This window comes from Coenobita brevimanus, chromosome 86 (genome assembly GCF_032717465.1).
Source record: "Coenobita brevimanus isolate Jiangsu-jjx chromosome 86, ASM3271746v2, whole genome shotgun sequence".
Lineage (NCBI taxonomy): Eukaryota > Metazoa > Arthropoda > Malacostraca > Decapoda > Coenobitidae > Coenobita > Coenobita brevimanus.
Window position 1 is genome coordinate 30,905,778 of NC_137039.1, and position 144,179 is coordinate 31,049,956.

Here is a 144,179-nt window from a genome sequence, read left to right on the forward strand (position 1 = left end):
TAAATGAGTTGATTGATCAGACAGAAGTAGATACACTGTTAGAAAAGACAGACGGATAGATGGATAGAGAGACAGGTAGGTAGTTATACAGGCAAATTACGCAGAATGATGTATACAGATGTAAAGATATACAAAGGCAGATAGCAGATCTATAAATCAGACATAACTATGTGCATTGCCGCTCCACTTGGACCCTCTCTAACCAGAGAAGGGTCAAAGTCGAGCCCAAACTGCTGCTCCTCTACATCATCACAATCATCACCATCACCATCACCATCATCACCATCACCACAATCACCACAACCATCATTACCATCACCAAAGTCATCATCATCATCACCACAACCATCATTACCATCACCATAACCATCATCATCATTACCATCACCATAACCATCATCACCATCACCATCATCATCATCGTCCATACCTCTCTCCCTTCCCTTGCAACACAGTATAATCTTTCGAATGCTGAGCGCTTTGTTGTAAGCCGGCACGTGGTGAGAGTGGGAAGAGACGGAAAGAGAGACATGTGGGTGGTGGTGATGGCCTTGACCTTGTGTGTGTGTGTGTGTGTGTGTGTGTGTGTGTGTGTGTGTGTGTGTGTGTGTGAGAGAGAGAGGGAGGGAGAGACAGAGAGAGAGGGAGGGAAAGAGAGATTAAACACATTCCCACGTGGTTCCTTACTGATAGAAAAACCACGTGGTAGACATCTTTTTACTTTCACTTCCAACAGGGCATATTTTTACCAACTTATATCAAACAATTTATAGAGAAAATCACAGTACGGCCGAGATAGAAAAATACTTGTGTAAAAAGTGGATAGATAAGTACACAAAAAAATAGATAGATAGATACAGATATAGAAAAATTGATAATGAATAAAGGTTACGAGAACACAAAGATAGGGTTGTTGTTATTATTATTATTATTATTATTATTATTATTATTACCTTATAGGCTATGGTAAACAAGCACATCTTTTCCATCTGTATTTTTTCAAATAATTAGAAAATATTGACCACCATCCCTTTTACCTACCACCAAAACTACAATTCCATCCACCACAACCACAATTTCATCCACCACAACCACAATTCCATCCACCACAACCGCCACCACAACTACGACCACAACCACAATTCCATCCAACACAACTACCACCAAAACCACAATTCTACCCACCTCAACTACCACCACAATCACAATTCCATCCACCACAACTACCACCACAATCACAATTCCATCCACCACAACTACCACCACAACCACAATTCCATCCACCACAACTACCACCACAACCACAATTCCATCCACCACAACTACAATTCCATCCATCACAATTACCACAATTAACATTCCCTCCACCACAACTACCACCACAACCACAACTCTATGCACCACAGCCACAATTCCATCCACCACTACTACCACCACAATCAACATTCCCTCCACCACAACTACCACCACAACCACAACTCCATCCACCACAACTACCACCACAACCACAATTCCATCCATCACAGTTACCACAACCAACATTCCCTCCACCACAACTACCACCACAGCCACAATTCCATCCACCACAACTACCACCACAACCACAATTCCATCCATCACAATTACCACAATCAACATTCCCTCCACCACAACCACAACTCCATCCACCACAACTACCACCACAACCAACATTCCATCCACCACAACTACCACCACAACCACAATTCCATCTATCACAATTACCACAATCAACATTCCCTCCACCACAACTACCACCACAACCACAACTCCATCCACCACAACTACCACCACAACCAACATTCCATCCACCACAACTACAATTCCATCCATCACAGTTACCACAACCAACATTCCCTCCACTACAATTACCACGACAACCAACATTCCATCTACCACAACTACCACTACAACCAGTAAACCACCAATAATCTACACCACAACCAGCCTTTAGCTTCTGAACGATATTACTGGTTATTGCTCACCTCTTCGTTCAGTTTCTCAGCATTTTCGTACTTGTTCGTTTTCTTTCGGTATGTTTCGTGCGTCAAGTTATTCAAATCAAAAGACGTTCGAATTGGACGTTTTGTGGTATTTGAGAGAGAGAGAGAGAGAGAGAGAGAGAGAGAGAGAGAGATTGGAGGGAAAAAAAGGATGGACTAAGGACGAACGTAAAGAGAGAGAGAGAGAGAGAGAGAGAGAGAGAGAGAGAGAGAGAGAGAGAGATTGGAGGAAAAAATAAAGGAGGGACTAAGGACGAACGTAAAAGGAGAGAGAGAGAGAGAGAGAGAGAGAGAGACCTTGGGAGAGTAAGGGACATATGGTGAGCGACCGTCTACCACAACCACTACCACAGCTACCACCATCACTTCTAGGCACTACCACACCACCACAATTTCCATCATCACCACATCTACCACCGCTACTACCACAACCGTCAATATATCTAGAACTACCACCATCTGTACCACTGTCACTATCGCAATGGTCACAATTCCATCCACAAGTAATGCCACACCTACCACAGTTCCAACCACAATCGCTCCCATCCTTACCACAACTACCACCATCTCGGCACAAAAACCACAAATACCACCATCCCTGCCACAATTACAACTACCACAACCACCACACTCACCACATCCACCACAAATACCAAATCCACCAGAACTGCCACCACCACCTCAACCACCACCACTACCACTTTTAAAACCACCACCATTACTTCACCTCTCTCTCTCTCTCTCTCTCTCTCTCTCTCTCGCCAGCTTATCTATTTATCTCCCTAACATCCTACTTATCTATCATTCTCTCTCTCTCATTTCCCCTGTGCGACAAATATCGGAGGGTTTGGTGGGTGGAGGAGAGAGCCTTCTGCTGTATAGTATCCTTTTCTCCTATACCTATGCGACTCCGTTTAAGTTCTGGTATATGACCGGACCGCCTCGTAGGGATTGTAAGGTTTGTGTCGTCTGGGTAATTCTCTCTCTCTCTGCTTACGTGCTTGCTCGTCTACCTGTCTCTACCTGCCTACCTACTTCATGTCTCTTGCTCTCCCTCTTTCTTTTCATCCACTCCGAACCTCCCTCCCCCCCCCCTCTCTCTCTTCTCTCTCTCTCTCTCTCTCCTCTCAGTGCTTGCCTACCTGCCTCACCCCGCCTGCCTGTCTCCATGGTGATGTGTCCACCTCCCACCCTTCAACCTCACTCCTTCATACGCACCACCTCGCCCGGGAGTTGTGGTGGTGGTGGTAGTGGTGGGAGTGGGGTTCTGGTTGTTATGGTAGTTATGATGGCAGTGGCTGCGGTGATTGTGCTATGTGCAGTGGGGGTGGGTGAGGTAGATGTGCTAGATAGTTGTAGTAACTGCAGTGGTTATGGTAGTGGTCGTAGTATTTGGCAATGGTTGTAGTGGTTGTTGTACTGATGACAGTTGTGGTGGCCGTGGCTGGAATAGATGTGGTGAGAGAGGGAGTTGTGGTCCTTGTGGTAGCTCCATTACAGAGATTGTGGTGGTTCTGGAAGTGCTGAAGCGGGTAGGTGAGGCAGTGAGTCAGGCAGGTGATGGTGAGGCAGGTGGGAATATTGATAGTTCCCACAACCATTCTATCCTAACAAAGGTGGTAGTTGTGGTAGCTAACGAGGAATGCTGGTAAGTGCGTGTAGGGCCGATAGTGGTAGTTGTGGCTGTACTGGTGGTAGCAGTGGTAGTAATGGTAGCAGGGGTTAGCTGTGGTAGTAAAGGTGGCATTAGTGGTAGCTGTGGCAGTAATGCTGGTAGTGGTGGTAGTTGTGACAGTAATTGTGGTCGTGGTGGTATATAGCTGTAATAGTAATGATGGCAGTGGTGGTAGGTGCGGTAGCTGAGATGAAGGCAGCTGTGGTGAAAAAGGTAACAAATAATATACCAAACAACCAAAACTACCACAAGTGCACCACCATAAATACAACCACAACTACCACAATCCTCCGTTATTTGGCCTTATCAAATTTCCAGGAAGAACTGAAAACCTTATCAACCAATCAGATTAGATACCCATGATGGAGAGGCACCGCTAATTGTGGTAGGTGTGGTAGCGGTGGTGATGGTGGTGGCGGTAGTTGTGGTGGAGGCTGAGGGTGTTATGGTTGTAGTTATGGTGGGGGAAGTGGTGATGGTAGCTGTGGTGGTGGTAATGGTGGCGGTAGTTATGGTGATGGTGGTGGCGGTAGTTGTGGTGGAGGCTGAGGGTGTTATGGTGGTAGTTATGGTGGTGGAAATGGTGATGGTAGCTATGGTGGTGGTAGTTATGGCGATGGTGGCTGTGGCAGTCGTGATGGTTATTGTGATGGTGGTTGTGGTAGTCGTGGTGGTAGTTGTAGCTGTGGTGGTAACTGCTGTGCTAGATGAGAGAGTGCTGATTCAAGGTGGTGGTGCTTATGACAGTGATGGTGATAGTTGTGTTAATGGGTGTCAGTGAGGGCGACAGAAGGAGTTAGATAAACCTTTCATTAACCACCTACATTGCTCTCTTCATCTAAATAAAAAGGAAAATACGCCATTGGACTGAAGGGGTTAAGGGGACCAAAACTACACAGCATACTCACTGTGGTCGGATCATGCTCTTAAAACAATGAGAAGAGGAATACTTATATCAATAGGCAGAGATAGGTAGAGATACAGATATACAGACAGACAGACAGACACAGACACAGATAGATATATGGACGTACAGCTTCAATTCTGTTAATATTTCTAGAGTCGCTGCTAGGGAGATTTTTTTTTTTTTATCTACAAACATTGCCTAGAGGGAGATTTTGAGGGGGTGATATAAAATGTGTAGGGGGATTTTTTTTTCAGTATTATTTCTAAAATCACATGGGGCGATTCTCTGTGTACTATATCCAAAAGTACATAGGATTTTTTTTAGTATTACATCCAGAAACATATAGAAAGAGTTTTAGTAGTTTATCTAGAAACATTTTTTTATTATATCTAGAAACACATACTGGGAATTTTTTTTAGTATTATAACTATAAACATATAGGGAGTTATTTTTAGCTACATCTAGAATCATATAATGATATTTTTAAAATATTACGGTATATCTTAAAACACGTTGGGAATTTTTTTTTTTTTATATCTGCAAACACGTTTTTTTGGGGGGTAATATTTAGAAGCATATGGGGAATTTTTTTTTAGTACTACCATGTATCTGGAAATATTTTATTAAATGCAGAATACTTGATCACTGAACTCAGTGTAAGGCATGACCAATTCTAACCCTTTCTCAACGATTATATATATATATATATATATATATATATATATATATATATATATATATAAAATTCTTGCTCTCAAGATGATTTTATTTTACATTTTTTTTTTTTTTTTAAATCATCGTTAAAAAATCTCCTGGGGTGATGAAAATCATTTGCTGACATCGTATACGACTGATAGGTCCTGCATCATGTTCGTGCAGAGAGAGAGGAAGAAAGACGGTGACGGAATAAGAGAAACAGGGAGAAAAGAAGGAACGAAAAGTAAAATTGGACTAAAATATCAGACCATAAGAAAATACCTAACCATACAGGAAAACAAAGAGAAGGAAGAAAGAACAGGTACCAAGAGAAGGAAAAGAGGAGAAACACATGAGGGAAGGAAATGAAAGAAAGAGAATGAATGAAAGAGAGGTAAGAAGGAAGAAAAGAGGAGGAAGAGGAAGAAAAGAAAAAGAGGTACAAGAATGAAGGAAGGAAGAAGATGATAGAAGAAAGACGAGGAAAACAGGAAGAGAAAAGGAAGGACGGGAGAGAAAAGCAAGAAGAGGGGAAGGAAGACTGGAACAAGGGAAGAGGGAGGGAGGGGGAGAAGAAACGTTAGAAGGAGGGAGGGAAGGAGGGAGGGAAACAGGAGGACGGAGGGAGGGAGGGAGGAAGGGAGGGTAGGAGGAGGAGAGGGGAGGGAACTGAGGAAAATCCTGAACTCTGGCAGAGAATTTAAAAGCAGGCTGTGTGTGCGTTTATGTGTACGTGTCTAAGTGTACATGTAAGTACGGTATGTAAGAATATTATGTAGGCTGCCTGCATATAGGTGTACATATGTATATGTGGGCAGATATGGATATATGTATCTGTGTGTGTGTGTGTGTGTGTGTGTGTGTATTCGTCAGTAGCCTTTGAATATGCCCTTGTGTGCGTATGTTTGTGCAAGTATGTGCGCTTCTGCATTATGTATGAGAGAAAGTGAGTTCAACTGTGCGTGTCTAGGTAAGGACATGTGTGTGTGCGTACATATGTGCGTGACCTTGTCCTGCTCACCCGAATTCAAAGTTTTTACCTTCATACATACGTGCGCGCACATAGACACATTAGCACACTTACATAACCAAACACGCACACAAAATGCATTCTTACATAATCTCTCTCTCTCTCTCTCTCTCACACACACACACACACACACACACACACACACACGGAAGCAAGCATATAGGAAGTGTTATATTAATAGATCTGAATATTGTATTGGCGATGAAGAGATACGTAAGTAGGTAGGTAGGTAGGTAGGTAGGCAGTTCGGCAGCTAAGTAGGTAAACAGCTTGGCTGTGAAGAATGCTGGCAGATAGATAAGCTGATAGATCTGGTGGGTAGGTGGTAGATAAATACAGTAGGTAGGTAGATAAACAGATGACAGGCAGATAAGTGGGTGGGTAGGTAGGTAGGTAGGCAGGTAGGTTAAAAGATGATAGGTAGATAGGTAGGTAGGAAGTATCTACTCATCTACGTAATAGAACTATCAAGGTCTGAAACTACCTACCTATCCACTTTTCCCTCCACCTACCAACCCAAAGACCTACCTACCTATTTACCTTCCAAACCAGCATATCCATCCACCTACCTACCACCCAACTTACTAAAACTCCCACCTACCTGCCACCATTTTTACGAAGCAATCTACCTATCCTACTTACTTACCTACCTACCAATCTACATATCTACCTACTTACGTACCAACTTACCCAACTATCCACATAACCATCACCCGGTCCATCCACCAACCTAACCCAACCACCCACCTACCAAACCTACCTAACCTGCTCACCTACCCACTTAGCCCTCTCCCCACCTACCTATCCTGCCTACATATCCACATAATCTGCCCACCTCGTCATTTTCAAACCTACTACCCTATTATTTCTTAAAATACCCATGATGTATTTTCAAATGTACCCATCAATCTACCCACTTTACCTATTCACCTACTTACCAAAGCACCTACCCACCTATCTCTTCATCTACTTATCCACCAACCTATATCCAGCTTTTAGAACGAAGAACCAGACTAGAGTGGACAGCGGTGGATGAATGGATGGACGGATGGACGGAAGTGATAGACATAGCACCTACCTACCTATCTACCTGTCTATTTATCTACAAACCCACCACGTAATTTCCAACCCTACCGACCCTTTTACAAACCTACCCCCAAGCCATATTCAAGCCTACCTACCTAATCATTTTCACACAAACGCACCCCATCCACCCACTTCATTTCTCCATCTATCTACCCAACTATCCGTGCACCTATTCACCTGCTCCATCAAGTGAAGACTCAAATGACTATCGGTGGATGGATGGATGGATGGATGGATGGCAGTGGTGGACATAATACCCGAACTAACTGTCGTAACGGCTCGCAGTCCCACGTGGTTCTCCCCCCCCCTTCTCTCTCTCTCTCTCTCTCTTTCTCTCGTTTTTCTGGTCTTGCCTTCTCTTCCCCTATTTTCCTTTTCTTGTTTTCTCATCTCTATTTTCCTTTTCTTGTTTTCTCATCTCTATTTCCTTTCCTTTTCATTTTTTTTTTTTTTCGATCAGTTAATATCTTAGCCTTATTCTCTCTCTCTCTCTCTCTCTCTCTCTCTCGCCTTTTTCCTCCTTCCCTTTCCCACTTTTTTTCCTCAGTTCTTTTCCCGCCTTTTTCTTCCCTCCCTCCCTCTTTCCATCTCTTGCCTCCCTCTGTATCTCGCCCCATCCCTATCTCTATCTTCCTCCCTCCCTCCCTATTTCTATCTCCTCCCTCCCTGTATATATCTCCCTCCGTCCCCCTGAATGTCTCTATCTCCATCCCTCCCTGTATCTATCTGTCTCCCTCCCTCCGCCCCTCCCTGTCTCTACCTCCCTCCCTCCTCACTTCCCATCTGTCTCTGCCTCCCTCTCTCCCTATCTCTCTGTCTCCCTTCCTATTATTATCTCCCTATCTCTATCCCCTCCCTCCCTCCCTATCTCTATCTCCTCCCCCCTCCCTGTCTGTCTCCCTGTTTCTTTTTATCTTTTCCCTCCCTCCCTGTCTATTTCACTCCCATTCTCTATCTTCCTCCCTCTCTTATCTTTATCCCCTCCCCCCTCCCTCCCTGTTTCTCTCTCCTCCCTCCCTCCCTGTCTATTTCACTCCCATTCTCTATCTTCCTCCCTCCCTCCTTTCCTCTCTGTCTCTCCTCCCTCCCTCCTTGTCTCATCTTCCTGTCTTCCTCCCTCCTTCACCATAATACCCACTCCCTCCCTTCCCAGCCTCACGATTTTTTCTTCCTTTCTTTCTCTCCCTCTGTTTGCCTGTCAGTGTCTCTTTTCTTTCCATTTTTCTTTTTCTTCCTTCCTACCTGACATCTCCCACTTTCTCCTTCTTTTCTCCATCCTTCCTCCCCCCCCCTCTCTCTCCTGCTTATCCCTCTCCCTCCTTTTCCTCCCTGCCTCCTGCTTCTCTCCCTCCCTCCTTCCTTTTCTCCCTGTCCCCTGCTTCTCTCGTCTGTCCTCTCCTTCCATCCTCCCCTTTCCTACCCCTTCTCTTCCCATCAGACTCCCTCCCCCCACGTTCCTCTTTCTCTACCCTGTCTTACTCAAGTTCCCTTGTCTCTACTCTGTCCTAGCTCCCTCTTTCTCTTATTTCCTCCTTCCTCTGCAGTCTACACTATCCCTCCCTCCAACCAGTTCCTATTTCCCTCCATTCCCATCATCATCATATCCCTCCAACTAGCTCCTCCGTCCCTCCTTTCCCCATCATCATCATCATCATATCCCTCTAACTAGTACCTCCGTCCCTCATATCCCACCATCATAATCATCATCATCTCCTTAGTAATGATGGGGTTAATGAGGGTTGCATCTAAATCCTCGAGCTGGCACATTAATCTTAACTTTAATATAATCATCAGTTAACATGAACATAACCAATTTTACGTCATGGGGATGTAATAAGGTTTAACAGAATTTCAGGGAGAACTACAGACTATCCGCGTTTTTTTTGTTTTTTTTGTCGAATTCACCCCTCACAGGATGCAGCGTCATGTAACATATAGTATACTGTATATAAACAGCTGGATGAGCAGACAGACAAATATAACAAGCAGAAATGGATACAGGGATATGTAGATAAACAGACAGATGGAGAGATAAATCTAGAGATGGGCAGAAAGGTTGATACACTGATGGACAGATAGGTAAACAGGTAGACAAATAGATAAACCGAGATGAGAGGCTGAAGGGGAAGGAGGACCATATAAACTTCAATTTTCTGCAGCTATGATTTTAATATCCAAATAAAGGAGAGAGAGAGAGAGAGAGAGAGAGAGAGAGAGAGAGAGAGAGAGAGAGAGAGAGAGAGAGAGAGAGAGAGAGAGAGAGAGAGAGAGAAACAATGGCGGTGAGGAGTGCTGTCAATTATATATCCTAATCAGCCACTGTGCACACAAGACTGGGTTTAAAAAGGCACTCAAAAAAATTCTGTACGATGCTCTAAAACATCGGTATACTAATGCAATATAAAAAAAAAGGGGGAGAAAAAAAAAAGAAAACTAAGATTCTGTATGAAGCTCTAAACAAATAGAAACCATCTTTAGGATTATGGGAGTCAAAAATGACGAACAAATGGTGGAGGGAGGGAGGTTCCAAGAAATCCTGCCCCCTTATCTTTTTTTTCCCCCCTGCAACAAGCTATGCGATTCAGTCAATGAGAAAAAGCAATGCAGATTCTTATAATGCTGACCCTACTGATAAAACTTTGTAGGTATGGTTGTAAGATAGACTGCTAATATTTATCTACCATATATATCTTTATAATGACTAGATTTTTTATGTATGGTTGTCGTCAACAGAAAAAAAAAAAAAAAAAAAAAAAAAAAAAAAAAGAAAGAAAGAAAGAAAGGACACCGTGACAGCCACACCCACCAACCCGACACATCCCAAAAGCTGTCCTGTCACAACATACGCACCTCAGACACGATCCAGACACACACAAGACATACCGCCAACACCTCTACCCCTCAATACTCCCCCCTCCCATAAGTGTGACGCTGAAAAAAAAAAAAAAAAAAAAAAACTCAGATTTCACTCTTCAAAAGGGTACAGTGACTCACTAAGTGACACAGTTTGGGTCTCTCTCTCTCTCTCTCTCACACACACACACACACACACACACACACACACACACAGGATTTGGCCACCCCTGTAAGTACGGAGAAAACTAAGACCTCTTTAACTAGTACTGGATTCGCACCAGTTAAAAGTGAACTGGGAGAATAATGATTGTGAGATGATTCCGGGAAGTCCTTCACGTGCCATAAAAGGCGTCGCAGCCTCTTCTTGTCAGTGACTTAATTTGTATATTATATCTTGATTCCCTTGCATGCCATTTAATTTCGTTTTGATGCAGACTTTAAAGTTAGTACCAGTAACTTACACAAAGATACTGATGTGTAATATGCGGAATACATCTATACGAAAGGTATTACGAAAGGTGTTACGCAATACTGCTGAAGGACGAAAAGGAATGAGGATACGTGCATATAAAACTATTACAAATACAGAAGTAACGGGAGCAGTGGCGGTGGAGAGTATACAGGAGTTTTATGGACGACTTTACACAGATTGCAATTAATATTTTCGACGTCGATCCAAAACAGTGACACGACACGAAATAAAATAGCTATTCCTCTCACTTTCTATGAAGAATAACAGAAAATGCAGATCCTCAAAAGGTTAACTCTTGTGAGCCTGAGCACCCCAACTCGAAAATTTCCGAACTATGGCAATCTGGGTGCTTTTGTTTCCAGGATGATTTAGTTTAGGTTAAGTTACGTTGTTAGAGTTGCGTCTGGTTAGTCTGCTGAGGTTTGGCTGGTGAGAGTAGGGCCTAGCACTTCTTCCTTAGCGTTTAATTTTTGGATACGACTGGTTAATATCATTCTGCACTCTCCCTTTGCTGAGTATTGCAATATTAGTTATGGTGTACGAACCACAGTTGTAATAATAAATATATAATAATATATCACCGGACCCAACCTACACCTTAAAATTCCTAAAAAATAAATTCTACGCCGCCATGATATAGTCGCTTTTCATGTGACCTGGGAGGCTTCTTAGCACCTCTTTCTTGGCGATTTATTTTGGGTATTACACCTTATTCACCTGTACGTTTTTTATATCGTCTTAATATCCACATAGTTTGCATCGTTAATACAAAAAAAGTTACTGAGGTGTAATGTGCAGAATAAATCGCTAAGGAACAAACGTTACGAAACCTCTAAGTCTAAAGGCACTTAGAATACGACCCATAGTATAGGCTATAAAGTAAACTTACGATCTTACCTTTTTATATTTTATCGCCTCTGATTTCCGGGTCGTCCTCTCATCTCGTCCGCCATCAATCACTATCATGGATCGTCAGTTGAAATGTGCCGAGTTGCGATGAGTTACGTTGAGCTGAGCTGACCTGGAGTTGAGTTGATATTCTTTAGCTATTGGCTTTCCAACCGCACTCCCTTTGTATGTCCTCCTATGGCTTGTCTCGTGAACGTATTTTAAGTAATTTCTGGAGACTGCGCCGAGGAGGCGGCGCTACAATGCTTCCCATGCCATCACTTCTCAATTTCATACTAAATCTGTTTCAGCCATTCCTATATTACTCCTGTCTTTGAGTTTCATACTACTCGATCTCTTTGGTTTCATACTCTTCCTCTTCTCAGTTTCATATTACTCTTGATCTCTTCTTAGTTTCATATTACTCGATCTCTTCCCAGTTTCACACTACTCTTGATCGCTTGTTTCATACTACTCTTGATCTCTTTTCAGTTTCATATTATTCTTGATATCTTCTCAGTTTCATATTACTTTTGATCTCTTCTCAGTTTCATGCTATTCGATCTCTTCTCAGTTTCATACTGCTCTTGATGGCTTCTTTCGTACTACTCTTGATCTCTTCTGTTTCATATTACTCTTGATCTCTTCTCGGTTTCATACTGCTCGACCTCTTCTCATTTTCATACTATTCTTGATGTTTCATACGGTACTACTCTTGACCTCTTCTCAGTGTCAAATTACTCTTGCTCTCTTCCCAGTCTACTCTTGATCTCTTCACAGTTTCAGCCATTCCTATATTACTCTTGATCTCTTCCCAGTCTATTGTTGTTCTCTGGTTTGTCCTTCCTGTATTACTCTTGTTATTGTCTCAGTTCATCCTTCCTGTATTGCTCTTGTCCCCTTCTCAGTTTGTCCCTCCTGTATTACTATTGATCTCTTCTCGGTTTGTCCTTCCTGTATTACTCTTGTTCTCTTCTCAGTTTGTTTTTCCTGTATTACAATTGATCTCTTCTCGGTTTGTCCTTCCTGTATTACTGTTGTTCTCTTCTCAGTTTGTCCTTCCTGTATTACTGTTGTTCTCTTCTCTGTTTGTCCTTCCTGTATTACTGTTGTTCTCTTCTCAGTTTGTCCTTCCTGTATTACTGTTGTTCTCTGTTTGTCCTTCCTGTATTACTGTTGTTCTCTTCTCTGTTTGTCCTTCCTGTATTACTATTGTTCTCTTCTCTGTTTGTCCTTCCTGTATTACTGTTGTTCTCTTCTCAGTTTGTCCTTCCTGTATTACTGTTGTTCTCTTCTCTGTTTGTCCTTCCTGTATTACTCTTGTTCTCTCCTCAGTTTGTCCTTCCTGTATTACTATTGATTTCTCAGTTTGTCCTTCCTGTATTACTGTTGTTCTCTTTTCAGTTTGTCCTTCCTGTATTACTGTTGTTCTCTTCTCTGTTTGTCCTTCCTGTATTACTGTTGTTCTCTTCTCTGTTTGTCCTTCCTGTATTACTATTGTTCTCTTCTCTGTTTGTCCTTCCTGTATTACTGTTGTTCTCTTCTCAGTTTGTCCTTCCTGTATTACTGTTGTTCTCTTCTCAGTTTGTCCTTCCTGTATTACTGTTGTTCTCTTCTCTGTTTGTCCTTCCTGTATTACTCTTGTTCTCTCCTCAGTTTGTCCTTCCTGTATTACTATTGATTTCTCAGTTTGTCCTTCCTGCATTACTCTTGTTCTCTCCTCAGTTTGTCCTTCCTGTATTACTCTTGTTCTCTTCTAAGTTTGTCCTTCCTGTATTACTCTTGATCTCTTCCCAGTCTATTGTTGTCCTCAATTTGTCCTTACTGTATCAGCCTACTCTTGATTTCTTCAGTTTCTCCTTGCCGTATTACTCTTGATTTCTTCAGTTTCACCCCGTCCGTTTCACCGCCGCTGCTCTATCCTGCGGGGTAAACTCGGGCAAAAAGTGTTATTCGTGTTGGTGGTAATATTTTCACAAGACCTACCTAACCTAACCTGACGCCCTACCAACGAACCAGATGCCAACACTCACCACCGGCGAGCTTGAACGACGCGTTGGTTGGGTTGCTCCCGCGGAGGGAAGAGGATTTTATTTTACCTGGAAAATAGTAGTAGTAGTAGTAGTAATAGAAGTAGTAGCAGTAGTAATAGTAGTAGTAGTAGTAGTAGCAATAGTAGTAGTAACAGTAATCATTATCATCATTCCGCCTATATGCAGATGGGACTAGATAGGGTCATTATAATGCAAATAACTGGGGGAAGAGCTAATGAAGTGCATCCTCAATGAATTGGGCCACAAACTCATTCACTCATCATTCAAGCCCCTGGTGTCCTGGCTACACCTCACAGGAACCGTTCACGCTAGCTTCATAAAAAACTACGGTATTTAGCAAGAAAAAAGGAAAAAGAAAAAAAAAATTATACCAAACCCCTGTCACCCATTTCTCCGCACAAAGCCCATCCAAATAATCCATTGTCAGTTCCCTAGCCTCGTCAGCCTCCCTACCTCTTTTTCTCACACAATTACAGTACCTATCCACATTCTTCTTGGCCTACCATGCCTCCCACCTTCGAACTCGCATATATCATTTTTTTCACCACCATATATATGTCCATTCTCTCAGCAGGACCACACCATTTAAGTCCACTCTCTTCAACACTGTCGTCCACTGATCTCCTTGCTCCACATTTTACACGGATCACATGATTTATCCTATCTACTCTCCACACTTCAAACACGTTTCTCAGTAACCTCATCCCCACTGCTCTAACTCCTGACTTTTCGTTTTCATGCAAGGTTTCATACGCACATATTAATGTGGGTACTAAAATTGCATCGTCATATCTGTAATGGAAGAATAATTATATATTTTTTAATGGTAAAACTTCAGCTTCATCCAATAACTGTTTTGAACATTAGGCTGTTCTGTACATATTGACAGGTTGTTCCTAATTTGCGACGAGCTTATACAGGAAAGTCGTAGTGCAAAATTTCACTTCGAGTCCAGTACCGTTTTGGATATTAGGCTATGTTTTTACCTCTGTTATTACCCACTGGCGACCAAATGATTAAGTGGAAAGTGGTTCGGTAAAATTTCAGTTCAAGCCTATAACTGTTTTTGACCTTATCTTGGTTATCACTGATATGCGACGGAAAATTGAAAAAAAAAAAAAAATAATAATAATAATAATGAAACGAAGTCGCACCGTACATAATCAAAGCATGGGCTGACACTGAAATACTACCTCTAGTATAGTATCTTGGTGCTGCCTCAATATTGTAGTAGTAGTAGTTGCAAACCCAGGCTCACCTGAATGTGAACCCTGTGGACTGATGGTTGAAATTATTGTCTACCATTCTCCTTCAGGGGGACAGGAGGGAATTGAGGGACGTTTGTATGACCAGGCAGAGGAGACACCCAGTCAAATCGGTGCAACCATGTGAAGGCATCCCTACTCACCTTGTACGCAGCGACGAGGCGTGGGAGGTTGAACGATGAAGCCCAGTCAGCGGTATTAGCTGAAATTTTCCATTAGTCACAACACCTGCAACAAATTAAAAGATTATTAACAGAAGTTACTGTAAAATTTCTCAACGTCCAACATGTTTCGAAAGTTAATTATAAAAGGTTATGGCGATACTTTTCAAAACTTAAACCAAACCTCCATGAACTTCGGCTAAATCCCTCCAAATTAATCCAAAACTCAGAGCTTTCGTTAAATCGCCTAAAAATGAGCCCAACCCCACAAAAAATTCTACCAAAGCGCCCCCCAAATTATCCAGACTTCTAAGAACTTCTGTTAAATTGGCAAAAACCTCTAATAACTTCGGATAAATCGCCCAAAGTTAAACCAGATCTCAAAGAACTGCTAAATCGCCCCCCAATAATCTAAATATCAAAGAACAGCTAAACCTCCCAAAAATTAATCTAAACCTCAAAGAACAACTAAACCACACCAAAATTAATCAAAAACTCAAAGAACTGCCCAAACTCCCTGAAAATAATCCAACCCTCAGAGAACTGCTAAATCGTCCAAAAACTAGTCCAAACCTCATAAAGCTTTAGTTAAATCGCCCAAAATTAATCCAAACCTCTTATAACTACAATCACAATATATTTAAACTAGGCTAATAGAATACTGGTGTCATGTGCTGTTTTTATTCTATCCTGACGCAAATTATCAACCTCTTGCAGCGTATTGCACGTAGCTCGATGGCGGAAAGACATTGCTACTGCTCTACATCCTTTCCACAGCACTTCCTCATGACTTGTATAGTTAGCCAAACGTGTCGTGTCTTCGTTCCGAACCCCGTAAATATTCGAACTGATAAGTGGAATCAGCAGGGATACCTTCACAAGCCTGGCAACTGTGTCAAACTAGACGGTTGTTGGGGTAATTGGATTGGGGGTGGAGATAGGGAAGATGTGTGTGTGCTGTCATGTTTCATATACTGTACAGTACCATGCATTACCGAAGGTGGAAACTCTTGGAAATAACATACCGGTACTGGGTAATAGGGATATAGTTAATTATTATCGCTGTTATGTCGCTACATGTCTACATATGCATCATCATGAGTTTGCGTGTAATAAAAAAAAATACTGCAGTTTCATAAACATGGGTTGTCATGTCTAATTGATCTTTGATATCTGGAATACATCAGAGGACGGAATAACGGTGGAATACGTTTCATAACGAGTGTTTGGAATTTAATGAAACGTCATGATTGTGATAATGTAAAACAGCGTTTATTAGTGACAACATGAATCTCCCCTCTATCTTCTGTCGCCCAATATAGATAACTGAGTGACTGTGAGGCTATGACTATATGCTGGTGGGTGTATACCTTGATGTCAACACCGTGCGTAACACCTGTGGCCAGGTTTCCCCCACCCCTTTGCCAAAACATAAACCACTTGTGGAAACCTTTGCTTTTCTCGTTATTACTGTGAAGGCACCGCATGCCTCTGTGCCACACCACACATGGTATGTAATATATCCTGTCATGTTCAGATGGTAAACATACAGTAAAAACACAGCTCTGTCCTTTATCCCCAGGTCATGTGGCTAGTTGATGCCTGGCGGAGGGAGTGTGGCAAGAAAGTGGGGAGGGGGCGGGGTAGCACCTTATCATTTCTGTTAACGCTTGTTTGGCTACAAGTTATAGGCATTATTTCAGGTTAACGATAAATTTCACTATTTACAGGTATTAAATCAGTTGTAATATCAAATTTAGCACCATTACTGTGCGGTGTATTGCCACACTACACTGCCAACAGTAATTATTGCACATGCACGCTCCACTTCCCACCTCCACCCCCAATCCAATTACCCCCACCACCGTCTAGTTTGACACAGTTACCAGACTTGTGAAGTTATTCCTGCTGCTTCCACTTATCTGTTCGAATATTTACGGGGTTCGGAACGAAGACACGACTTTTTTGGCTGACTATACCATAGACTAACATTAATATCCTGTTGCAGCTCCGCGCAGAAGATGGAGAGATGGGAATTTTGGGCCAAGTTGGAATAAAATGAGTTTTGTTCAAACACGCTCTATGTATGTGCATACTCTGCATATGGACACAATGTGGCTTACTTTTTCATCTTAATCTGACCCAGATTTTCGTCCTCTTGTTGCTTATATCATGCAGCCCACTACATAGTCTCTCTCTCTCTCTCTCTCTCTCTCTCTCTATGCTACGGCTCCATATCCTTTACATAACACTTCTTTGCGACTAGCGCTAAGTTCTTGTGTCAGCACCTTGTCACAGCTCAGTATGATGGAAAAGACATCAAATTAGGCCAGGTTACTGTGAAAAGGAATATATATGCAGAGAGTTCTCCATGCAGGAAGTACATATTGAACAGATACGCACACGCTAACCTCCACTGTGGATCACCCAGTGCATGTCATTATCAACCCCTTCAGTCCGGTGACTTCAAATTATCCTGTCAACTGAGTGTTTAAAATCTGACTGGGGGAGATGCTTAATCAACGGTTTAGTTTAAGCAGCAAAGACATTACCAGTTCAGTTCGTATTCTTCCAGTTTGTTTTCTATATTTTCCTGAATATGTTTATGGTGGCAGATAGCGGTTCCATGTTGTTTTTGCTTCCATGTTGTTTTCATCATGTTTTGCTCTCCTGATGTGTGTTTCCCTGGCTTGATGGCGAACACTAACCAACCGATACTTTAAACTTCAGCGGGTTAGGTTGTCGGTATAACTTTAGAAGTAACCAACGTTACCAATTTTCATGATATTACGTCCCTGAACTATTCTAAGACTTACCCTTTAAGCCTAGTTTCAGTTGTGGGGGAGCAAATTTTGTAGGGATAGTCATATAGTGACTTAGGTTAGGCTTTCGCTCAGTAACGGATGAATGTTGCGCCATATTGGCTGGTGCAGGCGTGTGCATTTGGTCTATGTCAGGCTCTAGATCAGGCCTAGGTTAGGTTAGGTTAGGTTAGGTTAGTTTGGGTTAGTTTAATGCAAAATAGTGTATTTTTAATTAATCTTGATCTTGATTTTGGGGGATAAACCCACTTTTGGAAATCTTACTCAAAATTCCAAAAGGGGGATTTTCCCCAAAAAATGAGGGTCAAAACTAATTAAAGCACAGTATTTTGCATTGGAAACCATAAAAAAAATAAAAGAAAACGTTGGTTACTTCTAAAAATTTACCGTCAAATTAGATGTTTGGCTAGTTTGGGTTGGACTTAGGTCTGGTTAGGTTAAGTTGGATGAGTTACGTTTTTAGATTAGTTTTGGGTACTGTACATTACTTTGGTTAAGTTAATAATAGGTTACATTGCATTAGTGTACAGTAAGTAAATTCAGGTTAAGGTTACGGGTATTTATGGTTAAGCTACCCACAATAAACTTCCGTAGGTTTGAGTAGGTTTTCATATCTCCGCTTTTAAGGTTGAAAAACAACACGCAGAGGGACAGCAAAACAGGGATAATATAAACAGGAAAACAGTATTAACAGAAAATAATCCTTTGCCACAATAAAAGCCAGAAATATATGGAAAACTGCCTGGAAGAGGGTAGTGATAAGGTATATAATTCTACTGCATAAAGTAAACCATTATTTTACTGGGCAGACTTTCAAACTTGTGTTCATATATAGCCACGATAAACTCCTCACAACCAAATACCCCTGCTAAGTTGAGCAAAAATCGTCTGGCGGTAGTAAAAATAATATAGAAAATAAATACATGATCGGAGTGATGAGACTAAAACCAAGTTCCAGGATGCCCGTGGCAAGGTATCTCACTAGACCCAAGGCCAATAAATCTTATTGGCTTTACTTTGGCCCGCGGTACAGTACGCGCGTTAACACAACTGAAAATGTTAGAGAGTATTTGCACATTTGCTTCTACCTGCCTCGAACTGTCATTTCCTGACAGAAGAATAGATATCTTGCTATATTCCTGTTACAAATATACGATGAATAAATGTTTTGTAGGGCACAATCACTGAGCTCTATAACACGGAAAGGCTATCTCCGCCGCGGGAGTGTGATTTTGGCCGCCATATTGAAACACCAGCACTCAAATTCAAATACTTTATTTCCACTAAGCAGTGATCATTAATAAAGATACACTTTTTGCTTATAATACGGGAACATATATGGATTATGATTTTTCTTTTCTGCATAGTTCAGCGAATTATAAAAGGTACATTTAGCCAATGAGTATTAACAACGCCATAGGTTGCTAGAGTGCAGAACTAGGTTGCTGTAGTGCAGAACTTACCCTTTATAGCACTATCCATGTCATGAAACCGAACGTCCAGACTGATACAGGCCGGAAGAAACATGGAAATATCTACAAGAGAGTGTGAAGAGAAGAGGCTATGGAGAGAAAGACTGGAGATAAATGGGTTCGTTTTTGTGGCCTCATTCATTCAGGGATACTGGGGAAGAATCTTCCCGGCCTATCCCAGGGGACAATAATCTTATAGGATTAGCAACTAGATATATTTCTTACTTGTGAAATGTAATGCCATCTCTCTTTGATGAATTCCTGTATCCATTTTTGCATCCAGATGCTGTACAGCTGACCATGGCACTATATATTACGGAATCATCGGCTGCTTTCAAAAACCCAACGAACACAGTTCAAAAACCGTGGGCATCAGGCGAGGTGTAACATGGCTGCCGCTACACCAGCGCCGCCCTGGCGGCGGCTACATCAGTTACGCTGTGTTAGCCATGAGAAAGCCCCTTCATATTATAGAGCTCAGTGAGCACAACCCTGATAATTACATCCAGAGACTTTCAGCACGAGCCAGATTCAAACATTATCCCCACCACTCAGCATACGCACTGACTCAACTGAGATGGACGCACGCACTGCATGTGCAAACACGAAACTTCAGCACGAATCCTACTTTGCATATAACGGTTAGACAAAACTGTTTTGAAACTTATGCTCAGAAACATGTAACCTTTTCACTGGAAATAAAATTAAAATGCTTTGAATAATCTGATTAAAAAAAAAAAAAAAGATGCAAATATACCATACTGTACCAGTTTTCCTCTAAACTGGCCTAAAATTGCCATCCCCATCTTGAGTAGAGCTGTAACAAAAATGCTAGAATACGATGCAAGTCATGAAGGATGCTGTGGAAGGGATGTTGAGGCATTTTTTTTTTTTTTTAATTCTTTTTAGACTGAGTTACGTGAAATAAGCTACAAATAACGAAAATCTGGGTCAAGTTTAGATGAAACAACTGTTGATTCCAAAGCCCGCGCAAATTAAAATAAACTCACCAAAGTAACAGAAACACAAATTTAACTATACTCCGTTTTTTTTTTTTTTTTTTTTTTTTTTTTTTTTTTTGAGGCGAAGATGCACTTGACAGGTTGTTGATGATTGGCTGAATGCAACATGTCCAAAAAATATTTACTAACCCAAATTTCCCCCTCAGATATTTGCTGTCAGTTAATAATGCTAGATTATGAAGTAATGTTGCATTCAGCCAATAATCACCAATCTTTCAAGTGCATCTTCGCCTCGATTAAAAAAAAAAAAAAATGAGTATAGAAACGCAAGTGAACTCGACGCAAAGCCAGTAAAGCAAAGTAATAATTCACCTGGGAAAATCCGCCGAGCTGTGAGAACGTGTAACTATGGCGGCTTCAAAGCAACGGGAGTGAAATTTAACACAATCATAATGCAAATGCACTAACTTGAATTTAAAACATGCCTATGACAGTCGGCGAAGTTACGCTACCATGACACTGCGAGCAACACAAGGAAGGAAGGAAATCTAGTGCAAGGTGCAATAAAATTCAAACCATGCAAACGAACGATGAAGGCACAGCAGAAATGTCAACGTGTATTGCTAACTTACGACGGCTGCGGTGGTCATGGTGACTTCAGTGCAACACAAACGGAAGAAATTAAACTCAAGATCCAAAGAAACTAGAATCAGAGCAAGCAAATCCAAGTAAAAGACTCACCCGAGAAATACAAGCGGAAAGGCGAACGCGTGCGTACTTCCTGACGATGGCGGTTGACACTGATTTGCCTCGCGTCGGCTTTGTTTATGTTGTGTGCGAATTTTCTAAAACGACGAAAAACTAGAATTCGGAAGACCAGCATTTTAATCCATGTATGAATTAACGAAAGAAGGCAACATCATGACCAAGAGTTTATTAACGAGTTCTTATGTTGCCGCCAAAATTGAAAATTAGGCAATATTTGAAAACCTCCACAAACTAGAGATTCTAACGCAACGTTTCTCGGAGAAGATCCATAGGAGTGTACGAAACTTCTGTAATATTTAATTAGAGGAAAAATCCAGGAATCAGCAAATTAGTGTATAAGTTCATGAATAAATCAATGATAAAAGACTGCATTATGATAAAAACATTTGACACAAAGTTGCAGCCAAAACTGAATATTAGCAAACATTTAAAGCTCAACAGCCTCTCAGAACTTGAAATTTCGGACGCATCGTTCTTCGGAGGAGGTAGAGGGGATTGGAGGATGAGGGAATGGATTGGAGAGTTACAGACTTTTGATACATTCCGTCTTTAATATGATTACATTGCAGGAATAACAAGAGACGAAGGAAAATTCTGGACTCTCCTTTCGTTGTCTTTCCTGTGAAAACAAATCTAAGTTACAAGAGAATTTTAAGTCTGAGAATATTCAGGCCAGGGTTTAAATAGGTAGGGAGTGGAGATGGAGGGGTGGAGGTTAGTAGGAAATGGAGGGAGGAGGGGTGGGGGGGGTGTTGGGGTTAGGGAAAGACACAGAAGGCTGAAGACTGCACTTGCCAAAAAAAATGTTGGAACTTTCCGCTATTTTGAAGTTCAAATTTCGCTTCTTCCAATGCATTATGTAAGGAAATGGTTTCTTCCAGTTTCATGAAATCATAATAATTACTAATAATATTTTCGCATCTTTCACAAGCTTTAGTAATGAGTTTGGGAGTTGCTATGTCGAGATTTATAAACGGAACTTTCCATTGCTTAGTTTATACTGAATATCGACGTAAAAATAATTTATTCCGTTGACTCTGGTAATGATTTTATTTCTTCTGATTTTGTAAACCCTAAAATGAATACCGATATCAATATTCCTTCTTCGTTTGGCTTTTACTTGCTTTAGGGGATAATTAAGTGGGAGAGAAGATGGGGGGGGGGGATTGGGGTGATGAGTAGCAGGGCAGGAAAAACAAGAACAAAAACAAAGAATGTGTTCTGGGTGACACGGGAGGATCGTAGTACCTCTTCCTTAGCGATTTGTTTCACGTGTTACACCTTACTATTCTCGTGTATGTTATTTATACCGTTTTACAGTTTGCACTATAAGTCTGACAAATCTAAACGTAGGGTTTTGGTGGAGTCAGCCCCTCCCTGCACTGTTGCCATGTTTCCTAACCCTACGATGTATAACGCCTGTGGTTTGTGTAGTAGGAATGATACATAAACATAACTCATACAAATATAACTGTAATGAAAGTGCTGACATGTATCAAGGATACGATAATAGAGAAACGTGGCATAAAAATTTGGCAGTGTTGCTCTAAAAATATTCTAATTATTACTTACTTCCCCAACACTTCTAACATTGCTAATTAATTTAGCAAGTATAATTGCAAGAAAATTTGAAGGGATAAAAGTGGGAAGAGGCGATCCTTTCATAATTAAAATAAATATATCAAACAGCTCTGGGGTGGCAGCACTCACGCGACACGTGTGTGTGTGTGAGAGAGAGAGAGAGAGAGAGAGAGAGAGAGAGAGAGAGAGAGAGAGAGAGAGAGAGAGAGAGAGAGAAATAATAATAATAAAACTTTATTTCCACTAAACAGTGGGTATTCTTATACATTATACAGTAGTACAGCATACAGTATGAAAGTTCTATACACAATATAATACAAGTTGATACATATGGTGGAGAATTGGGACAGAGGTAAATGGTTTAGAAGGTGTGGGGACACTTAGGTTAAAAATAGATCAATTAAGGGATTTAGGAACGAAGGCAGTGGGAAGGATTAAGACAGATGGAATTGTAAGATTAGGGAGTTTGAGCAATAGGGTAGAATGTTTCCCAATGCACCTGGGAGGAGAGAGAGAGAGAGAGAGAGTCAAGCAGTTACGGTACAGTAGGTTACATTTCCGTATGCTCTCAATAAAATAGCATAGCAATTATCAACGGCTAATTATTATACAGGTGTTGATGGTGGGGGTCTATATTTATAGGAGGTGGTGGTGGTGGTGGAGGTATAGCGGGTGTTGTTGATGGGGGTGTTGTTGGGGGTAGGGGTATAGGGGGTGTTGGTGGCAGGGGTATAGGGGGTATTAGAAAAACGGAGATCACAAGAGGGAAACAGTGTCAAGGTCATCGCTGATGGAGAGGTCAGCTCGGAAACGTGGCAACAGTGCAGGGAGGGGCTGACTCCACCAAAACCCTACGTTTAGATTTGTCAGACTTTAGAAACAAAATGCCATTCTCGTGGGAGCGGAAACTGATTTTTTCTTACGTTTCCGTCGTCCTTACTGCTACTGTTCTCTCCATCGTAGTTATTATTTTAAAAATTCTCTTGGTTCTTGGTATTCAGGTAAGGGATTAATAGAAAAAATAAGTGGTAATAATAACAGTAGTAGCAGTAGTAGTAGGGGGAGGAGGAGGAGGATGTGGAGGAGGAGGATATGGTGGAAGAGGAGGAGGAGGAGGAGGAACTGGAGTCTAGAACATCAATAACAACAACAAGAAGCGAGAAGACCAAGGAAGAAAGAAAACAGGAAGAATAAGGGGTAACTCATTCAGTCATACACTCCTTCCCTGACCGCATTGATTCCCTCCACCCCAGCTATAGTCGGCCTTGCGCCCGCAAGCGCCTGTGGTGTGGCTCGCACCTGTTTACAATGGTGCCACGTTTCCTCAACTTGCGATGTGAAACGGAAGCTATTTATGTACAAGGCATCACAAATTCGATAAATTCAGATGAATAAAACTTACACTTGTGTATTTTGATGGATGAATCAACAGTAATCTAATTATGCATAAAATATTTATACAGTAACACAGAAACATGGCATACATATTGTACAGTGTTGCTAAAAGAAATAGCAGTCACTTTTAATGTTTTTTAGCGTAGTTTTAGGGTGGTTAATAATATTACAGTTATGGATATAATAGAATGAGCCTGAAAAAAGAAGAAATATGCCAATATCCAAAGTAAAAGAAATAATTCATATAATTCTTGTGAGTGGCAGCACTGACAGATAGCTTCCCTACAGAGAGAGAGAGAGAGAGAGAGAGAGAGGCAGGAGAGGGGCATGCATTGAATGCATTGTCGGCATCACTAAATATAACAAAACCAAATTAACAAATGAAAGCACAATTATAAATAACTTATAAAAGAATCAAAAGTACTCAGGGTGGCTCACATTTCCCGCCATGTGGTAGGTGAATCCAGCGCCCCCGTCCCCGGCCCGCCCTGCTTAATCCCTCCTGGGTGTCTCAGGTCAAATCCCCTTCACACTTCCCCTCCCCCCTGGACCACCACCCCAACAAACCCACATCCACACTCCCACCCACACCTACACCCACACCCCACTACGTCGGGGTGTATGAATCAGTAACGTAACAAACCTCTCAGCAGACAGTAACTTTGACACTCCATCTACTACTAAATATAACAAAACCAAATTAACAGATGAAAGCACAATTATAAATAACTTATAAAAGAATCAAAAGTACTCAGGGTGGCTCACATTTCCCGCCAGGAGAGAGAGAGAGAGAGAGAGAGAGAGAGAGATAACGGTATAGAAAACGTGGCAACACTGTACACAGGTGCGGACCACACCACAGCCGCAAACGTGCGCGAGTCCTACTATAATGGCAAGTCACGCGAGGAGGCACCGTCATGGGGGTGAAAGGGGTTACTGACACAATATTCCAATCTTGATGCATTTACGTCGTAGATCTTGTCCACCCCAGTCGAGGAAAATATACTCTAGAGGGAGGTAAAATAAGAAAGAAAAAGGAAGCAAGAAAAAAGAAAGGAAGAAAGAAAAAAGAGCAAAAGAAGAAAAAGGAAGAAAAGAAAGAAAAAGGAAGGAAGGAAGAAAGGTAAAGGAAGGAAAAAGAAGGCGAATAAAGAAAGAAAAAGAGAGGAAGGAAGAAAGAGGGATAAAGGAAGGAAAAAAGAAAAAGAAATAAGGGAAGAACAAGTAGAAAAAAAAGAAAAAAGGAAGAGAGGAAAGGAAAGAGAGAACGTATGAAACTAAGAAAAAAATGAAGAAAAAGAAAGTAACAAAAAGAGAAAGCAAGGAAGAAAGAAAGAAAAACAAAAATAATGCTCTTCTCACTTTCACTGTACTCAGTTCGTTTTCATCTGGGAAAAATGGGTCACTCAGCTTGAACCCTAAGTTTAATTTGATAAGACTAGGTTATGAGGTAGGAATGAATCTCCTTGGTTATTATATACTCAAATTCACTCCTCAATCTGACTACACTTAGCCATCGACCGAACTGAAATGGGTTGGGACCTTAACCAGATTAGAGCGAACGTGGTATGGGCGTGAATTTTTTGCTCTCTCCAACTTCGGTACTGATCTGTAACAATATTTTAACGCTAGAGTATGATGCTAGTCTCACACACACACACACACACACACACACACACACACAAAGGTGCTCTGGAATGGATGCAAGGCTGTAGTGTCTTTACCGCCATTGAGCTACGGGAAATCAGCTGCTAAATGACGAAAGTGAAGAAAGAACAACAGAAGGAAGACATCATAGTTGAGGTAGGGATAAATGAAGTATACTGGCAGACGTTCTTCCGGCCACGTTTTAGTCAGGGTGGAATCCGGGATGGCCATCCCCCCATGGTTGAGGGGAGACAGCCCCCAGGGGGTAAGAACACCATAGTAGGCACAGGAAATTTTGCACATTAGTAGACCTTCACCTGGACCAAAGTTTGTAGAGGGTGAGACATCTGGTGTTCGCTCCTCCTCAGTAAATAATTAATTTTTTCCTCTTACAATATTGCAAACGTGGTTCTTAAATGTCGGGACCATCTGCCTAGCCCCGGGCTCCTGCGATCCTCATGGGGCAATGTAGGACTGGATGATGGATGGATGATTCTGGCTACCTAAGGCTTCCCTAGTTTTGTTATTTCTCAACGTTTCTTTTTGACTAATTATGTGTATAAGCTACATATGTAGCAGCTTACACACACACACACACACACACACACACACACACACACACACACACACACACACACACACACTCTAAACTTAAAGCTGTTCTCCTACAGATGACGATTGTTATACTCACTAAGATGGTGTGTTTCTCAGTCTTTGGTGCCAGCGTGTGTGACTGCGCAGACCAATTCTGGATACGCAAATTTTCCCACAGTCGGCATGTCAAGTCCGGGTTTGCTGGGAGAACTCTGTTTTGGTTGTGCCTCCACTGTCAACGCACTTCTCTGGCCAAGTTCCAAGCATCTTCTAGATGAATGGTTCCTATGCTGCTGAGGGTTTGCCATTGTTTTCTGCAAGAGACATTGGTTTCAAGGTCTTTTGGTATAATGCTTGATTTCTTCGGAGTTGTCCTTATATGATCTTTATATCTCTTCATCTCTCCCCCTGGGTTGCAACTTGCTGCAGGGAGTTTGCCATACATAACCTGGAGGGGAAGACGTGCTCAGGCATGTGGAACACGTGTTCGACGCATCTAAAGACTGTTGTAGGGCTTCTGGAGTACGTGCAAGGACAGCACAGTCGTCATCGTACTGTAGCTCTGAGAAATGAGCAATTTCAGTTTATGATTGCGCTTGGAGACGTCTGAAATTAAATAAGTTACCATCTAGACAGACCTAGTTTTTTATTCCATCATCAGGGTTCATTTGCTGATGACTTAAAAAACTGACTTCAGTGAGATAGATGTTGAAAACGACAGGAGCCAGGACACATCCTTTCTTTACGCCCACATCCACACTAAAGGGTTTGGATTTGCTCCCAGCTATGGACACACGAGTATTTATGTTGTCATCCAAGCTCTTAAGGATGGTAAGAAATTTGTTTGGAACTCCAAATTTTTAAGGGGCATTCCATGAAAGTTCTCTGCTGACAGTGTCAAATACCTTTGCATGATTGACGAATGCAATATACAAGTCAAGGTTCTGTTTGTGACATTTCTCTAGTATCTGTTGGGCAACAAAGATCATATCACAGGTACTTCGTTCCTCTTGAAATCTACATTGTATTTCATGAAGTGTTGAGTCAGTTTTGTCAGTCTGGATAACATTATTTTGGCTAGTACTTTGCTAGCATTCACAAGGAGGGAGATACCTTTGCTGTTGTTGCAAATTGAGTAGTCCCCTTTCTTCTTGTAGATGGTTACAATATCAGAAGTAAGCCATTCAGGTGGAATTTATTCTTGGTTCCAGATAGACAGTATGATATTATGAAGGCAGTGGTGAAGTAACTGGCCATCCTCTTTGATCAGTTCAGATGGTAGGCCATCAGGGCCAGGGCTTTTAGTTATTGTTTAGAGACCGGACGACCTGAACAGTTTCTGCAATGTAGGTGGGACATCGAGATCTGCCACTTGAGGAGCATTTAGGATCTTACCAAGGATATTCTGCTCCACCAGGTTTCTTTGATTCAGTAAGGTACTGAAGTGTTGCACCCATCTTTCTGTGACTGCATGCTTGTCTTCCAGGAGCTCTCCTTTGGCTGACTGAATAGTGTTTATGTTGTGTTTGGTTGGTTCACAGATAGTTTTAAATGACTTACTGAACCCATGTTGGTCATTATTATCAGCCAGTTCATTTGCCTGCTCAGTCCACCATTTGTTTTCCATGTCACGCGGTTTTCTCTAAGTTTCATTCCTGAGATTTTGAAATTCAGTTTTCAGGGTTAAGGAGCTAGGATGAGCCAACCAGTTGTTATGTGATCTATTCTTCATTGCAAGAAGGTCATGTATGCCCTCAGCATTTTCATCAAACCAGCCATTATGGCGGCAAGTGCAGAAGTCTAGGGTTTGTTCTGTAGTGGTTTGAAGCAGTGTCTTAATGTTCACCCACTCTGCATCTAGGTTTGTTGCAATGTTGTTCGTATCAAGTGGTGGGCATTGAGACAGTATGTCTGTAACAGTGCTGTGGAAGGTGTTACAAGTTGCCACATCCTTTAAATTACCACAGTTTAGTTTCTTGGTGGATGATCTGCAGCGCATTTGTAGACATATAACTAGTGTCAGTTTGGTGACTATAAGGTTATGGTCTGTTGAACATTCATCACCTGTTATAGCTCGGGTTATAAGAACTCTTCGATCTCATCGTCTTACAATGACAGACAATTAGGTGCCAATGTCTAGGTCGTGGGTACGTCCATGTGGTCTTGTGTTTATTGTTAAGTTGAAAAATGGTGTTCGTGATGACCACACTCTGTTTTGAGAATAAGGAATGCAGGCTAAGGCCATTGTTGTTCATGTTACCGACACCATGGAAGACTATTATGCTTGGCCAGAGGTGATTATTTTTTCCTGCTCTGGCATTAAAAATTCCAAGCAGGGACAGGTACTGGGCAAAAAGTAGCAGTCAAAGAGTCATAAGAGGAATCTTTGACGGTGTCCTCAGAATAAAGTGTCGGGGCATAGGCACTGATGAGTGCTACACACTGACCTTAAGAGAGTAGTATGCGCCAAGACATCAGCTTTTTTGATTTACCTACAGGTGATTCTTGGATATTCTGTAGTAGGTTGCTTCGGACTGCAGAGTCATTACTATGGTTTCTTCTTACATTGTCAGGGTATCCCCTCCAGAGATACGTATACACTTCTTGAGAGGCGAGTCTCAGAGAGGGCAAACAATGTCAGTTTTATATCTTTTCAGTTCCTAGGTCATAAAGGCAGTTCTGCGGCGTGGTCGTGTGTCGTGGGCAGTATCTAGCAAGGTTCGTATATTAAAGAATCAGAAGGATTCTTTTATTTTTTCGACCGCATTGTGAGATGCCTTACGAGACGCGGTTATCTGTCCAGGTGGTGCGGAGCAGCAAAGGTCTAGGTTACCTTTTCCAAAGCTCTCCCCGCAGGGATAAGCAGTTGGGCGTCCGCTTCCAGGTGTTTAGTCACACAGGATGCTGCCGAAGGCATGACCTGCGCCTACGCCATCATGCCAGCGACCATTTGGCCAGTGCCGCTTATGTGCAGGACTCAAGCTAACGATTTCCAGCCACATCAATGACCTGTCATTGTCACCCTATCTTGTCGGCAGAGGTCTTTCGGTTTTGATGAAAGATGAAATGGGAGGTGAGTTTAGCAGTGGGCTTGCGCAGTGAATGGATTTGGTGTGATGGTGAGGATGCGCATTCCATACCACCACATGACTTGGCCCTTCTCAGCCTGTGATAGTGGCAAACGTGGCACTGAGATTCACCACATACCATCTACTAAGCAGGGATGCAGGAGTCTGCCGGGAGCTCTGCCTATAGAGCCCCGCCTTCCGTGGAACTCCACTCACAGATTTTTCGTTCGGAGTTTATTTCTGTAACCTTAACACATCCAAGGGCAAGCCACAAGGCAGTGGACCTGAGAACACTTAGTCTGACTCCTCACTGATGCCCCTCCAGCACGGGTAATCCTCTGCTGAGTCCGGGGGCGATCTTCCCCCGCTGGTACGGACCACCAGATTTATGGGGCACACGAGCCCCCCACCACGACAAGGTTGTTCCACGGGACACACACACACACACACACACACACACACACACACACACACATATATATATATATATATATATATATATATATATATATATATATATATATATATATATATATATATATATATATATATATATATATAAATCCCCCAAATAAATAGTACTGTGCAAGTCTCATAAATTGTATAAAATTCTCAAGTAATCAACTAGTAAAAAATTCTCGCGTAAGCAGAACAAAGTAATCACACAGTACAAATTACACAAAAACTGAACAAACTTTTCACACAAACATAGAGCAGAAAATCCTCACACATAAACGAGCAGTGCAAACTTCTCACGCAAATCTTGCATAAAAATTCGCAAGACTGTTATTACTTTTACATTTAAACACTCCCCAAGACATCTGCCTGCCTGTCGTTATTGCAACATATTATAATCGACACCAGTTGTGACTTTTAACCCAACTTCAAGCTCGAGATAGTGACGTCATAACAGGCTCGTGTGATCGCATGCCATGTATCATCATATCATGCTGTTTACCATCCATACAGCCTACATTAAAACGACGTCAATTGAACTCTTTACGTCATCACGGAAGGGTATACTTTATACGGGAAGCGGGAACGTTTATGGAGAAGTCAACACCACTCACGATAAAGTCACAAATCACAAAATCACTCAGAATACCTCGGGTGCATCCTTGGCTAATCCTGGCTAATCTTGATTAACGAATATTTTGAGTTGCGTTGCTCGCGATAACGGGTAACCAACCGATAGGGAGATAATTTTTTTTTTTTATAAAAATTAGTTTAGATAATTTTATTTTTTCCCTCGCGATAACACCTCTGATCTAAAGCCAGACGTCTTAATCCAGGAGGGGGGGGGGCCACAGACAGATCGCCTCCATAGCACCATGTTCTCCGACATCAGGCTACCTTTTCTCCAGCTCACACCACTCTTATTCATATACCTTTCCACCCCATTCCTCCACCTCATCCTCGGTCTCCCTGTCCTCCTCCATCTCACCCTCGTAATCAGTCTCATTCTCCCTTCTCTTCACATGACTAACGTTATATAATGCAAATATTGTCCCAACACAACAATGTGACTAGGTAGAAAAAAAAATACGCAAAAACACGCCCAGACTCTCGATGTGGGGCAGATAATGAGATTAACGTTTGACCCATTTCTTTTTTTTATCTTTAAGCCATCACCTTGACTCTCATCTCTCCCTTACCTCTCCCTCTGATCTCTCCGGCCTTCCTTACGTCATGTGACCGGTATGTTTCGGTGCCGTAAGGTCAACTGTCAGCTGAAAACCTACAGTCACGACCTTACCGACACAGTTCATTCTATGGCAGCTACTTGCAACTCACCGGCGTGATATCGATTTTATCTTCGAATTATGTTAGTACTGAAAGCCGAGACGTGAGAGTTACCTGTTAATGGATATTTTCGGAAACTTGACTGATGAAAGTACTAGAATTAAATATCTTGGCTTATTTTTGCAATACGCAATATTTGCATTTCTAAAAGTTGCCAAATACTGACAAGCTATTGCACGTCAGTCATGAAAACAGCATAAGTACAAGATACATACTCAAGAAAGCGGAAAATATGTTTAGGAGAGACTAATTATAATACTCTGCTGTACTAAATTTCTGAATTAAACAAATTATTATGAGCTTCTTGTAATGTTTTTGTATCATGTTGCCACATATCGCCATTAGCCATCCCCTCTGTCTTCCTCCCTCCCTCCTTCCATTATTGCCATGTTAAGAATTTCGTCTACTGCTGGAATGAAAAACTTGTAAGCATGTAATAAAGAACTGTGCAAATATGAAGTAAGCACCTGTGGACCTTGAGTTGCCAATTTAGAGGTGCCACTGTAACATTTGCCTCACTAGATGTAAGATTTTTCCATTTAGCGACACTGTGTAACGCCTAGCGACATAAAAGCAAGTGGCGTTATAGAGCTCTGGCAAAGTTTTAATGTTGCTGTAGAGGAATGATAATGTTTCCAGCGAGAGTCTGGATTTACTTTTGCGTTTACCGACTCTGTAGCGATATTCAAAGGCAGAGTTTAGCGGATGGATTTGGCAACAAAAAGAGACTGGCAACGCGAGACGGCGGTTGGTGAGAGTGCCAGACTGCCAGTGTGAGTGAGGGAGTGAACGTGGCGGCATGGAGTCAGCCAAAATGCAGGAACATGAGGGTGACCCGGGCCTGATCGGCAACACCATGCTATCTGCCTGGGATATAGTCACCGTGGTCATCTACTTCATCCTCGTAATGGCGACGGGAATCTACGTGAGTGGATCACTGTTTCTGGATTTCTGGTTTGTATTTAGGCGCACGCTGTTGGTTGTGTGGTTACCTCGAGTGTTTATAGATGCTGGGGTGAAGGAACGACATGCAAGCGTGCAGGGTAAGGAAGAATGGGAGGAAATGCAGGAGGGAGGAAAAGAGAGAAGTAGGATGTAAGAAGACGTGGAGTAAGTTAGAGGGAGATAAAGAGAAGAGGGGAGGGAGAGAAGAGGGAAAAAACAAGTGTAGGAAGGCAGACAGGGATGTAGACATGGAGGAATGAGGAAAACGGAAGGAAGAGAGGGAGAAAGGGAGGGAGACAATTAAGGAAAAGGGAAAATAAAGAGGAAGGGGAGAAAAAAACGAAGGCTGGAGGATAATGTAGGAATACAGGGAAACCAGTAATAAGGATAAAGAGGAAAGTGAGAGTGAAGGAAAGAGTGGTAGGTAGGGAGACACGGAGGAGTGGGTAATATAGGGGAGGAATTTGAAACGAAGAGATTAATAAGTCAAGGAAACGTTGGAGAAAAGAACAAAAATAAGGAAAAAGGGATGAGGGAGAAATGAAGGCTTGGAGACAGAGGAGTGGGGGGAAAAAGGGAGATGATGGAAACAGGAAGTAGAGGGGAAGAATGAAGAGTGGAAATATGGAGGAAAGGAGGGGTGGGAAATATTCAGTAAATGGAAATGGGAATGAGAGGGCAGGTGGAGAAAGAGAGGGAGAGGAAACGGTGGAAAGAGGGGGGAAAAGTGGAAGGTATATACATGAAGAGAGGGAGAGCGAGAGAAATGATGAAAATGCGAAGAAGAATTGAAGGTAGTGGGAGGGAGAGGAAATGATGGACAGAGGAAAGGGAGGAGAAATTAATATAAGGAGAGAGGAAGGTGAAGGAAGGAGGAGAAATTGAATGACAGAGAGAGAGAGGAAATTTATATAACGAGAGAGGAAGGTGAAGGAATTGAAGGACAGAAAGAGATGGAAAGAGGAAGAAGAGGGGAAGACACGAGAGAAAATGGTGGGAATAGAAAGGAGAGAGAGAGAGAGAGAGAGAGAGAGAGAGAGAGAGAGAGAGAGAGAGAGAGGAAATATGGAAAGAGGAAGGAGAGGGAAGACACGAGAAGAAATGGTTGGAATAAGAGAGAGGGGGGGGGGGAAACTCGAGGGAAAACGTTAGGAATGGCAAGGAGAATGGAGAAATGGAGAGAGGGGAAACGATGGAATAATGAGGAAAAGAAAAGAAAAATAGAAGAGATGAGGGAAGGGAAGTGATGGAAAGAAAGAAAAAGAGAGGAAGATTGGAGAAAGGAAAGAGAAGGAGGTAGGGGTATGAGGAGAGTAGTGGCAGGTAGAAGGAAGAGAGGAAATGATGAAGGGAGAGATGGAGGAAGAAGGGGGAGGGGAAGAATGGAGGAAAGATAAATGAAGAAGGAAGGGAGAGAAGGAAAATTCTGGAAACATGGAGATCAAGTAGAGGAAAAGAGAGAGGAAAAAGAATGGAAATAGATCGGGTAGAGGAAGGGAGAGAAGGGACATGACGGAGGAAGGAAGGAGAGATGGAGGGAGGTGGGAGAGGGGAACACTGAAGGATGGAGAGCTTGAGGAGGGGAAATGATGGAAATGGGAAGGAGAATAAAGATGAGGATGGGGAAGGAAAAAAAAAAACGATGGAAATAGGAAGAACAGGGGAAGATGGAGAGGGAGATGAAGGGTTAATGAAGGTCATGTGGAGGAAAAGGAAAAATCTGGGGAAAGAGGAAGGAAAGGGAAAGGTACGACGAAGAGGAGTGGAAGTGATGACAGTAGGAAGGAGAGGGGAAGGTTGGAGAAGGGGGGGAGGGGAAACGATGAAATGACCTGTATTAGAGAGGGAAAGGTAGAGGAAGGTAAGGAGGAGAAATAATGACAGTAGGAAGCGGAGAGGAAAGAGGGAAAATGGGAGGGAAGGGATGAAAATACCAGTGGAAAGTTAGAGGAAAAGAGGGAAGGAAAATGATGCTAGCACAGATAGGAAGGAGAGGATAAGGTCAAGGAAAGGAAAGAGGGAGGGGAAAATGACAGAAACAGGAAGGTCATGGAAAAGTTTTGGCGCTGTTAGTTGGTCAGTACAGGTGTGGTGAAGATCTAGCTAAGTCAAAACCTTCCTTCAACATAAACAAGTACAAGAATGGAGACACCTGCCACTTTCACATACCTGGTGGGTTTCTGCGCAGGTGCAAAATGTTCCATGGGTACCATAGTCACAATTTTGATCCCACCCATCTAGCTTTACCTTAGGAACGTTAGCTGCCAGTCGTTTTCTTTTTTCTTATACTCATCTCCCCCTCCTCCTCCTTTTTTCTTACTACTACTACTACTACCACCACCACCACCACCACCCATACCACAGAAATAAAATATCCGGCAACTTCTTCACAGTGAGGACTTATTTTTTTCCAGACAGAGTAGAACAAGGGTCGGGGAACTTCATAGGGTAGTTATTATCCCAAAATTTATTTGAGTAAATTTAAATTACCCCGAAACTTCAAAGAAAAAAAGAAAATAGCCACGTCTGTGCACACGTCAGTAGTGCGGCGGATAAGCAACAAATATAATGATACATGATTTTACATTTTGTTCACTAAAACTTACATCATGTGTGTGAAAAATCAGTAATAATCAGCGCGCATTACCACTCGTACTGCATGCATTACCCCAGAAATTTTAATTTACCCCATTTTAGGTAAATTACCCCTGTTCCCCGACCCATAGGGTAGAATAGTAGCATACGGTACCGTACCTTATTTATCTCCACACGTGCTGAGAAACGCAGCAGCTTTTAATCAGTAACCTACGGTACCGTTCCTGTATCCCTGTCTTCTACTTTTCCATCTCATTTTCCGTCTTTGCTTCTTATCTGTCATATTTTGTTTTGTCAGTTTTTCTCCTCAGTTTTCGTGTTTTCTTTGTTATCTTCTTTTACACTTTCACTTCATGAGTTTCCTTCTTTGCTTCTTATCTTTTTTTTTTTTTTTTTCCTGCGTTTTCTCTGTCCCTTATCCTCTTCTAATGTCTACCTCTAAACGTATTATATGTTTTCTCCACCTCATTATCCGTCTTTGCATCTTATCGTCCTTGTTTTTTCCCTCGTCTTATGTCACCCATTATCACTTCCTCCTTTTTCCCTATCTCCCTTTTTATGTCTCCCCGTCTTCGTTTCCTGTATCCCTCTCTTCCACTCCATTTTGCGCATTTTCTTTGTTATCTCGTATCTCCGTACCGTATCAGTTTTCCGTCATTTCCCAATTCCTTATCTGTCCATTTTATCACTTCCTCTCATTGTCTCCCATCCATTTATTTCTTCTATCCTTTTTCCCTTTTATCACTTCCTCTCATTGTATCCCATCCATTTATTTCTTCTATCCTTTTTCCCTTACCTCTTTTTACGAGTCTTCCTTCTTATTTTTCGTCGTTTCTGCATTCCTTATCTTCCTTCATATCTCCATCTCTGTATCTCCTCAGTTTCTTTTTCTTTTTCTTTTTTTCTTATGTCATATTTCGGGCCCTCCTCCCCCTCTACTTCCCTTTTATCTTCTCTCTTCAAATTATCTTGATTTTGTTTTTCTTTGTCCTATCTCTCTTCCTTCATTGACCCCTCCCCTAAAAGAAGTTTGCCCAGGAGAGAGAGAGAGAGAGAGAGAGAGAGAGAGAGAGAGAGAGAGAGAGAAAATCGTCTGGAGGTAGGAGGAACTAGCCACTTAAATGAATCACCTGATGGGTTTAGGGAGGAGAATCATGGTTAGAAGTACAGTATTTCTCTCTCTCTCCACCGTATAAATCGACACACAAACAAACGTTGGGAAGTTGGTAATCACGGCAAACGGGCTAATTTAATTAAACTGTTTTAGTCACGCAACTTTAGCTCAAGAAACTTTGTGAATACGGACCAGGAAGCTCTTAACACCTTTTCCCAAGTGATTTACTTTGCATATTACACCTCTTCGTCCTCTTCTGTGTTACTTAAACCATTCTAATATCACCCTGCTTTGCATCAGTAACGTACAAAACGATATTATCCAGCCATCCAAAAGTAAATCGCTAAGGAAGAGATGTTAGGAAGCTTCCTTAACCGATGAGAATACCCACAGTGAGAATGCCGGTACGAACCAGATGACGTCCGGAAATGTTGCAAGATTGATAGGGTTTTCAGCTGGATGTAAGTGATTTCAGTGTGTTTTTTTTTTTTTTTCGACATGGCACTTAGGAAAGGTGTTTTATAGTGCAGTCGTAGCTGTACTGTATAAGTGGTGAGTTCTTAAAAATGACCTCTTCACGACGATGACGAGCTGGCAGACATGGGGTACAGGGCTCTTGTTTGGCGAGCCACAGCTCGCAAATGCGAGTATTTTTTCCCTTCAGCGAGTCGCCTTTTGGCGAAGAGACAATACATCCACTTCAAAACCCAGTAAACTACAAAATAAGTAAATTTCACTTAAATGAACAAAAAAGCACGTTGTGATCGATTATTCTTTCCTTGTCGCCACTGTGAATGTTTAAAACCTCATTATATGATTCTAATAATCAAAATGTGTAAATAAATATATTTATTGCTCGTAAAATACCGGGTATTTCAGTTCGTAATCAGTTTGGTTACTAAAAATTGATTTGGCTCGTAAATCTGAAACCCTAGGAGCCAAATGGCTCGCAACCATCAGCAGTTAGCAAGAGCCCTGGGATAATAGTAATATGCAATAATAATAGTAATAGACTATTACAGGGTTTTCAAAGTAATAGTAATAGTAATAGATCACAATATCCTGGCTGTAATAGTAATTGTAATAGTAATAGAAGGCAAAGTAATAGATAATTGTACTGTATATTACTTTCCCATTACAGACACTTCTTTAATACCGTTTACCATCACCAATAAAAAAGGCCTTCTAACCTTGGTTACCTGTTGGCTGCTGTCCAAGCTGCAGGTACACCACAGGAGACCGTGCAGAATGGAGAGTGGTCAACAGGCCATCAGGTGATCTAGACACACTTGTGCATTCAGTGGAACAGCCTCCCAACGTTAATGAAAATTAAAAACCATTTTCAGTTTAATTAATACCGTTATCATAAATAATATATTAATAGTAATACTAATAGATGACCAAGTAATAGTAATAGTAATAGATGACCACTAAAGTAATTAAAATAATAATATAATAGAGAGCAATTGAAATTAACAGTAATAGTACTAGTAATAGAAACCCAGTAATAGACCCCATGTCTGCCAGCTGGTTTCTTCCAGTTATTATTTATGTTGGCTCCAGGCGATTTGATTCAGTTTTAGATTTGCTTTTCGAGCTGTAGGGTTTAGATATAGATACGACCTTCATTAACCCCTTCACAGCCAGAGGTCTCCCCTAAGCTGAATAAAACCGTCTGTAGGTAGGAAGACTTACGGTATCATGGTATTCTCGACTGTTAAGGAAGCTCCGTAACACCTTTTCCAAAGCGATACATTTTCCATACTACACGTTGCTTCTCTAGTAGGCTATGTTGTTTATGTCTTTAACATGAACATAGAAGTCTATCTATCTATTGCCAGACGCCTCAATCCTATAAGGGGTGGCCACAAACAATCGCCTCCTTGACGCCCTGTACAGTATCACCTCACTGCCTTGCTCCCAGCTCACACACCCCTCTCTCATGTACCTCCCCATTTGTCGGCCAAGAATAACAAATACGTGACTAATAATGATCTGTATGCAGAAATAATGCGGTAAGGAAAAGGTGTTAGGGAGCTTCCTTAACCGAGGAGAATACACCCCTTAGTAAAGTTCGTCACCTGTTTGAAGGGGTTACAGGATAGGCTAGGGGCAAGGGCTTGGGGTAGGGGTACATAGCAAGGCCGCACGTCCGGTTTTGCGTAAAGTTAATAGCCTCTTTTTTTTCTTTTCTTTTTTTTCTCCACCTGCTCCCGGCCTCAGCACAGTACGGTACAGTAGACAGGTTTGGTCAGGCACTCTCCTTGATTTAGATTTTTGGTAGTTTTATGTCGCTAACCATGCTTTTGTTAGTTTTCTTTGACTTCATTCCTGGTATGTGTTTCATTTTCTTTGTCTGATTATCCATATCTGTATCTGTCTTTATATCTGATTACATACAGGTACAAAAAACATACCGGTATATTGATAGACATGTGCAGGGGAAACTCAGCAAGTAGCGCTAATTCTCTCTCTCTCATGTATTTCGTTCTCTCAGTATAGATAAATTTAAGTAGCACTCTTACTGATAAGAGAGAGAAAGAGAGAGAATGACTAGAAGGTTCTGTTGAATTCGATAACCTCCCCTCTTGCCCCCCCCCCCGCCTCTTTTTATCGCTACCCATATTCCCCCTACGTTACCTCCCTCTTCCTCTCTCCCCTCCTCTTTCTCTGTCCTCCCTCCCTTCCCCACCTCCCTCCCCGCTCCCTTCTACCCTCTCTTCCCCTCCCCCTCCTCCTGCTCACTCCCTCATCTTCCTCCCCCCTCCCCTTCCCTCCCCACCTACCTTTCTCTCCCTCCTGTCCACTGCCTTCCCCGCCTTCTACTCCTCCTCCTCCTCTTCTGCCTCTTTCGCTCCGGCTTGCTGTCTTCCCTCCACTCCCTCCATCTCTCCCTCCCCTTCTCTTCTCCCTCCCTCTCATTCCACCACCTGCTCACTTACTCTCGATTCTCGATCTTTCCCTCCCGTCCTCCCCCACCCTATTCGTCCTTGACTGTCTCCCCTCCTGTTTTCTCTCCATCTTTCTCTTTACTCTCTTCTGTCCTTCCTCGCTACTCCTCCCTCATTCCCTCCCTGTGCACTATTCGTCCTTGATTCTCTTTCCCCCCCTCCCTTTCGCATGTTTTTTTTACTTCTCCGCCTCCTTCTCCCTCCCTACCTTCCTCCCTCTTCTCTCTCTTAACCTTTCTTGCTTTACTTTCCTAATCCTTCAACATGTAGAATAAGATCTCGTAGTCGTAGTCTGCTCTGTAACAATCAGTCTCGAAAGGACCATGAAGTCTGTTGCTGTTTGCTTTCCTCCGTAATCCATTGTACTTGGTATGCTCAGCTTCATGTCCTCTCTCTCCCCTCTTCCCTCCCTTCCTCTCCCCTCATTCCTCCCCCATCCCTCTCTCCCTCTCTCATTACTACTACTCCCACTCTCGTCCTTGTCTGTCTCCTCCCTCTCTCTGTCTCTGTCTGTCTGTCTCTCTCTATTTGAGACCTCCCAACACCCTGTGCTTGCTCTTTTTCATTCTCCCTCCCCTCCCCTCTCTCTCTCTCTCTCTCTCTCTCTCTCTCTCTCAGACCTTCCAACTTCCTGTGCTTGCTCTCTTCATGCTTCGTCCCCCCCCCTCTCTCTCTCTCTCTCAGACCTTCCAACTTCCTGTGCTTGCTCTCTTCATGCTTCGTTTCCCCCCCCCTCTCTCTCTCTCTCTCTCTCACAGACCTTCCAACTCCCAGTGCTTGTTCTTTTTTCATTCTTCGTCCCCCCCCCCCCTCTCTCTCTCTCATGTACCGTATATTCATTTATCACCGAATCATTTTAACCACCTGTGAGTGAGTCATAACCTGCGTCTTAACACTACGGTATATGGTACTCAAATCACTTTAACCGGTCCTAAAACTGCCATCCCTCCATCTTGAATGCTGAGTTGTGGCAATATATTAGCACTAGATTACAATGCTACTCACGAAGAAGCGCTACGGAAAGGATGTAGAGCCGTAGCACTGTCTCTTTCCCAGCTACGTGAAATAAGCTGCAAAAGGACGAAAATCTGGGCCAAGTTTGGGAAAATGAGATGTACTGTCCTGTCCCATGCAGCTGGTAATATATTCTGGCTAACTGCAGACGATTTTATGTATCTGAGTGGGTCATAGGAGCCTGAGAGTAATTTAAATCTTTGAGATGACGTTTTTAGATCTCGCAGTCATCGTCAGAGTTCATTCTCATTTTTTTTTACGATTTCATAAATCCTGTTCGTGTTACTTCCGGTATTATTAGCTAGCTGTTGGCGGGAAATAATAATAATAATTATAATTATAATTATTATTATCATCATTATTATTATTATTACCATTAGTGTTATTGTTATTATTATTATTTTGATAGTGGTGGTGGTAGTGGCTGTGGTGGCATTATCTGTTGTATTAATTAAGCTTCTCATGGTTTGGACAACTCAATTTATTTATTACGCAGGAGATTGAGCTGAGATTAATAGGAGCTGAGATGGGGTCATAGGAGCTGAGATGGAGTCATGGGAGCTGAGAATTGGTCATAGAAGCTGGAGTGTAGGGGAATGAGAGAGATTATATGTGTTTTAGGTGGAAATCTCAAGTGTATTCCAGTATTAGAGATGATGAGTGTTTTATCGCTGGGTTATAGGAGCCTGAGAATGCTAAGGGGTAGAGAGACAGCATTTGAGATTATCGAAAGGTCAAGTGTATTCCAGTATTAAAGGTGGTAAGTGGTTTTTGGTGGGTAGTAGGAGCCTGAGTGAGCAAAGTGGTGGAGAGATGCCTATTGACTATATAGAAAGGTCAAGTGTATTACAGTATTAATGTTTTAACCCGTTAACTGCTCATGGCTGATTTTTGGAGGTGCTGTGGTGCTCAGACATAAGGGTAAAACTGAAATTTCCCAAAGGCCAAATTTTGTCTTAGGAATTGAGAAAACACATGCCAAAGTATATAGTAACGAAATATTAGCTCAATATTTACCCTGGTAAAGCTTTGGAAGAACATCGAAGTGTCTGATACCATATTGGAATGTATAGTTTTCGTTTTCATTTTCGGTTTCGGTTTTGAAGGCTCCAACATGCTTGCATGCGTCGGCCTTGGTCACCATGGCGCTATATTCGAAATTCACGTGCGCGGCCAGGGCTGTACTGTGCAGTCACACTCGGAACGGCCCAGGCTGTATAGAGCAGTTAACGGGTTAAGTGTTTTTCGTGGGTCATAGGAGCTTGAGGGAAGGGAAGTGGAGATAATTTATTATGTGCTTGCGATGCGGATAGGTCAAGTTTATTCCAGTATTAAAGGTGCTGCTTTGTTGTGGGCCGTAGGAGTCTTGGGAGTGTTTAAGTACTGTACACATCAGCACTGAGCGTTAGCTTATCAACGTCTGCTTACTCACCGTCTGCTACACAAGCAGCTGTGATTAACCCCACTTATTTCTCCTCTTCTTCCTCTTCTCCTCCTCCTCCTCCTCCTCCATTCATTATAATTTCTCCTTCTCCTCCTCCATTCATTATATTTTCTCCTCCATTCATTATCAGATCTCGTCGTCTTCCATTATAATTTCTTTTCTTCTTAACCCAGCCCAGATTTTCGTCCCTTTGTAGCTTATTTTACGTAACTCATTGAGAATAAGGCAATACAACGACCATGCATCCTTCACACTTCCTCGTGACTAGCACAATATTCTAGCATCAGTCTTCTGCTACTGCTCAGCCTTTAAGATGGAGAGATGGCAGTTTTAGACAAAGTTAGGGTAAGAGTATATACAGTAGTCACGGACCCATATAGTCGTTGGTTAAGTAAGCTCCTAAGACCTTTCCCTAAGTGACTTATTTGGCTTATTATACCTTACTGTTCTCCATGTTACATAAATCATTCTAATATCGCTACGCCGTATATATAACGTGCAGAAGGATAATAACCAGCCATATTCAAAAAGATGAATCGCTAAGGAAGAGATGCTAGGGAGTGTCCATAACTGACGAGAATGGCCATGGGGCTAAGGCTGTATCGAAACCCGTCAGATCGGAATTATAAACTGCATAAAATCGTCTGGTGGAAACTTATTACAAAAAAAAAGAAAACGATTTGGATCTGATGGAGTTAAGGAGTATCTTTAGTATGAGAGGCCTTTCAAAAATAAATATCAGCTTGTGGCCGTGAGAATACCCCCCCTCAAAAAAAAAAAAAAAAAAAAACATTAAGGAGAAAAATGTCAATATGTATGCAGTCTGATTGTCACTGCATTAAGAAACCAATATCATAGCTTTGAGAGGCAGTTCTTTGAAAAAAATCGTCTGGTAGAAATAAACGATAAAGGATGTCACACATGCCAGTGGTTTAATACGGCGAGCATCGCGATTAAAACACAGTCACCAAATTAAAGAAACAAATCCTTTCGTCTTGAGAGGCCTTTCCAGAGTTGATCCTACAGTCGGGTTGTTGCCGTGAAAACAAACTTAAAAATGACTCCCCAGATTCAGGTGGTTAAATATATCACTCGCATGCCTCCATATTAATACTTTTAATAGTTGTTAAAGAAACTAATCCCTTCCCTCACAAGAGGCCTCTCCCAAGTTGATTAAAACTCATATTGCCGTGAAAAAACAAACTTAAAAGGACTTACCGAGATTCAAGTGGTTAGATATATCAGTATCACATGCATTCCGATGAAAGCAAGTCACAAAATTAAGCAACTGACCGAAAAGGAGATTCGAATATGCCGCAGGCCTGGCACCCGCCTGTAGGCTAGGATTCTCCCGCCTAAATTTGCAGCCAGTGTTGCCGTATAGGGGTAGCATATATAAAGAGGAACCACATTTTTTTTTTTTTTAACTATAAACATCATACTGTAGCTAATTTTTACCAATAAATTAGTTTCTTATTTTTTCACAATATATTTCGTTCTAATTGGTATTTATGAAGATGCTAACCATTTTTTTTATAAACATATTTCACAACGGTTTTCATATTTTTCACTTTGTTATTCTTAATATGATTTTGAAGTGCCTGATACTATAAATGAAGACCAAAGTATATACTAGCAATTGCTGTATAAACGACGTGAACTTTGAGTTTATAAATACCGTCCGCACTTAGGATTTAGTGCCATATTCCAAGCTCGTATTCCCGTTGGTTAAGGAATCACCCTAACATCTCCTCCTAAGCGGTTTATTTTTTGGATATGGCTGGATAATATGCTTTTGTCCGTTGTTTATTTAGAATATGGCGATAGACTATATAATGGAAGGATGTACGTTATGTAACAGAAAACGGTAAGGTGTAATAAAATAAATCACGTAGAAAAAGGGATTACGGAGCTTCCTCAAACGACGAGAATACGCAGTCGCAGGAGAATTCTATCCCTAGAGACTTGAGATATTTCGTAACACCTCCTGTTGAGCGATTTATGCTGCACATTACCTAACATTAGATTTTATGGTATTTATAGCGTACTGGGTTTAGTGATGCCGTAACACCTCTTATGTCATATTTACTCTTAAGTGACTGGAGAGGAGGCAACAACGAATGCCTTGTCCCCCCTCCTCTCTCTCTCTCTCTCTCTCTCTGCTTAAATATACCGCACATGCATTCCCTCCCCCACTCGTGTCGCATAAGTCTTTATTAACGAAAAAGGTATGCAGCGCAGCCTGACTGCTGAGAGAGAGAGAGAGGGAGAGAGAGAGAGAGAGGAAACCTGCTTGATAACCTCTCCCCTCTTCCTCCACCCTCCTCTCCCCCTCCCCTTCTCCCTATGTTTATTTTGCTGACTCTTCCTCCCTTACCCCCTCCCTTCCTTATCTCGCATGCCTCTCCCTTCCCTTTCCCCCTTCCTACCTCCTTCCCTCTCTCTCCCTTTCCCTCTTGCTTCTCGATCTTTCCGTCCTCACTTCCCTGTCCGGCTCTTCCTTTCCCCCTTTCTCTCCCCTCCCTCCCTTTCCTCCCTGCCTCATTTTTTTTCTTCCTTCTCCCTCCCCCTTCTCTTTCCCATCCTTCTACCTAGTTTACATTTTTCTCTTCCTTTCCCAGTTTCTCTCCTCTCTAATGTGGTTCCTTCTGCTTTCCCTCCCTTTCGTCTCTGGATTTTTTTCTGTCCCCTTCTTCCCCCTTCCCTCCCCTCCTCACCATTCTGAATTTTTCTCTCCCTAACTCCATCTCTCCACTTTCCTCCCTGTTGTAAAATTCTCTCTCGATTCCCCGTCTCCTCCCATTTCCATTCCCCTCTCCTCCCATTTCCTCTCCCCTCCCATTTCTCCTTTCCTTCTTTCTCTCATTCCTACCCCTTCCTTTCTTTTTCCTACCTCGTTCCCACCCGTCTTTCTCTCTCTCCTACTTCTTTCCTCCCTTTCTCCCTATTTGCCTCTTTCATCTTTCCTCCCAGTTCTGGCTCTTTCTCTCCCTTTCCTGCCACTCTCTGCCCCTTCCCCCCTGTTCAAGATCTGTCCAGAACACGAGAGAGAGAGAGAGAGAGAGAGAGAGAGAGAGAGAGAGAGAGAGAACCAACGTATGGGGGTAGAAAGAACGTCAACGTGATATTGGTGAAGGAAGAGGGAGACTAAAAGAAAAATAAGTATGTAAATAAGGTAGGAAAGCAAGAATGTGTTAAAGACATTATGACTAAGGGGTCACGAGAGACAGAAATGAGAAAAATATGTAGAGGAAAATATATAGGCGGAGAATATGTTTAAAGGAAAAAAAAATAGCCTGTAGGAAAGCAAAAATACACTGGAAGGACGTCAGTGGTAAGGAGTTAAGAGAGAGAGAGAGAGAATTACACCTCTTTTACTCGGCCCAAAATTGCTTTCTTTCCATTTTGTATGCTGACTTGTGACAACAAAGTCAGAATATGCCAGTCGCGAGGAAGGAAGGGATGTCGAGCCGTAGCATTGTTGTTTTCAGCCAGAGCTACGTGATATAGGTTACCAGAGGGCGAAAATCTGTGCCAGGTTAAGGTGAAAGGAGTAGAGGACTGTTTCTTAACCTTTTCCTGCAACAATTTCAGTGGCCCTTAACGTCACACGGATAAATTGCACCAGAAATAAATCGAGGTTAATACAGGTGATGACAGAATAATTGATCGGTAATATAACATGCTTACCTTAAATTTTCTTTAATAATATTTTGACAGCCCCCCCAAAAATATAACTAATCACCTAATACTACATCACAAATTTGTGGTTGTTGATCATTGTACGTTCATATATAGGCTAGTTAAAAATATGTACCGTACAGATATTTTGGTTTATGCCTCCAGTTTACACACACACACACACACACACACACACACCAGTGGTACCTTACGACTGTGCTTGACATCGAGGTGGTGCTTGGCTTGGAAGTCAGTGATAACAATTTTATACTGCTTCACTCTCAGTTAGGTACACTAAAAACAGAAGATTCCACTTAATGAGTGGTAAAGCAGGCAGCGACGCAATGAAGTGTTTTGGTAATCTCAACCGCCTTCTCCCCAATAAAGCCTAGTTTGAATCTTAGTACACTGAGCATCTCGTGTCCTTGGTGCAGTCACTGATGGGACTACAAAGGAAAGTTGAGAGTCACTACAGATCCATGCCGACCTACCGGTACTGTAGTTTGAGGTCGCGAGATTACTTGACTGGCGGGGGGTCAAGGGGTCAGGCGGGAGAGCGGCAGGACAAAAATAGAGAAAAAGAGCAATATTACGCCAAGTACCTCATATTATTACACCATTACTGCTGCTTTGTGGAATTACGTGATAGTTCTCCTTGATTTGACACAATAATCTTCCATTTAGCCAGTTCGTGGTGAAAATCAAGAGACGTGATTTCATCATTCTTCTGTTGGCGTCATCTTGTTTTTATCATTCTGTCTTATTATCTCTTCTCCCTCTTCTTATCTCCACTCCTCATCTCTCCTATCTCCCCATCTCACAAAGACATTGACTTTCACTCTCTCCTTGATCGTTTGCCCTCTTCTTCCCTCATTGTGTCTCCTTTCTTACTCTCTCCTCCTCTCGTCCCCTTCCTTCTTGTCTCTCCCTCCCTCCTCTTCCATCCCTTCCTTCCCCATCCCCCCCTTTTTTCCCGTTCCTTCCCTTCCTTCTTCCCTCCCTTCTTCTTCCCTCCTTTTCTTCGCGTCTCTTCTCTTCCCTTCTTTTCTTCCCTTGCCTTCCCTTCTTTTCTCCCCTCCCCTCCCCTCCCCTCTCCTCCCCTCATTTTCTTCTCTTCCCTCCTCGTCCCCATACCCTTCCCTTCCCTCCTTTTATCCCCCTGCAGTACGTCGTCGGTAAAGGAGTAAACCCTTCAATGATGGTAACAGCTTTAGTATTATTCAGATAAGGCCAGACGATTTTACTTAGTTGAAAGTGGTTCACAGGAGCCTGACCAGTGCCTCAACTGCCATATATATTGTTTTTAAATCTAAAGGTGGAAAATTTAATCGACCACTTGAAATAATTGGCCAATTTGTACCATTATCCATGGAAGGAGCAATCTAGGCCCCTGTGCGCCTGATGATGGTGATGATGATGATGATGATGATGATGATGGTGGTGGTGGTGATGGTGGTGGTGGTTGTCACGATAACGAGGTGATGGTGGTGGTGGTCATGATGATTCTCTCTCTCTCTCTCTCTCTCTCTCTCTAATCTAAAGGTGGGAAGTTTATTCGACCAGTTGAAATAAATGGCCAATTTATACCATCATCTTTGGAAGGAGTAATCTATCCCAGTGCTCCTGATGCTGCTGCTGCTGATGATGATGATTATGTTGGTGGTGGTGGTGATGATGATGATGATGTATGTCTGCTCGGAAAGGTGGATAGATGGAAAGACTCACCTTAATATAGCCTTTACCTTCAATCATCTTCTACGAACTAACTTTTTTTTTTCCTCTCTCCCTTTTTGCAGTCAATGTGTCGTCCAAACCGAGGAACAGTGGCTGGTTACTTTCTGGCAGGACGATTTATGTGGTGGTTACCGGTGAGTAATGGTAGCTGTGGCAGTGGTATTGAAAGGAGAGGGAGTGGTGGTGGTTTTGGTGGTAGTGGTAGTTGTGGCTGTGATGGTAGATATGGCAGTGGTAGTAGATGAAGTGGGATTGCTGGTAGCTCTGATCGTGGTGATAGTTGCATTGGCAGTCGGATTAGCAGTATTAAAGGCTGTTTAATACATGGCAGTGTATTGCAACATTATATGTATGTGTAGAAGATTAGTGTATAGTTTATCCAGTGTGGAATCAGCAACCAACTGATGACACACAGTCACGAAGGTCATCACAGCACGTCGTCACGGACATCACCCACACCCGGTCAGAATTATGACTCAAATATTTTTTGTGCCCAGCTTGCAAGTAGCCATCTACCCATTCAGCTGTTTGTGAGATCTGCATCTCCCAAGACAGGCTGTGAACTTGGCTAGATCCCCATGTAAGGCAGTGCTGTTTGGGAGTCTTGAGTGTTTTTTAAAACATCACATCATTCTCTATACGTGTTACTGTCACTTGAATAGGCCATTTCTCGTAAAAAAAAGAAAAAAAGAAAAAACGGTTATTAACATGGATTTCACATGGCAGCAGTCTGCTAGTGGAGCATCAGTTCACCACAAGGTACGGCTCTACAGGGGCAGTTGCTTACTTGTGGTTGATGGGTCTGCTCAGCTATACAGACTGGGGTTACTCAACAGCAATAACTTACCTAGCTTTTAGCCCTTACTTGGAGTGCCATGTAAGTGCCACTCCATGAAATAATAGTTGTAGTAGTAATAGTAGTAGTAGTAGCAGCTATAGTAGTAGTAATAGCAGCTGTAGTAGCAGTAGTAGTAGTAACAAAACTAATACTATCCCTTTTCTTGCAGATTGGAGCATCCCTCTTCGCCAGCAATATTGGGTCAGAGCATTTTATTGGTCTGGCGGGGTCTGGAGCAGCCGCTGGAATCGGTGTAGGGGCCTTTGAACTCAATGTGGGTTTACTACTCACATACTACTTACTTTGTTACTTAATTATTTATTTGATTTTTTACTTACTAGCTTTTTTACTTACCTACTTATGTTTGTTTTTACTTATATATACTTTATGAGATAGTATATATGTACTATGTAGTACCTCACAATATTGTGTGTGTGATGCTTTCTGAAAGAGAGTGTGCTTTACTATATCTATTTATCTATAGCTAGACGTCATAATCCTGCAAGAGGCGGCCATTTGTCTTTGTGTTTGTTGTTTTATGGGGAGGGGCACTAGCCCATCGCCAACCCACTTGTTGACATGTAGGGAACACATATGGATTGGTTATATGGTTACCACCCAGCTTTGTAAGTGGTTTCTTCCTTACAGGCAACCATTAGGCTTGTCACTCACTGTAAGGCCACCTGAAGGGGAAAGAAGTGTAAAAAAAAATGACAGGAAAGATGGAAGAAATTGGAAGAGAGGAGGGCAGATGCAGGAAAAAAAATTATGAAAGTGAAGGAAGAGGTAGGCAGCACCGCATCAAGTGAGTGGACGATGATCACCACCACCTACCACCAATATGCTTTACAGTTCCCAAAATATTTCATCCAGTGTTTCAGAAAGTGGAGTACACAGAGATTATATTCTTGTCTGTACATAGGAGATGGAAAGTGTTTTATTTATTTATTTATATATTTTGTTTGTTGCTGGATATCTTTTTCAGTGCAGTGTTTCCTCTGTCACCATTTTTTCACATCTGTCTACCACCTAGCTTTGTAACTGTTTAGCCGCCTCATCATCATCATCATTATCACTTTCAGAAGATGTGGTCAGGGAAATCATATCAGTGGGTGGGAGGGTGGGTTAGTATCGGTATGTCATTTTCAGTTCACTTTTGTTCCAACCAGAGCCAGATGATTTCCTTCACCTCTGTGGGACATGTCTGGTAGTGAAGGGGGGTTAAATATAGCTTTCATAAGCCCTTTCACTGCAAAAGGTCTCCCTGAAGATGAATAAATTCATCTGGATGAAGCAAGAATAAATTAGTAGAATACATCACAATTAAAGTGTTTATTAGAAAAAAAAAAAGTCCAGATAATGCATTGTATTATGAAGAAGAAGTACTTTGAGATGGTTTGGTCAGGTAAAGACAGTTGAGGAGAGACTAACTAAGAGAGTGTATGAGAGTGAGGTGGAGAGGTAAGTGAGAGACCGATGATGAGATGGAGGGATGGTGACATGGAGGTGATTTGTTTGTGATCATCCTTTCCTGGATGTAGGCATCTGTCCATAAATAGGTAATGAGGACTGATTATGCTAGTATCTTGATGAACTCCTTGAACTCTGTGCTGATGCAGGCCCGCAGTACTGTATATCCTGGTGATGGAGAGGAACACCTTCATGTGGTGACACAGATATGGCCAAGTGGTGGAGCTGCCAGGTTATACAAACTATCCTCAACTTCCTCCCAGTCCCTCCTAAAGAGGCCAGTGGAATGTAGAAGATTAGCAGTGTGGCTTACAGTCCATGAGGTTCATATATATTTTTTGAAAGGGAAAGGTGCTCAACTCTATTGGATACGTTTATGTGAAGCTACAGAATGTGGTGAAAGTTTTTCGCCTATCAGATAGAGCCAGGATTACGGGGCTTGAATGATGAGTGAATGGAAGCGTGGCCCATTAGAGTGGGCAAACTTGGGCTGTCTGGACGTTGCTACTCCTCGCCCTGCCCCAGGCTGGGAAAGGAGGTCTGGATGATGATGATTAGAGGTGCTGAAAAGACTTTTAAGCCCACAGAAAAACAATCCTTCCAGTGATGGTGGCTATTATGACAACGATGATGATGATGATGATCTTATTTCTGGATCCCCTCCACCCAATATATTACTGGGAAAGAAGGTTGAGTTGATGATGATGATCTTATTTCTGACTCTCCTCCATCCGATATGCTAGTGGGAAAGTAGGTTGAGATGATGATGATTGACGATGATCTTATTTCTCAATCTCTCCCACCCGATATGTTAGTGGGAAAGAAGGTTGAGTTGAAAATGATGATAGTGATCTTATTTCTGGATCCTTTCCATTTGATACGTTAGTGGGAAAGAAGGTTGATTTGATGATGATGATGATGGGGATCTTATTTCTGAATCCCTCCCACCTGATATGTTAGTGGGCAAAATCCCTCCAACCTGATATGTTAGCACTGCCTTTTTTGGTGAGGGGCTTAGACATTGCCATTATTTAGAAGACTTAAGGTGAAGTATGTAGCACTTTTCATCCCAAAGCCACTCCTGAAATCAACCATTTGCTCTTGAGTGGGACTGAAGGCCACTCACATGATCCATGCACTCAGACTCACTAGAACACACACACACACACACACACACACACAGAAAAAGAAAAAAGGGACCCCTTCCTTTGTTGAGGGCAGTCTGTACTGTGTGTGTTTTCATTAGTCAGTGGTGTATCAGGAGTGTTGACAGTATTCAACAGATTAGTAATTTTGTAGATAAAGTGTTGTAACACTTCAGAGATAAAGGGAGTGAGTTCAGCTGGGTAAAAGGAGGGTCGATAAACCACCTGATTACAGTGTAGTTCATGTAGGGGCCCCTCTATTTTGGACTCCCATTAATCCAACTTTCATTATTCCAGCCTTCCAACCCACCAGCTTAATAGTACTCCAGCCCCTAGCATTTCATCTTTTTACTGTCCTGACTTTTCAGTACTGTATTTATTCCTTCCTTTGTCACAGTTCTTCGTTATTTATCCTAACAGTAGTTCGGTTTTATCCTCCTCCTCGTCCTCCTCAGCAGCGGATGGCTGGTAGGAATGCAGTGAGGGTACTCAGCCCATGCTTATTTTCATACTCTTTATCAGTCTTTCTTCTTCCCTGTCTTCTGCTTCACTGATACGAGTCCACCCTCTTCTTACATTATACAGAGGAGGCATCCCTTTCCAGCATGAGCGTCATGCTCACATGTCAGATTTTTGGAAACACTTTCCAACACCTTCCATTACACCAATTTTGTTACTTTGACTTTTAAGTATTCCAGTCATCTGCAGATTTAAATTTTTCATAATTGAGCCATCCCTGGAGATTTAAAAATGATACATAGTATTTTGGATGCAGCTTCTTTATTGTTGTGCAATGTAGATAATTTTCATCATCATCATCATCATCATCTTTTCCTCCCCAGCCAAAAATGAGAGGGGTAGGATTAAAAAAGAAAATAAATAAATGAAAACAGAACTACAATACATGTATTAACAGTGCCAACAATATGAGCCGTACATCACATCGCCCATGATTCAAGTACAGTATTTGAAATTCTTGGCTTCACTTCTGTGGTAAAAGCCATCACACATTTTTTATTTAAAGTTCAGAGGGAGTTAAAAAATATATATTAAGTTTTAAGATAACCTATAATGGTTAGAGAGAGGTATTTGGATTAAATGTTACACTGGATGTAACTTTAAAGGTCAGGCAAAGATAGTTTGTATTATGTAATTCTGGAGCCCCTATTCTCATAAGCTTAGGAGGCTTTCTAGCCTTGTTTCCATAGTGACTGAGGATGAAATGGAAGGATGGGTGGAGAGTTATGAGCATATGAGAGAGGGAGTGAGAGTTGGAGGAAAGGTAGCCTGGTAGCAGAGGACAGTGTGACATGAAGGCAGTTGTTTGTGTCTACCCCTTCCAGGATTAAGGCATCTGACAGCAGATAGGTAGATAGATGAACTCTATCTACATCTGGATGTAGCAAGAATATGAGTAATATTGTACAGTATAAGTCACCTGATTCGAGTTGTTGTTGTCATCAAGGTCATCGAGACCTGAATTCAATGGACTGTTGACTGAAATTGCCTATTTCTTGCAGTTCTTCTTCCTCCATTTGTGGCTTAGGGAGGAGAGTTGAGGGGCATTTGTATAACTGTATACTGGTGCCACTACATGAAGGGAAACCTTCCAGCACCTTGATTGGTTAAGAGTGAAAATTATAGAAGCATGATAGGAGGAAGACAGAGACTGAAATGGAAGGATTAAGTTCAGGAATTGCCCACATGTAGGGGCAATAGAAGTGGTGAATAATGATCTGTGAGAGGAAGTGTCGTCATTTTGTTTGAGCTTTCATGGATTTTAATTCTGGGACTAGTGTATAGCAAGAAATTTTCATAACATGATTCTGATGTACCAGTTCCATTATTTCAGTGTTCCTCTTGCTTATTAGGGATGAATTACGGTGGTTTGAGAGTTTATTATTATTATTATTTTTTTTAGGATGGGCTATAGAGAGAGAGATTTTTTGTTTTAAACACTGACATCGTTTTTCATTTTGTCCTTGCTGTCTCCTGATGATTATATTCAGCTTAGGACTTTTCTTACTGGAGGGTTAGATATGTCCACCATTAGGCTCACCACTCCCAGAGGCTAAACAGATTAAAGGGGTGAGATGTAGGGTTCATCAGCAGGTCGACTATGAGCGACCTTGCCCAAGTTGAAAAAAATTATCAAAGTAGCAAGAATACGTTTTAAAAGACATTGCTAGATATCAAGAGGTTGAATTAAATTTGCTTTTCATTCTAGGCACTGGTTCTACTACAGCTACTGGGATGGGTTTTCCTGCCCGTGTTCATCGCCAGTGGGGTGAGTACCTGACATAGATGATTTATCTTTTTTAGTGTATTTTTTCATGGGGCAGTGCAGTGAAATGCCATTTATCCATGTTCACACTGCTTGAGATTATTTTTATGAAACCCCGACTACGGCTATAGGTGTTTCACTCTGTCATCGTCTGAGATTAGATCGCTCTTTTTTTTTTTCACCATATCTCAGCTCTATGATTGTAGTGTTTAGCCCCTCATGTCTGGTAGCATATTTTAAATTATAGTTTTACCTCTTCCAATCTTTAGTGTCATTCCAGGCCAAATCACCCAGTGTTCCCCAGGTCATCATCAAAGAAAACTTTTAAAAAATTAACATATAGTACCATCAAGTTATACATATTTCCCAAACAATAGGTCAGTACATGCAGTAATTTCCAAGACGAGACCTTTTAAAAATCGAAGCAATTTTGATAAATGCATTTTCGTCAGAGTTTGGAGAAATATGTCTTGCATTCTATTATTGCTACAGGGTTCATATCCTTTGTCTAAAGCTGATATTTACTGAATTTTTCATTTCTGTTGTCAAAAGAGTCCAATTTCTTTTCACTGATCTTGCATAAAGCTCCAAAAATAGGTAAAAGGCCAATTTTTTCAAAATGTGCAACCACTGCTAGGCCTCAGTGCAGGATGGTGGTTCATGCCTGAGAGTTATAATTTCTTGTATTGTCTTTCATGGTGCAGGTTCACTTGCCCATGCTGACAAAAGTATTTAATTCACAAAATTGTAGCCATAAGGTGCAGTCAGAATTATTTATATACATATATATATACAGTACATCCCCCTAGTACGCGCCTATATGGGCGGCAGAGGACGTCGCATACTAGAAATTCGCATTCTGTGAATGCATAAACTTATGGGAAATATTACATATGGGCGGCACTCCCCTTCATGGGCAACCCTTGAAATGCCTTTCAGACCTAAGTATTGTACTATACAGGGAAACTATCTAAGACATATTACCTCACATAAAGTAAACCAACAAGATTATGGCTTTGCTAGGTAAATCAACAAGGATATGGCTTAACTAAACCAACAAGAATATGGCTGCTCACCTTTACCCGTTATCGCTTCTTGGGGGGGTAATGTAGCGTACTCGGTGTAATCCCGGATTTGGGCCACTTTTCGCTGCCCGTCTCACTTATAAGGAGTCCAATTTGTGTACTGTACTGTACTTAAAAAAAAAAAAAAAAAAAAAAAAAAAAAGTCCGCATACAAGGGGGATCGTGTACTTGGAACTCGCATTCTGTGGGGATGCACTGTATATATATATATATATATATATATATATATATATATATATATATCTACTGTACTTTCAAAGTTATGACCACCCAGTCTTAATATCAGAGAGTCTACAAGTGCACACCACACACTGCCATACCACCCTAATGACAGTATAGTATATGGTACTTATACTGAATATGTTGACTGAGGCTTGAATAGTAATCTTGCATTGATATGGACTGTTAAAATTAGTTTATGCCATTTGCAGATATGAAAACAATGAAGTGGCACCAAAAAAAAAAAAAAAAAAAAAAAAAAAGAGAGAGAGAGAGAGTGTTTAGATTAGCATTAACAGTTCAGTAAAAATCAGACATTTCGCACATGTAAACATTTTAGGTACAGCATGTAGCTTAATCTGTTTTTGAGTGGATTTACGGTTACCATAATTTTCCTTGTGCATCATAAGCTGAGGCATGTTTACCTTGAGTCATATTGGCTATTTTTGACATTCATGAGCCCACTGTATGTGAATAACAGGAGTTTTGCTGCACTGTCTCTTAATGAAATTGAATAGTTTGAATCATGATTTTGCTGTGTGAATTGTTTCAGATGGAAGAATTATACCCACATATGGAGATTGTGTTTGTAGTAATAGTAGTAGTTGCAACCCCAAGCTTATTTGAATGTGGACCTAAAGGACTGCAGGTTGAAGTTGTCTCTCTCCTGCAGCCTAGTATCCTCCATCTGGGGGACAGGGAGGGAACTGAAGGATATTTGCTTAATGTAGTTGGGCAGCTTCATTGCCTAGTTATATTGGTGCCACCATATGAAGGTGTCCATCTCCAGGACTGGAAATTGTGTTTACTAGGAAGATGCAACAGCTTAGACCCAGCTTGGATCTTCTTCAGCCCAAAATTGTGGAATCTTGTAAATACATACAATTTTCTTATGTGAGTTTGTCATCCACTGGATAGTTTGTGTTTTCATAGTAGCGTTATTTTTTTGTTCTTACATTAACTCCTCACAAATGCAGATTTGTGGACCTAAAGATTGGCTTGAAGCAGTGATATTAGTAAGTAAAATTTTATGCTCACTGTGTTGAAATATTTATTCAGCAACAAAGTAGCACAGTGTGACATTTATCTCTGGTTACTACAGTAAGAAGCTGCTAGGGGCTGTGTTCTCTTCAGTTTAGGTGGCATCGTGGCATCTCTTTTGTAGCAGTTTATTTTGCATATTACAACTCATTATGTTGAAGGGGGTTATGTATTCACCTATGTTTGTCTGTTTGTTTGTTTGTTTGACCACACGATATCTCCAAAAGTTCTCGATGAATTTCAATGAAATTTTGTGGATGGGTAGGCCATGGGCCAGGAAAGAAGTGATTAAATTTGGGGACGGATCTGGATCTGGATTCAGATTCTGCATTGTATTGGCAGAGATATGTGCTCTCTGAGTACTTTCTAGTTTTCTTGTGTGTTATTTATATCCATTTTATATCCGCGTTGATTGAATAAATAACATGCAGGAATATATGAACATTCCAGAGACTGTACAGTAATAAGCTGGGAAATGAGTCACGCAAGGGTGTCCTTGACAAACAAGAGACTGTGACTCTTAAAATGCTAATTCATGGTGGTTTCTGGGAGATAAAGGGAATATTGGTGTCAAGGTAAAAAGGCAGTAAAGAGATAAGATAAAGTTTATGAGAAGTGTGAAATGAAGGAAGAGGTAAGTGGAGAGTTGGGAGGAAGAGAGAGGGGAAAAAGGGTGAGAGAAGGAGAAAAGAGGAATGAATAGAGAGTCAGGGGGAAGGGAAAGAGGGAAAAGAGGTGTGAAGAGGAGAGGAGGCAGTGAAGTGTCAATACAGTACAGTATAAAGTTTACAGTAGTTATAGATTGAAAGGGAAGGAGGAGGAGGAGGATGGAGAGTTGGAAGAAGAGGGGAAGGGAGAAAAAGGTGGGAGAAGATAAAAAGGAGAGGAGGCAGTGAAATGATAAGATAAAGTTTATGAGAGGTGTGGAGTGAAAGGGAAGGAGGAAAACAGAGAGCTGGCAGGAAAGGGAAAGGGGAATAAAAGGTGAGAGAAGGAGAGGTGAGAAATTGAGAAGAGGAGGAAACCAGAGGAGAAGGGGGTGGAGGAAGTGATAATAGAGAAGTTGAGAAAGGAGAAAAGGAAAACAGTGAGGAAAAAATGAAAGAAAGCGAAGAGGAAGAGGAAGAAAAGAGTTGAGAAATGTATTGTAAGTAAGGAAAAAAGATAGAAATAATAGAGGATCTTTTAGGAAAGGAAGGAAGGATTTTAGTATGAAAAATGTATAGATACATAAGAGATGTGTTTATAATTTATGTGGAATCCACTTATGTCTTTTGGTATTTATACTGGAAGAGACGAATTTATTAAGTAAGTAGACTCATCCTATGACTTTTCCTATCTTTCTTCTGTATGCAGGTGCATAGTGCATATTATGATTTTTTGTTTTGTTTTTCTGTCATTGTGCTCTCTCTCTCTCTCTCTCTCTCTCTCATTTTTGAGGGGGGAGAAAGGACTGAAGATTGTACCAAAAACCTCTGATGATACCTTTCTGTGTACTTTTATGTGCACTCCTTTATGCTTGTAAGCCAGTGCATGATGACATAAGTACTGTGCTGTACTGTACAATTCTGTTTTATTTACACTTTATGCTTGTCAGCCAGTGCATGATGACTTAAATATTGTACTGTGTTCTTTTATTTACACATTTATGCCTGTAATCTAGTGCATGATGACTTAAGTATCGTACTGTGTTCTTTTATTTACACATTTATACTTGTAATCCAGTGCATGATGACTTAAATATTGTACTGTGTTCTTTTATTTACACTTTCATGCATGTACTCCAGTGCATGATAGAATATAATCTGCCGTTATCATTACTGTGCAGCTAATCCCTTGATCCCCTTGAACTGAGGGCGCATATTCTAAGTGTGGTGTGGTGAGTTTGTTGCACATAATCTTTTGTGGTTTATTCAGTTCAGTACACCTCACTAAACTGTTCTTCCTTAGTGATTTATTCTCCACATTACATCTCAGTATCCTGTTGTATATTATTGCTACAGACTTCACTTGCAAGAGAATTTTAAGGTGTAAAATGCAAATTAAATTGCCAAGGAAGAAGTGATGCAAAGCTTTGCCTCGTAGAATAAAAAAAAAAATAATAATAATGTCATACAGATTCAAGGAGGTAGGGATTAGAACTACGTGACCTGTATTACTGAGGCTTATGCATGATTGACTGCAATGTTTAATTCCACTTTTTTTTTTTTTTTTTTAAATCTAATCACTCACCCACAGGCTTGTTTTGTTAACCCATGCATTGCCACAGACACAAGTGAGTATTTTATTCAGGCTAAATCATGGTCATTTTATTTAACTGAGGAAATTTCTAGCAGTAGAAAGGTTAATTTATACACTTTTCAACCCTCTAACAACTAGAATTCCCCTCAGCAGAACAGTGTTCTCTTGTTAGCTTGAATAACTTAATGTGTCTGTAAAAGGCACAGTAGGTCAGCCTTTCTTACCCTGTGAGATCATTGTGTTAACAGATGATGTGTGAAGGTTAATATTGTACTTCTAGTCTGATCATCCATAGGCCATAGAGGGTATTAACTTCTTCAGTACAAAGACATTATTAGTAATTAATTTTTTTCCCCATCTTATGAGTGACCATTTTTAGAAACTGTTAACCCCCTTCAGTACAATAACATTTTTTGGATAATTTTGTTCAGTTTAGGAGAAATCCTTTTGTGAAGGAGGCTGGTATAGGTAATCATACATTTCCTTTTAATCCATTTCTGTTGTATTCATTCTTATCCAACACTGCTTTACTGTCTAGTGATATGAGGGGATAAAAATAAAACAAAAGGACTGGTAGCACTAGTAAGGGGAGAATAAGAAAGCAAAAAGAACTGGTAGTACAAGTAAGGGAGGAAGAATAATAAAGCAACCAGAACTGGTGGTACTAGTAAGGGAAGAGTAATAAAAAGAACTACAGGTGGAGTAAGGTAAATGAGTATCTTCCAAGAATTGTTTCAGCATAACTGAAAACCAGCAAAACATAAGTCTTAACTGGACTAATGTATGTTTTGGATAGTTGGACTTTTTTTGCAATGTGTTCACCATGTATAGAAAGATGCTTAGTTCTCTAATGAGTAAAGCTGAAAATATGGAAGTGTAAACAAAGGTTAAAATATAAAGAATTTGGACCTAAATTTAGGAGATTCTAGATAATCAGGTTTAGCATGGTATGTTGGCACAGCCGGTCCGCTTTGACTTGGTATAAAGTTGCCTTCTCTTTATCTTTAACCCTGTCAGTATGATAACGTCTGTTGTATCTTATTCTCGCAAAAATAATATTTAGCTTAGAAGAGACTTTTCAAACTGGAAGTTAGATATACTTTTCATTAACCGCATTGTTACTAGAGATTCACCAAATCATCAGCTGGAGTATTAAAAAAAAAAAAAAAGTTATTGGACTGAAGGAGTTAATGCCCAGCTGGAACACGAGACTAACACTAGAACATGGTGCTGGTCAGCAAAGTGTCTTAGAAAGGATGTAGACTGATTGTTGTATTTTGCTCTTGATTTGTGAGATATAAGCTACTAACTTATGGAAATAAGTGCAAGATTAAGGTGGATGAGCTGCAGTATGCTTGATGTTTTTAAGGACTACATGACCTATTATGTGTGGCTTTTGGCATTGTGTTGAAGTGGCCTTAACACTCAGATATTGTAAGCATTTCATTAACCTTTGTAACTTTTTTTTTTTTTTTCTTAAATAACTACCTGACATATTTGCTCATTCTGGGATGGCATTTTTAACTTTAGAGGTTAGATTGTATCTTAATAAACCTCTTCACTATGAGAGAACTTACATAACTTGAAGGAAATTGTCTGGTAGCAGAAACAGTATACATGTCTGGTTTCTAGGGGCTGAGTGCAGTGCTGTAGTAGTTTTATTCCAAATGTACCAGAAATATTCTATAAGTGTTAATATATATAATACCTATCATATCTGTTAATATATATCATGCCTGTTATGACCCACTTGCGTTGTTTTGTTGGTGTTGTAAAGGAAGGATGTGTATTTGCTAATGTTGTATTTAATCCTAGCTTGCTGTGATGTGAGTATCAAGCTTTGTACTTTTCTTAATACGTGTAGATGAAATTATGGCTTGTTATTTTGTTCTCCATTTTGTACAGTAGTGTGTAGATCCCCTGTCACCTGGCATAACAGAGAGATCAAGGTTAAAATTAACCTTTTCAGTCCAGTGATGCATTTTCTGTTTGATTTTTGTTTCCTTAAGATGATTTATTCAACTTAGGGGAGATTTTTCAAACTGGAGGGGTTAGATGTAGCTTTCATTAACCCATTAACCTATTCTTGCATAAATTAACTAATAGAGATGCTTCCCAGGTTGAAGAAAACTGTTTGGTGATAGCAAAAATGGAATTGAAAATATGTCATTGGATTGAAGGGTTTAAGTGTATCAACCCAGAGACATGTGTTGTAATTAGTTTAACAAAAAAAAAAAAAAAACTTATTTTTTTAACAAGTTATAAATGTACTTATGTTTTGTTTATCCTTGAAAATTATATACAGTACAGTAACCATTTTTTTTTTTCTGTGCCCAATTGATAAAGGGGTCTATGTTTGGTTTATCTTAGAAAATTATGTGATGAAGTTCCTTTTTGTTAACACCTAATGTATAAGCATTACCAATACCCCTATCCCTAGTAACTGGTTATGTAGACCTGTTTATTAATGTAGAATATAAAAAGGCTGACATTCAGACAGCATTATCTGAATCTGCCTGACTGAGGTTTATGTGTAACTAGTTTGCACACTAAATTTCTCCTTTCAATATCCAGTGCTAGACTTGACTTGTGCATGGCATTTTGGACTGACAGTACAGGAGTATTGTGCAGTAAGTCTACTCAATGGTTCATCCCTTACTGGACTGGTAGGTTAATAAACCAACAACTATAGGAAGAAAGGTAGTATTACGAGGGCAGGATATGTGCAGGCAGAATACTAGTTTAAGTGAAACCATTTGTAAGTGAAGCAACACTCAAGGACTACAGTATATTAATTTATTCCGTATTATGTCAGAATTTTGTTGATCCCAGAGGACTAATGCTTAGTTTACATACTCTGAGATGTTATCATCTCTGTTACATTTGCCCACATTTATTTGAGTCAATTTTTAAAAAAGACATATGATGTATAATGTTTGATTTCTCCTCAACCCATCCTTAGGTGAAAAAAATAAATCAGGGTTATGATGATGATTTCAGGCTGTGGTTTTTCATTACACATAGCTAAGTCTATCCATATCATAACAGTAACAGTATACTGTACTCTTTTCTGAAAACACCTACAGTATAGTACGTTATAATAGAGGAACAAAACTGCAATAATGGATGGTTGGAATATTAATAGGCTAGAATGAGGGTAGCTGAATATACCTAAGGACTGGTTCCACAGTTGATTTATTTACTTCTCATTAATACCCAGTAACAGGCTGCATACCTGGTAAACATTGCCGGGGAGATATGTAGCTCACCGAAGTCTTCATGGTTTTGTTCAAGTAATGTTTGTGTTAATGGTTTTTACACTCTCTAACATCAATGCCAAAGGTGACTGCTGAAGCTAAAATTTAGGATTGTAGGTTTTGTTACCATGCCTTAACCCGCGCCGTCCCGAGGACGTACTTCCACGTCCTCACGTTTTGTCACAGCTAATCCCGAGGACGTACTTCCACGTCCTCACGTTTTGTCACAGCTAATCCCGAGGACGTACTTCAACGTCCTGCAATTGCAAGGTTCATAATTTCCACAATTTTCAATTTTCGCGAGTCATTTTTGGTACGTATACACGGGACACCTTCAACAAGATGCCAGGCAGAGACAATGCCTTACCCAGCATGACCTTCTCCCCCCCCCCTGCATGCCCTTTTCTCAGCAATTCACCTGTTATCAGTGACCTGGCCAGTATAGCCATGTCATGCCACGGTACGAAATTCAGGGCCAGAGTGATTCCCCAATCAATGACAATGTGGAGGACAAACTTTACATAGCATTTGAGGAAGAAACAGTTAGAAATGATGATCAGGTAATGTGGCAAAAAAAGGTCAGGTATTAGTGAGTGAAACAATGCTTATAATGCCTATATTACTGCTTGAAAACCAATATACTCTTGTACTACATATAAATTCGTAACAGTAAATAAATAAATACCGTTTATGAGTGGTGTGAAATAGTTATCCTCCCATAGAACTCGTTTTCTTTGGTGCCAGCCTGATAGAAAACCCAGTAAGGTAAGGAGGCTCTCCTACCTGTAATGAGTATTTTAAACCTCAGGTGAGCGATTTCTCTATGAATTTTCGATGTTTCTCACCAAAAGCGAAAGTTTTAGCAAAAAAAAAAAAAAGGGTCGAAAAATGGTCGGGATTGGGGGGTACCAGTGGTCAAAAAGTGGTCGGGACGGGGCGGGTTAAAAAAATAATAATAATAAAACAAAAAATAAAAATAAGAACCTGAAAACAAATCAGCAATTGTGGAAGCAGCCTTACATCAGGGCTTAGTATTCTGACCCAAAACACACACACACACACACACACACACACACACACACACACACACATAAAAAAATAGGTTGAAATTTTCAGGACAAGAGAGAAGGAGTAAGATGTTAATCCTAGTGCCTTCAGCCTTCTGCATGACACGTAAGTTTGCTACACTCTGATTTTGCTTGCTGTTGTTTAATATTACTTTAACACTGAGTAATGTAAAAAGCCTTAATTCATTTATGCTTGATGTAGTGATGTCTACAGTATAATGGCCTCCTAATCACATGCACTAAGCTATTTTCCCTAGAAGTGTGCTAAATCTATTCTTGATGATGCCATAAACAGCTTTTTGTTTTCTAAATGCAATGAACTTAACAATTCAGACACGTATCCTGTTCCTTTGGGCACTTTTCTAAAGATCATCTCCACTTTCTTTATCTCCAACACTTACACAGCTCTGTTGCTGTTTCCTCCTTTTGAGAAGGCTGAGTGCTTTGGTCAGAATTTTGCTTTTAACTATACTTTGTTCACTTTAACTAGGCATAGAATTGCTGTTTCTCTTTCCTGATTACTGAGGTCTGGCAGTATATTAGCATTAGCAGTGTCCTATTCTGCCACAGAGTTACAAGAAATAAGCTGCAAAAAGACAAAAATCTCTGCCTAGTTAATATGAATAACCTGTAAATGATTCTTGTGCTCTCCTCTACCTTCCATAGCATTAACTTTTCTTCAACAATTGTTCTTTCTGTCCTCACTTCCTATAATATTAGTAAAGGTTTAAGTGCTGATAGAGTCCCTCCCATTGTTCTAAAAAATATATGCTTCAGTCCTGACATTCTGCCTAGTCAGACTTTTGTTTTTGTTTATCAGTTTATGTGTTTACGTCTTGCTGGAAGTTCGCTCTCATTCATTCATTCATTCATCATCTAATCCTTTGTTGCCCTATGAGAAGCGTAGTAGCCCAGGGGTAGACAAGTTGCCCCTGACATTTACGATGAGAGTGACCAGCCTCACTCATCGCTGAGTGGCATTACGTGAGCAGTAAACCACAACCACCCCATGGATATAAATCTGTTGAGGCTCGATCCAATTGGAGCCCCATAATTGTCCATTAAACCACCAGGAGCCGTAATTTGCTTATGTGGTTGCCACCCAGCATAGTAAATGGTTTCCTGGTGTACAGGGAACAATTTGGCTTGTCACTCGGTGTTGAGTAACCCGTAGACAGAAAGAAGAGGAAAGAATGAAGGAAAGAAAGACAGAAGAGGAAGGAAGGAAAAAAGGACAGAAGAGAGGAAAGGGCAGTCACCCAAGAGAAGCACTACATCAAGCAAGTGGATGGTGAGTGCCCCCACCTACCACTGCTCTCATTCATCCTGTTGCTAATTAGGACTTGTTTTCAGTTCTTTGTTACCTTGCTGTGTTCTCAACACTTCTAAATCGCTTGTGTCAGTTCCTTGTAAGATTTTGAAGCACCTTTCCACTCTTAACCTTTCAGACTAACTATGAATTCTATCCTGAGTGCTTCACAGGCAAGTTCCTTACATTCCTTTCAAATTCTTGTGCATCCTGCTTTTGGGATATTGGTAAACTTTTATTGTTTTTATAGATATATCAAAAACTTTTGACAGATTGTAGCACAGATTGATTTTTTAATTGCCCATTTAATTTTTCTGTCCATCTGTGTGTACCTTCATTTCAAGTTTCCTTTCTAATAATGCTGTTGTTAATGGCTACTGTTCTTTGTCCGAAGCTGCTGATGGCAACGTTGGTGTTCTTCAAAGTTTTGCTCTTTCACCATCTCTCCACCCCAATAAGTCCTCCCTCATTACAGCAGGCATGCATGACCTGTCTGCGTACACAGGCTTCCAACTTTCGTGCCCTATAATGCAATGCCAGAGTTAATAAGTGCTCTTGTTTCATAATGTGCACAAATTTTCAGCTCTGGAATTTTATCCCTCATTCTGTGTTTTGCTCTGCTTATACTGTAACTTCAACTCTTTTAAGTATCAAGGCATCTCAGTACAGTAGATCCTGATGTTAATTTACTTTTATTTATCTGTGAAGGAACAGCTTTTGTATTTGTTTACAGGCAAGACCATTACACATCTTAGAGAATATTTGGTTTATACACCCCCTCCCGTTTCTAAAACCCCTGTATTCCACTCCAGCCATTCCTTGGTTTCTCACCTTAACTCTGGTGACAGTTTTCCTGCAAGTTACCAGTGCAGTATATTAAGAAGACTGATACTCCTGTGACTGCCACTCATTCTTCTTTTTTCCTTCCCTTATACTGTAAAAAGAAACTGTTATATTCAGCTTCTTGTCATCTGGCACTTGGTCATCCTCTTAGGTCAGTCTATGTACTTTCTAGATCCATTCCATAATACTGTAATCTCTCCCCATATTTGAACATTTTGCCATACGCTCCATCATTCCCTGGTACTTTCCCCAGTCTGATATTCAAAGTGTCATATATTTCTATCCTGTTACTGCTGCTGATGTTATAAAATTGTATTTATTTACAGGTCAACACGCTACCTGAGTACACACGGAAAAGGTTTGGTGGGCGAAGAATACAGACATACTTGGCTGTCCTCTCACTCATACTCTACATCTTCACCAAAATATCTGTGAGTGAACCCCTGAATACCTACCCATTATTATGTTTGGTGCTGATTTTACGTTATGGGATCTGTCTCTGATGAGTACAGTATTCCCTCTTTATCTGCAGGGGATACAGTCCAAGACCCCCAGTGGATACATGAACCCCATGAATAGTACCGAACCATATACATACACTTAAAGGAAGCACTTTATGGCTTCTCTTTGGCATATCCGAATTGCCAGCCTCACTACTCTTGTGTTTTGGGGCCATTATTAAGTAAAGGGTCACTTGAACACAAGCACTAAGATACTACAACAGTTGAGCTGATAACCGAGACGGCTGCTAATGGGGCTATTACAGGGGGACTCATGGATGTCCAAATTTGCTGCAGCATGAGGGTCATGGACAGCCAAGCCTGGAAAGTCGCTAGACCCATTCTTGGACATCTGCACTCACTGTGGCTGTCCAAAACTTCGTAGTCTCCTTCTTCTCTGTATACTTTATCCCTAGCTGAAATTTTTAAAAAATCCATTTACTTTATCAGTTTGGAACATTTCTCATATTTGAGCAGAGTATGTGGAGTCGCATGGAGAGACAGACTGATGAATGAGGAAATGAAGCAGCATGGTGGTGTGGATGTGGATGTGATAGGAAGCATTAGGAGAAACATTGAGGTGGTTTGGCCATGTGGAGAAGATGGAGAGTTAGAAACTGATGAGGAGAGTGTATGTGAGTGAGGTGGAGGTGGAGGAGAGAGAGGGGAAGGACAAGGATGGAGAGATGGAGTGGAGAGGTATATGAGAGAGGGGGGTGTGAGCTTGGAGCAGGGCAGTGAAATGGCAGGGGACAGAGTGACGTGGAGGCGATGTGTTTGTGGCCACCCCTTATGGGATTAAGGTGTCTGGCAAGAGATAGATAGATAGGTATCCCCCGGTTTCACAGTGTAATTGGTTAGGTAAAACCTCATCGTTAGGCGGGGTATCGTATATTGGAGTACTTTTAACATGTAAAGTAATGGGAAGCATTTATCAGCCTTGGGTATATATATACAGTGTATACATTTATTTATTTTAGAGGTGGCCTTATTAATTGAGTGAGTGAGGGATTTCCTAGCTCTGTGGCAAAGCAGAGATCCAGATTTGAAGAATAACTTGAGGTAGCAGTTTGGTATTAGTTTTGCTGTCATCATTGAGCAGTTTCCTGAGGACTGCAATACCCATTGCAAAAGTCATTAGCTGGTTCATGCCCATTGTTGTTGATAAACACATTGCCTGCTAGGGAGTCGAGTCAAGAAGAAGGTGGCTGTCGTCAAAACCCATCATCTGTTAGGAAATGGACATCCAAGATCAGTTTGAGCATCCATTTGGTTCTGCACACAACATCCCTGTGTGATAGCGGCTTAAGTGACTAACGGGCGGGTAGCATACTGTACACAGCGTGGATGTGTTAGACAGGAATGATTCATGTCCCGGATGGGATGGAGCGGGATAGCATGAGGTTTCATCCTGCTACTCAGAACGGCATGCAATTTAGGACTTATGAATTTTTATTTGTGGAATTTTCCATTTAATATTTTCAGACCATGGTTGACCACAGGTGACTGAAACTGTGGAAAATGGTTGCGGATAAGGGGGGACCACTTTACACTGTTTATCTCTGCCTTTGTGAGAACAGAATAAAATATATACAGTACATGGATCAAAGAATGTAATTAATCTGTTTATTTTAATCATACTCAGTACAGGTATTTAAAAAGTTCATCTCATTTAATTATTGATATTATTTACCTGCAATCCTTGTTATCAGTCAGTGATGTGTTCTAAAACATCATTACTTTTTTCCTGTTCAATAGCTGGTACTGTAAACTGTGCAGTTGTAGTAGTTGTTGTAGTCCCAGATTCACCTGTAGTGTGAACCCATTGGACTGCAGGCTGAAGTTCCCCTCCTCCTGCCCTCCTCTTTTGGGCAATAGGGAGGGGAACTGAGAATCATTTGTATAACTAGGAATTGGAGCCACCCAGTTATATTAGTGCCACCATGTGAAGGCATCCCTCTCCAGCACTATAATCTGGGTGAAACTGGCAAGGCTGCTTTAAAGTAGACCTTCCCCCCACTAATGGACTAACTGGGGGGAACCTGATCTGATTAAGTCAGAGATCCAGTATATCTGAAGGTCCCTTCTGAGGTGGGATTTAAAGCACATATTTGAAAATGAATGAGTACAGTAGCATATTCTAGTAGAAAAAAATGAACACTATACCCATTTTACACTAACTGTGGCCCATAACTTCACTCTTCTGCAGTTTATTTTACATCCTTGTTGATGTAAATAGGATAGGAAACACATGGAGGCAGTGGCTGAACTGGTAGAGAGGTGGCCTGCAGTCTTAATGGACCCAGGCTCAAATCCCAGCTGGGGAAGGGAACAGTTTGTGGATTTGAAAATTTCATAAAAGCAGGCTTTACTGATCTGCCAGGAGACCCGCCGCCATGTCCTAAAAATACCCCCGCTAATACCAGAACACCAGTCCTGTATGAGATGGCCCTAGCACGTATTCAGTATGGACAGTGGGTCTTAGTGCCGAAGTGGTGACATGTAGAGGCGTAAGGTATGTGGGAGGACTACTGGGCCTTGGGAACAGGCTGTGAAGCCTGTGCCCAGAGTAGGGGGTGGGGGGAAGTATTGCAACCTATTACACCCCATTAACAACATTATTTGTTATAGCCAACAAAAGTCCAGTGGCTTCATAGTGTTTTAAATTCAGTATCCAGTTTGTCGAGGAATGTTAAAAAGAGGGTTTATTTAAGCAGCAATAAAACTTTAATAGTCATGTATTGTGCAGTTTACTCAGATATATATAAGAAATCAGAATATCAAGAAAAAGAGAAATAGTGAAGGAATCCTGCATTTATTGTATTTACCTTATACATTATACAGTACTGTACTGTATCATCATTGTCATCTTCATTATCCTGTCCTTTTATTTTCCCCCCTTCCAGGTGAACATGTATTCGGGTGCTCTGTTCATCCAGCAATCCCTGCGTGTAAGCAGCCTGTACCTGTCTATCTCAGTGCTGCTGCTGCTGACGGCTGTGTGTACAGTAGTGGGCGGTCTAGCAGCTGTTATATACACAGACACACTACAGTTCTTTATTATGATTGGTGGATCCTTCTATGTAATGATCAAAGGTGAGCATTAATTGGTAGCTGCTAAGGTCATTATCAAAGTTGCTTGTTGATTGTTCAGGTTAGTTGTGTTATGACCAGAGTTGTTTGATACCTAGTACAGTAGTTTGATAACTAGTCACATGGGTGTTCTTGTGATATAACTACTGTGAAAGACAAGGGCTTATGGTACTGTAAATCAGTGCCACTGTCCATCTCAGCACTGTTCTGTCATATTTGGCTGATTTAATGATGATAAGTCTGTCCATTCCTAGCTGAAGAGTTCCTGAGAAAAGACTAATTTGTAGGGCATGGTATATGAAGATAAAAGCCTGACAGAATCCCTGGAGCCTTTAGATTTTTTTTTTTTTTTTTTTTTAACGCGAGGAAGAAGGAACCAAAGACCATGAGCCCGCAGTAACAGTTCCCTCCAAGAGAAAAACAAAAAACAGCAGAGAGCCAAATTCAAGATCCGATCATTTTGAGATGCCTGGACACACTGCGTTTGAAAGACTGGAGATCATAGGCTGGAGATCCTTATATACTGTGAGGGAGAATCATTGAATATTTGATATATGGATTGTGTTTGTGCTTTTGTTTTCCCAGATGTCTGTGTGACAGTTATAACTTTTATCCTCAAGGACTGCAGGCAGTGGGTGGATACTCTGAACTGCAGACAAAGTATCTGGCAGCCATCCCAAGCCAGCTGGTGGCCAACACAACCTGTGGGCTGCCTCGCACTGACTCCTGGAGGATGCTGAGGGCAGCTGACCCTACCACAAGTGACATGCCTTGGCCTGGCTTCTTGCTGGGTCAGATGCCCTCCTCCATTTGGTATTGGTGCAGTGATCAGGTCAGCTTGGGTCGTGTTTCCAAATACAGCACTTGTAGATTAAATATAGTTCGTCTTTGTTCAAAGTCATTTCATATAAAATTGCTTCATTAATAACTCCTCAGTTTCAGTGTACCTTTTCAAAGGCATTTTTGGAAGCTTGAATAGTGTCTGAGAATTTCTCCTGATTTAAAAAATTTCTTACATTTTCTCATGGTAAAATGCATGTGTGTATGACCGATAAGTGGCCAGATACAGGATGATGTAGCCTTTGTCTCTTGCAGTGCTTAGTGGTGGGCAGTAGCTATCCACTGACCACCACACATTATATGGCCATAACTGGCTGTGTACACTATAACATGCCCAGATGAATAAAAGCAAGGTGGCTTCAACTCACCAATGCATGAATGTAAGCACATAGAATCATCTAGTTTGTTTTATTAGCAAATAGAAAGGTTGATTTACATATTTGGCTCTTTATTCTGTTATGGTGAGCATTTCTTTGAAAAAGCTTCAAGTGAAAAAGATCAGTTTTACCCAGATTACTTGCACCATGGACGTCTCATCTGAAAGGCGTACTGTTGGCCAGGGGTTAAGTAACCCATGAATGAACATATTCTTCATTTGAAACTGTTTATGATTCTCCGTAAGCTGTTTTCAAGTCAGATAAGTCTTGCAGTGCATTTTGCTTTTCAGTTGTGAACCTGAAACATGTTTTGCTTAGAGTTGTTTCACCTAAAATTGTACTCGTAGTGTTGAACTGATCAAGTTTTTTTTTTTTAAATTAATAATGCAGGTACTGTATACTGCTGAGTCAGTGATTAATGTACACATGTAATCTATGTAGACTTTAATTCAGTACATTTGACTGGACAGAATACACTCGACAGGTAACACATTAATTTTAGCCAGAGCGTTTTACGGTACAGGGAGTCCCCGATAAACAAAAGGGTTAGGTACCTTTAAAATCTTTAATATATCGATTTTTAGTATATTGAAGCATTTTCCCCCATAAGAAACTCAAGAAAATGAGGAGATGCTTTCCAGGAGCCCCCCAAAAATCGTCAATTAACTACTGTACTCTGTATTGTACTAGGCTGGTTGTAAGTTCTCAAATGTACAGTAGAAATGTTAAGAAAAGTTATATGAGCTTTAAGCAGTTTCTGTTTATCAAATCACTGAGTAAAAAATAGAAAACAGTACAGTATAGTATATACAGGTGAGGCCCGATCTCACTCATGCCCTGGCCTTCCTCGTGCCTCTTGATATTTCAAGCTTGCTCTCCAGCATCAGGGTATGGTGTTGCTTCTTCTTGAGAGGCTCCACAGATGATGATGGTGAAGGTGATGGACGATGAGGTGGCATCATGCAAGATGTGAAAGATTCTCGGAGTACAGAAGGCATGCACTACACAGCCGGGGAGCGGGAACAGACTGGGACAAAGTGGAGGTAGTTGCTTGCCTCGCCATACACAATAGTGGCACTGCGGTTGGTCACACGCCAAATTTGGATAATTTTCTTGTAGCGCTTTTTGTACCATTGAACCATATGCTTTTCGCATAGGGGAATTTGTCCTATTTTTTTCACTTTCGTACCTTTGAATTTTCGTATATTGGGGCTTCGTATATCTGGGACTCCCTGTACTGTATTTGTATTCTTGCTGTCCCCTGATGGCTTTGTTTAATATAAGAGAGATATTTTGAAAGAGGTGTTATATACCAGATCCGAAACCCCCCCTCCAGTTCAGAAAGTCTCCCTAGAGCTAAATTTAATTGTTGGTAGGGAGAATGAATTAAAAAAAAAAAAAAAAAAAAAAAAAGGTTTATACACAGAAAAGGCAACAATCTTTAGTCAGCATGCTTCCTTATATCTTCATTTGATATACTGTAATAGTTTAGTGTTGTGTTCCAGTGATGGACTTGAGAATGATATGAGAATTGTATAGGCAGCCATTATTGTCAGTTAGGAGTGCTTTCCAAAATATCACAACTTTTCCAGTGCAACTGGTGCTGTATAACATAAGGGAAGCTGGTAAATGAATGTCATTGGTAGCAGTGGAAGTTTAGTAGAGAATTTTTCTGTAATATACCATGAACTTAGGGGGGGGGGGGGGAATGAAGAAGTGCATCAAAAGGTGACCTACTATGTAATGAGTACTCCATCCATTTGTCATCCATTCCTATGTTGCCCCATGAGGAACGTAGGAGCCCAGGGCTAGGCAAGTTGTTCCTGACATTTAAGATGAGAGTGACCAGCTTCACTCATCCCCAAGTGGCATTGTGTGAGCAGTAAACCCCAACCATCCCATGGATATGAACCTGCACCAGCTCAATCCAACTGGAGCACCTTAAATACCCACTAAATCACCAGGTGGCATAATTTGGTTATATGGCCACCACCCAGCGTAGTAAGTGGTTCCCTGGTGTACAGGAAGCCATTTGGCGTGTTGCCCAGTGTACTGTAGAGTCGCCTGTTGGCAGAAGGAAGAGAATAGATTGAAGGAAAGAAAGACAGAAGAGGAAGGTAGGAAAGGGCAGACACCCAAAGCAGCACTACGTCGACTGAGTGGATGGTGAGCGCCCCCACCTACCACCTTTAATGAGTACACTGTACTTATACATGTTACTTGTTGCAGATGATGGTACAGCGAGTAATGGCAGCCCGAAGTCTGTCACACGCAAAGGGAGGCACCATATTTGCTGGATATGCTAAGCTCCTCCCACTCTTCATAATGGTTATGCCAGGTGAGTGTGTGTATGCCTGTGCTAAGCTCTTCGTCATTCAGTGCCTGGTGAGAATGAGTACAGGACGTCCCGTGCGATTTTTGAGAAATCACGTAGTTATTCTGGGACTAAATTTGAGTAAAAACTGCTATATCACCCTGGGTCCACTTCTCAACCATTATAGAGCTACGGTTACTGATGATCGTTATAGTTACCTGGTAATTATGAGGGAGACCATTTTTGCCCATTTGGTGATACGTAATTTTAGCTTCATAATAAGTGAGAATTTAACCCAGATTGGTATGGGATTTCTTACTCAGAATTAGCCCTAGAATAACCTGGAATCTTTCAAAAAATTTTTTAGACACCCAAGATTTGACCCACAAAGTTTTTGAAATGTAAAAGAGCATTCAGTACAATATATGAGAAATTAATTGTTACAATATTGACAACCGGTTATTGTGATTTTAATGTTGCTCTCGCCTTGATGGTTTTTTCCCGTCTTTTCTTGCTTTCTTTGTCCGTTAACCCCTCCTACTCCTTTTGAAATTGTTTTTCTGACTGTGCTGGGTTGAACACTTGGAGCTGAGCAATGTGGGATGGAGCACACTCCACTCTTGCAAGACAAACTATAGTCTGTTTATCTGTCTATCGCCGGATTCCTTAATCCCATATGGGGTGGTCACAAACAAGTCTCCTCCATGACCACATGGTCCTCCATCATTTCAGTCTTGCTTCCAGCTCACACTTCCCTCACTCGTACACCTCTCCACTCCATCCCTCCATCTCATCCTTGGCCTCCCCCTTCCTCTTCCCCCCTCCACCTCACTCACATACACTCCTCAGTAGTCTCTCACTCTCCATCCTCTCCACATAGCCAAACCACCTCAGTGTATTTCTCCTAACACTTTCTGTCACATTCACGTCCACACCACAGCGCTCCTTCACTTCCTTATTTGCCAGTCTGTCTCTCCATGTAACTCCACATGCTTCTCTCAAATAACTCATTTCCACTGCCCTCACTCTTGGCTTGTGTCCTTCCAACAAGGTCCAAGCTTCACTCCTGTACATTAGAGTCAGTATCACAGTACTGTCATACAGTGACTTTTTTACTTCCATGCTCACATCCCTGTTTCTTATCACTGCTTTTAAAGAACCAGCAACCTGTTTTCCTTGTTGTACCCTTTCAAGCATTTCACCCTCCAAATGTCCATCCTTACTCATCACACTACCCAAGTACTTAAATGCACCCACAGTTTCCATTTTCTCCTCATCCAACCTCACTATACATCCAGTGACTTCATTTCTCTCAAAGACCATAACTTTATTCTTTCCTGCATTAACGTTTAGATTCTGTTTCTTCCAAACTCTTCCAAACTCATTCTCCAAGCCTTGCAGTTCCTCTTCTTCTTCACTTAACATTACAGTATCATCTGCATACTTCAGTACAGGGAGTTCCAAACGTTGCCCTCTCTCATTAAAGCTGCTCCAACATCCACTGCCCTACCTTGTATCTCTTTTATTAACCCATTCATATACAGATTGAACAACCATGGAGACATGACACGTCCTCGTTTCAGTCCAACATTCAAATGGAAAAATTCACCCAAGTCACTATCCACATGCACTGTAGCCTTAGCCCCCACACACATACTCTTCGCAGCATTCAGCAACTTCCCGTTTACTCCATATATTCTTAATATTTCCCACATTCCTTGTCTGTCCACCTGGTTATGTGCTTTCTCCAAATCCATGAAGGTTGTATACAACTTCATTCCCTTTTCTAGAAACTTTTCCACTAAAGGCCTAAGAATGAATATTTGATCTACCTGACCTCCTCCCTTCCTAAAATCTCCCTGTTCTTCACCGACTAATTCTTCTGTTACTTCCCTAACTGTGTCAATAAGTATCGTACCACACACTTTTCCTATTACACAAAGAAGACAAATGCCCGTATGATTGCCACATGCTTCTTTTTCCTTATCCTTTGTGCGGGGGAATAATTATACCTGACTTCCAGTCCTCTGGGACTTCACCTTCCTCCCAGGCCAGTCTGCACACCTTCCATATCCATTCTACTACTATCTCTCCCCCATGCTTCAGTATTTCACCACACACTCCATCAATTCCTGGGGCTTTCCTCATTTTGACTTTCTTCATTGTTTACATGACATCCATCCTACTGATTTTTTCCTCTTCTCACCTCCCTCCTTCTCCTAGCCACGTAGCCTCACTTCACTTTCATTCTCTGTTTAACAGTTCCTGAAGTGTTCTCCATCTGCTTACTTTATCTACCATCTCCTCTAGGAATCTAACCATTTTTATCTTCCACTCCCTGATTAACTTCTTTATCACCCTGTCTTACTCTCTTCTTTCCAGAACATTTTATTTACATTCCCTCCACTTTACACTCAGATTCCTTCCAAATTCCTCATCCACTTTCTTCTTACTCTCATTTACTAATCTTTTCACATTTCTGTTCCTCTTTACATATACCTCTCTCTTCTGTCTCTAAACTTCCTCCACACCTCTGCATCCTATCCACTCACTATATTCTTTCTTCTTTTGCACCACAGCTTGTCTCACCTCTTCATTCCACCATGCTGTTCCTTGCACCCCTTTTTGTCTTCTCTTCACCGCACACACCACCTCACATGCAGCACACATCCTTCCTGTGAATATCTTGCACATCCCATCTGCTCCAGATTATATTTACCCAATCACTCCTCCACTTCTCTCTTATATTCTGCCTTTTTTCCATCCTCTTGCAACCTTTCCACCCTCCTTGTATGGACTACTTCCTCCTGTACTTCCCTTCTTCTGTTCCTCCATTGCATTTGAACCTTGATTTTCACCACCCCCACATGGTGGTCAGAAACTCCACTCGCCCAACCTCTGTATGCTCTTGCAACCATTACACACCTTTTCATTCTGTCATTCACACACACATAATCAGTCATTGCCTTCCGGTCGTTCAGTTCACCACCCACCCTTCTCATCACTCGCCACATATACCTGTGGATCATTTTGTGTCTAAAGAGGGTATTGGCTATTACCAACCCCCTCCCCACACTCATTCCTTTCAAACTTTTCCATGGATGCTTTATCTATCATTCTGTGTTTGTCTGTCTATCTATACGTCGATCTGTCTGTCTATGGCCAGACATGATGATCCTGGAAGAGGTGGCCACAGAAGAACTGCCTCAAATGTCATTCTGTCTTCTGCCATCTAGTAACTCTCCAACTGACACCCTCTCTCACTCATATCCCTCTCAACCCTGTTCTTTTGTCTAATTCTCAGTCTCCCTCTTTCCTTCCCCCTTACACCACATATACTCTCATTCTCCACTCTTTCCACATGACCAAACTGTCACAAGGTACTTCTCCAGATGCTTTCAAACACATCCACATCAAGATCACAACATTCATTCATATCTTTATGTATTTGCCTAACTCTTCACATAACATCACATGCGTTACAGATTTTCCATGTAATATGTATATACAGTTTGCAAAACTCCTTACCAAATGTAGTAACATAACTTATTGGGGGGGGGGGAATGGTGGTGGGCTATTATGCTCCCACCGCTCCCCACTTTTTTTTTTCCTTCCCATACATGGCCATTGTTAGTTCAAAAGAATCGACAGGCATACAAAACACAATTCTGACTTGTAAGAAGAACAGAGGCAATTGCAAGTGATTCAGTCGTGAGGGAATTTCTGTTGATAAACAATCCTCTCCTAAGAGCTGAATTATGACGGATTGGTTTGTTTGTCATATTTGATAAGGTAGCCAAGGACAACTCCTCTAATCTTGAGAAGGTTAAAGGAAGGACAACAGTGTACAGTTATTCCTAAGATACAGTCATAATAACAGAGAGATGGTTAAAGAAAAGAATACAAATATGGAATGTATAAGTGCTAGTAGTAGTAGTTGTAGTTAGAGTAGTTGCAACCAAAGACTCATGTGAACATGAACCCAGTGAACTGCAGGGTGAATTTCCTCTTCTGCAGTCCTCCTGGGGATAGGGATAGAATAGAGGGACAGGTGTATAACCAAGCAGTGGAACCACCTGGTTGAACTGGTGCCACCACATGAAAATGTCCCTCCCCAGCACCGTGTAAGTGCTAAAGCCATGATAACGAAGAGGAGGATAATGGAGACAGTAAGAAGAAACAATACAGAAATAAGAGAAACAAATGGCCTCTTATTATCTCATCTCTTTGACTACCAGATTTTGTTTGTGTTGTCAGAAGACTTACACTTTCTTCCCCCCCCCCCTCCATTCCTAAAATTACCCCCTAGACATTCTGGTATAAGAGCCAGTTCTGTTGCCTCCACTTGGCTACTCTGGTGCCTTATACTTCCTGCTCCAAATCTTTCTTCCTTCTCACAACTAATGCCATACTCTTATTATTGCATAAAGATTACTTTAGCATGCTTATGAGTTTCCAGTCGTCATTATTTTTCCCCTCAAATTTATCATAGTGGTATTCCTTCACCCAGTCCGTTTGTCTGTTTCTTCATGATTTCTTTCCTCTAATATCTGTCTGTCTATTGCCAGACGCTCTGTACATCAATATAATTGCCCTATCTTATAAATACTGTGGTGGTGTGTGTGTTGGGAGTTATGTTGCACCAGTGTGCAGTATTTGTTTACGTCTCAAGTCTGCTATGGTTCAACCAGTGTAACAGTGTTGCTCTGACATGATGGACATGATATGTGAGCAAAGATTGAAGCATAACATAAGGTCTCCAACACATCTCCCTTTGTGGTACTTATAAGTGAAAGTGATTGTACAGTGCGGTGTGTATGTGTGTGTATTACAGTACAGTTTGTGTTCAGAACTGTGTGTGTGTGTGTATTACAGTACAGTACGTAACCCACCTCAAGCCTCAGAATCTACCGATCATCCACTTGAGCAGATCATTTCTGTGTCTCACGTAGGTGCTTTTGCTGTTGTCTTTCTTCTTCGCTTTAATTTTTACTAGTTTACTGTTATATTGCTGAAATACAGGTAATATTTTGTCACGAGCAGTCTTACAATCTGTACAGTACAAGCAGTCATTTGCATGGGATTGCATGAAAATGTACATACCCCTTTACAGTACTGTACTTACCAAAAAGTATTTTTACATGCAATCTTTTACATAGGTCACTGTTAATATGAGAAGTAGAGGATTACCCATAAGAGGAAAATGATGGTCATTATTGAACCCTACCATGGGATTTGAATTTGTGAACCTAAAATGCATGTGATGTGCAAGGGCACGGTAAAATTTTTAAAATTTGGAGATATGCAGTGGAGTCCTGAGGGTGGTAGTAAAATAGTACATGAGAAAGTTATTTGTTGATGTGTTGATAAGTGGATCTTAATTGTCAAACTTATGAGTACAAACGGGCAGCTGTATCTGTGAGAGTGAGTGAAAAGTCAAACAAGGAATCCTTGGTCAGTAATGCTGTGAATTGTTCAGTGCTGAGTTCACTGCTGTTCAACTTGGCAGTGGAAGTAGTGCCTAGAGAGCGTAAAAGTGGACTACTATAGGAGCTGTTATATTTTGATGATTTAATTGATGATTAAATTAATATGGAGGAATTATTATAGTGAAAATAGGAGAGATATCTGAAAGCCTAGTGAGCGATGAACAAGGTGGCTCTAGGAATGGCAGAGGATGTGTTGATCAAATCTTTGCAGTGAGAAAGATAGTGGAGAAGGCTTGTGAGAAGGACTATAAGGTGTTTATGGCATTCACAGATCTGAAAAAAGCATATGACAAAGTAGACAGAGATGGATTGTGGAAGGTTTTGAGCATGTATGGTGTAGATGGGAAGCTGCTAGGTGCCATTAAGAGTTTTTATGATGGTAGTGAAGCATGTGCAAGGGTAAATGGGCATCTAAGTGAATGGTTCATGATCAGTGTGTGCATGTGACAAGGTTGTGCGATGTCCCCATGGTTGTTCAATATATATACTGTATTGATGGGGGATGAGAGTAGTGAAAACATAAGTAATGGAGAGAGGGATGGCATTGGTAATGAATGGTGATGGTTGGAATATCTCAAATTTGGTGTATGCTGTGATGCAGTACTCACTTGCAAATACTGGACAAGAGCTGGGTAGACTAGTGCAGAATTTTGTAGATGTCTGTGAGCATCGTGCCTTGAGAGTAAATGCAGAAAAGAGTAAAATGATGGTTATTGCGAGAGAAGGTGACTCCCAGTGTAATGTTACTGTGAATGGAGAGAGACTGGAATTGGTGAGAGAATTCAACTACCTGGGTACAGTGACAGAGAAGAGAGGAAAATGTGCAAAAGAAGTGGGAAGTAGAGTGACACAGGGAAGGAAAGTAGCTGGTGCTATGAAGGCCTTGATAAACAGAGGATTGAGTGCTGCAGTTGCACGAGGCTTACATGAAGGAGTGTTAGTGCCAACTTTAACATACGGGTGAGAAACTGTGGTGTGGCATGAAAATGAAAAGTCAGGAGTGAGAGCAGTGGAGATGCGACTGTTGAGGAATGTATGTGGAGTACAGAGAGTGGATAGGATAAGGTGTACTGTAATGTGATTCGTGAAAGATGCGGAGTGAGGAAATCTGTGGACACCAGAATCAGAGAGAGTGTACTGAGATGGTATGGTCATGTGGAGAGAATGAATGACAATAGAGTGGTGAAAAAGGTATATCTGAGTGAATTTCAAGGAGGGAGGAGGCGAGGTAGGCCAAGAAGTTGTGGAGAGATATAGTGGATGAGTGTGTGTGGAAGAGAGATATGGAAGTTGGTGAGGCTAAGGGACTGACAAGAGATCAAGCAGGGTGGATGAATTTTGTGCGGAGAAGTGCATGATCAGGGATTTGTAACCCCTTTTTAACGTGAGAGCGTTGGATTGACTCTTTCGGATACAGTAGGTACATGTGAAGCTGCGGTTCGTGGTGAAACTTGTTGGTTTATCAGATGGAGCCAGGGGTCCCTGGGCTTGAATGATAAGTGGATGGAAACATGGCCCATTGAACTGGCCAAACTTTGGCTGTCTGGACGCTACTACTCCTCACCCCTCCCTGGAGTGGGAAAGGAGGTCCGGATAATGATTTAATTTTGATTGCTGAAAGTGTAGAGGAGAGGAAGGGATTGGATGGAAGCAATGGGACTGAGTGCTAATACTGTACTGGCAAAACAAAAGGTCATAGTCATTAGGTGTGAGGGAAGTAATGTTGTGCAATGACGTGTATGTCCTTGTGCTTTGTGTGAAAAGGGAGTTTGGAGGAATTCTAAATGTCTACAACCTGTAGTAGGTGAATCAACAAATGATGCCATGGTGTTATAAGTAGTCTGCAGGATGTGAGAAAGTTTCAGTTTGTGGCATGTAGGGAATGGAAATTGTTAATTGGGGAAACAGTCACATGGAATTTGCAAAGGAATTTTGTTACCAAGGGGACAAGTTGACTCTGGATGGGGGAGCAGAGGCTAGCTTCTTTGCTAAAGTGAGAAGTAGATGGACTTCTTCACCTTTCTCTTTTTTTGCTAATCCCTTCTTTTCACTTAGTCAGTCCTCCTCTTCTTTCTTTCTGTACCCTGGAGGTGATGGTCAGGTAGTTAGAGTAGTCTGTTGTCTGAAAGGATGTTAGTTCAGTCCCAGACTGGAGCAGGGAGCAGTATGATCAGAATTTTGTTGAAGCAGACTTTACAGATTATCCTCAGCCCACCAACATGTCATAAAAAAACACTCTCCCTACCATTACACCAGTCCAGAATGAGGCAGTCCAAGCATATAATCATATGGAGGGTGGGTATTAGTCCAGTAGTAGCGATGTTAAGGTGTGAGACATGCTGTAGGGCTGTTGGGCCTTAGGTAACAGAATGTCATGTCTGTGCCCAGAAAAAAAATAAATAAATAAATAAAAAATGCTCTGGCAGGTATGAATGCCCTTTCTTTCAGTCTCTCTCTTCTCTCTCTCCTTTTTCCTCCATGACTAATTCTCATTACAGAATATCTCTGCCATTCTTCCCTCTTTCAGAATCTGTTCTTTTCTCTCCACCTTCCATCCCTGTCTCTCATGATCTGTCTCCCACCCCTCTCTTTCAGTTTCCATCTCCCCCTTTCCTCTTTTCCTCCTGCATCCCTCCCTCTCATTACTGTATTTCTTTGCCACCCCCTCTGGTACAGGTATGATATCGCGAGTGTTGTACCCTGATGAAGTAGGCTGTGTGGACCCTGAAGAATGTTACCGCTTTTGTGGCTCCCGTATCTCATGCACCAACTCAGCCTACCCCAAGCTGGTGCTGGAGTTTCTGCCCAGTGGGGCCAGGGGGGTCATGCTGTCTGTCATGTTGTCGGCACTGATGAGTGATCTGACCTCCATATTCAATTCAGCGTCAACCTTGTTCTCTATGGATATCTGGTCCATGTGCCGACCGAGAGCCTCCACAAGGGAACAGCTGCTGGTGGCCAGGTGAGGTGCTCCCCTAGTCCTGTTCATATCTCATTCAATTAGTCCTGTTCATATCTCATTCAGAAATAGGAGTTTTCCTAGAGCAGGTAGTAACCAGAATATAACAAACAGCTCTGAATATGGTACACTGACTATGAATGAGAAATTATCTACACCATTGTTAGTAAAGTTTATATGTGCATCATTGTGGCATGGCAGACATCTGGCCGGAATCAGTTTCACTGCAAACATGGATTAGCATCTCACTGGTTATGGTTTCAGTGACTGCAATTACTGTACAGTGGAGTCTCTTTCATCCAAAAATCATGGGACTTTCAAAGTTTCGTTTAATCGATTATTTCAGAAAAAAGATACTGTAATAATATGTAGGATACAAGGGAACAGTATTGTACTCACCCATCACCCATTTCTGGCAACGTCTAGCCCACCACCACCACCAGCACCCCAAAAGCCACTCAACCATCACCAAAACACTTAATACACTGTAGTAACTACGTATGTAACTGCACTTTTGTAACTGTAATAGAAACTGCCAACTTAAATAAATCTTCACTCAAATAAACATTCACCAAAACAATTACGTAATTCACTGTAAGCAATTCGAACAAAAAGTCTTAATCCTGATTGTTTTTCATATTTTCTGTTTCCTTATTCAATCATTTCCACATCATTCACATCATCTCCCACGTCATCCAAATCTTCTGAGGTGGCGGATGGGGGCTGGCGCAACCAATGCTCGCTTTAGTGACTAGCGAAGCAACCGTAAACTAACTCTAGTGGCGCGAAACAAGACCGCTGTTTGAATTTTCATATAGATTTCAGATTTTGGCGGTTAATCGAAATGAGAATGCTTAGTGAAACTTATGGGTAATGGCATATTACAGTTAAAAGAATTTCGGATAAAAGAGACTCGACTGTACTTAGAAAGGTAAATCACACTGGCTACTCTTTCTGTTTAGGTAAGCACAATTTGGGGGGTAAAATTATAGTTAATATGTAATTGGTGGCATTAGTAATTCAAGTTGCACATACTTTATTCAGTGAAACTTACTCATCTAAAAAGGGTTTCCCTAAGCAGAATGAGTTATGGATTAATTAAGTTCAGAGTAGCTCTATTTGTGTTAGGTCATGAAGGACCCCAGCTTCAGAATATTCTGTCATCATCATCATCATCATCATCATCATGACTTCTTTTTCCCTGTCTAAGACGAGACTTACCAGTACTCCAAAACACAAGGAAAGAGAAAGAATGGTACAAGCATAATTGGCAACAGGATTCACAACTAAATCAGCCAGTCTTCCATTTGCATAACATTCAAACTTCACTCACCATTCAAGCTTCACAGATGTCAGTGGGATAGAGGCACACTTTTGATTGTCAGTTAAAAAAGAGGTTGAACCTTTATCAAGAATATCCCTATACAGACAGCCATCTATTTCTGTCTTTATCATATAATTTCTTTTGCATCCTCAGTTTCTGTGCATCACTTTCTCATTCATTCCTCTATCATAGCAAGCTATGTTTGCCTTCCATGCCTTATTCCACCTGCAGACTCACTCACTTCTATCCATTCCACCTCCCTCCCTGTTCTGGCACCAGTATGACAAGGTGGCTCCACTGTCTAGTTATACAGGTGTCCTGCAGCTTCTTCCCCATTCCCCGAAAGGAGTAGGATGGATTGCAGGAGCTGCTGTGTATATGTGGAGGGGCTTGAGAGGGCTTGGGCCCTCTCTGTCATACCCATGGTTTCTCCGGTGAGCCACCCATGTGAAATGTCAGAGTGATTTTGTATGCACACTCAACAGCAGTGGGGACCTCAGATTTGGGCTTGACTTCACCTTGGTCCCCCCCCCCCCATTTGTGGAGACCACTGGGCAGGAGAAGGCCAGCTTTAACCTGTAGTCTACTGGGTTCACATTCAGATGAGCCTGGTGCCACCCTGGTCACATCCTTTCTATCTGTACTATATCATAAAAGAAACAATTGTCTAAAATCTTTATTGACCTTAAGCCTCCCAATTGTGCTTCTAGGCTCTTCATCGTAATTTTAGTTGTGTTTTCCATCGTGTGGATCCCGATCATCGAGCGAACCCAGGGTGGGCAGCTCTACATTTATATCCAAGCCATCGCTGCCTACCTGGCCCCACCCATTGCTGCAATATACTGTTTGGCCATCACTTGGAAGCGGATGAATGAACCAGTGAGTATGAATTGATGAATGAACCAGTGTGTATAAGTTGATGAATGAACTGGTGAGTATGAATTGATGAATGAACTGGTGAGTATGAGCTGATGAATGAACTGGTGAGTATGAGTTGATGAATCAACTGGTGAGTATGAGGTGATGAATGAGCCAGTGAATATGCATTGATGAATGAACTGGTGAGTATGAATTGGTGAATGAACTGGTGAGTATGAGTTGATGAATGAACCAGTGAGTATGAGTTGATGAATGAACTGATGAAAATGAGTTGATGAATGAACTGGTGAGTATGGGTTGATGAATGAACTAGTGAGTATGAGTTGATGAATGAACCAGTTAGTATGAGCTGATAAACAAACTGATTCTAATGAGTTGATGATTGAACCAGTGAGAATGAATTGATAAATAAGCCAGTGTGTATGAGCTGATGAATGAACTGGTGAGAATGAGTTGTATTCTAGGGGAAGATTGTGACTGTAAAAATTGATTTTGTATCTGAATGACCCCTGTGCAGTCTACAGGCATTAATCCTGAATGTTCTTATTGTTTGGCAACAGGGAGCGTTCTGGGGTCTGGTAGTTGGGTGTGTGACGGGCCTTGTTCGCATGACTCTGGACTTCTACTATGGGGAGCCAGCGTGTCATGAACTTGACACGCGCCCACTTTTACTCCAGAAGGTGAGAAGTTGTTGTTCTTGTTCTTGTTCTCATGGCCTCAGATTCAATTTGGACATGAATCTGTCAGACTGCAGGCTAATTGTCCTCTTTTGGGGGAATAGGGTGGGAGTTAAAGAGTGTTTAAATGAGGAGAGGGTGGAAAAAGCACTGTAAATCCTTGGTACTGTATATCAGATTTTATTTTTTTAATTGATATGCTTTTTTAATAAGAAATATAACTTACCAAATGATTGAACCCTGTAACAAATGAGAAAACCCTTGCTCACTGGCAGATTGATGTTTGTGCAGTTGAAATACAATAGATTCAAAGTTCAAGCTGCGACTCTTACATTGCAACAAATATTATTAGGCTACACCGTTGAAGTTTCTTTTTAACAGCTTCCAGTAGCTATTCGGATACAATTAATTGATTTTGGCATTTGGTGTAACTTCCAGTCCATTGAAAACATCATTTGTACCAAGGCCAGCCTCAGTATGGGCATTCCTTAAGAGAAAGTATGGCATCATTTCATTTGATGTGAGTTATTTTAATATCAGTTTTCCTTCCCACAGTTCCACTACATGTATTTTGCCACATTCCTCTTCTGGTTGACGGCGACTGTGGCATTTATCGTCACCATGGTTACTGCTCCACCTGAGTCATGGAGGGTTAGTACCTCAGTTTTTGGCTGCTCGTAGACACCTCTGGTATTGTAAATTGGGGAACATGGTAAATCATATTTAAAGGTAACAGTAGAACATTAATAGGCTGATTTCTGTGCAGTACTTTTAGAATAAATGAAGTAGGAAAGGTGCTGGGAGGAATGAAAAAAGTGTTTAAATGTTGTTCGCTTAGAATGGATGTAAAGAGAAGGTTGTATGAGGGTGTTGTGGTACCGACTGCATTATATGGGGCTGAAACATGGAATATGGGTGTAGCAGAGAGGAAAAGTTTGAATGTAATGGAGATGAGGTGTCTGAGGAGTATGTGTGGAGTGACGCGTATGGATCGAGTGCGAAATGATGAAGTGCGAAGGAGAACTGGAGTTGTTCGGGAGATGGCTGGTAGAGTTGAGCAGAGGGTGTTGCGATGGTTTGGGCATATGGAGAGAATGGATAATGAGCGATTGGTGAAAAAGATAACTAGATCTGATGTGAGAGGTGTAAGGCTGAGAGGAAGACCATTAATAGGATGGATGGACAGTGTGAAGAGAGCACTGGATGCGAGAGGGATGTCTGTTGAGCAAGGAAGAGTGGCTGTGCGTGACAGAAATAAATGGAGAGAAATTGTGAATGAATAAGTGATGACGCAGCCCTGAGGGGATATTCTCCCGCATTTGGTCGGATCAGCTAGGCAGGTCAGGTGCGGGTAAGGGGATGGGTCTGTTATGATGTGGCAGAGGTAAACCAGCTCTGCTGTCAGGCCCTGCTGCGGATGTCACTGATTGCATTGCGCAGTTGACCCTTGTGCGGTGTGGTGCGGTGAGGATCTGTCCGTTCTCCCCTTGGGGCTAAGATGCGAATGAATGTGTTTGAATGGATGAGCAAATGGGGAGTGTGTTGTCCTGTCTTGGCTACCTCCCTTTCCTTGGGGGAAGCAACCTAGGTATATAGAGAGATAGACTTTACTCTTTATTTAAATGCAAAAAATAATGTTCAGTAGGCAACATTCAACAACTACTCATTTTACAATGAAACAAATTTTTGTTCTGATGACATGCCGTATTTTATCTGAGTTACCGTATGCCAGATGGATTATTCAGCTCACAGACCCCAATGGCTGCAGGATTAGCCCCCTTGACTGTGATGATATATTTTTTTATTGTTATTATACCATCACAAAGGCATTTTAATTAGCTTTAGAGAGGCATTTCATACTGGCAGGAGTAGATACAGCCTTCATTAACCCCTAGGATACGCAGTTCAATTGACCGAACTTCCCTAATAACCTGTATTTGGTGCCGATTTTTCAATTCTTCCAGAAGTAAAAACTTTTATGCCAAAGGCTTAGAGCTTGATTTTACACACCTTATGCCACAATCCAGAGCATTCTAGACCAACTGCTTACTGAGCTATAGCCTGTCAAAGATCGTCAAAAACTGACACTGGCAACCCTTGCATATAGGGAGAGAAAAAAAAAATTGCACCAGCTTTACTTTTGGTATTATAGAATGAAAGATCTTGATTTTACACACCAGAAAATGTATATATCATTCTCATGCATCAAATGTTTATCATATAGCCACAGCAAGAACGTTATCTCTCTTCTTCATACTGGCTCCCTTCAACCTCTGTCTCTTCGCTGCACTGTTGCATCTTTATCTCTTTTTTATTGCAGCTTCAGTGGTCACTGCTCCTCTGAACTGTTTGCTTGCATCCCTCCACCTCTATGACAGGCATGTAGCACTCATCTAGCAACAAACTCTCATGCCTTTTCTGTCCAACTCTCTAATGCAAGAGTTAACTGTTACCCCTAGTCCTTCATTTATGCAACAGGTCAGCTTTGGAATCGTCTCCCTCTGCCTGTATTTCCTACTTCCAATGATCTCCAGTCTTCCAAATGCAGCGTTTCCAGGCACCCTGAAATGAATGGATTTTAAATTTGGCTCTCTGTAGTTTTTTTTTTTTTTTTTTTTTTTTTTTTTTTTTTTTTGAAGGAACGGTTTGTGGGCTCCTGGCCTTTGGTTCCTTCTTCCTTGCATTAAAAAAAAAAAAAAAAAAAAAAATCCCACGGGAGTCCATTGCTGAAGTCACATGAGAGGGCTTTGAGTACCATGAAAAACAACTAGAGGTGCAGAACTGACCCCTGGTGCACTGCAGCATTCACAGATAACTCATCACTCAAATCTCCATTCACCCATACCTGGCCATAATGACCTTAACCAGCCATTCCCTGATCCCAAACCTTCTCAATGCCCACTTCACCAACTCTCTAGGTACTCTATCAAAGGCCTTCTCCAAATCAACAAAAACAAAGTACTATTTCCTTCTCTTTCCTATATATTTTTCCTGAAACTGTCAAACAATGAAAATGGCATCAGTAGTCTCTTTGCCTGGCATAAACCCAAACTGTATCTCATCAATATTCACTCTTTCTGTAAGCATACCTTCTAGAACTCTCTCAATTACCCTCATTATCTGGTCTAAAAGTTCTATGCCTCTATCTGGACAAAATGCCTGTGTCCAGGTGGAATTATGACAGCGCGAACATTTTCGCCCAGCCAGGGTGTTTTTTTCATGTCACTGCAGGGTATGGCCCTGCAGTGGTGATTGCTTCTCTGTGGTTGATGGGTCTACTTGACCATGATAAGTGATCGGCTGTGGTTTATAGGTCGACTTGACCAGATAGAGTATTGTAAAACACCAAGAATAAGTGTCGCACAATGTTCTGTACTGGCCTTTTACAATGGCTTTCAAAGTCAGGGTACATACAAAGGGGGCAGGGGGAGAAGTCCATTATCTAGACAGATTCACTACCTAGACATAGCTTTGGCTCTGTTACTGCAGATAATCGAGGGATTACTGTAGTCATTTAGTTGTTAAAGCAGGTGTGAAAGAAAAGCTGTGTAATTGCTGTATGATCACAAGTTACTATAGTTGGTTTGTTTGACAACTGGGCTACTCTCACATCTCAAGTGCTAAATTATACCAGTAATTGTATGAAAGTTGATGGGCCTTAGTTATAAGACTGGAATGAAATCAACCAATTACTGTGTTCACAATTGGCCATTAGCAGAGCTGAAAAGAACTTTGTTAGATTGAATGTGCTATAGCTATAATCATTCAGCAGTCATGCTCTTAATGTCTCAGTCTCCAGTTACCAATTTTGTAGAATCTGACTGTTGAACTCTCCCTCCACAGTTAATCCGAACAACATTCTTCACGCGGTATGACCAGGGAGAGCGACCTGATGACCAGGATTCCAAGAAGCAAACTCTCACTGACCTCCACTTCCTAGGTACTATACTCGTTCAGTTTGACTGCTTAAAATTACCTTCTTTCTGTTTTGATTACTGAGCTGTAACAAGAGATTAACACAGTGATGATAGTCACAGAGAAATGGTATGGAAAGGGTGAAGAGCCATTGTACTGTCTTTATTCTACCACCAAACTGTGGGAAATAGGCAGCAAGAGAAGGAAAGGCTGCCAAGTTAAGATGGACGAACTGCAGCACTGTATATTGAATAATCGGTTTGTTTTTACTCATTAGAACTAGGCTGCTTTCAAAACTTTGATATGGTACTAAGTCAAGGTTGCATGAAATTTTACGAGTTTTAGGTGTACATTCTCATAGGAAGCTCTTCCTAAATTATTTATTTTTGGATACAGCTAGTTAATATCAATTTTGCTGAGTGTGGTAGTATTGAATGATTTAAGTGGCAAAGAGAGGATACTAAAGGGTAATCAGCAAAATTAATCCATCAGGAAGAGGTGTTAGAGAGCTTCCTTACCTGATGAAAATACAAGTCCTAGACATAAGGTCCAAATTAGTCTCTGTGATTATTTGTTAAGCTGACCCTCCAGTTTGACTACACTTGGCTATCAACTGAGCTGTAAGGGTTGAGTGATCTTTTCAGATAAGAAAAAAAAGCTCACAAAGTTGAAATGAACCACATAGTCATTCACACATCATTTTGCACAGATTAAAAGAGAGAGAGAGAGAGAGTCGTAAACACTGACTTCCAACCTGCAGGTTGCATCCAAGTGAAATCCAACCATTCTCAGTTTTTCGACATGGGTTCCATCCAACCATATAGGTTGTGGTATTTTTTTGCCATGATTTTTGGTTGCATCCCTACCTGGTAGGATAGAAAAACAGAAGTGTCCTTAAGTGAAAATGATCATGCTGTCATTCACACATAATTTTGCAGTGCTAAAAAGAAAACAAGCTAACCATGGATCCCTTCCCTCACAGAGGAAGAGAAAGCACTGGCGGAATCCTGTGAACTCCCTGCCAAAGTCTCACACACGACCAGACCCTTGTCATGCTGCCAAAGACTCTGTAACTGGGTGTTTGGGTTTGATGACTCAGAAAAGGCACAGGTGAGAGCTTGATGTATCCTCTTACCAGACTATGGTGCTGGTCATGAGGAAATTGTATGGAAAAGATCCACGGCCATAGTTTTGTCTTATTCTGTCCTTGAACTATGGGAATTAATCTGTAAAAGACAAAAATCTTCTCTTAAGTTTGACGTGATGACATTGTGACAGGAGAGCTTAATGTAGTGTGGTGGGGAATGTTCATTTGTATCTTACCAAACTTATCTGGTAGCAGTGAGATTACAGTATATAGGTACTCTGCTGAAGTGCCTGTGTGGGGATTGAAAATTTTTTATTGATTGTACTGTATATGGTATTTAGGCCATGTACTGTATTGAATGAGTCATAGTTTTGTGTTATTCTGCCTCTGAACTATGGAAAGTAGGCTGTAAAAGAACAAAAATCTGTTAAGTTAACCCTCTCATACACAAGGGTTCGGTAAAAAATCCAACCGGTCACACTTTTTTGACGCAGGTTGCATCCAAGTGAAATCCAACCATTCTCAGTTTTTCGACATGGGTTCCATCCAACCATATAGGTTGTGGTATTTTTTTGCCATGATTTTTGGTTGCGTCCCTACCTGGACTGTGAATGCAGTGCAGGTCCGGGCCACGTGGAGTGTCGATCAGCTGTCTCCACACACCCACACACAAGGGTTCCTGCGCCAGGGTAGAGGAATTAAATGATTGGAAACATTTTACGATGTTGAACCAGCTGCTGCTAGTGCGGCCAGGTGTGGTCAAAGACTGTAAGATATTTGTGCTCCGTACATCATAAAAATCTTTCTAATAGAGCTAGAAGTGTCATTTTTTAAAAAATAATCATGAATAAATGCTCTACAATTTTCTCTCAGCAGGCATTGATGAAATGTACAGTATATGTATCTGTGAGAAATTGGATGTTAAATATGGTAATTTTCTTTCCATTCATTAGGAAGATCATTTATTCATTTTTAACATGTAGCACTTTCATTACAATACAGTTGTAAATAAGGGCAGGGGAGAAAGTTGACACATTTTCTGATGTTATGCACATCGCTGAGTGATGGTTTGTGGCGTGTAAGGTCTGGGCCAGCTCATGGGGGCCATGCAGTACAGGCATACCCCAGTTTAACGATGGAATTGGTTAAGTAAAAACCCATTCCTAGGCGGGGTATCGTATCTCGGGGTAGATTTAACACGTAAAAATCAAACTTAATGAACTGTACCCCAAAATGCCAATGTTCACTCTACCTATGGCTAAAATACATTAATCTAAGCCGAAAAACAGTTTACAAATAATCCTAAACAAAATTTATGTCTAAACTATCACCAAAATTGGTAAAAAAATAAATAAAATAAAACCCATCGTTAACCCATCCCGTCCGGGTGGCGAGTATACACGACGACCTGGGGACGTCCAGGTGGCATGTTTACATGATCCAGTGTTTTGTAGTATCATTATTATTGTATTATTATGATTATAGCATTATATTATTAGATTATACTATAATATTATAGTTTTAGCTGAGAAATTATGGTTTAAATAATGGCAGTTTTTAAGAAAAACACCTGCTGGTGGTTTGGGTGGTGAAAACAACCCCTGGACGTGATGGGTTAAACCGGGGTTTGGCTATCGTTAGGCGCGGTAGGGTGGTATTTCTACCATCATTGCTAATCTAGGGTATCACATACAGGTGTATTGAATCTCAGGGTCTGTCTGTACTCAGAAGCTGTAGGATGCAGGTTGCGACAAGTGAGTTTGAGGGAGTTACGGTGACTTGATGATATTGTGACAGGAGAGCTTGATGCAGTGTGGTGGGGAGTGTTCATTTGTATTTTAACCAAACTGAATACTTGACCTGACATAGCATAACATGGCGTAACATAAACTAACCTAGCTTAACCTGACCTACCAGTAACCTAACATGACTAACCCAGTTTTATGTGGCCTAACCTTGCCTAATTCCATATTATGTGTCTCCTTTATTACAGAACCAAGCATCAGTGATGCAGCAACACATCACACAATTGCGCACACTGCACCAGGCTGATTGGGAACGTCACCTGCTCAACACCATGCTGATCATCATTGTTATTGTCACCCTCGTTGCCTTCACGTACTTCTCCATCAACCCGTTCACTGAGGAGGAGGTGAATGACATTCAGCGCAAGAGCCTTGAGAAACTTGGTTACAAGGACTTCTTGTAACACTTATTTGTAACAGCCTTTTGTAGTACTCAAGGGGCTGTTGGAAGATTATCTCTGGTAACGCCACCAAATTTGTTCATTGTGTGATGTTACCGGAGTGAAGAGTTGGAGCCCAGCATCTTACCCAGAGTCTTCAGCGACTGCAGCAAGTCCTCTAATTATTGCAATACAGCAAGACTTCTTTCATTCCAGCATTCCATTATTCCAGGATTGGCTCCTTTAAAATCACAGCTAATAGCCTACTGTGTTCAGCATGATAATGCTTTTGATGTGATATACATGTATTTGTATATAATGAAGCATTGTCACCTCTGATTCTACATACTAAAGGTCAAAAAGTAGGATGTGAAATGGACCACTAACCCTTTCTAGGTAACGGTATTATTTCCTATGTTATGACATGGTTCCTTTATTTTGGCATATGATCGTTTAGTTTGGCATGGCTTTATATAGTATATCATTGGTGTGCAAGCTTAAGAAGAAAGTGATAAGGTAATTTGATAACTGAGGCATGAGTGTTGGTAAACAGGCACCATATGTTAAAATGAGGATAATTTATTTAGCAAACGTACCCCCAATTGCATGAATGTTACCGTTATGTCAGTACATTAGGCAGACTATGGTACAATTGTATATTTTTTAAAGGGAATGATTGAAATTATTTTTATATTTTTTTCCTTGAAACATCTGGGTATATACTAATTTTGATAATTTTCTGGTTTCTAAAGGGCCCAAAGAGTCTTTCCATTTTTTTCTTGCTATTCCTTGACATTCATAATAGGTTAGACTTTTCAAACTGGAGGAGTTAGGCAGAGCAATAATAAACCCCTTCAGTACAAAAAGTCTTTCCTAAAGTGAATAAAACTGTCACGTAACAACAAGAGTAAACTAGAAAAAGGGTTACTTGGGTTCATGTGGTTAATTGCTGAGATCATCCCAGAAACTACCTTTTTTTTTTCTTTTTTTTTTTTTTCTTTTTTTTTTTTCTTTTTTTTTTTTAAGCAAGGATTAACTGTAAGCGCTGCATGCTCTGGTGATGCAGAATAGGATTGTTATTCAGAGATGACATGACCACTGATGAAGAATGGGACTGTTCTTCAGAGATGACGTGACCACACTAAATGATAATGAGAAGTGAGAACACTTTATGTTTTTTTAGGTTGCATAGGTCTGGTTAGCAAGAAATATATTGTAAGCCATAATTTCTACCCCACCCTGGCAGAAAGGCATGTGGAAGCCAAGAGAAGTTTTTGTCCAGAAGCCCACCCAGTGTTGACAAGCATTCAGACCTCATAATTTGTTGGGGTGTACATTTGTTTCTGCTGAGGTGAGCTGTTTTGGAAAAAAAAATAAATAAATACCCCTGGATTCAGTTTGCCTTCCAACAGACTAGGGTGTGCCAGAAACTCTGGATCATGAGATAACTGGAAGTTATTAGTGGCTTAAAGTTGCAGTGATTATTACTAGATAATATTTTAACCCCTTGAAGCTGTGATTTTTTTTTTCCTCTGTCAGTAGACACTTTTATTCACCTTGAGACTTCAGACTGGAAGGGTAAGATATAACATTAATAAACTCTGTCAATGATAAGGTTGAATAACATCATCTGATTGTGTGATTTAAATGAAAGATATGTCACTATGGTCAAGGGGCTAAAGCTTGCATCATACAGAGTTGTTTATATATTGTGCATTGGGCCTCCTTGACTCACCTGGATGTATCTTGTACATTGTGGGGATGGTTCATTCTCTTCATGTGATGAGTGCAGACGTTATGGCTACCGTAAAATTACTAGACAACTATTTAATCGGTAAATTTAAAAAAAGGATTATAAAGTAAGAAAAATTACTATCTTTCCTCTTCCTTCTGTCTGTGGGTGACTCCTCACTGGGTGACAGGCCAAATGGTTTCCTGTACACCTGGAAACCAATTACAGTACTACACTGGGTGGTAACCATATAACCAGATTTTGGCACCTGGTGGTTTAGAGGGTAATTACAGCACTCTAGTTGGATTGAGCTGGTGAAGGTTTATATCCAAGAGGTGGTTGGGGTTTATTGCTCATGTAATGCCACCCAGGAATAAGTGAGGCTGGTCACTCATGTTAAATGTCAGGACCAACTTTCCTAGCCCCAGGCTCCTACGCTCCTCATGGGGAAACGTAGGATTGGATGATGGACAGATGAATGGAAAAATTACTAGTTCAGCCATGAAATCAATGGATGAAAGTGTAGACATTATATACTGTGCAAAATACAAGCCAACCATACAATCAGTGGGAAAAAAAAAAAGTAAACACCATAATGCATGAAGGGAGTTATTGGAAGCAGAAAATGATGCATGTAATACTGACTGTGCCATCCCCACAAATGAGAAGTTGACAAGTAAACGACAAGGTGGGGTGCAATATATGGACCGCCTTGTGTCTTGAGTTCACAGTGCCATGAAGTGTTCAAATGGTTCAAATACACCTGCCTATGGAAATGTTGGTTACTGAAAAGCCACAGCAGTTTTGGCCCATCTTAGAATCATATTCTGAATGGTTTTGAAGATTTTGTAGCATGGACAGTGATTCATTCTGCACGTTATGCATCATTATGCTGTTGTATGTTACTGATTCAGACTATATTAGTACAGTACCCTCGCGTCCAACACGGTAATATTGTCATGCATGGGTCCCGTGTTGGACCAAAAACGTGTTGGACAAACAACAGAGCTTATGGGGAAAAATGAATTATGTCAGCAACCCTAGGAAAAGTCACCCTAAATACCTACCATATACCTATACATATATTGGTACTACTGTAATTATAATAAATGATACTGTACTATGAATGATAACTAACCTTTTAGGATAATGTTGGTGGGCTTGCTGGGAATGGAAAGTGATATCTGAGACTAGGTAGTCCTACTGGGTCCCTGGAGGATGGCTGCTGGCGTCACTAGCGAGTAATGGCTGCTGCTCCTCCCCAACCTCCCTCTTAAATCCTTTGAAATTCCTCTCCCCTTTCTTCTGCCTCTCGATATATTCTAGCTTGGTGGCCTGAGGGAGGTGCCGCCACTTCTTGGGGTTCTCAGAAGGCTTCCTAGGCATCGTGAGCAGGGTAAAATGCAATAGCAAGGGCAGAAAATGCAGCGAGAAAAAAGCACTGTCCAATGCGAATTATGCAACTGAGTGGCGCTGTGGCAGGAGAAATTTAAACAAAACATCACGTGAAAGCAGAAGCGTTTTTCATTGGGCGACATCACGATCTCGTCACGATAGCGGGCGGGGGAGGCTACTTGATCGGAAGTTTTGATTGGCTGTCAGTGTCACGGGAACGTCCAGTATGACCGTGTTGGACCAGGGGTGATCGTGCTAGAGGCGAACTCGGCGGATTTCGCCCACTTCTCGGAGCTCCGTCAGTGTTATGCTTACGCACCCGTTTTACACTACTTAAATCATATTAAATAGTACTAATTTTTTGCTCTCCGTGCTGGACGTGAATCGTGCTGGACAAACGCGTGTTGGACGCGAGGGTACTGTATTAAAATTATATAAATACTGTAACATACAAGAGAAAATTTAGGTATAATATGCAAAATACATCACTAAGAAAGAGATGCTACATAACCTCCTATGCCTTCAAGGTCCGTAGTCCTGTCGGTTGAAGAAGGTCCCTAACACCTTTTCTTAAGTGATTTATTATGTTTATTACTCCTTACTGTCCTCTGCTGTGTTACATAAGTGCCAGATCTTGAATTTGGCTCTCTGTTGTCTTTTTGTTTTTTCTTGGAGGGAACAATTTGCAGGCTGCTGACCCTTGGTTCTGTCGTCATTGAAACTTCTTTGGCATTCTGTGATATACTGTAGGATGTCAGCATCCATGATCAAAAGTTTGCTGACAGTCTTGTGCCAGCATGATGTCCTGCTTTCCATAATTTTATTTTTGCTTCAGTCAACGGTATCCTTCCATCTCGTACTCTTGTTCTGTGGCTTATATAGCTATCGCAGGAAAATATATCTGTGTAACATCTTCCATTGCTATTGCAGGCAGAGAAGTGTTGGTAAATTTTTGCTGATGGCCGTGCACTTGATAAAAAAAAACTCTCCATCCTCAGGTGATCAGTGGTTTCATATTGAGTGTGTTGCTTGTGTTGCCTTTTTTTTTAGCAAATGTTTCTGAATGGATAATGTACTTATGTTGTACAATGGACCCTCTTCAGGCTTTACAATATTAATAAAAATAGTTGGCATACCAGTACACAGTCTTAAAAAGTTCATGAAGAGTGTGTTCAAACTTTTGTCCAGTGTTGCAAGATGTGAAGACAGAAGTTGAGAAGATAGCTATTTGATCGTGTGTGCATCGATATCTTGGCTATAGCAAGTCTGAGCAACAGGATAGAGGTTAGTCTGTACCATGAGCAATAAAGAGGATAAACCCTGTAGTTAAAGCAGTTGATTTACAGTGAGGTGAAACTCGACTGTAATAATCCTAAGGTATTTGTGAAGAGACTGATTTTGTTAACAATTGTAAATACTTTTGTGAAGAGGTTATGATTATGTCAACAGTCATAAAGCTGTTTGTCATGTTGTGTCTTTGTTAGCCCAATCAGGAAGATGGCATATTTTCACACAATAATCCAGCTTCTACCAGACAGTGTATTCAGCTCAGGAGCTTCAGTACAGGTTATTGAAGGTTGTATCTAGCTTCTCCAGTTTCAAAAGAGTGTTCTTGGTTGAATACAATCATCTAATGGTAACAGTAAGTAAATCAGTATTATGCAGTCTGGCTGAATGGGCTAATAATTGCAGTAGTTAACTTGTCTGTGGCCACCCCTCACGGGATTGAGGCATCTGACTAAATATAGGTAGTTGATATCATGTGCAGAGGCCATGGGGGAGAGAAATGAAAAAACTTGTAAGGGGAAATATGTGAAAGAAGACAGTGAAAAAAGTACTTAACGGAAAATGATGTGGGATAAAAGAAGCAAGAGATGAATATGAAGGAAGAAGACAAAGGAAACAGGTAAGGGAGGGGGGCACAGAGAAAGTGGGAGAGCCTGAGTAAAATAATTTGGGAGGGGGATGTAGAAAAAAATGGGGGATCCAGAATTAAATTTGGAAGGGAACATAGATAAAATTAGAGAGCCAGAGTAAAATAAAGTTATTCCCAGAAATTTAAGGATTACAGAATTGGGGGAGAGAGAAAGGTAGCTGAAAGGGAGAAGGGATGATCAAGAGGATGTGTGTATGTAGAAAGGGGAGAGAGAGGCAGAAAAAAAAAAATGAAGGACTGGAAAGATGTGTAGAGTTGAATTTGTATAGGGATGAACTGGAGAGAGAATAGCCAGGGAGGAGCAGTGAAGAGGAAGCTGTCATGCATTGCTGTGTATATTGGAATTTTTTTTTTTTTTTTTTTTTTTTTTTTTTTTTTTTTTTCAGTTAACATACACATCATTATGTTTCCTTTTTTAGTACTGAGTCAACTGTTATTTATTTATTTAATTTTTTGGTGATCATAGTCATTAAGTCAATTTTTTAAATATTCCATTTTGCCATAAGTCCACAGTTAAGAACAGGAACCCCATCATGTAATGTTCCAGTGCTTCTATAAGCTGATTTTCCAGCTTCCCATCCATTCACAGTACCAAACACATGGAAAAAGTTTTATTCTGCAACACACACCTGACTACCAATGAGGACCGTCTGCATTGTCGAGGAAAAGAGCGATCATGTGTGAAACAGGAACAATAGAATGTATTACATTCCTCTACTGTATATATATGTATATGTACTGTATATCACTATTTGGGGTCAATACAGTGTTCTCACCACACATACAGTACATTTGGTTGTATGGACAACAATGTGCTTGTAGGTCACCAGTATGTAACTATTTTAATGCATCAAATGTTAGTTGTGTAAAATCACACTTTGACATACATTAGATCTTTAACCCCTTCAATCCAGTGACTTTTTTTTTTTTTTTTTTCTGTTTTGATATTCCAGACAGTTCTTCTGAGCCAAGGAGAGTGCCAGAGTGCAGTACTGAAGGGGTTAATTAAGACTATATTTAACCCCTCAGGGTGAATATAATTGTCTGGAGGTAGTAAGAATATAATATAAATACTGTATGATATGTCACTGAACTGAAAAGGTTAACAGGATGATGAGGACATAAGAGCTTAGGTAAATAGGACAGGCTGTTGGTGAAAGATCTTTGTTGTGCTATACTATACCGACAAATTTTTAAGTTAATGAGCATATTTCTCTGACAGGGGACAGTTTATGGTAAACTAGAAGATTTGTGTGTGTGTGTGTGTGTGTGTGAGGACAATTTCATGTCACTGAATAATCATGTTTGTTGTATTTGATATTTACCATAACATAGCTTCACTGATCCTCTTTGTTGTATCACGGATGTTAGATACTGTTATTGGGTGTTTTCAGATTTGATTGATGATAGTATTGTTTTAAAACTGAACTGTAAGTTACCTCATGTATAGTTACTTTCTTCATTGATTATGCAAAAAGCACCGAGATTATTTGTCCCTCTCTGGTAACAGACATTCAGTGAAGAAAGGCAGATAATAAGATCCAGTAATACTAGTAGAGTACATTACCCCTCAGTTTTAACACTTGAATCTGATGATGTATTTTTAATATTATTCTTGTTGTCTTCAGACAGTTTTATTCAGCTTTGAGGCGAGTTCTTGCAGTGAAGGGGTTAACAAAGGCTACATCAAACCTCTTCAGTTCAAAAAGTCTCTCTAAAAGTGAATAAACTGGCTGAAGGTACAAGGAATGAACTGACATAATACCTGATCAGATTGATGAAGCTAAGACCTACCAAGTACCAGCATTCTTTATCAAGTGCTGCAAGAAAACTGGGTCAGGATTCACCAACAAGTTTATAATCAGTTGTTTCTCGTAACTCGGATTTGTATATTCAGGAGAGACAAGGAGAGTGGAGGCTCCTCCCATGTCTCTCATTCCTTCAACAACAACAGTTTATAGTTATGAGAGATATTCCCATGTGATGCATTCTGCAACAGATTATAGTCATGAGAGATATTCCCATGTGATGTATTCTGCAGCAGATTTTAGTTAAGAGGGAACTTACCAAGTGACTTATCTGTCTTTTGCGGGTGGATCAAAAATGGAAGAATTCAAAAGTTTCCTTTGTCTCTCTTGTTCCTCCTACAGATCAGAATCCAAGTTTTGGGTGGGAGATAATCATAAATATGTCCAAGACTCCAACCCCTGGAACCTTAAACAGTGTACACTAGAACCAAGCTTGATGTTGTGGAGTGGATGCATTAAGCACAGAGTGTATAGGTGCAATGATTCCTTAGGCTTCAGGACCACATAATATATTTTGAAGAATCAAACACCCCTTATACAGGCATACTGTACTGTACTTGATATAGCTGATCACTGTTCCCTTGAGTGCCGGTGATGTCTTTTTTAATGGATTCTTACCATTTTCAGACATGTTCATTCAGCCTAAGAAAGGCCTCTGAGGATGATGGGCTTTATTTATTCAATATCTAACCTCAGCAGTTTGAAAAGTCAGTCTGAAGCTGAACAAAGCCCACAGGAGATGGGAAGAATACTGTATAATGAAAAAGACATCTCCTGGCTCAGTCGGTCCAACAAGATGTCATGATCTGAGTAACATGCATTATGAATTAGTGAAACTGATTTGGCACTGATGTTGTTGATGAGTTCCCTATTTTTAGTTTTGTAAAATTCCAAGAAGCATTATGGTAAAATGGCTGTGATTTCATGTTAGTCAGGGAGTGATGGTCTGGTATTTGTAACCAAGTCCCTGTAGGGCATGGACACTTTGTGTGAAACGTGTGGTCAACTTGAAGAAATAGCACAGGGTTAATGTGGCTTCAGTAACCGAATGTGAGCCTTGGACTGAACCCTGTGCCTCTTTTCCTTTAGTCAATCACATGTTTCAGGCACATGCATCTGTACCCTAAGATGAGTAAGGGATTATGGAGCAGTAAAGTCAAGACCTCACAGATGGCAGACTCTTTGTTCATGTAATCGGTAAATAATACTGACATTTTTCTAATCTTACTTGTGCTGTACTTTGATAGGTATATTTACCATGACAATACGGTATTCTTTACTACAGTAATCTGCTGTCTGTAATATTCTTCATTTTTCAGCTCTGTCAACACAGCGTCATTTAGGTGATGTTTCAGCTATCACTCTGGAAATTTTCCTATCAACATTCTTGACAACAGGAATGGTAGTACTACGCCACTTCTGTTTAACTCCTTTGAAGAGTTAAAATATCGTGAGATCATTGAAACTACAAGTGCATTTGGTTACTCGTCACCTGTACTGATGGTATTGATACATGTGCGTGTGAGGTCAGTTTTCAAAGTGGTGTACGAGAAACTGACATTCTAAAATTAATAGATTATGATGCAGTCCAAACATATGGACTAATAATATGTTGCTGTGATGTATGTATGTACCATTTTTTTTTTCATTCTTTCTTTTTTGAAGATGTAAAAGTGCATCATAATATTGTAATGCAATTTTGGAGCTAAGGTGGCTTGATTGTGGTATGTTCAGCTCACCATCTGCATGTGCCTTGAGTGTAGGATTCAAACCCAGTCCCTGGTAGATATTTGAAGTTAATGCTGTTAGTATTTCATATTACAGTATTCACAATGTCAGTTTATATCAGACATTCAAGCTGTGACACATGAAAACTTAGCAATAACAACACTTCAGCTTTCACACACATGACTCGTACTACAGACATTCCTACCTCATGAATGCTTGCCAGCATGGGGAAAGGTTGATCTGATTACCACTCTCCCTCCAAGGAGAAGGCCCAGTCTTGCAGTGGACCTACCTCATATGAACTGATACAGTCAGTAGTAGTTACTGTACAGAATTGTAACTTTGTTTTCAGTTAACTGAATAAAGATGGAAGCCAGAGATAGATGACCTCTGATTACTGCATTATTGTCTCTTTGAGGTCTTGACTTTATTATATTTTTGTAGTGTGTCGAGATGTTTACGGAGTGTAGTACAGTTCATAATTACTGAATATGGTTACTTAAAGCCACGTAGTAATTAATACTACTGTATATGTACCCAGTAAAATATACAGTAACTGCTGCAGCACATGTCAGTCATATATATATATATCACAAATGATGAATTTAGTGTCTTAGTAAGTGGATGAACCTTACTGGAGTGTCACATTGGTGTCTTATAAATGGTAGCTTTTAGACTTATAATGATACAGTGTTTCAGGTAGTTACCAAAATATCATCAAATGCTCTTGTATTACATATTGTATGTTTTGCAGTACGAGGTATAGTACAGCAAACTTTTGCAATATGATTAAATTTGAGGAACTTTTGTCCTGTGTACAATAATTATTATAATTTAAAGATTATTTACAATACTTTTGCAAGTCAGTAAACCCTGCCATAGTTTTAATGTGCACAGTCAAAATTACCAATACACTTGCTGTGCTGTACAGTTTACAATATACAGTAGTATGAAGACATTTGTAGTATTACAGTAATGCATATCCTGTTCTAGTATTCATGGGCAGTGCTTATCACTGAGACTGTCACCAGGTTGCCAGCATTACAACAGTATATTTAGCCAGAATCACATCACTCTGTGTTACAGGTTCAAACACAGACATTGATGAGCAATCATGTGCAAGTACAAGTATCTGTTGGGTCTTGCAAGAGATGTCACATGTCAAAGAAAAGTCAGTTATGCAGACAAGTACTATATAGAGGGAATAAGGATTTACAATAATCAAAAAGTTGCCTGTTGGTTTTTCATTAAAAGCTAAGCAAATTGGCCTTTACTTGTGTGGATTATGAATGGGGTACCTTTGTAATTTAGTATTTCAGCTATTGCTTCACTTCAGAGTAGGTCATTGCACATTGATGTGATATTGGTCAGATACATAGTTGGGGTAACCTAGTGACTGTTTCAACAAGCTCTGTACACTATTCTTTATTTTCATCCTAGTACTATAAAATATGGCACAAACATTGATTTCTCCCCCTTCCCCCCCAGTCATACTGAAACATGAAATACTGTAATATTGTGCGGGTTATGAACTCTGAAGTGATGGGTGTTGATAGATAATTTGCTGATTGTATATTTTTGTATTATGTAGTAAATTTGAAGATAAGTGTAGAATCTTATGGTGTACTGTATGTTTTAGTCACCAGATGATCAGGGTAAATTGTTTCAGTACATAAAAGGGCATCTAAACATTTTTCACTCTTTATAGTACAGTATTAACCTGTCTTTCCATGGTGAACCGTTCTCCTTTGTGTACTTATATATGTACTCATTTATACTGTATACAGTGCACATTAATTTGTACCCCTTGAATCAGGTGATGTTACAGTACTGTACTGTGTACTGTACTCATATACTTGTACTCATTTCCCAGGTGAATTACAGTATTGTGTACTCATATATTTACTCATATACACTGCATGTGAATTTGGGCTTCTTAAACCAGGTACAGTAAGTAGTATTGTAGTGGTTTCTTCTTGTTCTTTCCAGACATTTTATTCAGCTTGGTGAAGACCTGTTGTTGTGAAGAAGTTAATTACGGTTATTACAGTATCTCACCTTTCAGTATGAAAAGTCATCCCTAATCAAAATAAAAGAACCTGGAGATAACAGGAATAAAATAGTGTCATCAGGCTGAAGCAATTAATAATCCTGTCAAACTTGTAGCCTTGTATTATCCTCATATGTTAGGCTGTTGCAACATGGTTCATTGTGTTATCCTCATATGGCAGAGTATTGGTATATGAGTTGGTAATTTGATGGTGCTTTGGTGTATAATTGCATTGATTTGTGATATTCATGATGTTCAGTATTGCAAAATTTGCTGTACTACTTTGTACTACACTGTATTGGCCTATGTATATGTTATGCCATCTTGAAATAGTGTATTTGCAGATCTGAAAAAAGAAGTATTATTCTGAGCAGCAAAAAGCGTCTGGCAATTTTTTCTCATGATATTTGGAATTCATCAATGCTCTCAGCATATCTCTATATATGTAATAACTGTATGCATTAAGTATAGATGTACAGTATTTTCTGCAGAGTATTTTGATGTTTCCGTATGGAGATGAATAAGGTCTGTGCTACTCAGTGTATGGTGCATAAAAATAAAGTTCATTATTGTGGATGCTGGGTTTGGATTAGTGAGAGAAGTAAGTTGAAGGAAAGAGAAAGACGGAAGGCAGAAAGAGGATGGGGGAAGTAAGAAGAGGGAGGAAGAAGAGTGTGAAAGTGAAAGGAAGTGGAGAAAAGACAGGGGATGGGAAAAGAGGATGAAAGGGGTTGCAGGAAGAGGGAGGATGAGGAGAGGGAAAGAAGAAAGGCAGGGAGAAAGAGGAAAGAGGGGGGGAGGAAGAAGAGGGTTAAAGTGGCAGCCTCAATAGGAAGAAAGAAAAAAAAAGAAGGTAAAGAAGACACGAAGGAAAGGAGAAGAATGTGGTGAAGAAAGACCACAGAGGTGAAGGGACTGTACGGGGAGGAAGAGGAGAGGGGGTGAAGGGCCCAAAGGAGGAGGGAGTGGAGGGAAAAGTAAGACACGAAAGAATGAAGAGGGAGAATAAAGAATGGGAGGGAAAGAACATGGAGGTACACAAGCAGGAAAGTGTGAAAGTTACATCAGAGGGAAGAAGAGAAGCGGAAAAACAAAGGAAGATGGATAAGGCTCGAGTGCAGAGAGACTGCAGGAGGAAGAGCAAAGATAGCGAGGAAGATGAACGAAAGGGAGGGAAGGGGGAGAACCTTAAAAAAACGATATAAACCATAGTGGGATAGTATAAACAAGGTAGAAAAGAATGAGGAATTAGTGAATTACATCAACGTGTCTTCGGGCTTGGCCTTTGTACGGGCACTGGTTATTTTATTATTTTTTTTATCAAGTCTTCTTACTTCATCATCCTTACTAAAACTTTCTTGACTGCATCTATCACTCCTCGCTTCACATTGTTCACTAGCCCTGATATGATCCTATCCCTCCCGTTCTTTATTTCTTCCCTGTTCCCTCCCACAAGCATTTTACTCTTCACGAGCCAGAGTAGCAAAATGAAATCCGGCCTCTTATTTGAAGGGAAAAATTACCCTTCTAAAACCTGCCCGGGAACCAGTAAGTGGTTTGGGTTTTGGCGGGCTGCGGCTGCGACAGTGTGCTCGCAGCTCTCGGTGGGTGGAGGTACGTCGGTCGTGTCTCTTTATATCGTTATTTCCTTGTTTTAGTATACTTACTGGAAAATCTTACCTCAAAATCTACATTAGCAGTTTTTTTATGACGTTGATTTCTAATATTGGTGAACGTATGCAAATTCCTTAATTCAATAAAAACGAAGGTTTTCGACATCCCCTCGCAATATAACTACCAGCAGAGGTTAGTATGCAGTTGCAGGGGGTTTACGTTCCTTTCGTGGTTGATAAGGGGGCTTTGACGCTCAATAGTTATAAAAAGTTTTTGTATTGTTAGAAGTTTCTAAGTTGCGTCCACTGGATGAAAAGTGTCAGTGAATGTTATGAAAATGTAGAAAGTGTTTACATCGGTGACTGGAGTTTCTATTGTAATGGATATAGTCATATAGTGGTGCAAAGGGATGCTGATACCTTGTTAGCCCTTTGGGTACGAATTTCCTAAAAGCATATTTAACACCTGCGATACCCAGTGTTGACTCTACCAAGGAAAAAACTAAAAGTAGTTCGGCCAAACTACAGAAAAAAAAAAAAAAGGTGTAATAGGTACCGGTGCACATAATAGTTTCTAACCGCTAAGTGTTGCCAAATAGCTTGGTCTAAAGTTTGAAACTGTCGAACCTCCCAAAGAATCTTACCCATGTTAATGGTAAATATGAGCATACAGTGGGTCATTGCGTCAAACTGACCTTTGATGACAAATACCTTAATGTTGACTTACAGGTGTATCCATGTCAGCTGATTATTATAGGATTGACATATTAGAAATCAGTTTTAGTATTATGTCAGGTGTTCTTGACAGAATTTGTCAGAACTTGGGTAGGTTTTTGGGTGGGGTCATTATTTTAATGCTGGTTTTCGGTAACGTCATAACTCGTGGATCTAATGAGGCAGCCAACTCTCCTGACCACACTCAGTCCCAACACCAGCCATTTTAACCCACCGGGGAAGTAGCACATTGTCTTTGACAACAACCCCATTTGCATTTCGCACACAGTCATAGTATACCCAGTCTATTTATATATATATACCTAGGCTGCTTCCCCTAAGGAAAGGGAGGTAGCCGAGACAGGACGACACACTCCCAATTTACTCATCCATTCAAACACAGTCATTCGCATCTTAGCCCCAAGGGGAAAAGGGACTGATCCTCACCGCACCACACCGCACAAGGGTCAACTGCGTAGTGCAATCAGTGACCTTCGCAGGTTACAAGGAGGCTGACAGTTTGGTGTGGTTCACAAAAGACAGACAAGCGCAACAAACTCAGCCTGAACTCTGTCAGACATTGGCATGCAGTTACCAGTTTCATTGGTGCCGTAAGTGGTTGAAATTATGCAGATACAATCTGAGGCTCCTATGAGCAGAGCTCTTGGGCCAAACTGCACTGTAGCGTGTTATGGTTTAGGGTATGTCTCTGATGGTCAGAGGACAGTACAGTATTCCTTTCGTGTAACCGATACCAGGGGTGTAGATCGCTCTCCTTTTAAATATTCTAGACTCAGGTAGCCTATTCTCAAGCCCCAGTTCTCTGAAGGGACAAAATGGGATTGGCAGTTACCATTTATCACTTAAAGGCTCCCTAATACAGTACTTTCTATTTCTCCACAGGTGAGCACACTGCCGGAGTACACAAGAAAAAGATTTGGTGGGCACAGGATTCAAGTCTATCTCGCTGTGCTCTCCCTCCTGCTCTACATCTTTACTAAAATATCTGTGAGTTTATTTTTATTCTCTGTTGTATCAACGAGTTTCATTTTCTTTACCTAGGAATTACTGATGTAGAGTAGTCCTGAATATAGATGGTACAGGCTGTTCATTAGGTGTGGAAGGTGGTGGCTGCTTCAGGTTTGGGGTAGGTAACAGCAGCTCCAACTAAACCTTGCAAGTACATGCACCTCAAGCTGTTATGACACTTTATGGTTAGTTTCCAATGTATATTACAAGCAGTGCCATCCATGACAGAAACACATTGACGGCTTCAATTTCTCGTGATGGCAGAATCATTGGTGGTAGCCTACATATACTGTACTTCCTAGGTGATCTGGTAGCAGACAAAAGGTTAATAGAGGTAGTTTTTGAAGTGTTTGACTGCCAGAAATTCTCTCACCGGAATTAAACCTTTTGAAACATTTAACTGCTAGAAATTATCTCACTTGAATGAAATCTTTTGGTGTTAACTTGAATATAACATCCATTTGCACCAGCTGCAATGAAAGGGTTAGAGTATGTATTGGCACACCACAGACCGGTGAAGGTTAACACTTCTAACAGGATTTGGTAGAGAAAGAATCATAGCATATCTGTGTATTCATGATAGACAGATGACCATGCATAAAGGGAAGACTTACTGTATAATTTTGTATACCATTGTCTTATTTCTCTTTGTGAACTGTAGATAGATGAATACATTCCCCTCCCCCCTTACTTCTGCCCCTGCATATAACCCTCAGACTTTTAAATGCCCTGTTACAGGTCAACTTGTACTCTGGTGCCATCTTTCTGCAACAAGCATTGGGTCTACAGAATCTCTACCTCTGCATCATCTTGCTGGTGGTGCTAACGGCACTGTGTACCCTGGTGGGGGGTCTGGCTGCCGTCATATACACTGACACCCTGCAGTTCTTTGTCATGATTACTGGATCCCTCGCTGTTGTTGTCATGGGTCTGGTAAACCTTGGAATGCATATAGTCTTACAATGTGATATTTTCTTAGCAGTTAAAGAGATGGGTAATTTGAAAAGTATTATAATTTATCCCATATTTGACTGTCATATTTTTGTGATGGTGATAATACTGTATTGTTTTCCTGCCAGCTGTCACGTATCTGTATTAGAGTACAGTATTTAGAGTAATTTACACACCGTTTTCTTCATCACTGGAATACAGAACTGTAATATCAAGGCAACTTTTATGTGCTTATGGTATAAGAATACTATATACAGTAGTGTATACTGTAATTTTTTTTTTTTTCACATGTCTTTTATATGTTCAAATGTATCATCATCATCATCATAACCCAGGCCCATTCCCAGTGTGCACATTTTATGGGAAGCTGTAGACTTCTGTTATAGAATATGAACTTTATTAGTTTGTAAACTTAATTGCTTTCTGCACTGCTGGCAGAGTCCATGTCTTGCCTCCCTTCAAAAAGTGGTGGACCTTTTGAGGGGAGGCGTGACGAGGGCTCCGCCAGCATAGATCATGGGGCTGGGGTGAGATCAGGCTCAAATCTGTGCTAGAGGGTGCAGGGCATTGCAGTTCCCAGGCTACCGCTTCCACCCAATAGAGAGGGGCCCATTAGTACCCCAGGAGGCTGCCCTATCAATGGGTGTATAAGGGCGGGGAGGTTACAGAGCCAGGGCGTGCTTGGAGGGTGTCTTTGTAGCTGTCCTGGCAGGGTGCCCTGAGGCCATTACCACAGCCACTGATCAAGGCTGTAGGGCTAGGGGTCCCAGATCCATTGCCTGGGCCTGGGACTGTGCAGTGGGTGGGACCTATGGCATGTCTCTCCCCTTCTTAGTTTACTGATCATAACCAAGTTAAAGAATGTAATTCAATGCAAGTCTGAGGACATTTAATCACCCACGGGGATCAGAGTGGCTTTGTGATATGTGGTAAGTGTGAGGGGGTAGAGCGAGGGAAGTGGCTGAGATAATGAATAGGAGGTGGGTGGGTGTGGGATGTGTGCAAGAAGTCCAGTACAGGGGTGGATCAGCCAGAAAGATTGCTGGGGGAGATTGTTGCTATAAGTTGTTTTGACAGGGTAAGATAGATGGGTATGGGGGTGTGGGTGTTTTGGTTAAGGGGAAATGGGTGGAATGTGTCATGAATATTATGAAAGTGGCAGGATAATTCATTCATTCATTCATTGCCAGACGCCATGTATCCCAGACGGGGTGGCCAATGGCTTAGAGTTAATTGTTTTACAGGGAGGGGCACTAATCCTCCACCAACCCCACTTGACACGTAGGGATGGGCAGGATAACAGTTTTGTAAATTTTATTCGGTGGGATGATGATTGCAATTACATCGGCATATGCTCCACAGGCAGGTGTGGATGAGGTAGTGAAGGATAGATTTTGGGATAACTTAGTACATGTAGTAAGTGGTATGGGGGATGATGAGATTGTAGTATTAAGGGCAAGGAATTAATTGGTCATGTAGGCGACGCAGCTCAAGGTTATGAAGCAATACGTGGGGGATGTGCATATGGTACAAGAAATGAGGAAGGGGAAAGGATACTTAAGTTTGGGGAAGCAATGAACATGATTGTGTGCAACACACATTTTAGGAAAAGAGTGAGTAGGTTAATTACGTTCGAGTCTGGGGGAAATAACAGCCAGATAGACTATTTCCTGGTCAGGAGGGCTGATAGGAGGTTATTGAGGGATGTTAAAGTTACAGGGAGCAAGGAGTGTGTGCAGCAACACAAGTTATTGATATGTGACATAGTGCTTGAGGAGTGGGTGATGAAAAAGAGGACCTATGCACCTAGGAGGAAAATATGAAGTTGAAAAAACAAGCAGTAAGGAATGCATTCTATAGTGAGATGAGGAGAGTGGTGGCTGAACAGGGAGACATGGATGGAAGTGATAATGAACAGTACAGTGCCTTCAAGACCAACCTCTGGAGTGTTACTGATTCAGTATGTGGATGGACAAGAGGCCCACCAAGACAGAGTGACTTGGTGGTGGGATGAGGGTGTAGAGGCTGATGTTAAGGAGAAAAGAAGGCTTTACTGGGAATGGAAGAAGGGTGATAACAAAGAGGAATACTTTGCTGCCAAGCATAGGGCTAGAAAAGAGGTTTCCAGGGCAAAGTCTGAGTCACAGAGACTTTTACTTGATAACCTATATCATGTGGAAGGGAAGAATATGATTTTTAAGGTGGCAAATCAGATGAAGAAGGAGAATAGGGATATCATAGGTGAGCAGTGTGTGAAGAATGGTGAAGGAAGGGTAGTGGTCAATAGTGGGGATATAAAAGATGCATGGAGAGTGCATTACAGCTGGTTGTTGTTGACTGGGACAGGGAAAGTAAGCCAGCAAATCCAGTGTTTGGCCCTTGGCCTTTGATTGATGCTGCAACTGTAAACGGGACAATAGGCAGGATGGAGGTGGGGAAGGCAGCAGGTGTGTCTGGGTTGACTGCTGATGTGTTGAAAGCCTCAGGAGATAAAGGTGTGAGGTTAGTCACTGACCTAATACATACAGTTATATATATGTGTTGTCCCTATATATGTGTTGTCCCAGATGATTGGCTGAAGTGTGTAATTGTAAATGTGTACAAGGGGAAGGGTGATGCCCTGGAATGAGGAAATTATAGAGGCATAAAGCTTTTAGACCAAATAGTGAAGGTTATGGAGAGAGTTATACAAGGTATGATTAGAGAAAAAGTGAATATTGATGAGATGCAGTTAGGGTTTATGCCAGGCAAAGGGACCACTGGTGCCATATTCATTGTTTGACAGTTTCAGGAAATATATGTATAGGAAAGAAAAGGGAACTGTACTTTGTTTTTGTTAATTTGGAGAAGGCCTTTGACAGTGTCCGTAGAGAGGTGGTGAAGTGGGCAATGAGAAAGCTTGGGATCGAGGAGTGGATGGTTAGGGTGGTTATGGCCATGTACGTAGGTGCTCACACCCAGATGAGGGTGAATGGAGATTTGAGTGATGAGTTTCTGTGAAGGTTGGTGTACATCAAGGGTCAGTCTTGAGCACTTTGTTGTTTATCATGGTACTTGAAGCCCTCTCATTTGACTTCAGAAATGGACACCCGTGAGAGATGTTCTGTGCTGATGATTTGGTGTTGATTGCAGAAAATGAAAGGGAAGCGGAGGAAAGATTTAGGAAGTGGAGAGATGGTATGGTGCACAAGGGCATAAGAGTAAATGCAGATAAAACAAAAGCGATGGTATCTAGGGCTGGGAGTGGTACTGTCAAAGAAGAGAGAGAGTAGCCATGTGCGATTTGTCACATGGGTGTGAGAAGTAATTCCATCTTGTGCAGTGTTTGTGATAATTGGGTGCATTAGAGATGTAATGGTATTAGAGGTAATCTTCAGGATAATGCTGATTTCATGTGTGTGGTGTGTCAGGCTGAGCATGTGGATATTGCCAGGCGTGTGTGGAAGTTTTGTTATATGGGAGACATGTTATGTGCTGGAGGTGGGGCAGGAGCTAGCTCTGTGGCTAGAGTGAGGAGTGGTTGGAAGAAGTTCAGGGAGCTGTTGCCTCTCCTGACACTGAGAGGGCTCTCCTTCCATGCTGAGGGATCTTTGTATGCAGCATGTGTTAGGAGTGTAATGCTGTATGGTAGTGAGTCCTGGGCAGTAAAGGAAGAGGATATTCGTAGGCTCAGACATACAGAAATGGCATTGATTAGGTGGATGTGCAGTGCATCCTTGAGTGCAAGGCCTGGGGGGGGCTAGGTTTACGATGGAAGAGTTGAGAGGTAGGATGGGACTGGAGTGTATTGGTGTGATAAGGAGTGGTAAATTGAGATGGTTTGGGCATGTGGAGAGGATGGGGGATGATAATTGGGTGCAGAAAGTGAGAAGTGTTAATTTTGGGTGGTAGGGTAGCAAGAGGCAGACCGAAAAAGACCTGGGACGAAGTCATTGAGTCCTCAGGGTTAAGGGACTAAATAGAGAAGTTGCCAGAGATCAAGCAGCATGGAGAGCCGCCATTAGGTGACCAAGGCCGACGCATGCAAGCATGTTGGAGCCTTCAAAAATGAAAACGAAACTGCTGTTTCATTGTTTGGGATCTTCTTCACACAGTATGGCACACACTATCAATTTTGTGTAATGTACTGTACAGGGTACTTCATACATTGCTCCCCACATGTCAGTCAGCTGATGAAATCTCATGTGTTGTGGGAACTGCTCAGTCAGAATTACCAGTGCTTACCCTACGTTTTTTCATGCCTTATAATGCCTATTTTTTTATGTCTATTGATGTGTTGTTAATTAAAGGGCTAATTTCATGAGGAAACCACAGTGCCTTTGCTCCTCACATCATTAGACTGAATCACCCACATCAGATACCACCATTGGGGAAATACACCCATCAGGGTAGTGCATGGGAGATACTGTACGTAAGTGAAAGAGATGAGTTATTTGTTGTTTGTTTTTGGACAGGTTTCCAGGCAGTGGGTGGATACACAGAACTACAGACAAAATATCTGGCGGCCATTCCGAGCCAGCTGATGGCCAACACAACCTGTGGGTTGCCTCGTACGGACTCCTGGCAGATGCTGAGGGCAGCTGACCCCACCACTAGTGACCTCCCATGGCCTGCCTTCCTCCTGGGTCAGTTGCCAGCCTCCATCTGGTACTGGTGTACCGATCAGGTCAGTTGCCGAAGGATGGGAAGAACATCCATATTGTAACACCTGAAAATGTGAAGGTGCAGACAAGCCATCAGTTTTCTTTCATTATTTCTGAAATAACTATCATATAGTAGAGTCCTGCTTACACCTTTGCACTCTGTTTTAATAATGTGGTCTGAAGAGTATTGGAGCTGAGTCAGAAAAAAGATGAGCAGTAATGACATTCCTTGTTATAAGTCAGGGATATGCTCAAATATATGAGTACTTTTTCCATACATTTAAAATCGTAAATTTAGGAAAACTGGCAATGATACTTCATAGGAGGCAAGAAATTTTGAAATTTTAAATTTTTCTGTAATGTATTCTGGACTGACCAACAAAGGACATTCAAAAAGTGCAACTTGTATTGAGAAATTACTTTCACAGAAGTGACAGATAAGTGTAACGATGAATACCAGTTTAGTCCAAAGAAGTAGTCAGAAAAACTCTGGGCTTATGCTAAATTCACAAGAGCCCTAGCCACAGGAAACCAGTGCTATCTATTCTAATTATCAGCAGTGTGATTTTAATTACACCTTTTTATACATAGAAGGTACATTTTCAGCAGTTAGATGCATATCACACTTACATTATACTGTGTGTGATTTTGAGGGAACCAAAGACAGAATAATGAAATAACAGAATATTAGTAGGCCTGGATGGGCAAGATACCAGACAGCAAGTCCTCATTTTAAGTTGCCATTTTTTTGGTTATCTTATTCACACTAAGGTCCCAATCAGTTACAGACTCAGTGCTTATTAAAGTTCCTTTTTGGGGACATATCATACTGACTTGCAAGTTTTTCCCAGTTATTCATACCAGGTGTATGGAGAAAGTTGTGATATGTTAGAGTGCATCCATGCATGAAAGTAGCATATTGAAGTTTTGTTGCTACCTGTAAAGCTGATTTGCTAGTTTCTCAGTTTACAGGAGCAGTTGTATGGAGAAAGTTGTGATATTTTGGCATATCCTTGACTGGTAGGCAGTTATCATTGGTAGAATGCGAGACTAATGTATGAATATTTTTCCAGATGATAGTGCAGCGAGCCCTAGCTGCTAAAAGTCTTTCACATGCTCAGGGTGGTACACTGTTCGCTGGTTACATGAAGATCCTCCCTATCTTCATCATTGTTCTGCCAGGTAAGTGTAGATTATGTCTTATTTATTATCCCTCCCCCCATAATTCTTTCTACAGTATTTTCCATTTCTCAAACATTTTTCCTTCATTGTTATCCTACACATTGTTCACTTTGTATATTTCATTTGTCTTCATGAGTTTCTTTCCATATGTTATGTTAACCCAGTTGCTGTGATGATTTTTCACTTCATTTTCATGTCACCAGACAGTTTTGTTGACATTAGCTGGAACCTTTAAAACTTGGACAAATAGAATTAAAGCTTATTTCCCTTAATTTCACGCAGCTGATGACGCTGATTTTCGTTACCACTGGATGGTTTTCTTAAGCATAGGAATGATCACTTTTGACATAAGAGTTATTCTGTCTGTCTTCATCCTTCTTTTGTCAGTTCCTGTTTCCATCTGTCTGCTCCCTCTTGGTTGATTTATTTATTTTAATTTTTTATCGGCATCTCACTTTCTTCTGTTTTCCTTGTCTGTCTGTTGTGCTCTTTCTTCTTTCCATCCCTCACTTTCATTACCATATCCTTTTCTGTGCAGGTATGATCTCACGAGTATTGTACCCTGATGAGGTAGGCTGTGTGGATCCTGATGAATGTTACCGCTTCTGTGGCTCCCGCATCTCCTGCACCAACTCGGCCTACCCCAAGCTGGTCCTGGAGTTCCTGCCCAGTGGGGCCAGGGGAATCATGCTTTCTGTCATGCTGTCTGCTATTATGAGCAATCTCACATCCATTTTCAATTCTGCATCCACCCTCTTCACAATGGATTTGTGGGCCACTTTTCGACCTCAGGCAAAACCTCATGAACAGCTGCTGGTTGGCAGGTCAGAACAAGCTCCTACTCTAGTCAGTTTGCTTTCATAAAATAGAACTGGACCACTCCCAGCATTTGAAAATTAAATTGCGCCTGGATGATGTTCGATGAGCTTCAGTTAAAAGATAGGAATGGGTTCTTTGTTACTAGGTAAATCAACCTTTCCATCAGACCAAACTTGGCCATCAACTGAGATGAAAGGATAAGGAAATTTTGTCATATTAGAACAAATGTACTATACCTGTACTTAGTCCTTCAGCCCATGTTTTTTTTTTTTTTTTTTTTCCGACTCCGGGCATAGGCTTCACAGCCTGCTATCAAGGCCCAGTAGTCCTCCTACATACCATACACCTCTACATGTCACCACTTCGGCGCTAACACCCACTGTCCATACTGAATACATGCTAGGGCTGTCTCATACAGGACTGGTGTATTGGTTATTAGCAGGGGTATTTTTACGACATGTCGGCGGGTCGTCTGAAAGATCAGTAAAGCCTGATTTAATGAAATTCAAATCCTTAAACTGTTCCCTGCCCCAGCCGGGATTCGAACCTGGGTCCGTTAGGACTGCATACCACCTCTCTACCGATTGAGCCACCGCCTTGTACATAAATGTTGTTGTTATTGTTGCTACCGGACAGTTTCATCAGGTTGTAGTAGACTGTAGAGGCTGGAGGGGTAAGATATAGCCTCTTAGAAAAATACTGTACAGTCATGTGACAGTAGCAAGCTTAAAATAAATCAGATTGCAAGGGTTAAGGTTCAGCAGGAAGAATAATGAGGTGATGCAACAGTTATGACACAGCTTGAACTCTCTTCAGTGCCAAAACTTGTATCTCTCCAGCAAGGATCTTTTCCAAACATGAGTAAACATTTACAGTACTGTACTTGTAATTCTCTCCTATGGACATTTCATGGCACTTTGATAACAAGGCACATGAAGGTTCCATGTATTTTTGTAGGTTTTGTGCAGACACTGCCAAAAGATGAATTACTAAGTGAAATGACTGTCATGTCACACTAATAGGGGTCCTGGTGGTTATGTGGTTAGAATGCCCCACTCAGAGTGAGTCTTGCATAGGTTTAATCCCTGAAAGGTGACTGGAGGTACTACAGCCATATAATGCAACCAAGGGAAGGAAGTTGAGTATCTACCCATAGCCTGTGGATTGTGCAATTACCATTTTTTTTTATCCCACCCCTTGGTGTGCAAACAAATGAAGATTTTTTTTTGTTTTTTTTTTAGTTGTTTATTATAAACTTGAAGATAAACATCCAGGGCATCATCCGGTAAAAAAAAAAAAAAAAAAAAAAAAAAAAAAAAAAAGTCTTTGCGTAGCATCATGTGTAAGTTTGCATAGGGGTGTAGTGAAAAAATGAATAATTTTTTTCTTTGTATAGTTTTTGTTTATTATAAACTTGAAGATAAACATCCAGGGCATCATCTGGTGGAAAAAAAAAATCTCTCTCTCTGTCTTTGCGTAGCACCATGCGTAAGTTTGCATAGGGGTGGAGTAGTTAGCAGTAATCCACAGCCACTGGAAGGTCAGCACAGCCTGAGCTGTGGCTTGCAACACAACGCTTGCCAGCCTGAGCTGTGGCTTGCAACACAACGCTTGCCAGCCTGAGCTGTGGCTCGCAATCCATGGGTTAAATATATTGGACTGTGATAGTCTGATCTTGATCCCCTACACCTCAAAATGGTATAGAGAGAGAGAGAGAGAGAGATTGTTATTTCAAGGACTGTGTGTGAAAGAATACAACCAATTCCTTTTATCATCAGACTGTTCATCTTGGTGCTGGTGGGTGTGTCCATCTGCTGGGTACCGGTGATCCAACAGGCAGAGGGCGGCCAGTTATTTGTATACATCCAAGTTATTGCAGCCTATCTTGCCCCACCCATTGCTGCTGTCTTCCTCCTTGCTGTCCTCTGGGCCAGACTTAACGAATCGGTCAGTGTTGAATTGTACCCTTGGCCCAGTTCACATATGCATTCAGTTATCTCCATGTTAATAAACCATCTCCAAATGCAACTTAAACAAGTTTCTGGTATCTGAGTAGGTTTAGGGACACTGCAAAGAGTTTTTAGACACACATTGTTACAAATGCAGGGGTTGTTATGGGGGATGCCAATTATTCATGGATTTTATCATTCACATGGGTATCTTTTGTAACCCTTACAAATACAGGGGGGTATTGAATTCATTGGTTCAAATCCGAGGAATGGTTGGTGTTCATTGCTTATGTAATGACTGATCACAGGCCTGAAATATCTTGACCAAGGAGCCTCACCCCTGGGTCTTCACACTCCTGATGGGACCATAAAGGATGGAATGATAGATGGATGGATGGTAATTCTTGTTGTTGTGGTAGTGTAGAGGCTAAGAGGACCAAGTATGTAAGTGTGTAAGCTGACACTTATATGCAAGTGAAACCTGGGCAGTGAATGACAGAGGACCTGGTGTTACAGGCTGTAGAAGTTTCAAAGCAGTTGCAGGGATAGGTAGTGTAAGTGGTGTAAGTAATAGAGAAATTTATGAATAGTTTGGAATGTAACAAAGAGTGATGGGAGTGAGATGCAGAATTACTGAAGGGATATAAAGGAATACATTGACACGGTATGGACATATTCAAGCTGCATATTGATAGGGTGGTAAAGAACGTCTTTGAGAGTGGACTTAATAGTAATATAAGAAGTCCGTGTGTCCTTTGAAGAGAGTGGAGCAATAGTGTGTATAGGTGAAGGAGAAGGAAAATGAATGTTGTGGAGTTAATGAGGATAAATTAGCCTGAAGGCGGTTCTATTTAACTATCTTGTCAGAGTGACTGCTGTGGGAATCAAGGCATTGGAGATGATAATTCAGTAATGATGAAAAACACTTGTGATCATTTTCTATACAGTATTCCTTCCAATATCTGATGTAATACAGCCAAAGGCACGTCCAGAAAGTGGGATCGTCCGGATACTGGGACCCTGCCTCCTGGACTGGTACTTATGGTCCCTAACCCAGCCTAACTCAGAACACCACCAACATAACTCCCCACTGGACATTCATAGCACCTATTTAAGACCCTATTCACACAAATAAGGGACAGAAAGCATGAAATAAATGAAAAGGAACCAGAGAATGAGGATTTAGAGGTGAGTATGGAAAATATTAGCAGTATTCAGGGTACTTACAACAAGTCTGTGGCCATCGTGATGAATAACCCGCCTCCACTCAGACTCTGACAGTAATAAGGTGCACCTGAAGCACCTACAGTAATCCAGTGTTGCACTGCACTTAATCCTTTGCATTCTGAATTCTAATTTCTTAACACTGCGCATTCTTTTCTTACTTTCTCTTGCACTTGAAACTCTCAACTGTACAGTAGCACTCTGCACTTAATCCATTGCACTCTGAATTCTAATTTCTTAACGCTGTACTGTACATTACGTTCTTTACACTGCAGAACACTGTAAATTCCTGTGTGGTCTAGTGGCGAGTTTTTGCTGTTTATTCACGATCAGAGTCTGAGAGTAGGTGTTGCAGGTAGCTGAGGGACTGCAGATTACTCTGAAGACAGGTGCAAACTCACATCCAGTGGCGACTCCATCATGGTTGATGTGCTGGGCTGTGGCTCGGAGGTGGAAGACCTGTCTTGGGGAGGCAATGGTGTGGAGCCAGGGCGGGCATGGTGGGGGTCATGGGCCTGAAGAAACTGTCAGTGGTTGATTGACGTAAGGAACGGCGATTCTGGCGAATGATGATGCGCTGCCTGAAAGTGCGCACTTCCTCCACGAGTCCTAGGGGCCTCATTCCCTGTCACAGTCTGGGTGTTCTAGGTAGTCAAGAACGAACGAGACGTGCTCCCAGAGTGCGCTCAGCTTGGGGATGGCGGGAGTAATGGCGCGGTGAGAGGAGTTCGCATCATCATCACTGTCCTTGTTGGAATCTTCAAGCTGGGTTCTTGTACCAGCAACTAAAGATGCGATCTCGATATCAGACATGATCTGATACCCAGGATTGCCCTCATCGTCATCCAACCACTCACGCACTTCATCCACATCAACGTCGTTGTCAGCCACAGAAGACGTGCATGGAAGTCATCCATGTCAAAACCTAGAAAGTCATGCACCACATTGGCTCTGAGAAGCAGATGAGACCAACCACTTTCCAGGGTCTTGACAGAGACTTCCCTTCATGCACTGGCCCAGTTGTAGATGGCTGACTTGATGTTGTACTGGCGAAGATTTTCCAAAGTCCGCTGGGCTCGAGTCCTGTCCCTCCCTGCGTTTGTCCTCATCTTTGAGAACAACCATCACCTCGTCCAGGAACTTCCGACAGTACAGCCTTTTCATTGCCACGATCACTTCTTGGTCCATTAGTTGGATGAAAGCAGTTGTATTAGGTGGCAAAAACAAGCACCTAATGCGGGCATTCTCAGCCACCAACTCCTTGTCGTCGGACGGATGCGCAAGTGAATTGTCCAGAAGAAGAAGGGCCTTTACCTGATCGTGTGAGATTCCCAGTGTGTTCATCTGGTAATGGATGGCCTCTTTGATAAAGTGATGGTGAAACCAGTCTTTGAAGATCTTGGCTATGAACCAAGCTTTCACAGAATGGTACCACACGAAAGGAAGGACATCCATCAACCCACAAAGACACCGAGGCTGCTTTACATGGCCAACAGTAATGGGCTTTAGCTGGTGCATGTCATTAGCACTGATGCAACACAAAGCAGATATCTGGTACTTTGAGAGCTTGCAGCCAGGTACACGCTTCTCCGTCTCCTCTGCTAGAGTGTTCGTTGGCAACGAGCGATAGAATAGACCAGTTTCGTCAGCAATGTAGACTTGACCGAGAGTGAGGCCCTCCCTGTCAATCAAGCCCCTCACCTTCTGCCGAAACTCCTCTACTCCCTCCTTGTTGGCATCCAGAGTTTCGCCATGGGTCTTATGGTTGGTAAGGCCATGCCATAACTTGAAAGCGAAGAGCCAACCCTCAGATTCCTTGAAGTCTGGGGTGTCGTGTAACCTTGCGAACTTCTCGGTAGCAGCCTTCAGCTCCGTACCAAGCGTTAGCACACCAGCAGCACATTGTTGTCAGTACCAAATCAGTGTGAAGCTGTCGATTTCTGCAAACCGGGGAGTATACATAACCTTCCTCTCCACATTGCGTTTGGTCTTCGATGCGAAGTCAGCCGTGTACTGGTTGAGCTTGTCCTGGGTTTTCTTAATATCAAACAAGGTAGAGTAGGCCAGGTTGACTACATGGAGGATGCGTGACGTCGACCATCCTGCGTCCACCATCTCCTATACCACCCTCTTCTTCTCCAGAGTCAAAACCACTCGTTTCCTCTTCACGGGTGGTGGGGCCATCATCACACACATGAGGAAGAGGCAGCAGGGGAACAACAGGGCATGCAGGAAGTAGGGCACCACCACAAAAGTGAGCAGGTGGGCGGCTATGGTGACGAGCGTGCACTCACGATGATGGGTAGGCGGGAAATGGGGAGGAGGCAGCGTCGCCCTGCCGGACGTCGGCAGAACTACGCGGAAAAACACAGCTAGTCTGCACTGTGCACCAGGTTCAAATTACGTTTTTTTTTTTTGTTTTTTTTTCCCCCCACCCCCCCTGAAGGCCCGGGCAAAAAATGTCTGGTTATTGGGCGTCTGGATATTAAAGGGATTACTTATTTATCCCTTTCTTTCCTTCTCCCTGTCCCTCCATCTCCATCTCCCTCTCCTGTTTTCCCTCACCTTTGTACCAAAAATTAAATCCTCTTGTCTGTGACAGGGTGCATTTTGGAGCCTCATTCTGGGGTTCGTGGTGGGTGTGGTGCGCATGAGCCTTGACTTTTACTACACTGAGCCGCCCTGCCATGAGGAAGACCTTCGTCCTGTCCTTATAAAGAAGGTGGGTGAGGGTTGGTTAATGGGTGGGTTGGTAGGTGGGTGGGTGGATGGGTGGGTGGGTATGTAGGTAGGTGAGTGGGGGTGGATAGGAATAACCCCTTAAACCCAAGTATGTAAATTTCACTCTTGTCCCTATTCCCCCAGCCTTATAACTGGGAACCTGAATGTAACATCTTTGGTTGTGGGTCACGATCTGGGGGAAGATCAGAACTTGGCAACACGGGTATTTGCTAGCTTAGCACACAACACTATAGATAGCATTAAGGCACAACATCTGTGTTTCTCTGGTGTAATATCGTTTGTGTTCAGGAGGTACAGGAGAAAAGGCTTTATTTGTTTTATTTCAAATACCATCATTCAGGTTTCTTTTGCTTAGAGTTCTTATAAGCAGTAAGTTTAGGGAAGCAGTTGGTTATATTATTACAGGCAGTGATAGATTCACCACTATTTTAATTAATTAACTGGGGGAAAACCTTGTAGCCAGTAAGGTAAAGGAGAGGATCAGTAATTTTTCTGACAGGTTCACCACAGGTCATATGTGGTTTACCTGGGAGAAGAGGGAAAGGAAGAGACCAAGGGTGATGGAGAGATGTATGAGTAAGGGTGGTGTAAGTTGGAGGGAAGGCAGCCAGATAGCAGAGGACAGAGTGACATTGAGACAGTTTATAGTGGCCCTCCCATCAAATATTGAAGCTATAGATATACAGATAATTGAAAGACCATAAAAGTCTGTGAGCTAATATATATACCCGGTATGTATATATATATATATATATATATATATATATATATATATACTGGGTATGTATATTGATTATATTTTTAAAGTCTAAGTCTTCAGTACCATACATATATCTCAGGAAATTATTGGTTACCTCCCCACAGCTTCACTACATGTACTTCGCCACATTGCAGTTTTGGGGGACGGCAGCAGTGGCAATCATCACTAGCATATTCACAAAGCCACCGGAGCAGTGGAAGGTTAGCTCTTCTACCACATTGCCTCAGACCTTCACTCTCAGGGTGGTATTCTTGTTGGTTAAGGAATCTCCCTGACCCCTCTTCCGAAGCGATGTATTTTGCTCATTACAGTATCCCATACTGTCTCCTTATGTGTTAAGTAAATCCTTCTAACATGGCCATGCTCTGCATAAATAATGTACAAAAGAATATTAACCAGTCATATCCAAAAATAAATAGCAATGGAAGAGGTGTTAGGGAGTTTTCTTAATCGACGAGAGTATGGGCTTCAGTCTCTTACTTTATTGAATACCACAGTCACTCTACTTTACTACAGTTCATCCACTTTACCTTGGTGATGTTCATCTTTTTGCTCGATGCCAAAATCAACACAGGATGAGCTGATGTATGTATTCTGCATCCTTTCCACAGAACTCATGATGAGTATCATATTCTAGTATTCATGTTCTGTTACTGCTTAGCATGTAGGATGGAGAGATGGTAGTTTTATGACTAGTTAAAGTGAACAGTTTATACAACCCTATTACCATGGTCACTACCTCTCATCATCAGGCCACTCTGTCTGGGATTCTCGTTGGTTAAGAAAGCTCTCTAACACCTTTTCCTAAGTGATTTATTTTGCATATTACACCTTACTGTCCTCTTCTGCATTACATAAATTCTTCAAGTACTGCCCTACTGTGCATAGACAATGTACAAAATTATATCACTCACCCATATCTGAAAATAATTCGCTAAGAAAGAGGCGTTAGGGAGCCTCCTTACCCAACAAGAATGTGGGCCTCTGTTGTACATCAAAGCATCACCCTACCACACTATCACTTTACCACACACCATCACTGTCCCAGTATCACTCATCGCGATCTTACTAACATCACACAGCACATCAGTGTGAATGATTGGCTCATTTCATATGGCTAATAGTTAATAGTTGTAGGAAGGTTGTTGGTTCACTGAAAACAGTGATGAGAAATAGGGAGGTGAGTATGGAAGTTAAGAAGTCACTGCATGATAGTATTGTGATCCCTACCCTGATGTATGGAAGCGAGGTGTGGACCTTGCAAGAGGGGTACAAGTCAAGAGTGAGAGCAGTGGAAATGAGTTACTTGAGAGGAGCATGTGGAGTGACATGGAGGGACAGGTTGACGAATGAAGAAGTGAAAGAACGTTGTGGGGTGGATGTGGATGTGGTTGAGAAGATTAGGAGAAATACACTGAGGTGGTTTGGACATGTGGAAAGAATGGTGAATGAAAGACTGACTAAGAGGGTGTATATAGATGAGGTGGTGGGAGGGAGAGGGAGGGGAAGACCAAGGATGAGGTGGAGGGATGGAGTTGAGAGGTATATGAGGGAGGGGGGAATGAATTGGGGGGAGGGTAGTCAAATGGTGGGTGACAGAACGACTTGGAGGCATTTTGTCTGTGGCCACCCTTTGCCGGATTAGGGCGTTGGGCTATAGATAGATAGATAGTATATTACTTACTTATTACCTCTCAGCGATAGAATAATAGTGGAATAGGAGAAAGATCAAGCTTTTTATTGACTCCTCAGAACCAATTAAAATTTTCCCTGTTTAATTAAACCCTTGGATTTAGCGGTTAATTTGGCACCAATTAGTTGCCAAAATGGAGGGCTTATTGTACTTCAATCCACTTCTCTTGGCAGCTGATCAGAACAACCTACTTCACAAGGCTGAGTCGAGAGGAGCGAGTGGATGATAGAGAGGACATGGAAAGAAGGCAGAACGAACTACTTGAGATGACACATGACAAGGCTGGTGAGTTCTCAGTTGGAGGTTCCTTATAATGTAAATTATTTCTCTATCTCTCTAATACCTTGATGGTGTGCCTCTTTGAGAACTCCATGCATACAGTAGCTGTGACATAAGGAATTAATTTGTATCACCTTAATGAGGTGGAAATTTTAATCTTTTTGGACCTTATTTCCCAGAACATGGTGGCAGAATATGACAGTGGTATGGCTCAACATCCTTGCATAAAACTGCTTCATAACTAGCTTCATATTCCAGTGCTAATCTCAGTGTAGCTCAACATTTAAAATGGGTAAAAGGCAGTTTTATACCTAGTTAAAGTGAACAGAGTATACTGCTGTAGGCTTAAATGGGAGATGTGTTACTGAACATAACTTTTTCCATACTGTTGGTAATGTGAAGTGAGGGAAAATTTAATAATCAGTGCTCTAGGTAGCAATGAAACTGTGATATACAGTTTTTCTGTACTTTACTGCAGACTTCATTGCAAAAAATCAGCTAATAATAAGGACTTACTATTGCCTACTGTTTTACACTGTCTGAAACTCATGTTCAGTAGAGGTTTGGTTACTGAGATATCTGACTACTCACAAGGCTCATTTTTAAGTTCTTTATTGTATATATTATATTCATTTGTGCTTATACTGTGAACATTTTCAAGATGAGTGTGTAATTTCATTAAATTTCTTTTCAGACATTGAGTTAAATAAATTATGGCTTCTGGTGGTTCAGTGGGTAATTAAGGTGCTCCAGTCGGATTGAGCTGGTGCAGGTTTATATCTAAGGGGTGGTTGGGGTTCATTGCTCACATAATGCCACTCAGGGATGAGTGAGGCTGGTCACTCTCATCTTAAATGTCACGACCAGCCTGCCTAGCCCTGGGGTCTTACATTCCTCATGGGGAAACACAGGATTTGATGAGAATATTGAGTGGAACTGATAGAATAGGTATCTGCCACTTTGTTTAACCCATAGAATCTGAAGATGCCTTTTGTAATGCATTCTTGCTACCTCCAGACAGTTTTATTCAGACTGACGAAGAGAGTGTATGTGAGTGAGGTGGAGGGGGGAAGAGGGAGGGGGAGGCCGAGGATGAGATGGAGGGATGGGTAGGAGAGGTATATGAGAGAGGGGGGGTGTGAGTTGGGAGCAGGGCAGTGAGATGGCGGGGGACATGGCGACTTGGAGGCGATTTGTTTGTGGCCACTCCAAACGGGATTGAGGCGTCTGGCAATAGATAGATAGATAGATAGATTTTTTTTTTTTTTTTTTACTGGAGGGGTTAGATAGCCTTAACTGACCCCTTCACTTCAAAAAGATTCTTCCCCAGTAGACTCAGTAATTTGGTAGTAGCAGGAACGAAATAAAAATACCTCATGAGATCAAAAGGGTTAATTATACAGTACTTAGTTTTTTATCGTGCTTTTCTTTCACCCCATCCTTAAGTGAGAAAGAAGGTCTGAATGATAATTATTGTGATGAATTTTACTCAGAGGTGGAGGAGAGTGAGGCCCCCCTACAGTGGTATCGCCGCTTCTTCAACTTCATCTTTGGTTACGACAATTCCAAGGAAGCTCAGGTAGGTTACATTTGTACTTGTGTTGAAGTACAGTAGTGTCTAGTACACTTAGAATTCTTTGAGACTAAGTATAGCAGTTATTGTGCACTTATCCCTTTCCAGTCCCCCAGTCACCACTAATGTATCCGTAACTGATTTCCTAATTACAACTGACTCCTCTTCTTATGCCTGATGCCCTGCTGACTCATTTTTCTCAGTTCCCCGCTCACCACTGACTTGTCCTGTAACTCACGACTAGCTCGTTCCCTCCAGATTTATGACTTCCTGACTCATCCCTTTAACTTGCAACTTTTGAAAATACAGTTGGGTGTAGAAGTTGGTCTACAGTTTGTGCATCTGCTTTTTACCAAAGACATGGCTGTCACCTTCCTACTTGATGCATTATTTCAGAGAGAACCATCAGTGAACAGAATATGACCCCAAAGCTCACACAGCATTATAATCATCCTTTCTGATGTCCTGCTTCCCCGAACACAGGATGGCTGTGACAGAAATCCCCTCAGAATACCTTATCCTCGCATATATCCCACTCAAATACGGTGCACTCACTAGTTTCATAAAATATACTTTTGCGAAGTGCAATTCCACGATGCAAAGGAATGGTCCACTGCAAGGAGTCTTGCGATGTTGCTGAGAGTTTCGTGAGCCCAGGCTGCGAGTGATTGCATGCATACGCATCTCCTGTCACTTTTTCACAACATTGGTGAGCTTGATGAGCTCGTACTGGATTTTGAGGGCTTTGACGTTGAGGCATTGAGAATTGGTGGTGTGGAGGACTCAACAGTGGTGGCAAGGAGCAGTGAGGGTGCTGTTGGGGTATACATACACCTTGAGGCAGTAGAAGCAGCTTACCAATTCCATTCATATTCCTCCAGTTTGTTTTCTGTATTTTTCGGACTATTTTCATGGTTGTAAATTACCTTTTCTTGCTGAAAAATTTCCCACTGTTTTTATCATCCCACCATTACAGCCGACCAGTCAAATGAGTTGACACAGTGGAACAGCAAGAAACAACAGGGGAAACAAATTTCACATGAATTGTTTACTTACCACCCCAGAAATGTTCAGAAAAATATAACAGACTATCAGGAAGAAGAACTGATTTGCCAAGGTGCTTTTACTGCCTAAAATAATGCGTATCTTTACCGGCAGGTGGTAACTAACCACCCCTCCCAGCCTCGGAACTCATGTTCAAGCCTCATCAGGTAGTTCAGCCTATGTGTCCATGTTAGTAAAGTCTTCAGTATTATGGTTCAGTAGTATATTTCTGATTAACTGTAAATAATTTACAGTGGGGGTATTGTCATTAATGGGCAGCTTAGGGGGAATGAGGAAGCTAACCCCGGAACTAATTACTACTTATTACATTTAAAGTATACGCATGTTTCGCGAGTTTTAGTTTCATGACACAATTGTTGTACCAATTGGGGTGAAACTGGTGAGTGCACTGTACTTCTCTTTCCCTTCCTTGTTTCAGCAGTATACTGCACCACTTCGATCTTCATCTTTCAGCATATGAATATTCAGTGAAACTTCCTACTAACGTATCCCTTCTTAGTCCCTAATGTACACTAACTCATCCTCTTTTGGTCTGTTATGGTCCCTGATTCACTCTAGTTTGTCCACCTTAACTTGGCTAAGTTTTTTATTTTGCAGCTTTTTCCCATTGTTCAATGGTAAATAATAGTATGACTCTACATCCTCCACAGCAAAGCCTTGTGAATACAGTAGTATCATATTCTAGTGTTAATTTCCTGTTGCAACTAAGCATTCAAGATACAGTACAGAGACGATAATCTTAGAATTTTAGGCCAAGTTAAAATGGACAGAGTATAGATACAACTAACATTCCTTCATGTTTACCCTACTAACCCATCCTCCCTCGTGGCTGTAGGAGCAGGTAGCAGCGATGAATGAGCATTTAGTGGAGATGACTACACTGCACCAAGGATGTTGGCAGCGGCGCCTCTTGAATGCCATGCTGGTAGTTATTCTTTCTGTTGCCATTTCTCTCTTTGTCTACTTCTCCATCAACCCCTTCACTGAGGAGGAGGTGTTGGAGATACAGCGAGAAAAACTGAATGAACTCGGTTATGAGGACCTGATCTGAATGCACTGCGTTGACAGTTGTCATTATAAGTTGGGATGCAGTTCACAATAACACAACTTTTGTGTGTGTACCTTTTGGCTACAGTTTTGTGAGTTGCATAATATTATCATTCATACCTGGAGTTAAATATCTAATTTTATATTCTCAGCTAAAATGTTAATCATTATATTTTTCATTGTTTATGGTGCCCTTGGAGTCTCTTGAACAGAAATAAAATGCAGAGTAGGCTGTTATGCAGTAAGAGTTAACACTGTAAATTGAGAGAAACTGACAGATCAGCTTGATAGGCAGTTATACTGTAAATAGTTGAAAATACTCAAGTTCTGTGCTCAGGTAAGTTTGTGGGGTATGTACTTTGTAAAGTAAACTTTTTAAAATTTACTTTTAAGTATGGTTTTCCAAGTACTCTTTTTCCACTGCTTATGATGATAAACTGTAGTGTACAAGGAGTATTCTTTACATTAAATAATGGCAGTTAACTCTGGCCACTTGCTGGTGACAGTTAACTCTTCATGTCTGGACTCGTCTGTCTTTGAGAGAAATGAAGTCACTGAATATACAGTGAGGTTGGGTAAGGAGGAAATGGAAAATGTGTGTGCATTCAAGTACTTGGGTAGTGTGATGAGTAAGGATGTAAGTTTAGAGGGTGAAGTGCTTGAAAGAGTACTACAGGGAAAAAATGTTGCTGGTTCTTTGAAAGCAGTGATAAGGAACAGGGAAGTGAGCATGGAAGCAAAAAAGTCACTGCATGACAGTATTGTGATACCAACTCTAACCTATGCAAGTGAAGCTTGGACCTTGTTGGAAGGACACAAGTCAAGAATGAGAGTAGTGGAAATGAGTTATCTGAAAGGTGTATGTGGAACTACATGGAGAGAGACACTGACAATTGAGGAAGTGAAAGAGAGCTGCGGTGTGGATGTGGATGTGAAAGAAAGCATTAGGAGAAATACACTGGTCATGTGGAGAGGATGGAGAGTGAGAGACTAATGAGGAGAGTGTATGCAAGTGAGGTGGAGGGAGGGGGAGGCTGAGATGAGATGGAGTGGAGAGGTATATGAGGGAGGGGGGTGTGAGTTGGGAGCAAAGCAGTGAAGTGGCAGTGGACAGGGTGATATGGAGGCGATTTGTCGGTGGCCACCCTTTATGGGATTGAGGCATCTAGCAATAGACAAATACATGTCTGGACTACCATGTGTTCTTTACTGTAGTATGTTTTCATTATGTCACCCAATTTCTTCCTTCCTGCCTAACCTGTGCTACTTACTGTGTCTGTCTGTCTAGCTTCATTGGTATGGGGCCTCATATTCACCCTCTAACAGTAAAGGCTGGATAGTTGCAGTTTTGAGAACCAGCTGGTTATCAGTCTAAATAGTGTAGGAAGATCGTCCAGTAGCTATGCTGAAAATCCCCCCCCCCCTCATTTCTTTTCTGCCAAGCAATTAAGTAATGTTTAGTTTAGAGCTGACTGAGGAGTTAGTGATTACTGTACTTTTTACCTGCAGTAAATGAATATTTTAAGATTTTTTTTTTTTTTTTTTTCCCTACCTCAAACATGTAAAATGTGGTAAGTGAAGTAATGCGTTAAAATAAGTGAAAGAGTTGGGCAGTTTTTACAATTCAGTTAATAGACAGCAGAATAATTTCATTTATATTTTACTTTGGACCAAATTAACAAGTTTGTAAATAGTATGGAAATGACTGAGTGGGCCAGCTGCTAGGACTGAGTGCAGTAGTTTTTAATGCAAGTAAGAAAATATAAGTACATAGTGAAATGAAGGGAGGTATTGAGTGGATAAGAGAGGTTGTTAAGAAAATTATCAGTCGTCTTCTCCCAGGGTCCACGTGTTATGTGGGCTGGATAGACTTGAAACCAGAAACGGAAAATATGTGTAGCTATAGTAGCTGATAACAAAGTACCCAGTGAAGTAGACCACCCTTTCAATCTCCAATCAAGTCTTTAAAAATCTTGTTTCCTGCCTAGAAAATGACTGTCTACAAATGAGAGTTCCATCATAACCTCACATGGGAAACTAACATTCCATCAGCTGTCAGGTTTTGAAGGAATGTAACCGGGAATAAAGTAATGTTCCTAGTCAAGACCCATTTAGTTGGAGATGTTTAGACACTGCATTTCATGACAACTTTGTTGAGAAAACTGGGTTTGGTATACTTTTAACTCTTGAGCATACACATACAGTAATAATGTTGCTCACAATGAAACAGTTGTTGAAATTTTTTCTTACAAGTTTTTTACTGACTCTTCCCATTTCTTGTACAGCACCAATTTTTATCAGTTAAATTTTTAACATGTTCACCATTTTTTTTGCTTAATGAGATTGTTTGTGACATCTCCTAAGAAGGTAGAATATCATCACATTCCAACTGCTCTGACAGTGCATTGATGAGGAGGAGGGTCTGGGGTGAGATGGGAAGGTGCTGTGCTTAAAACTGTTATGTAATAATGCAAAACTCTCCATGAAATGTCTAAACTCACATGACAGTGACATACTGTTTAGCAAGGTCTTCTTGTCAGTGAATGGATACCTGACGTGCAAGACATAACAGTTACATGAATCCATGTGGAAATTATATTTTGGGGTTTACACAGTTATAATTAAAAGTATGCATTTTTTCCCCCTGGCTTTCAGCAAGTAAGCTTTTACATTAGCTTTAACTTTCCTTTGTTTTTCATTTGTAGTGTAATAATAAGATACAGGGTATTTGTTGCAAATAATGTGACCATAAATTCTCTCCCTTTATTTTGCTGGTATCATCCAACTTGTTATCCGTTACCATCTTTGCCATCATCCTCTTCATCAGTAGTATTACCATCACCAATATTTTCTTAACAGTACCAGTCACAAACTCTGTCTTAACTCAATATCTACACCATAACTACCAGCAGCTTCATTAATTCATGTCATATATAAGTATCTCCTCGTGACTGCTTCGCCATTACAGGCCACGCAACAACCATGACAACTATACCATAGTTCCGTGACCTTCCATAGAACTTCATGACTGGTGCCATATTCTAATGTTAATCTTTTATAACTTGGCATTTAAGGTGTGAACTGATAGAACCCTGAATCAGTTTCTTTTCTACCCAATTTAAATGTACATGTGTACAGTATAGTACCTCACTATCTCAGATATGTATAAAATAACAGTTTGATATAATGTGGAAATACTATATTTACAATATTTTACTACCTGACCACCTGGCAGGTAACAACTCAGTGGCTGAATACCACATACAGTATGTACATTAATTCCGTTATTGCGTATATTATATTTGCTGCATCCCATGGGATGACTGATGGTGGTGGTTTTAAAGGGTCATGTTCCATGCTTAGTAGACTAACACCTTGTCCTCAGGAGTTTATTGTATTTTGCCTATAACTCCCAACTATTCTCTTGGATTTATATGTGGAAGAAGTGTTAGAGCCATAGTGGTGGTGGTTGTGGAAGTTTAGAGGTGGGCTTGAGGTGCACTGCCGAGGGACCAAAGGTGAGACGCCTCAGGACATGCCACATCCAGCATATGCAGTACTCGAGGGTCTGTGAGGATTGGGGGGTGTTGAGTTATATTTTGAATATTAGACACAGATAGGTAAGGCCTTTGTTATGCATGCATTTTTAAGCTGTACACCCTGAAGGCAATACAGGGATACTGGGTGCCATGCAGCTCCAGTACCACAGATGTACCACCAACATGTGTGGGTTAGTTTTTTGATGGCTGTATGCCCTTACTAGTGCCAGTCCTTACCTAGGGCCTTGGGTGCACAGTCAGAATTATCTTTCCCCAAGGCCTGCTTCCATCTACAGCTAACAAATCCAGCTTACCCCAGGGAATAGACTGCAGTTGTATTGAAGAGAATGAACTGTGAGGAAGGAAAATAAAGGAGACAAAAAAATACCAAACATGACCACTACATCACATCAACTCACCAAGGGTCTTTATGAAGGCATCAATAATTCTTGCAACAAGTGGTGTAGGTGCAGCCATGTTGATGTTGGGGAAGACACACTTCTTCTCATGGTCCCTAATGTTGCATGTTACGATACCCACCACCAAAGGGCCTGTATGGGAAGGTAGATGATTAGGTGATGTAAGGTAACAGTGGCAGCCAATCTCATATGAACCCTCAACAACATACACTATAGGGGCCTCCTCAAACTCCTGGCTCCAGATCTGTACTCTGCTGTTCCCTGGATCCCAGATAACAAAAAATAATGTATAACATTATGCATGAGTGAGATACTGCATGATGGGAATTCCGAATTATCTTTCCTTAGGGCTGCTTAATCCACTGCATGATGTGAAACTGTTCCTTTTCTTCCACCTCCGTCCCACATCCACTAAAATGTCTCTACATATTATTCGTGGATCCTAAATATGTCCATCCATTCATTTGTCATCTTGTCCTGTGTTACCCCAGAAGGAGTGTTGGGGCACAGGACTAACTGCAGCTACAGCAATGAGAAGGATAAAGGCAAAAGATGCAATACTGCAGGCTCTACACACATACCCATTAAGATGCTCACCTAATGTTGGATGTATAGCAATCACAGGACCACCACTTGTCCCTGCGTATACTGAACATGTCGTTTGCATCATCACGACAACCGATCTTTTGCGCATCAGACGTTTTCCGTCTTTGGTACATCTTGAAAAATCTCTGTTGATGTGGTTAGATTTTATGTCTGCCATATCCTTGGTGTCTTGATGGCTGGGTTCTATCTCAGCCTTACCCTTAGGATTCTGACAGCTGTGACTGGTACTAAACTTGGCATTATTCATACATGGGGAGTGGTTAGTCCGGCCATGTCCCAGAGAGAAGTTCAGTGGCATGTGTTGATTGGGAGTACTAGCCTGGTTGTTACTCTGCTCTTGTTTTGGGAAGCTATCTGTTGAGTCTTCTGGGCGATGACAGTAGGATTTATTGACATACCCAATGACCAACTCTTGAGGGTGGTTTGGGGTGAGGTAGGGTTGGATACGAGGGTATGAGGGCCAGATGAAGGAGGTCAGTGGAACGGTGATCAGTTTTGACAACACACCACAGGAGATAGAGGGCGTGGGTAGCCGTGTGGGACTGAACATACCGTACCCCACCACCAACACACTGCTGCCTGTGAGAGTTAGCTCTGGTTAGATATACAACTGGCAAAACCAAAAGCTCTAGTTACAATGATAAGTGTTTATAAGCTCTAGTATAAGAAGTGCACAAGCTTTTCTATAACAGAGATAACAATGTGCTACTGTTAGTAAAATGATAACAAGCTTTAGTTCAACAAAGATAACTAACTGTAATACTGTAGCTGGAATACCTCGAAGCATCCTACTCCAGCTTATGCTACAGTAATATCTCAATTATCTGTTGTCACAATATCTGGCATTTTCTGCTCAGTTCTAATGAAACTATCCAGCGACATTTGGCAATATCCTGCTCAGAAACGTGAAGTGATCAGAAGTACTATGCATTCTTTGGTGGTAATGTGTATCACCCGACTCAGATACAGAACCCAATTGGTGTGAAGGCAGACCCTGCAGCACAGCAACACACACCAGCCAATCAAAGTGCGTTATGGGAGCGGCTCACCCAACATGCCGAGCCAGACAATGCCCTCTCATTCTCTCTACTGGATGCCATATAGTGAAGACCTATCTGTGTCTTTTGTATCTGTGACCCATGCAGTGACTTAACCTGTGGCCGCTCGTGCCTCGCTCATTGCTATAATGCTGTGACTTCCCTTGTGGCCCCTCAGTGCTCCATGCCCTGGTGCTCTGAATACTGTACCCTAATTCTGTGTGATGCCAACACTACGTGAGTATCAGCATGATTATATTATGTACTGTATTACTGTACTATAACTGTATCAGTACTGTATTGTATTTTATGTTTGATTTTAAACTTTTACTCATGGCTAATACTGTAGGAAAGTTTTTAGGACAGGGTTGAGATGGGTAGCTTAGGGTGGTAACGTATTATCTGGCCCACTGCCGAATGGACAGCCGACTAGGGGTACCAACGCAACGTCTGGCGGGGGGTTTGGCTGAATCATGCCAGATAATTGAGAGATTACTACATAATTTAATTCAGCTGAGCATGAATCGCAGAAGCCAAAGAGTGATAACAAGAGGTGCAGAGGTATGGGTTACAGAATCTCATAAATTTTTCCATACAATTTGTAATGTGAACTGGGGACAAGTGGAAAATCAGCTTCATACGTAGCAATGGGATATTAAAGGAAATTTTTTTTTGTAATATGCTGTGGACTCAACAGCAAAACTGAATGCCAAAAGAGACAACCGATAACAGGGACTTACTGTAAAAACAAAGGTAAGAGTGCATACCAGTGTGTGGGAGGTGTGTGGAGAGGATAAGTGGTGGTGGTAAGGGCTGACTGACCCCAACCACTGCCAGATCCCATATGCTAACCCCATTTGTCCCTTCCTCGCCTGTTGATGGACCGACTGGCTGTGTCTGGTGTAACACTTGACCGCACATCTTCCGACCATCACTCAGAACAACTGTCACTCTCTACAAGGCAATATTTGTAAGATCATTGCATTATCATTTCCTACCAAAGGATTGGGTGAGATCCATGTGGAGGGGGAAAAAAAAAAAATGCAACAGTTAATAGTTTTCTCACATATTTTGTCTTTCATTGTTTGTGCATCCTACCTCACTGTATCGTTTTAAAATGTGAGTAAGGATAAATTGAAGACACAAATGATGAAGAGCAAAATAAATGGAAGGCTAGATAGAAACTGGAACACAGACAAAAGTGTATGTGTACAGGGTGAGTTTCTACCACAATACACAGGCATAAAGCATAAGTATGTTTTTCCTGGGCATGCTACTGATAGTTTTCCCACTTTGCAATTTCTCATTCCTCTTATCTCATCTCATCTCTGCTGAACTAAAGGTCACAAAGGTGGTGATGATGTACGGGCTATGTTTAGTTGGAAGAGTAGGCTACTTATGCAATTTCTCATTCCTCTTATCTCATCTCATCTCTGCTGAACTAAAGGTCATAAAGGTGATGATGATGTATGGGATACGTTTAGTTGGAAGAGTAGGCTACTTCTGCAATTTCTCTTTCCTCTTATCTGGATCTTATCTCATCCTATCTCTATGTTGAACTAAAGGTCAAAAACGTGATGATGAAGTACCACGTGGACTATACTTAGTTGGAAGAGGCTTATAACTTTGTACTTATCTACTTTCATGTTTTCCTGATGATGCTAAAAATTATAATTACAGTATAAACAAAACGAAGATGATATCGATGGCAATGAAGACAATGACAGTGATGAAGATGAAGTAAACCTGGAAATGATGACCAAGCCCAGATGAAAATCAAGACAACTGGCCCTGGTAACTCACCCCATGTTTGGCTGGCTGTGTGACGTGGGCGCAGGTGAGGATGAGGGGTGGACGCGATGATACTACCACACCACTCCCCCACTTGTCCCCACCCCACACACCCACCACACTGCCTTCAATGCCTGTTGTGGAGAGTGAGAGTTAGACCTATATTCTTGCTGGTTAAGGAGGCTCCGCAGCACCTGTTTCTTTCCAGTCTGTATCTAGCATGTTAATATGCTAGGATACAATAATTCAGGTGTGGCCAGAATAATACTTGTAGTGTACATATACATTAGTGCCAAAAGTCAGAAAATCTGAGAAATCCTTTAACAAAAGGCAGGTTTTTTTTATTATTATAATTTAAAACTTACAATTACTTCCCTATTCCCTATCAAATGCTTCAAAGAGAGAGAGAATTCTCTCACTCTTACTCAGAAAATATTTATATAAAAATATTTATCAAAATTTCAGTTTATGTTGAGTCTGGCATGTAAAGCAAACTGAAATTTTGCCCCAGAGCTGTCTTTCTCTGCTGTACAAAAATGGTTTCACACCTTTCATCAACATTTCTTCACTGCTCTCCAAGTCTCCTGTCCATGCAACATCTGTCATCAACACCTTTCCCTGTTCTTCCACATCTGTTCCAACTGGTGGGTTTGGAAGGCTGCGTGGTGGATCTTCTGACTGGCTGCAGGAAAGGAGAACAGTGCGCAGGATTGGCTGGATGGCGGCAAGCAGTGATAAACCAAGCCACTCGCCCTTACGCCAGAAGAATGGAGAGATAACCATTGCACATAGGTTTGGTCTAGGGGAAGAAGAGAAAAGAAGATTAGAGATGGAAACAGCAAGACTGAAAAGAATATTATCTTCTCGGAATGACTGGGTTAACAGGACCTCTACATCATCATCAACCTATAAGTGTGGACACAAGTCAGAGAACAATGGAGGTCCCAATTATAATTACCCCCTTCCTCATGCTGGTTATAAAGGATGGAGCTGCCTGCAACATATGGAAAGTAATGGGCATTTGGGTCACCACTAAAAATACTCCAGTATAGTATACAGATAGGATATTTCTGTCCCACCAACTCCCACCTCTCTCTCTCTCTCTCTTCCCCCCCTCCTCCAAGTTTTATGACTGCCCATCCATCATCCAATCCTTTATTCCCATCAGGAATGTGGAGGCTTGAGTGAGGTTACTAAATCCAGTTAAAGATATCACTAATCCCTGAGTGGCATTGTCAGTAATATACCCAACTTAACCCTTATGGGCAACATCTGGTTGGAGCACCCTAACTCATCAGGTCATTTTTTTTTTTTTTCTTTTTTTGCGAGGAAGAAGGAACCAAAGGCCATGAGCCCACAATAACAGTTCCCTCCAAGAGAAAAACAAAATACGAGAGAGAGCCAAATTCAAGATCCATTCATTTCAAGATGCCTGGGCACACTGCGCTTGAAAGACTGGAGATCATAGGCAGCAGGAAATACAGACAGAGGGAGACAGTTCCAGAGTTGACCTGCTGCATAAATGAAGGACTGGGAGTAACGGTTTTAACTCTTGCATTAGAGAGTTGGATAGAAAAGAGATGAGAGTTTGCTGCTAGACGGGTGCTACGCACCCGTCGCAGAGGTAGAGGAATGCATGCAGACAGTTCAGAGGAGCAAATACTTGGCATATTTGCAGGTTAAATAGTTAACACTTAATGTAGTACATAATAGCCTAAATGGTTTCCTAGGTTACAGGAGTGAAGAGTCACTGAATGTAGTCACATGAAGATACAAACAATGTAGTCACATGAAGATAGAACTACATTAAATGAACAGAAGTACTTCTCCTGTCCCGAAGTTCTGAGAAAGAATCAAGCCACCCTTACCTTTGTCCAAGGGATGCAAAGACAGGTGCCCCCTCACTGCCCAAGATGCATCGTGCATCAGTAAGTAAGAGGGGTGGGGTTGCATTGTTGATTACACCACGGCTCAGGGAATTCAAGAACACATCAGGACACAGTGATCCAAATGGAGAACTTTCAACGTAGACAGTGGCACCTGAGGAGAAGAGGTTTGGGGAATGTTAAGAGACTGCATGAAGATCCAAGGAATAAGAACTGCCAAGTAACTAAAAGAAATGGCATAAAGATCATAATGCAATCTTGTACAGTATTAACATTAATACTTCAGCTTTTAAAATCTGTATTATGAATTTAAGTTTTCACTTTTTTCTTTTTGTTCACTATCCATAATGATGACTTAAAACATGCAGTACGGGGGACGGAGGATGATATTTTGGTTCTGAAAGGGGACATAAATGGTCATGTAGGTGTAGCAGCTCAAAGATATGAAGGAGTACATGGGGGATGTGCATATGTTACAAGAAATGAGGAAGGGGAGAGGATACTTGAGTTTGGGGAGGCAATGCGCATGATTTTGTGCAACACACATTTTAGGAAAAGAGAGACTAGGTTGATTACATATGAGTATGGGGGAAATAGCAGCCAGATAGACTATTTCATGGTCAGGAGGGCTGAAAGGAGGTTAGTGAGGAATGTTAAAGTTATGGGGAATGAGGAGTGTGTGCTGCAACGCAAGTTGTTGATATGTGACATGGTGGTTAAGGAGCGGGTGATGAAAAAGAGGACCTATGCACCTAGGAGGAAAATATGGTAGTTGAAAAACCATGCAGTAAGGGATGCCTTCTATAGCAAGATGAATAGAGTGGTGGCTAAACAGAGAGACAGTGATACAGTAGAAGTGTCAATGAATAGTACAAAGCCCTGAAGAACAACCTCTTGAGAGTTACAGATTCAGTATGAGGATGGACAAGGGGTCCCCCCAGGACATACAGCAACTTAGTATTGGGATCAGGGTGCAGAAGCTGCCGTTAAGGAGAAAAGACGACTTTTCCGGGAGTGTAGAATGGGTGGTAGCAGAGAGGATTACTTGGCAGCCAAGTGTAGAGCTGGAAGAGAGGTCTACAGGGCAAAGTTTGAATCTTGGAAGCTTTTACTTGAAAACCTAAATAGTGGGAAAGGAAGGTATAATTAAGGTGGCAAATCAGATGACGAGGGACAATAGTGATATCATAGACGAGCAATGTGTGAAGAATGATGATGGAAAGGTAGTGGTGAACAGTGGGGATGTTAAAGATGCCTGGAGAGAGCACTACAACTGGTTGTTGAATGAGGAGTTTCCCAAGGACACGGAAGGTCTGGAGCCAGCAGATTCAGTGTTGAGTCTTGGCCTTTGATGCAGCTACTGTGAGCAGGGCAATAGGTAGGATGCAGGTGGTGAAGGCTGCAGGTGTGTCTGGGTTGACTGCTGAAATGCTGAAAGCCTCAGGAGATACAGGAGTGGGGTTAGTCACTGATTTGATAAATGTTATTATTTATGAGTGTGTTGTCCCAGATGATTGGCTGAAGAATGTAATTGTAAATGTGTACAAGTTAAAGGGTGATGCCCTGGAAAGAGGAAATTATTGAGGCATAAAGTTTTTGGACCAGATAATGAAGGTAACGTAGAGAGTTCTAGATGGTATGATTAGAGAAAGAGTGAATATTATGAGATTCATAGTTTGGGTTTATGCCAGGCAAAGGGACCACTGATGCCATATTCATTGTTTGACGGCTTCAGAAAAAATATATAGGAAAGAAAAGGGAACTGTACTTTGTTTTTGTTGATTTAGAGATGGCCTTTGATAGCATCCCTTGAGAGGCAAAGTGGGGAATGAGAAAACTTGGGATCGAGGAGTGGCTGGTTAGGGTGGTTATGGCCATGTATGTGGATGCTCGCACCCAGGTAAGGGTGAATGGAGTTTTACGTGAGGACTTTTCCGTGAATGTTGGCGAGCATCAGGGGTCGCCTTGAGCCCCCTGTTGTTAATTATGATACTGTAGCTACTTGAAGCCCTCTGATGTGACTTCAGAAATAGACATCCATAGGAGATGCTGTATGCTGATGACTTGGTGTTGACTGCAGAGAATGAAAGGGAGGCGGAGGAAAGATTTAGGATATGGAGAGATGGTATGGGGCACAAGGGCTTAAGAGTAAATGCAGATAAAACAAAAGTGATAGTATCTAGGGCTGGGGGTGGTACTGTCAAAAAGAGGGGAAGTGGCTATGTGGGATTTGCAACAATGGCATTGGAAGTAATTCCATCTTGTGCTGTGTTTGTGATAATTGGGTGCATAAGAGATGTAGTGGTATCAGAGGTAGACTGCAAGATCACACCGATTTCATATGTGTGGTGTGTTGGGAAGAGCATGTGGAGATTGTCAGGCATGAAAGGATTTAACTTACTGGTTAGTTTCTTAAGTGTGCGGAAGTGTTTTGTTATTTGGGAGACATGTTATATGCCTGAGGTGGGGCAGGAGCTAGCTTTGTGGCTAGAGTGAGGAGTGGTTGGAAGAAGTTCCGGAAGCTATTGCCTCTCCTGACATTGAAAGCACTCTCCCTCTGTGTTAAGGGATCTTTGTAGTGTAATGCTGTATGGTAGTGAGACCTGGGCAGTAAAGAAAAAGGATATTCACAGGCTCATGCGTACAGAAATGGCAATGATTATAATGGTGGATGTGCAGTGCGTCCCTGAGTGCGAGGCCTGGGGGGGCTAGGTTTATGATGGAAGAGTTGAGAGGAAGGATGGGATTGGAGTGTATTGGTGTCATGATAAGAAGGGGTAGACTGAGATGGTTTGGGCAAGTGGAGAGGATGGGGGATGATAAATGGGTGTAGAAAGAGAGAAGTGGTAATTTTAGGGGTAGGGTAGCAACAGGTAGACTGAAAATGACCTGGGACAAGGTCAGTGAGTGTGACCTCAGGAATAATGGACTAAACAAGGAAGCTGCCATAGATCGAGCAGCATGGAAAGCTACCATTAGGTGACCAAGGCCGACACATGCAAGCATGTTGGAGCCTTCAAAAATGAAACGAAACGCAACAATGATCATCAGCTAATGTCAGTACACTGCCAGACAAAGGTCTCTCACACTTTAACTTAAAATACTGGTGGTTAACCTCCACAGCATGACATGTTTTATACACTATTCATGAATCCTCCAGTCAGTCTTACTGAGAGTAGGACAGATTTTTAAAAGTTTGATAAAGCCCTACTTTGAAATGCCTCCCCAGAGCTGAATAAACACTGCCTGGTTGCAGCAAAAATCTATCTATCTAGCTATCTATTTACAGCCAGATGCATAATCCTGTAAGGGTTGGCCATTTGAGTTCTGTTTCACAGGGAAGGGCACTAACTCTCCATCAACCCACTTGCTGACACGCAGCAAGAATCAATTACTGTACCGTATACAGTAAATCATGTCCTTGCACTGAATGGGTTGAAACACCTTTTGTAGTCCTTAAATGGATAATGACCCTGCTGAGCATCATACTTTAGTATGAAATGGTGATGATGATGATGCATATGATTATGGTGATGAAGCACAGAGTTCTATAGCAATTTACTTCTTGATGCATTTCTCTACTAACCTTTATAGACATGTGAAGTTTGTGCCAACATCTTCTTTACCACTTGCATCACCTCTGTCTCATCCAACACCTTCCCACACTCATCTCTTAAGCTGTCACTTGGGGCAATTCTCAGAACTACAAAGGTGGATAATATGATATTGTCAATGATACTGTCACTCTCCTTTCCATCTTCCTCTCCCTCTGTAAATTTCCATCCTTCTGATGCTGGCATAAGCCCTTCTATTTTCTGCCTAAGGCTTGGAACAGTTAATAGTCGCTCAATATGGGCAGGAACAGTGTTGTAGCTCTGAGACAGGGATTGCAGTTTGGAAGCCAATGACTGGTTAGTTCCTTTGGCAGTCAAAAGTTTGAGTTTGTGTGTGTTTGTAGGATAACTCATGTTTACTTCATTCTCTTGCTTACTTTCCTTATATACTGAAACTCTCTCTGCTCCTTGGTTACTGTTCTTCAATTTCTGGGAATTATGGCAAGAATATCCTGAATCATCCCCATCCTGATTCTGCCACTCCTTTATGGTCAGCTGCTTGTGAGGAGGGCCATTTGCAGCTGACTGGTTCCCACTTGTGCTTGTATCAGTCAACCCCTGAGCCACCAGATTATCATTGGAGACTGGTAGAATCACCTGAAACTTTGCTTGGGTGATACTGACTGTTGTACTTAGTTGACTCTCACTGGAAAGGCTACTGTGTTCACTGCTCTTGCCCTTCACTCTTAAATTATTCACACTGGAGAGGTTGTGTACTTTACTAACATGCTTCTCTCTACAACCACCATTTACCACCCAGCCTCCTGATCCCAGCACTTGCAGAACTGACTGTGATGCTGGGTGTTGCAGGATGTCTGTGGCAATAGTACCATGTGTCAGAACCAAGCCACTGCCCAGGTAGATACCTGAGCAACTCAAACTCTTGGGGCTGTTAGATTCTCCATTCTTCTCGCCTTTCTCCGAGACAAAACATTCCACGATGACTCCACCACCTTCCATCATCTTGTATTCCTCTTGAACCTGAATTTCTTTACAACAGTATTTACTCTTTTCATTTCTTTTTTTTTTCCTGTATGGATAAGTTCCCTTTCAATATCAGTTTCCATATAAGCACCTTTTTTTCTGTACTGACAGCTATTAAAAGTATGGTTCAAACATGTAGTAGCTATATAAAGTTCTAACGCTTTTAGCAACATACCTGTCCCTTCTGTGCTTCATCTGAGCTTCCACACTTTGCCAGAAAGTGTTTTAATAAAATGATATAGAAATAGTAGCACTGCACTAAATTATCTAAAAATTCACTACAGGCATATAGAAAATAATCAGCAACTTTCCACACTGCAATATCAACAGAAAGATATTTACATCAACAGGCATGTCCAATCAAGAGTTCGCATTATACACAATTTAAACACAATGGTTAACTTCCAAACATTTCACTCTCCAGCATCATCTTGGTCACTTTCCCCTTTCCTCTTCCTCCAGTGCCTTCATCAATTCCTTCTCCTTCTGCTCGTACATTTTCCGGATGCAATCATCAATTTCCTGGGGAGAGGGGGAGGGAAAAAAAAAATAATCACCATCCACCCTAAGCCATTCTACTTTCTTTACACATATATCTCAATCTTTTATGACTACACAAGAATACATTAAATCTTTCACCAATCCTAATCTCTCCTTTTTCAGCACATCACACACTAGTTCACTGAATCCCTATACACGTATATTGTATCACATTCCTTGTATCTATATTTGCTTTGAGATCTCATCGCTCAAATATCCACAAAACTCGGAAACAGTTTGCAAAGATCCCATTTACTATTAGCAAGCAGTACAGGATCATTGGCATTTGAGATATTCCATGCCTCACCACTAAGCACCAGGTTTACTCCCATTTATATAATTTGTAAAATAATCTTATTATATCACCATTTGTATAACCACAGGGACATTATACATCTTTATCAGGCTTCAACACATTCAACCAATGAAACATCAATCAATCCTTATCCATCCCCACCATCATTATAAATGTTGTATTCAACATTTTCCATGTACACCACATACTGCACTTTATAATATAAAGTGCTGTATATGTAACACTCCACACTCTCCCTGATCAATTGGTTAGCTTCTTGATTTTTCCTAATTATTAAATGATGTACTGTACCTGTACCACAAACTTGCAGTCCTTATCATGCATTCTCAGCTATGTGCGTTACTGCATATATTTGACCCATACCACTCTGGAAACCATCCAATGCCCAGTCATTATAAAAATTGTATTCAATATTTTCCATCTACACCACGTGCTGCACTGTACTGTATATGTAACAATTTCCATATCCTCCCAGCTCAGTTGGTTAGCTTCTTGATTTTTCTTTATTAATATTATACTTATACCAGAAACTTGCAGTCCTTCACATGCTATCTCACCTTTGCGCATTACTGCATATATCTGACCCATACTACTCAGGAAACTATCCATGCTCATTATACTGTACTTAATACAGTGTAAGCTTCTTCTTTACATATTTCCAATATGACTAAACTTGCTTTGGGAAACAATTACCTACCGGTAATAAAGTAAACACGCAATTACCCATCATCACAATATCCGGCACTGTTGGCTCGACTAATACAATATTTGGTGAAATTATGCAACATCCAGCACTAAAATGGAAAGTAACCGGCAGTTTTATGCAATACCGTATCTAGCTGCAAGGTGTACCAATCAGCTCGTACATGGTAGCCAACCAGCACTGTATTACTGTACTGTATGATTACTGTTTTGTATTTTAAACTTAGTTTTCATTTTTTCTCATGGGAAAGTTTTTAGGATGAAGGGTTGACAGTACCTAAACACAACATCCGGCCCAACGCCGAATGTTGAGCCAATGGGGGATACTATGCAACATCTGGTGTTTAGCTTTATTCATCCAAAGGTTGGCTGAATTATGCCGGGTAACTGAGAGTTCACTGTATTTGGCATATTGTATATAGTACATACTGTACTTTAAAGTGTCAAAACACCACTTCTCATTTTTTGGCAATGTTTGAAATTAAGTGTTTTTGGTGCACCATGGGGTGTTCTGGAAATTCTGCTGCCATAGTAACCTTTTTTGCTGGAATTATGAAATACAACCATGGCGCTGCAACATTCTCATTTAGAGCTGTCTTTTTATTATACAGGTGAGAAGTGTGAACGTCGAGGGTAGGGCTGCGAGAGGCAGACCAAAAAAGTGTGGCCTCAGGGCTGCCAGAGATCAATTAGTGTGGACAGCTGCCATCAGATGACCAAGGCTGATGCATGCATGCATCTTGGAGCCTTGATAAGTGATATGAACTCACATGCTGACACATGACTTTACTCAGCTTAGGAATGACAGGTGAGTAAACCCAAGGCTGGAGGGATCATCCCATGTAACTAAGCAGATTCCCTTTTAATTCTTTAAATTCACTCAACTAGTACAGGTCTACCCAGTGCTGTAATATTTCTCAATCTCTACTGCCTCCCAGTTATTCTATACAGCTTAGGAAGAACCTCACATTGATGTGGTTAATGAAGTACCGTATGTCTCTAGTGATTATATCAGTTAGGTAGAACCTCTCATATTAATGCAGTTAATGAAGCTTTCTCTGATGTCACTCCTATATAGAATAAAACATCTTAAAGGTTGCTAGAATAAACCTTAAAAAATAATTTATTCCCGGGGTAAAATCTATTACTTTTGCATGCATCTTGTCTAAAGGAGGGTACAGCTCACGGCGCATCTTGACTGTCCAATCCTCAAAGTATTTAGGCTGGTTGAAGAAGTAGAAGAGAACCACTGGGAAGCTCATGTACAGAGCCATCTTCCCAACCTCTAGCCGCCACCCACCCATGGTACTGTCTGGAAAGGGAAGAATAAAATGTACATGCTGCCAGGATATATCAAGTAAGAAATAAAGGTAAGTTTATAGTTTCAGCCAAAAACAAAATTACAAGATACTGATCCGTTTTAACTGTATTTTAGACAATCCTAAGACACTTGTTTGGCATTTTCATCACAAATTTTACTCCAGAAAACCTAACCTAACCTAACCTTAATAAAAAAAAAAATTTGCGACAAAAATGCCATTGAAGAAAATAGCGTCAGAACTGTCTAACATACCGAAGAAACAGATCAAAATCTCGTAAATGAAACAGACAACACCACAGAGAGGGTTGAACAGACTCAGTTATGCAAGATAAACTGGTCATTCCTGATGCATAATCTTTCATCAACCATACTGAATAATCAGAGCTCAATATTTTCAGTCCCTTACCGTACCTTTGTTTATAGCCTCGCACCCGTAATAAAAAGATACAGATTTAAATACAGTATAATAAAACAATATCACTCGAACACCAATCGTCGTCGTGGCCGTGATGGCCACCTAACTACGGACCGTCTTGAGAACAATATTTTTATATATATTTTTTCTGAGTTTGCAAATTTTACCATTATTTCAATACTTGGGAAACGGTTGTCATTTTCTATAATATATTGTTCCGTAACTTTATTGTAACATAAGTATTCGTAAATTGGAAGTGGTCCCCAAGCCAGGTTAAGCCTTTTGAATGTTTATCTAAACTATTTTTTTTCGGTGCTTGTAATTGTATGAAATGGGTACTGTACAATTGCTATAAATATTTGTTTACATCATTACGGTAAATAATGAACGAAGTGTCTTTTGAAACCCAGTGGTTGCCGAACTACAACAAACTTTCCAAAATATTATGTACGCGTTTCATTTGTGTTCGCGTAAAAACGGATTGGTTAAAGAAATGTAAATTGTTTCATAACTCTGCTGTGGCCTAGTGCTGTCAGTGATGAAAAGGCGTGTTTGATCTAATGGAGTAAGTTTATCATTGAATAAAGTAAGCAGTTACTCGGAGATCGGCTGTAAACTATAACGCTACTTGCAGTTCAGTAAGGTTTTAGGCTCAAATCCAGCTGGAGTACAAAATAACACCTAAGATCTACAGAATTCTCATAATCTTGCAATGACGGAATTAAGTAGAGGGAGAGTCCAAAGGTTTTGATTCTGCATTATAAGACATTCGTGGGAACAGTTGCAACGAAGCTTCTCAATTTTGTTTCGCTTCATGTTACGTAATATATTTCCTGGCTTCTAAGGATGCAATATTTGATTCAGGCTGCCAACAGAGCATTTTGTTACACTAAAGGAATTGCCAGTTGTTCGAGGGTTGAACACATTTTGTTTTTCAACTTTCGACAAGAAAATCCTTCACTTTAATAAAATACCATTGATTTAGCTATATGTCCAAGTGCCTCCATGGCAGCGAAGTGTTTAAGTTTCAAAAGAACGTTTTCATTTGGAGGCACAGATAGGCGCCTTCATGACCCCACTACTTCCCAACCCCCCGAGACAAAGATGACCTGCAGAAGGGCAGCTAAAGCCTGCAGTACACAGGGTTCACGTTTCAGAAATTTGGGGCCATAGCAACAGCGAAGAACATCACTTAAAGGAAAACATAGGTAAATGAAAACGGTAAAAGTCACAAAGGATGATTTTATTAACACTAGTATAAAAGTAGTAAATTCCGTATCATCATTCAACAATCTGTAACAGCACTTAAAATATCGCAAAAACTAGAATAACTAACTTCAAAACATTAAAACATCACATTAACCACAATACAACAGAGCTGGGAGAACCGCCTGCTTAGGGTAGATTTCTTTCCACTTTATTGACCTTAACCTTTGACATAGAAATTTACAGGGCCGGAATTACCAATAGGCCAAGTAAGCTATTGGCCTAGTACCGACCGGTATCTGGGGGCCCACTGAAACTGATATGTCGCGCAGTGTGCACCTTGTTTCAAGTGTACACCGAGTATTTCATTATATATATTCACAACCATAAGGGCCCCTGTACAATAAGTATAGGGCCCGGAGTGCGGGGCCCCTGTACATTAAGTATAGGCCCGCAGTGTACTATAAATTTGGGGGCCCACTGATGAGTTTGGCCTGGGGACCACAAGTAGGTAAATCCGGCCCTGGAAGTTTATATCCTTAACTGATATAGATATAGTAACTAGTTACCAACCTACAGAAATTGAGGTTTGTAGGTTAAGACATTTAGAAATCAGAATATACACATTTTTCTTCCAATATAAAAGGATGTCCGGTTGTTGGGGCTACGTTCCAATCCACTTGAGTATCAGCATTAGGACTGGAGACTGTTTTGTGAAAATTGTAATAGAAGTTGTGTGTTGAATGTGTAACGATGTTGACAGATGTATTACTGGTAGATAGGCAGGTAGACAGGTATGTGTGTTGGATAGAAAGATATAGAGTGCTAGGAGTGTTTTGACGAATGGTGTGAGATAGCTAACGTAGATGGATTGACAGTGATGAATATAATTTGACAGATGAATGGAAAGACTGATGGAAGAATCGATTCACAAAAATTCCGACGTAAAACCAGTTGCTAGGTGGATGAGAGAGCCCACTGCTCACTCATCCGATGTGGTACTACATTCAGGTGGCCTAGTAGGCTACAGACAGACCATATAGTTTCGTGTGCTCCTGGAAACCAGTTACTGTATACTTTGGATAGTAACCATATAAACAAAAAACATGGTGCCTGGTGGTAAAGTGGGTTAAGGCGCTTCAACGAAATGTCGTCTACAAGAATTAATTCAAGGGATGAATGAGTTCCCTCCATTCTCTCTCTCTCTCTCTCTCTCTCTCTCTCTCTCTCTCTCTCTCTCTTCAGGTATGGATATTATGACATCCAGCGAACATATTACTAAATATTTCCTCGATTCCTAACACTTCTTTTTTCTCTCACATCCCAGATTCGACCTCCTCCTGCACTTTCCGCAGCGAGTCGGCGTCCATCACCTCCACGGCGACTTGATAACTGGGCAACTCGTCCACAGAACTCGTAGGGGAAGGAGGTACGTGAAGATCCACTGAACACTTGACCTGTTGCTGGACGGTGGTGGGGAGGGTGGAAAGGGATGTGGAGGAGGAGGAAGGCAGGGATTTGGGCTGCGTCAAGTGGGGAACTGGTGGAGGGATGGGGGAGAAGGAGAGACTGTTGGAGCGTTTCTGGAGGGAAGAACAAGGGAGGAGTGAGGAGGAGGAGCTGGAGCTAGGGTCGGCTTGTGAAGGATCTGTCGTGGTATCATCTCGTCTGAAAATATGTTGGTTAGATGATTACTTAATATTCTACGTAATTAGTTGATGTTCCTAGACAATTACTGGTTATTTCTAGACAGTTAATTGCTAATGCCGTCTGCACCGCCATGCTGTCATTTACAAAAATAGGTGGAATAGGAGGCTTCTTAGTAAACACGGCCCTGTTAGAGGTGTGTGTGTGTGTGTGTGTGTGTGTGTGTGCAATTCACCGGGTCGGTCAGGATCACTTGATGGTCGTGATCGTCAGCTTTTACCCTCCCGGAATGGAGCTAAGAGCTCATATAGTCCGATCTAAGGGCAAGGCTGTGACCTTCACACACCCACACACCCTTCCCCTTGCTCCAGGGGGACAGTAACCACCCACTTCGTCAGTGAAACTTTTCGCAACCTGAGCGAGGCGCGAACTCCCGTCTACCAGATGGCAAGCGAGAACGTTACCACTGCACCAGCGAGCGGTGTGTGTGTGTGTGTGTGTGTGTGTGTGTGTGTGTGTGTGTGTGTGTGTGTGTGTGTGTGTGTGTGTGTGTGTGTGTAAATTTTGGAAAACTGACATCTGTTTTATTATGACAAATCAGCTTTATTATTAGAGATGACGTTTAATGTATTGACTATTTTGTCTTTATTTTATTCCCGGATTGGCAGTAAAAATTGTCATAAAAGGCAACTTACAGTAGCCTGTTTACAAAGCTGAAATTCATCATCATCATTATCATCATCATCACCAGCACCAGCACCACCACCACCACCACCACCACCACCACCACCACTATGACCTTCCATCCCACCAAAATAAGGGCTAAGACTGGCTGAACTTAAACCTGCAGCCCATATTCGTCCATCTACACCCATATACACCCCACCTACACCCTTCCCCACCTACCTATACTCTCCCGCACCCACCTACACGCACTTATACCCTCCTGTACCCACTTACACCCATCTACACCCTCGCAGACCCACCTACACCCATCCAGTACTACTTAAAACTGTATTACACTCCCCTACACCCACCCACACCCACCTGGCAGTGTAGTAAGCTCTCCTCCATGACTCTCTGTA

General features: G+C 41.3%; 4 protein-coding genes across 4 annotated transcripts; 2 read left to right on the forward strand and 2 right to left on the reverse strand.

Moving 5' to 3' along the window:
- The first annotated feature begins 32,022 nt into the window (after positions 1-32,022).
- Positions 32,023-89,163, forward strand: LOC145410649 (sodium/mannose cotransporter SLC5A10-like). Its single transcript, XM_080280763.1, has 15 exons — positions 32,023-32,148; positions 46,764-46,835; positions 47,709-47,813; positions 52,382-52,441; positions 63,827-63,931; positions 66,907-67,096; positions 67,714-67,925; positions 70,540-70,648; positions 78,790-79,075; positions 81,107-81,275; positions 81,836-81,955; positions 82,508-82,603; positions 85,796-85,892; positions 86,862-86,977; positions 88,948-89,163. Exons 1-15 carry the CDS (start codon positions 32,023-32,025, stop codon positions 89,161-89,163), a joined length of 2,079 nt encoding a protein of 692 aa, XP_080136889.1.
- A 9,689-nt stretch (positions 89,164-98,852) lies between these two features.
- Positions 98,853-123,075, forward strand: LOC145410650 (sodium/glucose cotransporter 4-like). The gene is made up of 13 exons (XM_080280764.1): positions 98,853-98,909; positions 101,301-101,402; positions 103,019-103,123; positions 103,883-104,072; positions 108,550-108,761; positions 109,812-109,920; positions 110,459-110,744; positions 112,518-112,686; positions 116,515-116,634; positions 117,519-117,614; positions 119,281-119,392; positions 120,880-120,965; positions 122,860-123,075. Exons 1-13 carry the CDS (start codon positions 98,853-98,855, stop codon positions 123,073-123,075), a joined length of 1,860 nt encoding a protein of 619 aa, XP_080136890.1.
- A 2,762-nt stretch (positions 123,076-125,837) lies between these two features.
- On the reverse strand, positions 125,838-136,926 carry LOC145410815 (uncharacterized). Its single transcript, XM_080280934.1, has 8 exons — positions 135,936-136,926; positions 132,332-132,503; positions 131,012-131,262; positions 130,476-130,597; positions 129,440-129,626; positions 127,627-128,214; positions 127,030-127,161; positions 125,838-126,639 (listed from the first exon to the last, which is right to left on the reverse strand). The coding sequence occupies exons 1-8, from the start codon at positions 136,924-136,926 to the stop codon at positions 126,551-126,553; spliced, it is 2,532 nt and encodes an 843-aa protein (XP_080137060.1). The 3' UTR covers positions 125,838-126,550.
- Positions 136,927-137,346: 420 nt separating this feature from the next.
- On the reverse strand, positions 137,347-140,333 carry LOC145410817 (protein PET100 homolog, mitochondrial). The gene is made up of 3 exons (XM_080280935.1): positions 140,238-140,333; positions 139,654-139,817; positions 137,347-137,469 (listed from the first exon to the last, which is right to left on the reverse strand). Exons 2-3 carry the CDS (start codon positions 139,807-139,809, stop codon positions 137,383-137,385), a joined length of 243 nt encoding a protein of 80 aa, XP_080137061.1. The 5' UTR covers positions 139,810-139,817; positions 140,238-140,333; the 3' UTR covers positions 137,347-137,382.
- Positions 140,334-144,179: the final 3,846 nt, after the last annotated feature.

Bases quoted from the DNA above. Each gene is read 5' to 3' on its own strand.
- LOC145410649 (XM_080280763.1), top strand. From the start codon at position 32,023: ATGGAGTCAGCCAAAATGCAGGAACATGAGGGTGACCCGGGCCTGATC. The intron at 46,836-47,708 runs GTGAGTAATGGT...CTTTTCTTGCAG, and splicing joins GATTTATGTGGTGGTTACCG to ATTGGAGCATCCCTCTTCGC. The intron at 47,814-52,381 runs GTGGGTTTACTA...TTTTCATTCTAG, and splicing joins TAGGGGCCTTTGAACTCAAT to GCACTGGTTCTACTACAGCT.
- LOC145410650 (XM_080280764.1), top strand. From the start codon at position 98,853: ATGTGCAAGTACAAGTATCTGTTGGGTCTTGCAAGAGATGTCACATGT. The intron at 109,921-110,458 runs GTAAGTGTAGAT...TTTTCTGTGCAG, and splicing joins CTTCATCATTGTTCTGCCAG to GTATGATCTCACGAGTATTG. The intron at 110,745-112,517 runs GTCAGAACAAGC...TTTTATCATCAG, and splicing joins GAACAGCTGCTGGTTGGCAG to ACTGTTCATCTTGGTGCTGG.
- LOC145410817 (XM_080280935.1), bottom strand. From the start codon at position 139,809: ATGGGTGGGTGGCGGCTAGAGGTTGGGAAGATGGCTCTGTACATGAGC. The intron at 137,470-139,653 runs GTAATAGATTTT...CCCTCTCCCCAG, and splicing joins TAGACAAGATGCATGCAAAA to GAAATTGATGATTGCATCCG.
- LOC145410815 (XM_080280934.1), bottom strand. From the start codon at position 136,926: ATGATGGAAGGTGGTGGAGTCATCGTGGAATGTTTTGTCTCGGAGAAA. The intron at 129,627-130,475 runs GTGAGTTACCAG...ATTGCCTTGTAG, and splicing joins CACAGCCAGCCAAACATGGG to AGAGTGACAGTTGTTCTGAG. The intron at 126,640-127,029 runs GTGAGTTGATGT...CAATCCTCACAG, and splicing joins TGCCTTCATAAAGACCCTTG to ACCCTCGAGTACTGCATATG.